Source organism: Oncorhynchus gorbuscha, linkage group LG21 (genome assembly GCF_021184085.1).
Source record: "Oncorhynchus gorbuscha isolate QuinsamMale2020 ecotype Even-year linkage group LG21, OgorEven_v1.0, whole genome shotgun sequence".
In the NCBI taxonomy this organism is placed as follows: Eukaryota; Metazoa; Chordata; class Actinopteri; order Salmoniformes; family Salmonidae; genus Oncorhynchus; species Oncorhynchus gorbuscha.
This window is the reverse complement of record NC_060193.1, coordinates 59,104,158-59,248,336: the sequence shown is the minus strand read 5'-3', so window position 1 is coordinate 59,248,336 and position 144,179 is coordinate 59,104,158. Positions and strand designations below refer to the sequence as shown.

At 44.8% G+C, this 144,179-nt stretch overlaps 2 protein-coding genes across 5 annotated transcripts; one reads left to right on the top strand and one right to left on the bottom strand.

The window, feature by feature from the left end:
• Nucleotides 1-43,340: 43,340 nt before the first annotated feature.
• On the bottom strand, nt 43,341-52,518 carry LOC124008701 (early endosome antigen 1-like). 2 transcript variants are annotated; one of them, XM_046320208.1, is made up of 8 exons: nt 52,131-52,518; nt 51,534-51,648; nt 49,100-49,230; nt 48,599-48,697; nt 44,608-44,804; nt 44,276-44,339; nt 44,085-44,147; nt 43,341-43,944 (listed from the first exon to the last, which is right to left on the bottom strand). In XM_046320208.1, exons 1-8 carry the CDS (start codon nt 52,338-52,340, stop codon nt 43,612-43,614), a joined length of 1,212 nt encoding a protein of 403 aa, XP_046176164.1. In that variant the 5' UTR covers nt 52,341-52,518; the 3' UTR covers nt 43,341-43,611. The 2 variants fall into 2 exon arrangements, with proteins under 2 accessions (XP_046176164.1, XP_046176165.1); XM_046320209.1 differs by lacking the exon at nt 52,131-52,518 and adding an exon at nt 51,941-52,097.
• Nucleotides 52,519-59,899: 7,381 nt separating this feature from the next.
• LOC124008695 (filamin A-interacting protein 1-like) lies at nt 59,900-142,597 on the top strand. Of its 3 annotated transcripts, none has more exons than XM_046320198.1 (6): nt 59,900-60,214; nt 99,705-100,035; nt 100,284-100,457; nt 100,890-101,068; nt 134,907-137,721; nt 142,101-142,597. In XM_046320198.1, the coding sequence occupies exons 2-6, from the start codon at nt 99,715-99,717 to the stop codon at nt 142,305-142,307; spliced, it is 3,696 nt and encodes a 1,231-aa protein (XP_046176154.1). In that variant the 5' UTR covers nt 59,900-60,214; nt 99,705-99,714; the 3' UTR covers nt 142,308-142,597. The 3 variants fall into 3 exon arrangements, with proteins under 3 accessions (XP_046176154.1, XP_046176155.1, XP_046176156.1); XM_046320199.1 differs by lacking the exon at nt 59,900-60,214 and adding an exon at nt 88,970-88,985; XM_046320200.1 differs by lacking the exons at nt 59,900-60,214; nt 99,705-100,035; nt 100,284-100,457; nt 100,890-101,068 and adding an exon at nt 130,639-130,797.
• Nucleotides 142,598-144,179: the final 1,582 nt, after the last annotated feature.

The following is a 144,179-nucleotide window of genomic DNA, read 5'->3' as shown; positions in this document are numbered from 1 at the left end:
GAAGGAAGGCTCTGATAGCGCTGAACAGACAGGAGACTCCGGTAGCGCAGGAGAGGAGAAAGGCTCCGACAGCGCTGGAGAGGCGGGAGACTCCGACAGCACAGGAGAGGCGAGGCGCACTGTAGGCCTGATGCGTGGTGCTGGCACTGGTGATACTGGATCGAGGACACGCACAGGAAGCCTGGTGCGGGGAGCTGCTACCGGAGGACTGGTGTGTGGAGGTGGCTCTGGATAGACCGGACCGTGCAGGCGCACTGGAGCTCTTGAGCACCGAGCCTGCCCAAGCTTGCCTGGCTCGATGCCCACTCTAGCCCGGCCAATACGAAGGGCTGGTATGAACCGCACCGGGCTATGCACCTGCACTGGAAACACCGTGCGCTCCATAGCATAACACGGTGCCTGCCCGGTCTCGCTAGCCCACCGGTAAGCACAGGGAGTTTGCGCAGGTTTCCTACCTGGCATAGCCATACTCCCTTTAAGCCCCCCCCCCAATATTTTTTGGGGGCTGCTTTTCAGGCATCCATCCGCGTCGCCGTGCTGCCTCCTCATACCAGCGCCTCTCCGCTTTAGCCGCCTCTAGTTCCTCCTTGGGGCGGCGATATTCACCAGGCTGAGCCCAGGGTCCTTTTCTGTCCAGTTCTTCCTCCCATGTCCAATTCTCCAAGTGATGCAGCTTCTCCCACTGCAGCTGCTTTTCACGATTAACAGGGAGAGTAGGCTCAGGTCTGTCTCCTGACTCTGCTACTCTCTCCCTGAGCACTCCCCCAATAAATATTTGGGGCTAACTTTCGGGTTTAGCTCTGCGCCGCCGTGTCTTTCTTTTCGACTCCATTCGCCTATAGCCCTCTTCGCACTGCTCCAGCGAATCCCAGGCGGGCTCCGGCATTCTCTCTGGGTCGGCTGCCCACCTGTCTATTTCTTCCCACGTCGTATACTCCATGCCTCTGCTGTCCATAACGTCCTCCCTTCGCTGTTCAAGCTGTCGCTGCCTGTTAACACGCTGCTCGGTCCGAGTGTGGTGGGTGATTCTGTAACGGCGTTCTTCGTTTGAAGAAAGAGAGTCGGACCGAAATGCAGCGTGGTGGTTACTCAAGACTTTAATGAAAAAAGTGACACATGAAATAACTATACAAATACAAAAACAACAAACGGAACGTGAAACCTAATACAGCCTATCTGGTGAAACTACACAGAGACAGGAACAATCACCCACGAAATACACAGTGAAACCCTGGCTACCTAAATACAGTTCCCAATCAGAGACAACGAGAATCACCTGACTCTGATTGCGAACCGCCTCAGGCAGCCAAGCCTATACAACACCCCTACTCAACCGCAATCCCAAATACTACAAACCCCAATACGAAAATACAATATATAAACCCATGTCACACTCTGGCCTGACCAAATATATAACGAAAACACAAAATACAATGACCAAGGCGTGACAGATCTAGAAAGCATTATCATAACCACCACCCATTCCAGTTTATCTAGAAAATATTAACATAACCACCACCCATTCCTGTTGATCTAGAAAACATCATAACCACCGCCCATTCTTGTTGATCTAGAAAACATTATCATAACCACCTCCCATTCCTGTTTATCTAGAAAACATTATCATAACCACCGCCCATTTTATTGTCAGCTGCATCTGTCTTGCATCCACTATAGGCACACTACTCATTAAAATATTTTCTAATACAAATAGGCTGTCCTCAAGTGCTGCTTCTCTCTCTCTCTCTCTCTCTCTCTCTCTCTCTCTCTCTCTCTCTCTCTCTCTCTCTCTCTCGCACACACAAATATCAACCTTTTTCTGGAAACTTTTTGTCCATTCGTTCTACTGCCCCACCTGTCTCACATTATGGTGTCTGGCAGGAACCACTCACCCTGTTTCTATTGATCTATTATACACTGTATTATCTTCCATTACATATCAAGGAAAAAATTGAACAGCCACCAGTTGAATGGAAACTTTGACATCATACCTGCCCAGACTTCCTATCCATGTAGTTAACCTGCATGTGCTTACATCTCAAGGCCAACATGTTATTATGTCAAACAGCGGCCCCAGAAATGTGGTATGCATACGCCATTATATCTCTGCTTCCTGTTGTTTGACCAACTTCCTTTAATCTGTCCCATTGGCAGTTAGTGGGGATGACTAATATGTCAACTGAGCTCACTCCCACACGACAGGAGTAGTCCAACTATCAAAACATGATGGGAACATTTGTACATGATAACGACAATATCTGATACACCACGGTATGTTGGTCTATCGTTTAGTTTGACTGTCTTTAAAATCCTCAGTGACTAGTTCTTAGAGATTCACGGACGTGCCAGTGAGAGTAGCAGTAAGACAGAGAGACAGAGAGAGAGAGAGAGAGAGAGAGAGAGAGAGAGAGAGAGAGAGAGAGAGAGACAGACAGACAGACAGACAGACAGACAGACAGACAGACAGACAGACAGACAGACAGACAGACAGACAGACAGACAGACAGACAGACAGACAGACAGACAGACAGACAGACAGACAGACAGACAGACAGACAGACAGACAGACTGCTGCTGCGTTGGACTTGTGTTACCCACACAGCTCATGTTCTCTGGTGCTGACAGGCTGTCTGTTAGAGACACGGGCAATGTTTCAGTATGAATGTGTTGGATCGACAGCTCAAACGTGACCGGCAGCTGGGCCCTGGTCCGGGGCAGATAATTCTAATGCCAGGAGCCTGGTTGAACCCTGCAGCTGCCGAGAACAGCAGTCACTCCGGTCAACCCAGGTTACACACAGACATTCACAGCCACAGCACTAAACACTCAACCACAGACAGAGTAGAGATGTGTTCATTGCGTCACTCACAAACACTGCATACACCATGTGTGTCATTGGGAGAGTTCTAGATAGAAATGTTATGTTAAATTAACATCATTACATTTTCACAGACTATCCCAGCCCTGACTGAGATATACAGTCACAGAGTTGCAAAGGGAGGGTACTGTATATTACTTTAGAAGTTTATCAGAATACGAATAGAATTTTGGTAACTTTCAAGGATTTTAATGTAATTTAGCACAAGACGTCTGGTGGGTCTTTTAGCTAATTCCAATTATCACAGGTGTTTTCTGGACCTCCGTGTGGCCTTATCACATGTCAAATATATAACATAATCAAATAACATGATTTTTAAATGAAAAATACAATGACTAAGCTGTAAAACATGATCTGAAATATAAACCAACAATTTAGCGAGTGAATACCATTGGTGTTTAATTTGAGGGTTTCAGCATGAAATATATTTTATTATTTTTTTTACACACATTTTCTTTACTATGTCAAGGTCTTTGTTGTACATTTTTTGATGCCAAACTGGTGGCAGCTGTGAAAAAAGTCAATTGTTGGAAGAGCTGTAGAGCTAACTGAAAATAATGCCATTGTTAATTTGGCTATTTTCTCTTGAACCACATGGTCTATCCACTAGAAACTCATGGACAATATGGACATAGATTCTTTTAAATGAATACTATATGTGAATACATTTTTTTAAAAGCTATGAAACATAAGTGACCAAAGTTACCATAAATTGCCATAGATTACCAAAATTATAGAAGATTCTGGTAACTTTGGTAAATTACCACTAGCTTTCCAACATTAGTTACAGAACATTCACTTCATTAACTGAAAAGTCCCCATTGGCTGTAAACCATGACACTGATCTGCAGCTGTGTTAGCGAAGTCAAACAGAAAAAGAGGAGAAGACAAGAATGAGATTCAATTGGTCAATTATTCGAATTCTGCTTGGTCAGGTGACCTCAGATTCTGGCCGACGCCGCAGACTACAGGAATGATCGATGGTTGTCTTCTGTGGTTCCCATGGTCAGAGGAAGTCAGCTGAAGTTTAAGAAGCGCGAACGAGAGAGGCGCAAGAGTGCAGCTGGGTGCGTCTCTGAATGTCGTTTCTGTTACTATGGTGTTATATCGCCGCCGAGTTGTGTTCGGGTTGACCGCTTAACGCACTCCCATTTAGTAGAATTACAGCTGTCGAGTTTGGCCGAGGATTGGACACGTTTGCCTGTGAGAACATTAAATAAAGCTGCAGTCACATGCTCCTCTGAAAAATGCAGACGGTCCCCTTTTCCAGAGATCTTAATAAAGCATCCACTCCATTGCCCTGCCAAATGAAGGCTAGAATGGAAAATATTCCTCTCTGTTTTTTTTACGGGCCTTCAGAACAGCGTTTGATAAGGTCGTCAAAACGTGTCGGAATTCATTGCCATTTGATACCTAATTAAGGATTCAAGAACCACTTCTGAAGGACGAAATGTAATGGATAAAAAGTTGGTGCAAGATTGAGACAGATTCATCATGTGAACATCAGCCTTCAGATGGTGTTGGAACGGCCCTATTTATCACTATAACCAGAATGGACGGTCCCCAGATATGCAACTGGTCTTCCAGCACAGATACGTCATGACCTCTGGAAAGTTGAAACTGTTCCGACACAGACCAATGACCTGTCTTTCTGCCTCGTTATTACGTCTCTGTCTATTTTGGCTCGGGTGCAAGGACAGGTGAAGTCACCAATACAGAGCAAAACATGAGGGAGCGCCAACCCTGCTGAGGTGGTTTCAGGAAAAAGGAGTGCAGGCCTTTGTTCCATCCCTGCTCTAACACACCATCAGGACCTGAATGACGTATGTTAGTGACGTAACACAGCCCTCCATTCCCAGTAGCTCTCCAGCAGGGTTTGTTTGCCCTGTTTGTCCCATGATGAATACATTACAACTGTAGCCCAGACATACAGTGGGGCAAAAAACTATTTAGTCAGCCACCAATTGTGCAAGTTCTCCCTCTTAAAAAGATGAGAGAGGCCTGTAATTGTCATCATAGGTACACTTCAACTATGACAGAAAAAAATGAGAAAAAAAATCCAGAAAATCACATTGTAGGATTTTTTATGAATTTATTTGCAAATTATGGTGGAAAATAAGTATTTGGTGACCTACAAACAAGCAAGATTTCTGGCTCTCACAGACCTGTAAGGGGCTCCTCTGTCCTCCAATTGTTACCTGTATTAATGGCACCTGTTTGAACTTGTTATCAGCATAAAAGACACCTATACACAACCTCAAACAGTCACATTCCAAACTCCACTATGGCCAAGACCAAAGAGCTGTCAAAGGATACCAGAAACAAAATTGTAGACCTGCACAAGGCTGGGAAGACTGAATCTACAATAGGTAAGCAGCCTGGTTTGAAGAAATCAACTGTGGGAGCAAATATTAGGAAATGGAAGACATACAAGACCACTGATAATCTCCCTCGATCTGGGGCTCCACGCGAGATCTCACCCCGTGGGGTCAAAATGATCACAAGAACGGTGAGCAAAAATCCCAGAACCACACGGGGGGACCTAGTGAATGACCTGCAGAGAGCTGGGACCAAAGTAACAAAGCCTACCATCAGTAACACACTTACGCCTCCAGGGACTCAAATCCTGCAGTGCCAGACGTGTCCCCCTGCTTAAGCCAGTACATGTCCAGGCCCGTCTGAAGTTTGCTAGAGAGCATTTGGATGATCCAGAAGAAGATTGGGAGAATGTCATATGATCAGATGAAACCAAAATATAACTTTTTGGTAAAAACTCAACTCGTCATGTTTGGAGGACAAAGAACGCTGAGTTGCATCCAAAGAACACCATACCTACTGTGAAGCATGGGGGTGGAAACATCATGCTTGGGGCTGTTTTTCTGCAAAGGGACCAGGACGACTGATCCGTGTAAAGGAAAGAATGAATGGGGCCATGTATCATGAGATTTTGATTGAAAACCTCCTTCCATCAGCAGGGGCATTGAAGATGAAACGTGGCTGGGTCTTTCAGCATGACAATGATCCCAAACACACCGCCCGGGCAACGAAGGAGTGACTTCGGAAGAAGCATTTCAAGGTCCTGGAATGGCCTAGCCATTCTAAAGATCTCAACCCCATAGAAAATCTTTGGAGGGAGTTGAAAGTCTGTGTTGCCCAGCAACAGCCCCAAAACAGCACTGCTCTAGAGGAGATCTGCATGGAGGAATGGGCCAAAATACCAGCAACAGTGTGTGAAAACCTTGTGAAGACTTACAGAAAACGTTTGACCTCTGTCATTGCCAACAAAGGGTATATAACAAAGTATTGAGATAAACTTTTGTTTTTGACCAAATACTTATTTTCCACCATAATTTGCAAATAAATTCATAAAAAATCCTACAATGTGATTTTCTGGATTTTGTTTTCTCCATTTTGTCTGTCATAGTTGAAGTGTACCTATGATGAAAATTACAGGCCTCTCTCATATTTTTAAGTGGGAGAACTTGCACAATTGGTGGCTGACTAAATACTTTTTTGCCCCACTGTACATATGTTGGAGAATATTAACCTTACTGACCTGAGCTGGACAACAAGCTGATGTCGATAGACATTCCTCACGTGACAATGACACACACAAGTTAGATGTGGGAAACTCAGCCACCGGGACTGAGCCTGTACCATATCTCTGAGAGGACTATCCTTCTAAAGCCCACAACTATAATTAGTAAAATAAGTCAATTACTCAACGAGCGGTGGAGTTGAGAAATGTATAAACTCTCTGTGGGTTTCCTGCTACCACAGGACTAAGCTTCATTATTCACGCATTCATATATCAAGCACTCGCTACAGAGGCATTTCCTCGTTCCCTGTTTTGTTTTGGCACACAAACATGGAAAATATCATTCCCTCTTAATAAATGTCCCTCCACCGAACCACCTGCAGCCTGCATAACGTGTCGTCTGTTTAGTCAGGATGTTCTCATCTTGTGTGTGTGTGTGTGTGTGTGTGTGTGTGTGTGTGTGTGTGTGTGTGTGTGTGTGTGTGTGTGTGTGTGTGTGTGTGTGTGTGTGTGTGTGTGTGTGTGTGTGTGTGTGTGTGTGTGTGTGTGTGTGTGTGTGTGTGTGTGTGTGTGTGTGTGTGTGTGTGTGTGTGGCAGCAGACTGAAATCTCTCAATGGATCATGTGTAGGCAGTTAACCCACTGTTCCTAGGCCATCATTGAAAATTAGAATGTGTTCTTAACCGACTTGCCTAGTTAAATAAAGGTTCAATAAAATAAATAAATGTGTGTGTGTGTTGTGTATGTGTGTGTGTGTGTTGTGTATGTGTGTGTGTGTTGTGTGTGTGGCAGCAGACTGAAATCTCCCAATGGGTCATGTGTGGTTAACGTCCCTCCCCATGACAGTGGGTGTCTGTTTAATATTATGGAACATAAAATGGAACATATTGAAGGGTAATTTAGTTCAAACAGATCTCTCAATCATCACAGGATGGGTCTTTACACTTTAATTGGTATGATGTCATTAAAGCAAATGATGCAGAACAAAACATCACTTTCTGCCATAAAGCTAGTCGGCTATTACAGGACCTGTTCCTTCACTGTAATAGGTAAATAATGTATTCAAGCCCTCAATCTCCACTCTCCTTAAGGAGAGAGGTTGTAATGTTGGCATCGTGAAGAAAGGGTTCATCCTTTCTCTGGTAACTACGGTAACACTACCATCGAGGGTTGGACTACTGTGTGAAATTCCAGTCGGACCACTTGTTTGCTAACACTAGCTTTGTCAGTTGGGCACGGGTTGAATTTTCTGTCCTGCCATCAATCTCTCTGGCATTTGTGGGTTTGTGTTGAGTTGGTCTGCTGCTCTGTGTTTTTCTCCAGTACGGCAGGCTGGCGGCGGGGTTGAACCTCCGGTGTGGGACGTTGGACGAAACAGAACCAAACACTAGTCCCTGTGCTGGGCTCCTCACACCGGGCTTTGGGGCAGAGAGACTCTGTGTGTTCCCGTCTGTCCTCTACGACCCAGACGTTGGGAGATACATCACGTGTGAGAAGAGTTCAGCTGCTGGTCGCTCCTCTCCTCAGACGACAAGCAGAGATAGAGGTAGGCTATGAGGGACATTATTAGTAACACATGTCCTCATTTTTAAATAGTACCTCATCTAATGTAAAATACTCCACAGTGGTGACCAGAACAACAGCCAGTTGAGCCCAGAATAAAAGAAAGGAAGGTTGTCTGCAGTACACAAAAAGTATTTTCAACCATGTACAAAGAACAGGTATTCCCAAATATATTGTAGATACAACACTTCATAACTGAGTCAGCAGCTGTTCTTCCTCCTAACCATGTCTTCACTTACGTACAAGTTACTATTTCCCCAACAACAACAGCCATTTACCATGAGGGTGGGATTTCCCCAACAACAACAGCCATTTACCATGAGGGTGACATTTCCCCAACAACAACAGCCATTTACCATGAGGGTGGCATTTCCCCAACAACAACAGCCATTTACCATGAGGGTGGCATTTCCCCAACAACAACAGCCATTTACCATGAGGGTGGAATTTACCCAACAACAACAACCATTTACCATGAGGGTGGCATTTCCCCAACAACAACAGCCATTTACCATGAGGGTGGCATTTCCCCAACAACAACAGCCATTTACCATGAGGGTGGCATTTCCCCAACAACAACAGCCATTTACCATGAGGGTGGCATTTCCCCAACAACAACAGCCATTTACCATGAGGGTGGCATTTCCCCAACAACAACAGCCTTTTACCATGAGGGTGGGATTTCCCCAACAACAACAGCCATTTACCATGAGGGTGGCATTTCCCCAACAACAACAGCCTTTTACCATGAGGGTGGCATTTCCCCAACAACAACAGCCTTTTACCATGATGGTGGCATTTCCCCAACAACAACAGCCATTTACCATGAGGGTGGCATTTCCCAAACAACAACAGCCATTTACCATGAGGGTGGCATTTCCCCAACAACAACAGCCATTTACCATGAGGGTGGGATTTCCCCAACAACAACAGCCTTTTACCATGAGGGTGGCGTTGGTCATCAAAGTAGCTGTAAGGCATGAGCTTGTTATTGTTATTGCATGGTAACCCCGTTCAACCCCACGGTTGAAGCAAACGCTTTTGACCTGGGTCATGTAGTGCACGTTCACAGCAGGTAAGGATCAGTTCCTCGCCACATGCTGCTCTGCTGCCCAGGGACTACGCATAGCTCCCAAAAAACAAGACATAACATTCTCACTCAGCTGGAGCATCAGTCCGAGCATGTGCCAAGTAGCTGAAGTAGAAAGAGAGCTTGGCGAGCGGTTTCCACAGAGGTGCTATCCCTCATCCTCCGTTTCAACAGGCCCCTGTCTCTTCCACCTTTTCACCAGCCCAGTCTCTTCCCTTCATCCCTCTAGCTCTGTACAGCTCCAGCCTCTGTCCCAGCCAAGCCAGCCGTCAAACCAGCCCTGTCTCTTCCCTTCATCCCTCTAGCTCTGTACAGCTCCAGCCTCTGTCCCAGCCAAGCCAGCCGTCAAACCAGTACCCGGTCATGCCAAAGACATGACCCGTTCACACTCAAACAACTAACCTCTCACTATGGAGGGAAGGAGGCAGGACTGATCAGAGGAACATGGGAACGTATGAGCATGGGCCCCAGCAGAGTATGTCTGAACCCGGACTAATACTAAAACACATAACCAGGGTCATCTGAAATGTGATGTATAAAATGCAAGCTACAGAAACATGTAGTTTGACTAGCCAAGACTAACCTAGTATTTTGCAATTTCAACAGTGTTCATACCATTGAACACTATACAGTAACCCTAGTAACCCAGGACCCTAAACGTCAGTAAGCTAACGTACACATCCAGTGTATACCATTCATCCACTTGATGACACACACAAAGAATTTATGAACATCACAAACTCCTGCAGTTCCATTAATCACCATTGACTTCCCTCTGGTGGGTGAGGTCAGAGGTCAATAGCAGAGGAACGTAAATACACCGGCTTGCCTCCATGTGAGGAAACAGGTCATTAACCCAAACTGACGTTTCCTGTGAAGGGTAAGTCACTGGTCACGACACCTACAGCAGGGGTAATGTGAGCAAACCACCTCTGTGAGCAAAACTTCCTCTCCTGTGAATTTGATTTGATTTATTTTTTATTTAACCTTTATTTAACTAGGCAAGAACAAATTCTTATTTACAATGACGGCCTACCAAAAGGCCTCCTCCAACAACATGGTAGCAACACAACATGGTAGCAACACAACATGCTAGCAGCACAAAATATGGTACTAACATTATCGGGCACAGACAACAGCACAAGGGTCAAGAAGGTAGAGACAACAATACATCACACAAAGCAGCCACAACAGTCAGTAAGTTTCCACGATTGAGACTTTGAATGAAGAGATTGAGATAAAGAGATTGTGATGCTAAATCCTGCTGAGCTGAGCCAGGGTCGTGGGTTCAATTCCCACTGGGGCCACATATACTAAGATATAAGATGTTGACACATTCTGTCCTGTTAGTCACATTGTATTATATACCATTATTATTGAGTCTGGGGACACAAAGAACTTGGCTCTGTTGACTCCTCGTCTGCATGGAGCAGACACCAGACATGGTTGTTGTTCCTGAATGAACTTCTTGGACACCAGAACACCCGACCAGTACTCCTACATTTCTCCTAAATGATGATAGATTAATATCCATGTGCAACAGTGCATAACATGGAATTCAGGCTTAAATAAGAATGATATAGGGGAATTACAGTGCATAACATGGAATTCAGGTTTAAATAAGAAATATATAGGGGAATTACAGTGCATAACATGGAATTCAGGTTTAAATAAGAAATATATAGGGGAATTACAGTGCATAACATGGAATTCAGGCTTAAATAAGAAAGATATAGGGGAATTATAGTGCATAACATGGAATTCAGGCTTAAATAAGAAAGATATAGGGGAATTATAGTGCATAACATGGAATTCAGGCTTATATAAGAAAGATATAGGGGAATTACAGTGCATAACATGGAATTCAGGCTTAAATAAGAAAGATATAGGGGAATTACAGTGCATAACATGGAATTCAGGTTTAAATAAGAAATATATAGGGGAATTACAGTGCATAACATGGAATTCAGGTTTAAATAAGAAATATATAGGGGAATTACAGTGCATAACATGGAATTCAGGCTTAAATAAGAAATATATAGGGGAATTATAGTGCATAACATGGAATTCAGGCTTAAATAAGAAAGATATAGGGGAATTATAGTGCATAACATGGAATTCAGGCTTATATAAGAAAGATATAGGGGAATTACAGTGCATAACATGGAATTCAGGCTTAAATAAGAAAGATATAGGGGAATTACTGTGCATAACATGGAATTCAGGTTTAAATAAGAAATATATAGGGGAATTACAGTGCATAACATGGAATTCAGGCTTAAATAAGAAAGATATAGGGGAATTATAGTGCATAACATGGAATTCAGGCTTAAATAAGAAAGATATAGGGGAATTATAGTGCATAACATGGAATTCAGGCTTATATAAGAAAGATATAGGGGAATTACAGTGCATAACATGGAATTCAGGTTTAAATAAGAAAGATATAGGGGAATTACAGTGCATAACATGGAATTCAGGTTTAAATAAGAAATATATAGGGGAATTACAGTGCATAACATGGAATTCAGGTTTAAATAAGAAATATATAGGGGAATTACAGTGCATAACATGGAATTCAGGCTTAAATAAGAAATATATAGGGGAATTATAGTGCATAACATGGAATTCAGGCTTAAATAAGAAAGATATAGGGGAATTATAGTGCATAACATGGAATTCAGGCTTATATAAGAAAGATATAGGGGAATTACAGTGCATAACATGGAATTCAGGCTTAAATAAGAAAGATATAGGGGAATTACAGTGCATAACATGGAATTCAGGTTTAAATAAGAAATATATAGGGGAATTACAGTGCATAACATGGAATTCAGGCTTAAATAAGAAAGATATAGGGGAATTATAGTGCATAACATGGAATTCAGGCTTAAATAAGAAAGATATAGGGGAATTATAGTGCATAACATGGAATTCAGGCTTATATAAGAAAGATATAGGGGAATTACAGTGCATAACATGGAATTCAGGCTTAAATAAGAAAGATATAGGGGAATTATAGTGCATAACATGGAATTCAGGCTTATATAAGAAAGATATAGGGGAATTACAGTGCATAACATGGAATTCAGGCTTAAATAAGAAAGATGTAGGGGAATTACAGTGCATTCGGAAAATATTCAGATGCCTTGACTTTTTCCAAATGTTGTTACGTTACAGCCTTATTCTAAAATGGATCAAATAAAAATCATCCTCATTAATCTACACGCAATACCCCATAATGACAAAGCAAAACTGTTTTTTAGAATTTTTTTCTCATTTATAAAAAAAAAAAAAAAAAACAGAAATACTTATTGACATGAGTATAAGTATTCAGTCCCTTATCTATGAAACTAAATGGAGCTCAGGTGCATCCTGTTTCCATTGATCATCCTTGATGTTGCTAAAACATGATTGGAGTCCACCTGCGGTAAATTCAATTGATTGGTCATGACTTGGAAAGGCCCACACCTGTCGATGTAAGGTCCCACAGTTGACAGTGCATGTCAGAGCAAAAACCAAGCCATGAGGTCGAAGGAATTGTCTGTAGAGCTCTGAGACAGGATTGTGTTGAGGCACAGATATGGGGTAGGATACCAAAACATTTCTGCAGCATTGAAGGTCCCTATTAACACAGTGGCCTCCATCATTCTTAAATGGAAGAAGTTTGGAACCACCAAGACTCTTCCTAGAGCTGGACGCCCCGCCAAACTGAGCAATCAAAGGAGAAGGGCATTGCTCAGGGTGGTGACCAAGAACCCGATGGTCACTCTGACAGAGCTCCAAAGTTCCTCTGTGGAGATGGGAGAACATTCCAGAAGGACAACCATCTCTGCAGCACTCCACCAATCAGGCCTTTATGGTAGAGTGGCCAAGTATAAGCCATTCCTCAGTAAAAGGCACATGACAGCCCACGTGGAGTTTGCCAAAAGGCACCTAATGGACTCTTAGACCATGAGAAACAAGATTCTCTGGTCTGATGAAACCAAGATTGAACTCAGATGTGACACCTGTATGCCAAGCGTCACATCTGGAGGAAACCTGGCAACATCCCTACGGTGACGCATGGTGGTTTTTCAGCGGCAGGCACTGGGAGACTCGTCAGGATTGTGGGAAAGATGAATGGCGCAAAGTACAGAGATTCTTGATGAAAACCTGCTCCAGACATGACAACAACCCTTAAGCACACAACCAAGACAACGCAGGAGTGGTTTCGGAAAAAGGCTCTGAATGTCCTTGAGTGGCCCAGCCAGAGCCCGGACTTAAACCCGATCGAACATCTCTGGAGAGACTTGGAAATAGCTCTGCAGCGCTCTCCCCATCCAACCTGACAGAGCTTGAGAGGATCTGCAGAGAATAGGAGAAACTCCTCAAATACAGGTGTGCCAAGTTTGTAGCATCATACCCAAGAAGGCTCAAGGCTGTAATCACTGTCAAAAGTGCTTCAAGAAAGTAAATGGTCTGAATACTTATGTAAATGAGATATTTCAGTTTTTATTTAAAATCTGCAAACATTTATTTTTACACTTTTGCTTTGTCATTATTGGGTATTGTGTGTAGATTGATGAGGGAAAAAAACTATTTTATCAATTTTAGAATAAAGCTGCAACATAACAAAATGTGTAAAAATTCAAGGGGTCTGAACACTTCCTGAATGCCCTGTAGATCACTATATAGGCTGACTTGGTGACTCAGGAATAAAGTGGGGCAGCAGAACCGGAACCACCTCTTCTTTGTTTTGTTTTTTAATGTTTACATTAATAGATTGTCCACAATATTGTTTACATTCCTTTGCACAGTAACTGGGCAAGAAGTATGCCATTTTGTGGTCAGAACCTGCCATTGCAAGTACATGTTCTGCAAGTCATCTTTGTCCACACATGGTGCACATTTGCAAAGGAAATGTATAGTGTATAAGGTTACAACTCTACAAAGACATATTGATCCCTGACCTTCTCCTTTTCATTATCACGCGTGTTTCTGAAGCACTGTGTATATCATGTAGTTTATTTTAGCATGGCTTGATCATGTATAGAGGTTTTAGTCACCTTACATCAATAAGACATTGAACATGGGCATAGTAACTTTTAAAAAAAAAAATTTAAAATCTTAATAATCTTGAATTGTTGAGTCAATGCATGTTCACTAAGTCCACAAGAGAATTCCAGAGTCAGTGGACACTGATTCTCCACTTCTTCCTGTGTCTTCAAAGGATTCTGCTATTTATCTCAGAGCACAATTCATGGCTGTGAACGTGAAGGGAATCGTTCACCGTCTGATTACTGGATAATCTATGAGTGAGCTGTGACGTTCACAGAGATGCTGAGACTTCTCCTCTTCAAATGGTTGATTTATTTGTCCGTGACCGCGATCCAAACGGTTTCTGTTCTGCTGAAAGTTTTGGTCCAACGCTTCCCTTGGAACAGCAGCCATATATTTTGACTGGAAACCATGTTGATCAGAGGGAGCAAATTAATCAACTTTGGTAGTTCCAAAAACCTGAGTAACGTTCGTACATGAAAGGCACTGAGTCATCGTCTAATGATTCGACAGTCTGTCTGGCCAATGTCTGGACACACTTAGTTAAAGTTTGAGGCAAATGTTTGAGATTAGCTTTAAACCAGGGAGCTCAAAGCATAGCGAGGTGAAAAGACATGATCCCCTTCTGCTCCTCTTTTTCTTTCCTTCCTTCTTCACATTTGTCTGGTTTCCATGGCAACCAGTTGGAAGACGTGTCGGGGTGGGTTTGGATTTTGTTTTGGGATGCCCACAATATCATCTGGTGTGCTTTGTGAAACTCCTTGAAATGTCTAACGGTGACCAACAGGTTAGGATATGCTGCTCGAGGTGATAGGTGACTACATGGAGAGGCCTAATTGTATCAATAATGTATTTACCATTCTACCACCAGTCCCTACTTTACAGGTCCTGTAAATAGTCCTACTTTACAGGAATAAACAACACAATGTGAAAACTGTACATTGGAGTGAATATAGCTTCATACTGTATATCCAAAGTACTACAACAAAAACAGAATATTGGAATAGAAATATCCTACAGTTTACTACAGGAAAATGCTGACTGGGAGTTGCCTCATCTCATCCATCATGTCTAGTCTGACCTTTAAACTACTGGGCCATGCAGTACAGTGTAGTTACAACCCAGTGTCTCTCCCCCCACTGGGCCATACAGTACAGTGTAGTTACAACCCAGAGTCTCTCTCCCCACTGGGCCATACAGTACAGTGTAGTTACAACCCAGAGTCTCTCTCCCCACTGGGCCATACAGTACAGTGTAGTTACAACCCAGAGTCTCTCTCCCCACTGGGCCATACAGTACAGTGTAGTTACAACCCAGAGTCTCTCTCCCCACTGGGCCATACAGTACAGTGTAGTTACAACCCAGAGTCTCTCTCCCCACTGGGCCATACAGTACAGTGTAGTTACAACCCAGTGTCTCTCTCCCCACTGGGCCCAGTACAGTTACAACCCAGTGTCTCTCTCCCCACTGGGTTACAGTGTAGTTACAACCCAGTGTCTCTCTCCCCACTGGGCCCCAGTGTCAGTGTCTCTCTCCCCACTGGGCCATACAGTACAGTGTAGTTACAACCCAGTGACTCTCTCCCCACTGGGCCATACAGTACAGTGTAGTTACAACCCAGGTCTCTCCCCACTGGGCCATACAGTACAGTGTAGTTACAACCCAGTGTCTCTCTCCCCACTGGGCCATACAGTACAGTGTAGTACAGTGGCCATAGTTACAACCCAGTGTCTCTCTCCCCACTGGGCCATACAGTACAGTGTAGTTACAACCCAGTGTCTCTCTCCCCACTGGGCCATACAGTACTGTACGTGTAGTTACAACCCAGTGTCTCTCTCCCCACTGGGCCATACAGTACAGTGTAGTACAGTGTAGTTACAACCCAGTGTCTCTCTCCCCACCCACTACAACAGTGGGCCATACAGTACAGTGTAGTTACAACCCAGTGTCTCTCTCCCCACTGGGCCATACAGTACAGTGTAGTTCCCCACAACCCAGTACAACCCAGTGTCTCTCCCCACTGAGCCATACAGTACAGTGTAGTTACAACCCAGTGTCTCTCTCCCCACTGGGCCATACAGTACAGTGTAGTTACAACCCAGTGTCTTTCTGCCCACTGGGCCATACAGTACTGGTGTAGTTACAACCCAGTGTCTCTCTCCCCACTGGGCCATACAGTGTACAGTACTGTACAGTGACTCTCTCCCACTGGGTTACAACCCAGTGTCTCTCTCCCCACTGGGCCATACAGTACAGTGTAGTTACAACCCAGTGTCTCTCTCCCCACTGGGCCATACAGTACAGTGGGCAATACAGTACGGTAGTAGTTACAACCCAGAGTCTCTCTCCCCACTGGGCAATACAGTACAGTGTAGTTACAACCCAGTGTCTCTCTCCCCACTGGGCCATACAGTACAGTGTCTCTCTCCCCACTGGGCCACAGTACAGTGTAGTACAACAGTTACACAGTGTAGTTACAACCCAGAGTCTCTCTCCCCACTGGGCCATACAGTACAGTGTAGTTACAACCCAGTGTATTTCTGCCCACTGGGCCATACAGTATGGTGTAGTTACAACCCAGTGTCTCTCTCCCCACTGGGCCATACAGTACAGTGTAGTTACAACCCAGAGTCTCTCTCCCCACTGGGCCATACAGTACAGTGTAGTTACAACCCAGTGTCTCTCTCCCCACTGGGCCATACAGTACAGTGTAGTTACAACCCAGTGTCTCTCTCCCCACTGGGCCATACAGTACAGTGTAGTTACAACCCAGTGTCTTTCTGCCCACTGGGCCATACAGTACGGTGTAGTTACAACCCAGTGTCTCTCTCCCCACTGGGCCATACAGTACAGTGTAGTTACAACCCAGTGTATTTCTGCCCACTGGGCCATACAGTACGGTGTAGTTACAACCCAGTGACTCTCTCCCCACTGGGCCATACAGTACAGTGTAGTTACAACCCAGAGTCTCTCCCCACTGGGCCATACGGTACAGTGTAGTTACAACCCAGTGTCTCTCTCCCCACTGGGCCATACAGTACTGTACAGTGTAGTTACAACCCAGTGTCTCTCTCCCCACTAGGCCATACAGTACAGTGTAGTTACAACCCAGTGTCTCTCTCCCCACTGGGCCATACAGTACTGTACAGTGTAGTTACAACCCAGTGTCTCTCTCCCCACTGGGCCATACAGTACAGTGTAGTTACAACCCAGTGTCTCTCTCCCCACTGGGCCATACAGTACAGTGTAGTTACAACCCAGTGTCTCTCTCCCCACTGGGCCATACAGTACAGTGGGCCATACAACAGTGTCTCTCTCCCCACTGGGCCATACAGTACAGGGCCAGAGTCTCTCTCCCCACTGGGCCATACGGTGTAGTTACAACCCAGAGTCTCTCTCCCCACTGGGCCATACAGTACAGTGTAGTTACAACCCAGAGTCTCGCTCCCAACTGGGCCATACAGTACAGTGTAGTTACAACCCAGAGTCTCTCTCCCCACTGGGCCATACAGTACAGTGTAGTTACAACCCAGTGTCTCTCTCCCCACTGGGCCATACAGTACAGTGTAGTTACAACCCAGTGTCTCTCTCCCCACTGGGCCATACAGTACAGTGGGCCATACAGTACGGTGTAGTTACAACCCAGAGTCTCTCTCCCCACTGGGCCATACAGTACAGTGTAGTTACAACCCAGTGTCTCTCTCCCCACTGGGCCATACAGTACAGTGTAGTTACAACCCAGTGTCTCTCTCCCCACTGGGCCATACAGTACAGTGTACAACCCAGTGTCTCTCTCCCCACTGGGCCCCACTTGGCCATACAGTACAGTGTAGTTACAACCCAGAGTCTCTCTCCCCACTGGGCCATACATTGCTCTGGATAAGAGCGTCTGCTAAATGACTTAAATGTAAATGTAAATGTAGTTACAACCCAGTGTCTCTCTCCCCACTGGGTCATACAGTACAGTGTAGTTACAACCCAGAGTCTCTCTCCCCACTGGGCCATACAGTACAGTGTCTCTATACGTCTCCATCCCTCTCTAAACCTCTCCATCATTTCACAGAGCACAGTTTTTCACAAAACTGGATCGCAGGAGCGCGTATAGTCTGGTGCGTATTCGGGATGGAGACGAGTGGAAAACCGCGTTTAGTACCACATCGGGCCACTATGAGTACCTCGTCATGCCGTATGGGTTAAAGAATGCTCCAGCCGTCTTTCAATCCTTTGTAGATGAGATTCTCAGGGACCTGCACGGGCAGGGTGTGGATGTTTATATCGCTGATATCCTGATCTATTCCGCCACCCGCACCGCGCATGTGTCTCTGGTAAGCAAGGTGCTTGGTAGACTGGTGGAGCATGACCTATACGTCAAGGCTGAGAAGTGTGTGTTCTCCTTCCTGGGTTATCGCGTTTCCACCTCGGGGGTGGTGATGGAGTGTGACCGCATTAAGGCTGTGCGTAATTGGCCGACTCCTACCATGGTGAAGGAGGTGCAGCGGTTTTTGGGGTTTGCCAATTACTACCGGAGGTTTATCTGGGGTTTTGGCCAGGTAGCGGCCCCCATTACCTCACTGCTGAAGGGGGGCCCGGTGAGTTTGCGGTGGTCAGCAGAGGCAGGCGGAGCTTTCAACAGGTTGAAGGCTCTGTTCACGGATGCACCCGTGTTGGCGCACCCGGACCCCTCTCTAGCATTCATAGTGGAGGTGGACGAGTCCAAGGCTGGGGTGGGTGCCGTGCTATCACAGAGCTCGGGTACGCCACCAAAACTCTGCCCTTGCTCTTTCTTTTCGAGGAAGCTCAGTCCAGCGGAGCGTAACTATGATGTGGGGGACCGGGAGTTGTTAGCGGTGGTCAAGGCCCTGAGGGTGTGGAGACACTGGCTTTAGGGGGCTAAGCACCCCTTTCTCATCTGGACCGACCACCAGAATCTGGAGTATATTCGGTCAGCTAGGAGACTAAATCCACGTCAGGCAAGGTGGGCCATGTTCTTCACCCGATTCCGGTTTACTCTGTCGTATAGACCAGGCTCCCTGAACGTAAAGGCTCACGCACTGTCCCGTCTTTATGACACGGAGGATCGGTCCACCGAGCCTACTCCCATCCTTCCCGCCTCGAGGCTGATGGCACCAGTGGTATGGGAGGTGGACTCGGACATCGAGCGGGCGTTACGGGCGAAGCCTGCGCCTCCTCAGTGTCCGGCTGGGCGAAAGTACGTGCCGCTTGGTGTTCGGGACCAACTGATTCGGTGGGCTCACACCCTACCCTCCTCGGGTCACCCTGGGGTGGCGAGGACAGGCGGGGCCTCCGGGAGAAGTATTGGTGGCCCACCTTTGCTAGGGACGTTAGGGTTTATGTCTCTTCCTGTTCGGTGTGCGCCCAGAGTAAGGCTCCTAGGCACCTTCCTAGAGGGAAGTTACAACCCCTCCCCGTTCCACAGCGGCCATGGTCTCACCTATCAGTACATTTCCTGACCGATCTCCCCCTGTCTCAGGAGAACACTACGGTTTTGGTGATTGTGGATCGTTTCTCTAAGTCCTGCCGTCTCCTCCCGTTGCCCAGTCTCCCTACAGCCCTACAGACTGCGGAAGCATTATTCACCCACGTCTTCCGGCACTACGGGGTGCCGGAGGACATCGTTTCTGATCAGGGCCCCCAGTTCACGTCCCGGGTATTGAGGGTGTTCATGGAGCGTCTGGGGGTCTCAGTTAGCCTGACCTCCAGTTATCACCCCGAGAGTAATGGGCAGATGGAGAGAGTGAACCAGGAGGTGGGTAGGTTTCTGCGGTTGCATTGCCAGGACCAGCCCAGCGAGTAGTCTAGGTACATCCCATGGGTGGAGTTGGCCCAAAACTCACTCCGTCACTCCTTTGTCTAACCTATCTCCGTTCCAGTGTGTGTTCGGCTACCAGCCGGTCCTAGCACCTTGGCATCCGAGTCAGACCGAGGCTCCTGCGGTGGAGGAGTGGGTGCAGCGCTCCAAGGAGACCTGGAGGGCCGTCCAGGAATCCCTCAAACAAGCCAGTGGACGGCAGAAGAGGAGTGCTGACCGCCACCGCAGTGAGGCCCCTGTGTTTTTACCAGGGGACAGGGTCTGGCTCTCGACCCGAAACCTACCCCTGCGCTTGCCCTGCCGGAAACTTGGGCCGCAGTGTGTAGGGCCCTTCAATGTCCCGAGGAGGATAAACGAGGTGTGTTATCGATAACAACTCCCTTCCTATTATCGGATTAACCCCTCTTTTCATGTGTCTCTCCTCAGGCCGGTGGTAGCTGGTCCCCTGCAGGACGGTGAGGTGCCGGAGGTCCCTCCTCCCTCCTTGACATCGAGGGGTCCCCGGCGTACATGATACGGGCCATTCTGGACTCGAGACGCCGGGTGAGGAGGAGAGGTGCTGGGTACCGGTGGGGGACATTTTGGATCCGTCAATGTTGAGGGATTTCCATCGCCTCCACCCGGGTCGCCCTCGAGGCCGGTGTCGGAACGCTGCGGGAGCGACGCGTCAGGGGGGGGGGGTACTGTCTCGACTCCTACCGAAGGTGGCTCCCTTCCTGTTTGGGTGGCGCTCGGCGGTCGTCGTCACCGGCCTACTAGCGACCACTGATCCTTTTCCCCCCCTTGTCTGTTTATTAGTTACACCTGTGTTTAGTTAGGTTAATTGGTTGGGCTTTATTATCCAGCCGGCCCGCATGCTGGGTGTGCGGGATTATTTCAGTGTACGTGTGTACACGGCTGTAGCTCACGGTTGTCCGTGGGTTTGTAATTTTGCTGGACTGTTTTAGTTCCCCGTGTTTGGGCCATTTGTTTGGGATGGCGTCTGTTCACCGTTGTGGTGCATTAAAAGTAGCGCTACCTTGAACTCTCTGCTTCCTGCGCCTGACTTCTTCCTCCACTACACTCCACGTTACAATAAGGTTAGCAGTGTGGTTAAGGTTAGGGTTAAGGTTAAGGTTGGTGTTAGTGTCACACCCTGACCATAGACAGCTTTTATTCTCTATGTTGGTTAGGTCGGGGTATGATTTAAGGGTGGGTTATCTAGGTGAATTATATTTCTATGTTGGCCTAGTATGGTTCCCAATCAGAGGCAGCTGTTAATCGTTGTCTCTGATTGGGGATCATATTTAGGTAGCCATTTTCCCATTGTGCTTTGTGGGATCTTGTCTACGTATAGTTGCCTGTGAGCATTATAGTAGCGTCACGTTTCGTTTGTTCGTTTTGTTGTTTTGTTCTTTAATGTTTTCTACTCCAAAATAAAGGATGGAAACCACACTGCATCTTGGTCCACTCCTTATAACGATCGTGACAGTTAGGTTTAAAATCTGATTTTAGAATGGCTGGGTAATGACTTTGTGCCTTGTGTTCACTAGTGAAAACTCTCACACATTCACTGATATTAAGTAAGTTTTTGCTTAAATAATGTCTCTAGGGTGGAATTGAAAAAAAACTGCATGTTGGAGAAGAATCCTGAAAACAGCCTCTGTGGTATGGTTGGTTCTGGGACTGTCCCATGGACAGTACAGTACATGAGGTATGGTTGGTTCTGGGACTGTCGCATGGACAGTACAGTACATGAGGTATGGTTGGTTCTGGGGCTGTCCCATGGACAGTACAGTACATGAGGTATGGTTGGTTCTGGGACTGTCGCATGGACAGTACAGTACTTGAAGTATGGTTGGTTCTGGGGATATAGATCACAGCATAACAACAAAGCTTCAGATTGTATCCTAGGTAGGGCTTGTAAACAATGATATTACAGTGTAACGGAGCAGTTGAATAATATTGGTAGCATGTAGTTTCAGACGGTTCCATAGTCTCTATCAATCAAGAGAAAGTTTGATTTTCACAGACTTGCATCAATGTGAAGAGAGTATTTTCACTTAGCTGTTTTACGGAGATTGATAGGGATCAGACTGGGATAGGACAGCTACCAGCCATCTGCCAGGGGAAATATATTGTACTTTCATTTATAAACCAATCAAAGAGAGCACATTGAAATGATTAATCACTCTTTTGCACGCTCTCTTAATAGGCAGTTTGGGAAAGGATTTACCATCAGTGTTGATGGGTAATTTGCACTAAAATCACACTGTTCATGTCTCCCTTAACAACATAAACCACAACTTTTTCAGATCTATTTCAATGAAACGTCAGGAAATATTTTGACATTTAACACGATGTGTTTTCAAGTATATAAAAATTAACGTGAGTGTGATGCTGAGCAGAAACATTCTTTAACGCAGAGGAAGCAAAATAATAGAATTCCATTGATGTGTCAGATGAAGTTATAAGATCCTGTATTATTTATATCCTTGGTGAAACATTTGAATTAATCTCTTCACAACAATAGCGGCTGACGGATTCCACTTTCCAATGTAGCCGAGATGCTGTCATTTTCCAACATCGCCGAACGGCTTTCCCAGTTCCTGTCTTTGAGAACTTGATGCATTTCGACCCTCATACCATCCCTCCTCGGCACAACCAACCCATACCAACACCACACAAGACAAATACGTGCTATTACAGCCTGCGGCTTGTAGACCGCAACCCCAAGCCCTTTAGACAGACGCGATAAAAACTCAAATTCATACATTTCGTGCCAGGTGATGTGGAAGCACAAGGCCCTGCCAGAAGCAGCACTGAAGCAGACAGAGCAAACAATTCCAAGCATTCCTTGGAGAACCAGAGTAAAGTGACACAGACATCCTACCACACAGCAGAGGTCACAGAGGCTTGGCCAGATGCAGCAGGCTGCAGAGAGAGAGACGCCACTCAGAGAAGAGAGGACGCTTTGGTCCTTGGAAATAACCAGTCAGTCCTTCCAGATAGTGTACTACTGCTTTTCAAGCCTCTAAACTCATCACAATTATTTTTTATTTAGCCTTTATTCAACGAGGCAAGTCAGTTAAGAAAAAATTCATATTTTACAATGACGGCCTACCCCGGCCAAACCCTCCCCTAACCCGGATGACGCTGGGCTAATCGTGCGCTTCCCTATGGGAGTCCCGATCACGACCGGTTGTGACACAGCCCAGGATCGAACCAGGGTCTGTAGTGACACCTCTAGTACTGAGATCCAGTGCCTTAGACCGCTGTGCCACTCGGGAGACCCTTTATGTCTAGCTCTCCTTTTCATCTCATCACACATGCAATGTGGCTCATTTGTCTTTGGCCCGACATGATAGAAACCAATTGTTGTTGGTCAGAGATGAACTCATTGAGCAAGAGACAGACTCAGCGTACTACAGTACACATCAATCCTAATGAAACATTTGAACATCAAACATCTCAGTTAAGAAGGAGCAAGATGAGAACGAGAGAGAGCAAGAGGAAGACATACATGAGAATAGAGAGAAAGAAATGGAAAGAAAGAAAGGACAGACTTTGGAGCATATTGGTCTAACTGTTGTTCTTCCCAGTGTGTCTCCAGGAGGGCATAGTTTCCCCAGCAGAGAGAAGAGCCCCGGTCCCTGTTTGCTGAGCGTTGATGGATTGAGCCGTCTCTGAGTCCTACACGAGAACCGTTTTCACTGGCGTACGGTACAGGGCGGGGCGTGGAGGTAGCACAGGGCACTAATAACCCTGCCTGCTGTGAGATTACACACAGACTGTTGACTAAGGGATATTCTCTACCAGACGATATACAATGTGCTTTGTCCAGTTACCAGTTCCAGAGCTGCTGAACTGAGAGTCAGAGAGGAAGTACGTTACTGACAATATAAACTAGTACTATATTATTTAACAAACGTATGTGTGACTGCACTGGCTATACGCTAACTAGAAAACCTTTACAAACCATTTAAAATCAATAAAATAAAGATTGAGAACTCCACAGTTTTAAGACATCAGATGACCATCAAACAGAAATATGTGATACTGTCCAAACATGGCTCTAGTAGATTGATGTCCTGTAATTGGTGTTGGACCAGTTAAAGGAAAAATACATTTTGGTATTGTTTTCCTTAGTCCACTGTTGATACAATCCCAAAATGTTTTGCATGTCAGCAGTCAAGTGTTCAAGATATTGGACTTTCAAGAAGCAAATTGTCACTTGCCACATCATTATGATGGTGCAAAATGCTTCATATGATGATGTGGCAAGTGACGCTTTGCTTCTTGAAAGTCCAATATCTTGAACACTTGACTGCTGACATGTCACCTTTATTTTACCAGGTAGGCTAGTTGAGAACAAGTTCTCATTTACAATTGCGACCTGGCCAAGATAAAGCAAAGCAGTTTACAACGACACAGAGTTACACATGGAGTAAAACAAACATACAGTCAATAATACAGTAGAAACAAGTCTATATACGATGTGAGCAAATGCGGTGAGATAAGGGAGGTAAAGGCAAAAAAAAGGCCATGGTGGCAAAGTAAATACAATATAGCAAGCAAAACACTGGAATGGTAGATTTGCAGTGGAAGAATGTGCAAAGTAGAGATAAAAATAATGGGGTGCAAAGGAGCAAAATAAATAAATAAATAAAATAAAATAAATACAGTAGGGAAAGAGGTAGTTCTTTGGGCTAAATTATAGATCGGCTATGTACAGGTGCTCTGACAGTTGGTGCTTAAAGTTAGTGAGGGAGAACCAAAGAAAGAATTGGTTTTGGGGGTGACCAGAGAGATATACCTGCTGTAGCGCGTGCTACAGGTGGGTGATGCTATGGTGGCCAGCGAGCTGAGATAAGGGGGGACTTTACCTAGCAGGGTCTTGTAGATGACCTGGAGCCAGTGGGTTTGGCGATGAGTATGAAGCGAGGGCCAGCCAACGAGAGCGTACAGGTCGCAATGGTGGGTAGTATATGGGGCTTTAGTGACAAAACGGATGGCACTGTGATAGACTGCATCCAATTTGTTGAGTAGGGTATTGGAGGCTATTTTGTAAATGACATAGCCGAAGTCGAGGATTGGTAGGATAGTCAGTTTTACAAGGGTATGTTTGGCAGCATGAGTGAAGGATGCTTTGTTGCGAAATAGGAAGCCAATTCTAGATTTAACTTTGGATTGGAGATGTTTGATGTGGGTCTGGAAGGAGAGTTTACAGTCTAACCAGACACCTAGGTATTTGTAGTTGTCCACCTATTCTAAGTCAGAGCCGTCCAGAGTAGTGATGTTGGACAGGCGGGCAGGTGCAGGCAGCGATCGGTTGAAGAGCATGCATTTAGTTTTACTTGTATTTAAGAGCAATTGGAGGCCACGGAAGGAGAGCTGTATGGCATTGAAAAATCGCTGAAGTTGGAGACTTTTATCTCCCTCACCAACTTCAAACATCTGCTATCTGAGCAGCTAACCGATCACTGCAGCTGTACATAGTCTATCGGCAAATAGCCCACCCATTTTTACCTACCTCATCCCCATACTGTTTTTATTTATTTACTTTTCTGCTCTTTTGCACACCAATATCTCTACCTGTACATGACCATCTGATCATTTATCACTCCAGTGTTAATCTGCAAAATTGTAATTATTCGCCTACCTCATGCCTTTTGCACACAATGTATATAGACTCCCCTTTTTTTACTACTGTGTTATTGACTTGTTAATTGTTTACTCCATGTGTAACTCTGTGTTGTCTGTTCACACTGCTATGCTTTATCTTGGCCAGGTTGCAGTTGCAAATGAGAACTTGTTCTCAACTATCCTACCTGGTTAAATAAAGGTGAAATAAAAATAAAATAAATAAATACTTGCCTGGAGGGTTGTTAACACAGTGTCCAAAGAGGTGCCAGAAGTATACAGAATGGTGTCGTCTGCGTAGAGGTGGATCAGAGACTCACCAGCAGCAAAAGCGACATCATTGATGTATACAGAGAAGAGAGTCGGTCCAATAATTGAACCCTGTGGCACCCCCATAGAGACTGCCAGAGGTCCGGACAACAGACCCTCCGATTTGACACACTGAACTCTATCAGAGAAGTAGTTGGTGAACCAGGCGAGGCAATCATTTGAGAAACCAAGGCTGTCGAGTCTGCCGATGAGGATGTAGTGATAGACAGAGTCGAAAGCCTTGGCCAGATCAATGAATACGGCTGCACAGTAATGTTTCTTATCGATGGTGGTTAAGATATCGTTTAGAACCTTGAGCGTGGCTGAGGTGCACCCATGACCAGCTCTGAAACCAGATTGCATAGCAGAGAGGGTGTGGTGAGATTCGAAATGGTTGGTAATCTGTTTGTTGACTTGGCTTTCAAAGACCTTAGAAAGGCAGGGTAGGATAGATATAGGTCTGTAGCAGTTTGGGTCAAGAGTGTCCCCCACTTTGAAGAGGGGGATGACGCAGTTGCTTTCCAATCTTTGGGAATCTCAGACGACATGAAAGAGAGGTTGAACGAACCTGGGTCTCCGGAGTGAGAAACAGTCACTTAACCAACTGAGCCACAAATAGTCGGCAGAACCCAGAAGATGAGGCAGACACAGCAGTACTTGAGACGGTGTATTTAATGAAGTAAAAAGTGAATTCCACAAGAGAGTCCACCGGGATCAACAAGAGTTCACAGAGTACTAGGGAGTACTAGGGCTGGGAGTACTACTACAGAGTACTAGGGCTGGGTGCTAACATACAAACACAGAGCAAAGAACTGAGGAAAACAAAGGGTTTAAATGCAATCAGGGGAAACGAGGCACAGGTGCAAATAATAATGGGGATCAAGGGAAAACAAAAGGTCAAAAGGCACAATGAGGGCATCTAGTGACCAAAAACCGGAACAACCCTGGCCAAATCCTAACAGGGTGGCAACAGTTTTGACAGATCGTTTTTGAAAGAAAGGGTCCAGATTGTCTAGCCCGTCTGATTTGTGGGGATCCAGATTTTGCAGCTCTTTCAGAACATCAGCTGACTGGATTTGGGAAAAGGAAAGATGGGGAAGGCTTGGGCAAGTTGCTGTGGGGGGTGCAGTGCTGTTGACCAGGGTAGGGGTAGCCAGGTTGAAAGCATGGCCAGCCGTAGAAAAATGCTTATTGAAATTCTCAATTATAGTGGATTTATCAGTGGTGACAGTGTTTCCTATCTTCATTGCAGTGGGCAGCTGGGAGGAGGTGTTCTTATTCTCCATGGACTTTACAGTGTCCCAGAACTTTTTTGAGTTAGTGTTGCATGAAGCAAATTTCTGCTTGAAAAAGCTAGCATTGGCTTTTCTAACTGCCTGTGTATATTGGTTTCTAGCTTCCCTGAAAAGCTGCATATCACTGGGGCTGTTCGATGCTAATTCAGAACGCCATAGGATGTTTTTGTGTTGGTTAAGGGGTTGGCAGAGTGTGCTAAAGCAGTGAATAAAACAAACTTAGGGAGGAGGCTTCTAATGTTAATATGCATGAACCCAAGGCTATTACGGTTACAGAAGTCACCAAAAGAGAGTGCCTGGGGAATAAGAGTAGAGCTAGGCACTGCAGGGCCTGGATTCAACTCTACATCACCAGAGGAAAAGAGGAGGAGTAGGATAAGGGTACGGCTAAAAGCAATGAGAATTGTTTGTGTAGAACGTCTGGAACAGAGAGTAAAAGGAGGTTTCTGGGGGCGATGAAATAGCTTTAAGGTATTATGTACAGACAAAGGTATGGTAGGATCTGAATACAGTGGAGGTAAACCTAGGTATTGAGTGATGATTATAGAGAGATATTGTCTCTTGAAACATCATTGAAACCAGAAGATGTCATTGCATGTGTGGGTGGTGGAACTAATAGCTTGGATTTGGTTACAGTGAAATAAGCCAATAAACACTATCCAGAACAGCAATGGACATTAAGGAGAGGCATGCTTAGTCGAGTGATCAAAAGGGTCCAGTGAGTAGTGAGGTTGGTTGGGGTCATGGCGATTCAGACAGCTAGCCGGGCCATCGGTAGCAAGCTAGCATAGGATGGAGGTCTGTTTTTAGCCACCTCGTGCGTTTCCGTCGCTAGGATTAGTGGGGTTCCGTGTGGTAGAGGGGTTCAAACCAATTTGCAAAATAATAGATATAGAGGCCCAAGAAAAAAAAGAAGACATTTTTTTGTCTGATAGATCTAATCAGATAGCAGCCGATAAGACAGCTAACGATAAGACAGGTAACATCGCAACGGAGGAGCCAGCTGGAACTCCCTTGGGCAGATAACATCGGTAGTCCAGTTGTGAAGGCCAGGGAGGGCTCCGCGTTGGCAGTAAAACGGGTCCGGATAGGTGATTGTAGCCCAGGAGTGGCTGATGGAACTCTTCAGCTGGCTAGCTTTGGAATAATTTATGTTTGCTCGGGGATCGACGTAAGCTGTTAGTCACACGGATAGCAGCTAGCTAGATGCGCGATCCAGGTATAAATGTCCAGAGCTTGCGGTTGAAATCCGGGGACATGGAGAGAAAATAGGTCCGGTATGTTCCAGTCCGAGCCGCGCCGTACAAAACTGCCGATAGATTTTCAAGCTAAAGGATAGCTGATGACCACAAACCGTGGTTAGCTGAATACTAACGTGCAAAATACTAACATGCAAAACATTGTGTGGGTTTTCCTTTAAAGGAGTTATCTCCCTTCTCTGTACTGTAATGGTTGCTTCATGTGTTAGTTGGTGAATGTTAGATCTTAGCTGGTGACTGTTAGAACTTTGTTTCCACTGGTCTAGCCAGAGTAAATTGAGCCATGGAGTTCGTTGCCTAGTTAACACATCCACAAAGTCATAATCATGGCTAAACCAGCCCATTTTCTACTATTTTTCTTCTTACATTAAAAAAACCTAACCCTAACCATGCCACTAACCTTATGCCTAACCCTAACCCTAACCTTAACAAAAGACCAAAAGGCAAATGTTTGTTTTTATGATTTTTTAATAGCCAATTTTGACTTTGTGTCTGTATTAACTAGTGACAACCATGGAGTTCAGGGTCCCTCCATTCTATTCCACTCACCTTTTATTCAGAAGTGAGACTCACATTACCATTCTGATGATCCCCCTTTCTATGATCTGACGCCATTTACAAAGCCACAAATATGCAGACCTAGTGTATCAACGACATTATCATCTGGAGTCGACCGGATGAAAAGTGGGACTTCAACAACTGCCTGGCATTTATTTCAGATGCGAGGCCAAGTGCAATAAACATGAATATGTATGAATATGCCTTTTGAATATACAGATGATGACTCTAAATATTAAACAATGTACATGGTCAATTGGACTTATTTTTTAATTTTTTATCCTCGATGCCGATGGTGTTATAATATTTTTATAAACTGGGTGGTTCGAGCCCTGAATGCTGATTGGCTGACAGCCGTGGTACATCAGACAGTAGACCACGGGTATGACAAAAAAAATATTTTTACTGTTCTAATTACATTGGCTAACCAGTTTATAATAGCAATAAGGCACCTCAGGGGTTTTTGATTTATGGCCAATATACCACGGCTATGGGCTGTATCCAGGCACACGTTGTGTCGTGCCGGGGTATATTGGCCATATAGCACACCTCTTCGGGCCGTATTGCTTAAATATATTATGGTGTGGTCAGAGCAGTGAGCTAGCTGGTAAGTGTGCTCCCAGAGGTCAAAAGAGTATAAACTTCCAGTGAATGAACTTCCAACGAACCGGAGAAAGACAGATTTACAAGCTTGTAGGAATGTGTGTCAGGATACGGCCTGGCAGGACAAGGGTCACAGTGACAAAACAAGACAAAACCTTTATGGATTTTATGGCGTTTTCAGATATATTGATTCAGTGTCTGACTTTGACAGGGGCTGTGTTTTACGTGTGTAGAGCCATATCTCTATAAAGGGAGACATGCTAAGGCCCCATAGGCCGGAGGAGACCTTTCTATATCTGTAAATCAGTCACACAATCTTTAACATGGCAAAACGGGATTGTGGAATCCATGACCTGCCTTGTCCATAAATAAACCCCAGCGCTTTGTTGAGACGAAGATGCTCAGCAGCAACAGACAGCCTTCTCAAACTGCTGGTGGTCAACATCCATCCATCAGTCTATCCAGGAGAGAGCCATCAGACCACCCAGGAGAGAGCCATCAGACCACCCAGGAGAGAGCCATCAGCCCACCCAGGAGAGAGCCATCAGACCATCCCGGGGAGAGCCATCGATCCATCCAGGAGAGAGCCATCGGTCCATCCAGGAGAGAGCCATCAGTCCAACCAGGAGAGAGTCATCAGTCCATCCAGGAGAGAGCTATCAGTCCATCCAAGAGAGAGCCATCTGCCAATCCAGGAGAGAGCCATCAGTCCAACCAGGAGAGAGCCATCAGTCCATCCAGGAGAGAGCCATCAGTCCATCCAGGAGAGAGCCATCAGCCCATCCAGGAGAGAGCCATCAGTCCATCCAGGAGAGAGCCATCAGTCCATCCAGGAGAGAGCCATCAGTCCACCCAGGAGAGAGCCATCAGCCCACCCAGGAGAGAGCCATCAGTCCATCCAGGAGAGAGCCATCAGTCCATCCAGGAGAGCCATCAATCCATCCAGGAGAGAGCTATCAGTCCATCCAGGAGAGAGCCATCAGCCCATTCAGGAGAGATCCATCAGCCCACCCAGGAGAGAGCCATCAGCCCATCCAGGAGAGAGCCATCAGCCCACCCAGGAGAGAGCCATCAGCCCACCCAGGAGAGAGCCATCAGTCCATCCAGGAGAGAGCCATCAGTCCATCCAGGAGAGAGCCATCAGCCCACCCAGGAGAGAGCCATCAGCCCATCCAGGAGAGAGCCATCAGCCCATCCAGGAGAGAGCCATCAGCCCACCCAGGAGAGAGCCATCAGCCCACCCAGGAGAGAGCCATCAGCCCACCCAGGAGAGAGCCATCAGCCCACCCAGGAGAGAGCCATCAGCCCACCCAGGAGAGAGCCATCAGTCCATCCAGGAGAGAGCCATCGGTCCATCCAGGAGAGAGCCATCAGTCCATCCAGGAGAGAGCCATCAGTCCATCCAGGAGAGAGCCATCAGTCCAACCAGGAGAGAGCCATCATCCATCCAGGAGAGAGCCATCAGCCCATCCAGGAGAGAGCCATCAGTCCACCCAGGAGAGAGCCATCAGTCCATCCAGGAGAGAGCCATCAGTCCATCCAGGAGAGAGCCATCAGCCCATCCAGGAGAGAGCCATCAGTCCATCCAGGAGAGAGCCATCAGTCCATCCAGGAGAGAGCCATCAGTCCATCCAGGAGAGAGCCATCGGTCCATCCAGGAGAGAGCCATCAGTCCATCCAGGAGAGAGCCATCAGTCCATCCAGGAGAGAGCCATCAGTCCATCCAGGAGAGAGCCATCAGTCCATCCAGGAGAGAGCCATCAGTCCATCCAGGAGAGAGCCATCAGTCCATCCAGGAGAGAGCCATCAGTCCAGCCAGGAGAGAGCCATCAGTCCATCCAGGAGAGAGCCATCAGTCCATCCAGGAGAGAGCCATCAGTCCATCCAGGAGAGAGCCATCAGTCCATCCAGGAGAGAGCCATCAGTCCAACCAGGAGAGAGCCATCAGTCCATCCAGGAGAGAGCCATCAGTCCATCCAGGAGAGAGCCATCAGCCCATCCAGGAGAGAGCCATCAGTCCATCCAGGAGAGAGCCATCAGTCCATCCAGGAGAGAGCCATCAGTCCATCCAGGAGAGAGCCATCAGTCCATCCAGGAGAGAGCCATCAGTCCATCCAGGAGAGAGCCATCAGTCCATCCAGGAGAGAGCCATCAGTCCATCCAGGAGAGAGCCATCAGTCCATCCAGGAGAGAGCCATCAGCCCATCCAGGAGAGAGCCATCAGTCCATCCAGGATAGAGCCATCAGTCCACCCAGGAGAGAGCCATCAGCCCACCCAGCAGAGAGCCATCAGTCCATCCAGGAGAGAGCCATCAGTCCATCCAGGAGAGAGCCATCAGTCCATCCAGGAGAGAGCCATCAGTCCATCCAGGAGAGAGCCATCAGTCCATCCAGGAGAGAGCCATCAGTCCATCCAGGAGAGAGCCATCAGTCCATCCAGGAGAGAGCCATCAGTCCATCCAGGAGAGAGCCATCAGTCCATCCAGGAGAGAGCCATCAGTCCATCCAGGAGAGAGCCATCGGTCCATCCAGGAGAGAGCCATCAGTCCATCCAGGGAGAGCCATCAGTCCATCCAGGAGAGAGCCATCAGCCCATCCAGGAGAGAGCCATCAGTCCATCCAGGAGAGAGCCATCGGTCCATCCAGGAGAGAGCCATCAGTCCATCCAGGAGAGAGCCATCAGTCCATCCAGGAGAGAGCCATCAGTCCATCCAGGAGAGAGCCATCAGTCCATCCAGGAGAGAGCCATCAGTCCATCCAGGAGAGAGCCATCAGTCCATCCAGGAGGAGAGTCCAGCCATCAGTCCACCCAGGAGAGAGCCATCAGTCCATCCAGGAGAGAGCCATCAGCCCATCCAGGAGAGAGCCATCAGCCCATCCAGGAGAGAGCCATCAGTCCATCCAGGAGAGAGCCATCAGTCCATCCAGGAGAGAGCCATCAGTCCATCCAGGAGAGAGCCATCAGTCCATCCAGGAGAGAGCCATCAGTCCAACCAGGAGAGAGCCATCAGTCCATCCAGGAGAGAGCCATCAGTCCATCCAGGAGAGAGCCATCAGTCCATCCAGGAGAGAGCCATCAGTCCATCCAGGAGAGAGCCATCAGTCCATCCAGGAGAGAGCCATCAGTCCATCCAGGAGAGAGCCATCAGTCCATCCAGGAGAGAGCCATCAGTCCATCCAGGAGAGAGCCATCAGTCCATCCAGGAGAGAGCCATCAGTCCATCCAGGAGAGAGCCATCAGTCCATCCAGGAGAGAGCCATCAGACCATCCAGGAGAGAGCCATCTGTCCATCCAGGAGAGAGCCATCAGTCCATCCAGGAAAGAGCCATCAGTCCATCCAGGAGAGAGCCATCAGTCCAACCAGGAGAGAGCCATCAGTCCATTCAGGAGAGAGCCATCAGTCCAGCCAGGAGAGAGCCATCAGTCCATCCAGGAGAGAGCCATCAGTCCATCCAGGAGAGAGCCATCAGTCCATCCAGGAGAGAGCAATAACATGTTTTCCACAAATAAGTTAAACTAATTTCATTTCTGACCTTAGTGTGACTTTTGGCATTGGGTGGGGGGGGCAAGTAGTTTGTCATAGTCAGGTCTGTAGCAGCTTGTTGCAAGTCTCATGCAGGACACAAGGTGGTCATCAGTCATAGTAGATCTGGACTTGGACTTTATCTTCATGTGAGAAAATGCAGACTCACAGAGGAAGGTTGATCCAAAAAGGACTGATATGTTGAGAGCACATCTTCTTATGTTGGGATACTTCTCCTCCAGCAGTATTTCCCAGAACTCTTCCTTCATCTCAGTGGTTGCCCTGGATTTCAGCTGTATGTCATTTTGATGGGTGAGAATTTCAGTTTCTGCTATAGTTGTGTCCAACTGAACAAGTGATCCCATTTTGGAGGCAATGACGTCCACATTTATGTCTGTGCCAAACGGAAAGCACATATAAGTGGCAATAGGCTCAAGTGATGCAAAGTCAGTGAAACGACTGCAAAACTCAGATAAGATGTTCTGGACTCTAAAGCTGTGCTGTATCCTTGCCCTGGTGTTCAAGTTCTGAATGCATGTGTTGAAAGAAATGCAGGTCCTTACGTTGCAGATTTCTTGTGAGCAGTTGTGGTTTGCATTGAAGTGTTCACAGAGCTGATCATGTCCTTTTCTTTGCAGCTCTACATTCAATTCAATAAGCACGTAAGTTAGGTCAGTGAGAAAAGATACATCCAGGAGCCTCTGTACGTCCTCTAGCAGTGCATATTCTGCATGTTGTTTGGAGACCTTGAGAAACTCCTTGATTTCAGACAACAACTCACTAAATCAACCTAAAAATGTACCTCGGCTCAGCCACCGCACATACGTGTGCAGCAGCAGGTCTGTGTGCCCCGCTTCAGCCTCTTCTTAGTGAGCGTGAAAAAGCCTCCGCTTTGAATAGAAGACACAATCTTCATCGCAACATCTATCACTTCTTTCATGTTTACCATCTTCCTGCACAAAGCTTCCTGATGAACTACGCAGTGATAACAAAGAAAGACGGCGAAAGAATCATCTCGTTTGCACAATGCAACAAACCCATTAATGTGGCCTACCATATCTGGTGCCCCATCTGTAGTAATGTAGACAAGCTTACAGAAGTGCAGTTGGAATTTGTTAGCAAACTCCCTAAAAGCTTGAAAAATATCTTTCATGTTGTCAAATACCATTCTGATGAAAAGGTATAACTGTGCCACATCTACCATATCTGTGGACTGGTCAAACTGGAGGGAATAACACTCGCAGCTGTCAGTATCCTTCTTCAGCTGATGCTCAAGGTTCTCTGCTATTCCCTCACATCTTCTTGTCAACATATTTCTGGACAACTGGCTGTCATTGATGGCAGCCATCATTTCAGTCTTATTCTTAAAATCCTCAAACAGAGTCTGCAGCCTCAATAAATGCTTCCTTGATCATCTTTCCATCTTTGAACAACTTTTTATGCTTAGCAAGAACGTGACTCACACGATAAGATGCTATGGTTGCCGCGTCCCTTAGGTCACAGGCCTTGTGACTGCTGCGCTGCCAGTTGATTTTGGGGGTTCTTGTACCTTTCTTCTTTGTAATTCAGTCTTTGCTGGAAAATCTCTTTCCTGGGTTTTGTGTGTGGTTTTAAAATGTCGTTCTGTGTTACCTTTCTTTGGGATAGCGATGCTATTTTGGCAGACGAGGCACACACATTTTGAGTTTGACATGACAAAAAAAAGAATCCTCCTTCCCTTGTGGAAATGTTTTCAGTTTGTTGTATCCTTCCCTTCACTCATTGCTGCTGTCAACCACACAACTTAAGAACTAATCTGGCTACAAAGTTAGCTAGCTAGCTACCTGCCTGGCAGTTGGCGGACGACATCTGACCACGCTAACTAGGCATACGTCAATAAGTGGGCAGGGACTGGTCATATTTTATGTAAATCACCTGACTTCTCAGACATTGCTGTGAATGGAGGACTGTTGAACGTTAAAACAGAAAGAGATTATAGGCGTTGATGTGTGGCTGAATTTAAGTAGATGTATAATCATCTCACGATCGACTGGCAAGCACTCCATGATCGACCAGTAGATGAAGATCAACTGGTTGGGCACCCCTGGTCTACACGTTAGCATCCAGCAGAAATGCAGTAATCACTATTGCATGTGATACGCTGTTGGGACAGCACAGTCAGTGTAGCCTTGCCCTGGTCTCTCGTTTCTATAGCCTCTAGCTAACGGGTCAGCCAAAAGGACACTTTGATCACCGTAAATCTCCTGCCTCCAGTGTAACACTTCAGCATGAGTTGATAGATGGGAGGAACTCTGGGGTGTGTACACTGGCAATGCACTTGGAGGGAATATTTGTCTAATATGCTTCTGACATATTTGTGGAGTTAAGAGGCGTATGCACTGTCTGAGGTGCTCACGACTTTGGTATTCTAAAACAAACCTCTACAACGCCAGAGCCTAAACCTGATGCTGTGGGCTGGAGGCCGCCGGGGGGTGAGGGGGTCGCTGTGTGTGAGAGAGAGAGAGAAAGAGGGGGCTTGAAAGGGGACTCAGGACTATTCATACCTCAAACCAAATGCTTGTCTGAACATACCCTTCACTCTACTTTCATTTCTAATGATGAAAGTAAAATGGCCTTATGGGAGTTTATTTTCACTCTAATAGAATGTACAATGTATACATAATGGGGGTGGGGGTATTATTGGCAGTGAATGTCATCCCTTAAACCCCCCAGCCTCCATCCATCCATGTCGGAAGCCAAGCTGGCATGCAGACAGTGTGCAAATGTTTAGTCTGGTATGTTTTATTTCCACGCTCCTCTTCAGCATCACAGCCAACACTTAGCGGAGCCGCTGCCATGCTTGTTTTGCTACCCCCCCCCAAACCACCCCTCTCTTCCCGAGGCCATTCCACAGAGTAGCAAAACAAATGACTTCAGAGCTTTGCTGTGTGCTCTCTGCTGCACACAGATGTAGGATAAGCCACGGTGTTCTCTCCTCAAACACTGTTCAAAAGAGGAGAAAGGGCATGTTGAGAACGTGCATTAATGTCCATCTCCATTGGCTGTAATGGTGCCACAGAAACCAATGACATTGCCGCTCTTTCATCCAACTAGATCTACAAACAATTGCCAGTTGGAAGACTAACTGCTCATCCTAATACCGCTGCAATCGCTCAATCAGTGGGCTGAAGCGTTCATCAAACTCTCTCAACATGCGCATTTCTGTGTTATCCAAAAGAGCTGTGGAGAGGAGGGTGTATTTGGGGGATATTTGGAGCAGGGAGGTAGATATTCTGGGCATATTTTTTAGAACTGTATTAATTATGTGAATGATTCGTCTAATCTGACTGAACAGTCCTTTATTCTTAATGATAATGTGAATAATATCACATTCAGCTGTAAATTGAAACAATATTGAGCATTTCCTGCAAATCATTCAACATTATATAATCAAAATACAAATGACCTTATAATTGAAAAAGATACCAAATTGATGTAAAAAAGAAAAACTTCAGATGTTTACTTCTTGGTCGGTCCATAGGCCTACTTGCACCAGCACAAAGACGAGTAAAGAGGTCTTAATATCTCAGCCTATTGCAAGTGAACATTTAATATAGCTCCCAGGCAGACTAAATAACTTTTTTGCCCGCTTTGAGGACAATACAGTGCCACTGACACGGCCTGCAACGAAAACATGCGGTCTCTCCTTCACTGTAGCCGAGGTGAGTAAGACATTTAAACGTGTTAACCCTCGCAAGGCTGCATCCCCAGCCGCGCCCTCAGAGCATGCGCAGACCAGCTGGCCGGTGTGTTTACGGACATATTCAATCAATCCCTATACCAGTCTGCTGTTCCCACATGCTTCAAGAGGGCCACCATTGTTCCTGTTCCCAAGAAAGCTAAGGTAACTGAGCTAAACGACTACCGCCCCGTAGCACTCACTTCCGTCATCATGAAGTGCTTTGAGAGACTAGTCAAGGACCATATCACCTCCACCCTACCTGACACCCTAGACCCACTCCAATTTGCTTACCGCCCAAATAGGTCCACAGACAATGCAATCTCAACCACACTGCACACTGCCCTAACCCACCTGGACAAGAGGAATACCTATGTGAGAATGCTGTTCATCGACTACAGCTCGGCATTTCAACACCATAGTACCCTCCAAGCTCGTCATCAAGCTCGAGACCCTGGGTCTCGACCCCGCCCTGTGCAACTGGGTACTGGACTTCCTGATGGGCCGCCCCCAGGTGGTGAGGGTAGGCAACAACATCTCCTCCCCGCTGATCCTCAACACGGGGGCCCCACAAGGGTGCGTTCTGAGCCCTCTCCTGTACTCCCTGTTCACCCACGACTGCGTGGCCACGCACGCCTCCAACTCAATCATCAAGTTTGAGGACGACACAACAGTGGTAGGCTTGATTACCAACAACGACGAGACGGCCTACAGGGAGGAGGTGAGGGCCCTCGGAGTGTGGTGTCAGGAAAATAACCTCACACTCAACGTCAACAAAACTAAGGAGATGATTGTGGACTTCAGGAAACAGCAGAGGGAACACCCCCCTATCCACATCGATGGAACAGTAGTGGAGAGGGTAGCAAGTTTTAAGTTCCTCGGCATACACATCACAGACAAACTGAATTGGTCCACTCACACTGACAGCGTCGTGAAGAAGGCGCAGCAGCGCCTCTTCAACCTCAGGAGGCTGAAGAAATTCGGCTTGTCACCAAAAGCACTCACAAATTTCAACAGATGCACAATCGAGAGCATCCTGGCGGGCTGTATCACCGCCTGGTACGGCAACTGCTCCGCCCTCAACCGTAAGGCTCTCCAGAGGGTAGTGAGGTCTGCACAACGCATCACCGGGGGCAAACTACCTGCCCTCCAGGACACCTACACCACCCGATGTTACAGGAAGGCCATAAAGATCATCAAGGACATCAACCACCCGAGCCACTGCCTGTTCACCCCACTATCATCCAGAAGGCGAGGTCAGTACAGGTGCATCAAAGCTGGGACCGAGAGACTGAAAAACAGCTTCTATCTCAAGGCCATCAGACTGTTAAACAGCCACCACTAACATTGAGTGGCTGCTGCCAACACACTGTCATTGACACTGACCCAACTCCAGCCACTCTAATAATGGGAATTGATGGGAAATTATGTAAATATATCACTAGCCACTTTAAACAATGCTACCTTATATAATGTTACTTACCCTACATTATTCATCTCATATGCATACGTATATACTGTACTCTACATCATCGACTGCATCCTTATGTAATACATGTATCACTAGCCACTTTAACTATGCCACTTTGTTTACTTTGTCTACATACTCATCTCATATGTATATACTGTACTCGATACCATCTACTGTATGCTGCTCTGTACCATCACTCATTCATATATCCTTATGTACATATTCTTTAATAATAATAATAATAATATATGCCATTTAGCAGACGCTTTTATCCAAAGCGACTTACAGTCATGTGTGCATACATTCTACGTACTTTATCCTCTTACACTGTGTATAAGACAGTAGTTTTGGAATTGTTAGTTAGATTACTTGTTGGTTATCACTGCATTGTCGGAACTAGAAGCACAAGCATTTCGCTACACTCGCATTAACATCAGCTAACCATGTGTATGTGACAAATAAAATTTGATTTGATTTGATATATAGATGTCCAATTTGGCCACCATCCTTGATAAATCAATCTAGTATATAAACTATAGTCATTATTACTGTTTAATGCTGTGGAACAACAAAAGGGAGAAACACTGATGGTTTGTGATTTTATCGGTGTTGGCCGGGGACTTGAGTGGCTGGTTTCACACTCTGGTCCCACAGAGCGGTTGGATGTGTACACAGTGCACCGGCTCCTGTTGCCCAGTTAGACTTGGCACCACTACTTTTACATGTGCCACTGATTCACATACTGTTAGCCGGGCTCATTCTGTCGGTAATATACGATTATAGGGTTTTACTTGGCAGTAAGGGACTGTCCAAACTAAACAGAACAACATTACTAGAGACGACAGATGACTTTGGCAGAGTGCTAAGCGATGGAAATTAGATGACTGTGTCTGTGTGTGTCTTCCATTCCGTCGCATTCTGGGTTGTCCTGACTAACCTCCATGATAGGCCCAAGGTTTACACAGATGTCAGACATGTCCCACACCGCCTCCTTGTGGTAGAACCAGAGAATACAGTCCACATGAAGTATAGAGGGCGACGGGCAGACAAAACGGATTTTAGAAAAACAGATATCAATATGGATGCGGTTTGTTTCTAGACTTATGTTTATATTTCTCTTTTAGTATCGATATAATTTCACTGAAAATACATCCAAAAAGAGACGCAGAATAAGGTACTGCACGGTTGGAGACAGAGGTGTTCGGTTTTCCTGTGGCAGAAACAACAGGTAAAGTGGTCATTTAAAAGTGTTTAAACCCAGAGAAAGTTTCCACCGACCGCAGAGAGAAAGACATGAGCAATTTGGGGATAATTCTCTGCCCACAGCTTCTTGGCCTGGGATCTCCCCTGTCTGCTTGGACTCAGTCTATAAACACGATCTGGTTCTTTGACTTGAAGTATTTGAGGTGAAGCACTCCTACCCAGAAAGCTTCTGAACAATGGCTGGCCCTGCATTAGCAAATATTGGTCAAAATATTTCAAAGTACTTAAATAAAAAATAAAAAAGCCATATGAATCATTTCAGGGAAGTATTAAACTGTTTTGAACAGCAGCATCCATTTCACTCCAGATTAGCGTCTCCTTGTACCAAAGGGTTTGAATATGTGGAATCAGGCACGGACTACCTCAGGTTAATGAAATGTGCCGCAGCGGAACCTAGCTGAACAGCCCAAAACAAGCTAGTGAGTGCCTGGAGATAGTTTCTGATCCAAACAGACTACAGTACATATACCCCTGCATATTCAGACCATGGACTCATGCGCTTGCTGTCCTGCAGTTTCACAATCATCTTTTTATAACCTTGACTCTTTACAGAACAATCATCTGGTCAGAGAGGCCTGGTCCCATGGTCCTTCATCTGGGCATAGACAGAGAACAGGGGAGTGGGTTCATGGAGGTAGATCCACCACTCCCTTCCAAAAGGTCAGAGAGTTGAGTTAGCTCAGCTCAGGGCTCACAGACCGAGGGTAATAGATCACTTACCCTGGCCTCTACAAAAGGCTCGTTGAGACAGACGACTTCAGGACAAGCCGACTGGGCAGCGCAGCTGTCTAGTAAAGATGTCATATGAAACACTGGGGGTCTGGAGCCAGAGGAGGAAAGTTAAACTAACAGGCAGAGTTTGAGAGACGCTGATTGAACCCTGCAGAGTCAGATCGCACATTGCACTGTCACCCCTGAACAATACCACTTCAGCAGACACTGTACAACAGTATGACAAATTACTATGCTAATTAGCATTACAGGGTAAGGGGGAGGAATGGATATGGTTGGGAGAGTAACAAGCAAAGTTTCCCTGACTGCCTGTATCAGCCTACTATGTTTATACACAGCAGTCCTTGATGAAATCTGGCATGATTGACAGATGTGACCACCGGTTGCAAACAACCATCCATCATTACCATGATGTCATCTGCAACAGATTACATTTAGAAATAAACAAAAATAAAAGCAGGAATAAAAATTCCTTGAAGTGCGCTAGCAGCAGGGACTCGTTTGCGTCACTCACCAGGAAGACGACCAAACAGTAAAGATATAAGCCTGGTTCCTGTCAAAGCTGCATCCTGTCCCTCTCGACATTGATCTGCTGGCTCAGAGCACAAAGACAGAGGGTGGCATGTTGGTTCTTGTCTAGACTAGGGACTGCAGAGGACAGGCCTGCTGGATGATGAATAGGGCATCTGTCTTCACCCCGTCAAGCTCTTCTGAAGAGGGAACTACAAGTCAATCCACACAGAGCAAACTGTACAGCCAACACTACTTTGAATACAAGGCCAGATACCGGTAATCGGTCTCCTTTCACACTGCAACAGTAGAGCCAAGCAGAAAGGACTAGGTGATCTACAGCACTAGAAATACACCACATCAGTCCGTGGAGGCGCCTGACCAACTTCAACAGATACTGTATGTACTGAGGGAACCCAGGGCTGCATTCAATCAAATCTGCACTACAGAAGAATTCTGCATGGGAAAAATGCATGCTTACACAAAATTCTAATTTAAATTCTATTTAATCTCACTGAGTAAACAACTCACTGTGCAGTTGACTGAAAACGCATGTCAATGTGGCACAACACAGATAGCAGAGGAGTGAGAAAGACGGTGAGTCTCCACGCCAGATAAAGAATAAGAAAATTGTTCTTTCAGATGACTGACTGGAATACTGCAGTGTGGCATGAAACTGTCAGGGCAAGTCTGGGAAACGTCGACAGCATTTCAACTATTTCTAAATCTACAGGTCTAAAGAAATGTGCCAATTCTCTCTGCTCCAACTGAAATAGAGTGGACAGAAATTTGGGACGGGTTCCTCCACTCTCTTCTAAAAGACACAGAAGGGTTGATTGTGATATGTTAACAATATGGCAGCCATCTCATTCCTCGTTTCAGCTCCCTTGTCTGGCAGCCAAGAATAACTGGGAGTTCTGGGTAATTCTGCTGTTCACCACCCATTTCCTACTGTTCCCTCTCCACTGGGCCGAGCTGCTGTACACCTGATGAGTGAGACCATCTGTGTGTTCTCAAGCTTCTTAAGAGCGACGTCAACATGAGAAAATGTATATAACATGCCCGTTAGCTACAGGGCCACTGAGGATAATCTGAACACTGGTCTTGCTAATAGGCCAAGGTTATGACTCAGGTTATGTAGCATATGTAGCAGGACATCAATTTCCTTCATATTAAAACTCGTCCAGGGCTTGATGAGACTGTCGCCAACTTGGCACACAGAAAGACATGCATCAGCAGAAATATCCCTGGCCTGCACTGTAGAAATTCTAGAGTTCACAACTATACACACCAATTACACCAACAGATCCTGCATTATGTCAGATTCCAAAGTGTCCACAAGAGGGCTCTATTATTCTTTATCTGAAAACACTGGTAATAACAGTATGTCTATTCAGCAATAGATCAAAGGTACAAGTAGATTGATCTGTACACTGAGACAAACCAATTTAGAATCTTGATTTTTTTTTGTTGCTGGAATCCTTAGTTGCTAAACCCATTTTTGGACTTCTAAATTAATTATATACTGAGTACCCATTAAATCTTGAAGAATAACACTTACTAATGCTCTGTCATACCCCATCAGAAACCCAAATATGAGCTTGTTTTACTCAAAGTATCAGTAAAAAAAACACTACAGCTTCAAAACATGGTTTAAACTATAATGTTGATATCATGGATGGCCACTGCTGGCACCCATAGCTCAGTCTATGAATTTGAGTAGTGACATTTCTCGAGCCCCTTCCCTCGGTTTTTCATCATAATGCAGGCGGGGTGGCTGCTTTGTTGTTTCAATAACTTGTGGTTAAATACACGCCACAGTGATAAGCTTCATGCAAAAATACTGAGGTTAGGCCATCATTTGAATGATCCAGGTGACATGAACAGTGATTGGCTGCCTTTATCCATATCTCATCGTACACTGAGTATACCAAACATTAAGAACAATTTTCTAATATTGAGTTGCACCCCCTTTTGCCCTCTGAACAGCCTCAATTCGTCAGGGCATGGACTCCACAAAGTGTTGGGCCAGCATCCCTGTGGAATGCTTTCATGTTGACTCCAATGCTTCCCACAGTTGTGTAAAGTTGGCTGGTGGACCATTCTTGATACACATGGGAAACGGTTGAGCATGAAAAACCCAGCAGCGTTGCAGTTCTTGACACAAACCGGTGCACCCGGCCCCTTACTACCATACCCTGTTCATTTGTTTTGTCCATTCCCCTCTTTAATGTCCCATATATACAATTCATGTCTCAAGGCTTAAAAATCCTTCTATAACCGGTCTCCTCCCCTTCAGCTACACTGATTGAAGTGGATTTAACAAGTGACATCAATAAGGAATCATAGGTGTTACCTGGTCATTCTTGTCATGGGAAGAGTTTAATGTTTTCTACACTCAGTGTATAACCTACCCTGTCCACTTTAGCAGCACACGGTAGTCTATAGAGAATGGGCCAAAAACCAGGTTGGGCAAGTGTGCTATTTATTGCAGTTTGTGTGACAAAATCATCAATAGAATTGAAAATGCTATGGAAACACATTAAAACATGTTTTATTTTATTCTGTACATGAAAACTTAAGTACAAAAGTGTTGTGCACTGTCACACACAACATTTTATCCGCTACAAAGTAATTTTGTTGAAAGCACGTCTGGTGGGAAAAAATGCATATAATGTTTGTGACTTTTGAATATCTGCATTAAAATCTGTTGTCAACTGGATGGAAACCTAACCACAGTACCAAACAAGCAGTGGAAAACAACTCCTTAAAAATCAAGAGTTTCAGGAAAAGTGGAAGAAAATAAATCTCAAAGTGAAATGCTTGCTTTGACAGGGCGAGTTTTCCTTAAAACAGGCTTATTCTCAACGCAGCTCTTCTTGGTAGCTATTCTCGTAGATCGTCTGAGACCACTGGCCATATGTGGCTCTCCAACTATGGTAGGTGTATTTTCATCTTTAATTCGGACTTGAGAAGCCTGTTGGGTAATTGATTCTCCACCATTCCTTTTTGTCTTGGGTGCCTTCTTGGGAGCTTTTGCTTGGCTTGGGGTGACTTGCAATGCCTCCTGGGGACCTGTGTCTTCCTCTTTTTCTGTGTCTTTGAAAGTGTCCATCTTGCCTTGAATGGCTAGCAAAGACTCCTGTGAAGTTACAAGGAACTCATGGAATGGCTCATGGAATCTTTTTTGAGGAAGTACAAATATTTTTCAATGTGACTGAAAATTTCCAACACCCCAGACACCACAAGGTCAGACACGGAGCTTATTAAATACAGACTTACCTCTGCCCCAGCCAGTAGGGACTTGAGCTCTGATAGTTCCTTCATCAGATGCTTGATGTTTGCCTTAGAGATGAAGCAGTGCTCATCAGTTATACATGTCCAGAAAGAACTGGTCCATTACCGTACAATACTGTTGGTAATTCATCGTATAACTTAAAACTACATGGTGACAAGTGTTGAATAAATAGCACCTTTTTCGTGAGGATGGCTCTGTTCCGATTCTCAATCTCCTGTTGTCTTTGCTCCCCTCTCTCTCTGAAATTAGAAACAATAATATTAATATAAAGCCAGAACTCCTGTTTCCATAAACATCAACAAACTGCACACTGGCCATGTCTTCCATGGGTCATATTCATTAAGGCACACTGTAGCAAAACGTTTTGCATCAGAACAAAAACGAATGCTTCTTATTGTAAGTCCCTGCCTGTTTTCCTGCCCCTTTTCCAGTAAATGTTCTTCCATTTGGTGCCTAATAAATATGATCCTGGCCACTGCAGTAACATGAAGTGAGATAGCTAGCTACCTGAGCTCCAGGGCTCTGGCCACTCTGTCCTCTAGTGCAGTGATCTCAGCTTGTTCCTCCTCTACAGCTTGCTGGACATCAGCAGTCTTTATCTGGGCCAGGAGGGACTTGGAGTCCAGGGCCTCTACCTCCGCTGAGCTCAGCTTCCTCGAGAGGAACACTTGCCCCATTTGAACAGTCTGCTCACAGGACAGGATCTGAAACGTGATGTCCAACAGAACAATTTTCAGAGAAAGCATCAACATATCCACAAATATTACGAATATGAGTATGTGAAAATTATGAATACATAAACATTTATATAGATAAATGATAAGATATAGCACAGTCAAGTTAAGAGGCAGTGTTAACTCAAGGTCATAACTTCAGAGGTTGACAACATGACATTCAGCATAGGACAGTATCTAGTAGTGGTGTGAATGTTTAAAGGAGAAAATCCCTAACTGAATAACATTAAGTGTAGTTATCACAAAAATACAACTAACAGATCCACATCATCAAGGGAAAAATACAAACATACCTAGCGCAACAATACTGTAACGTTATTTGGAAGGGATATGCATCTTTCAAATGAGTAGTCACGGATATAAAAGCACATCATATTTAACAGTTGGAGAAATGTCAGAATGGGAAGCGACAGTAGCAAAGTCCTGAAAACATGGAGGGACAGAGCAGAGAACCTAAAACGGCATTACCTATCATTGTTGCTGAGTGGGTGGGAGACAGCAGTAAATTGAGCTGCGTCTATTAGCTAGGTGGGACCGTTTTTAAAAATTAATATACATCTATATACAGTGCCTTGCGAAAGTATTCGGCCCCCTTGAACTTTGCGACCTTTTGCGACATTTCAGGCTTCAAACATAAAGATATAAAACTATTTTTTTTGTGAAGAATCAACAACAAGTGGGACATAATCATGAAGTGGAACGACATTTATTGGATATTTCAAACTTTTTTAACAAACCAAAAACGGAAAAATTGGGCGTGCAAAATTATTCAGCCCCCTTAAGTTAATACTTTGTAGCTGCGATTACAGCTGTAAGTCACTTGGGATATGTCTCTATCAGTTTTGCACATCGAGAGACTGAAATGTTTTCCCATTCCTCCTTGCAAAACAGCTCGAGCTCGGTGAGGTTGGATGGAGAGCATTTGTGAACAGCAGTTTTCAGTTCTTTCCACAGATTCGATTGGATTCAGGTCTGGACTTTGACTTGGCCATTCTAACACCTGGATATGTTTATTTTTGAACCATTCCATTGTAGATTTTGCTTTATGTTTTGGATCATTGTCTTGTTGGAAGACAAATCTCCGTCCCAGTCTCAAGTCTTTTGCAGACTCCATCAGGTTTTCCAGAATGGTCCTGTATTTGGCTCCATCCATCTTCCCATCAATTTTAACCATCTTCCCTGTCCCTGCTGAAGAAAAGCAGGCCCAAACCATGATGCTGCCACCACCATGTTTGACAGTGGGGATGGTGTGTTCAGGGTGATGAGCTGTGTTGCTTTTACGCCAAACATAACGTTTTGCATTGTTACCAAAAAGTTCAATTTTGGTTTCATCCGACCAGAGCACCTTCTTCCACATGTTTGGTGTGTCTCCCAGGTGGCTTGTGGCAAAATTTAAACACTTTTTATGGATATCTTTAAGAAATGGCTTTCTTGCCACTCTTTCATAAAGGCCAGATTTGTGCAATATACGACTGATTGTTGTCCTATGGACAGAGTCTCCCACCTCAGCTGTAGATCTCTGCAGTTCATCCAGAGTGATCATGGGCCTCTTGGCTGCATCTCTGATCAGTCTTCCTTGTTCTTCATGATGCTCTCTGCGCTTTTAACGGACCTCTGAGACTATCACAGTGCAGGTGCATTTATACGGAGACTTGATTACACACAGGTGGATTGTATTTATCATTAGTCATTTAGGTCAACATTGGATCATTCAGAGATCCTCACTGAACTTCTGGAGAGAGTTTGCTGCACTGAAAGTAAAGGGGCTGAATAATTTTTGCACGCCCAATTTTTCAGTTTTTGATTTGTTAAAAAAGTTTGAAATATCCAATAAATGTCGTTCCACTTCATGATTGTGTCCCACTTGTTGATTCTTCACAAAAAAATACAGTTTTATATCTTTATGTTTGAAGCCTGAAATGTGGCAAAAGGTCGCAAAGTTCAAGGGGGCCGAATACTTTCGCAAGGCACTGTATTATTAATGTTTTCAAAATAACATTGGTATGACCACTAGGGGGCAATGCAGTTCAGTCTACCTCAGTCCTGCCTAGCAAATAGACTCGGCTCACACACACTGCTCAAAAAGATAAAGGGAACACTAAAATAACATCCTAGATCTGAATGAATGAAATATTCTGATTAAATACTTTTTACTTTACATAGTTGAATGTGCTGACAACAAATTTGTCAGCACATTCAAACAAAATCAAATGTATCAACCCATGGAGGTCTGGATTTAGAGTCACACTCAAAATTAAAGTGGAAAACCATACTACAGGCTGATCCAACTTTGATGTAAAGTCCTTAAAACAAGTCAAAAATGAGGCTCAGTAGTGTGTGTGGCCTCCACGTGCCTGTATGACCTCCCTACAACGCCTGGGCATGCTCCTGATGAGGTGGCGGATGGTCTCCTGAGGAATCTCCTCCCAGACCTGGACTAAAGCATCCGCCAACTCCTGGACAGTCTGTGGTGCAACGTGGCGTTGGTGGATGGAGCGAGACTTGATGTCCCAGATGTGCTCAATTGGATTCAGGTCTGGGGAACGGGTGGGCCAGTCCATAGCATCAATGCCTTCCTCTTGCAGGAACTGCTGACACACTCCAGCAACATGAGGTCTAGCATTGTCTTGCATTAGGAGGAACCCAGGGCCAACTGCACCAGCATATGGTCTCACAAGGGGTCTGAGGATCTCATCTCGGTACCTAATGGCAGTAAGGCTACCTCTGGCGAGCACATGTAGGGCTGTGCGGACCCCCAAAGAAATGCCACCCCACACCATGACTGACCCACCGCCAAACCGGTCATGCTGGAGGATGTTGCAGGCAGAACGTTCTCCACGGCGTCTCCAGACTCTATCACGTCTGTCACATGCTCAGTGTGACCCTGCTTTCATCTGTGAAGAGCACAGTGCGCCAGTGGTGAATTTGCCAATCTTGGTGTTCTCTGGCAAATGCCAAATGTCCTGCACGGTGTTGGGCTGTAAGCACAACCCCCACCTGTGGAAGTCGGGCCCTCATACCACTCTCATGGAGTCTGTTTCTGACCGTTTGAGCAGACACATGCACATGTGTGGCCTGCTGGAGGTCATTTTGCAGGGCTCTGGCAGTGCTCCTCCTGCTCCTCCTTGCACAAAGGCGGAGGTAGCGGTCCTGCTGCTGGGTTGTTACCCTCATACGGCCTCCTCCATGTCTCCTGATGTACTGGCCTGTCTCCTGGTAGCGCCTCCATGCTCTGGACACTACGCTGACAGACATAGCAAACCTTCTTGCCACAGCTCACATTGATGAGCTGTACTACCTGAGCCACTTGTGTGGGTTGTAGACTCAGTCTCATGCTACCACTAGAGTGAAAGGACCTCCAGCATTCAAAAGTGACCAAAACATCAGCCAGGAAGCATAGGAACTGAGAAGTGGTCTGGTCACCACCTGCAGAACCACTCCTTTATTGGGAGAGTCTTGCTAATTGCCTATAATTTCCACTGTTGTCTATTCCATTTGCACAACAGCATGTGAAATTTATTGTCAATCAGTGTTGATTCCCAAGTAGACAGTTTGATTTCACAGAAGTGTGATTGACTTGGGGTTACATTGTGTTGTTTAAGTGTTCCCTTTATTTTTTTGAGCAGTGTATATATACACACACAGGGTCATACGAAGGACCATATCTGAGTTCTTAGCGTATAAACATAACGGCAGTTTAAAAGTTAAGAACAATTGTCCCATCCCTAGTAGCTACAGTCCTGTACAGTAACATGTGGCCTCACCTCATCAAGGTCAGTTTGGATCTTCTCTCTGGAGGCCAAGGACAGATCCCTGGCCAGCATCTGGTTCCTCCGCTGCCTCAGTAACTCATCCAGCTCTCTCTGCATAGGAAACACCATGACAGCCTTGAACATAACATCATTCAACTGTATCAAGAAGGCCCTAATGGAGTGTATTCACTAGGAACCAAATCAAACCTACCTGAATTTGTCCAACAGAAACACTCGTTTTCATTGCAAAACATTTTGTTGCAAACTGAACCAAACTGGAGAAAACGCAAACAGAACAAAACCTGCCTGAATTTTTCGTGGCAAAACATTTTGCTGCAAAACAGTTTTGCTATGTCTGCGAATAAAGAACCCAGGTGATTGAGGGAATATTGACAATAGCTTTAAATGTGTGATCAAAGCAGCACAAAATGGCTGTGTAATTTGAGGTACCATAAGCATCAGTCATTAAAATAATCAAGTGGGTGTTTTCACCATCAGCTCTATGGATTTCACCTGTAAGGCGTTGATCTGCCTCTCCTGCCTGGCTCTCTTCAGGAATACAAGGTCTGCTGGGGTAACCTCATAGCCCTGCATGCCTCTTATCAATGAGTAGTGGTCCTCTTCCAGCACACTGCCTGAACAGACTGAACATGTACATGATAACATTTGGTGGATCATGCTGATAATATAATTTATTACAAGCTTCTGCACCATCATAAACCAAAGCATTAAACATTCAGATTCATAGACCTACAGTAGGATCATGTGACATAGGACTACATTAAAATAGATAAGAATTAGAACTTTAATGAAATGTGTTCAGAGGACACAGGGGCACATGCCCCCTCAGATCTGTCCTGTTAATTAATATATATAGCTGAAGTAGGAAGTTTACAAACAACTTAGTCAAATACATTTAATCCTAGTAAAAAGTCCCTGTCTTAGGTCAGTTAGGATCACCACTATTTTAAGAATGTGAGATGTCAGAATAATCAGAGAGAGAATTATTTATTTCATCACTTTCCCAGTGGGTCAGAAGTTTACATACACTCAATTAGTATTTGGTAGTATTGCCTGTAAATTGTTTCACTTGGGTCAAACATTTTGGGTAGCCTTCCACAATAAATTGGGAGAATTGTGGCACATTCCTCCTGACAGAGCTGGTCAGGTTTGAGTCAGGTTTGTAGGCCTCCTTGCTCGCACACACATTTTTCAGTTGTGCCAACACACTTCTATAGGATTGAGGTAAGGGCTTTGCGATGGCCACTCCAATACCTAGACGTTGTTGTCCTTCAGCCATTTTGCCACCACTTTGGAAGTATGCTTGGGATCATTGTCCATTTGGAAGACCCAATTGCGACCAAGCTTTAACTACCTGACTGATGTCTTGAGATGTTGCTTCAATATATCCACATCATTTTCATTCCTCATGAAGCCATCTATTTTGTGAAGTGCACCAGTCCCCCCTGCAGCAAAGCACCCCCACAACATGATGCTGCCACCCCCGTGCTTCATGGTTGGGATGTGTTCTTTGGCTTGCAAGCCTCCCCCTTTTTCCTCCAAACATAGTCATGGTGGTCATGGCCAAACAGTACTATTTTGGTTTCATCAGACCAGAGGACATTTCTCCAAAAGCACAATCTTTGTCCCCATATGATGTTGCAAACCATTGTCTGGCTTTTTTAATGGTGGTTTTGGAGCGGTGGCATCTTCCTTGCTAAGCGGCCTTTCAGAATATGTCGATATAGGACTCGTTTCACTGAGGATATAGATACCTTTGTACCAGTTTCCTCCAGCATCTTCACAAGGTCCTTTGCTGTTGTTCTGGGATTGATTTGCACTTTTCACAAAAAAGTACATTCATCTCTAGGAGACATAACACGTCTCCTTCCTGAGCCATATGACAGCTGCGTGGTCCCATGGTGTTTATACTTACGTACTATTGTTTGTACAGATGAACGTGGTACCTTCAGGCATTTGGAAATTGCTCCCAAGGATGAACCAAACTTGGAGGTCTACAATTTTCTGAAGTCTTGGCTGATTTCTTTTGATTTTCCCATGATTTCAAGCAAAGAGGCACTGAGTTTGAAGGTAGGCCTTGAAATACATCCACAGGTACACCTCCATTTAACTCAAATTATGTCAATTAGCCTACCAGAAGCTTCTAAAGCCATAACATTTTCTGGAATTTTCCAAGCTCTTTAAAAGGCACAGTCAACTTAGTGTACGTAAACATAGACCCACTGGAATTGTGATAAAGTGAAGAAGTGAAATAATCTGTCTGTAAACAATTGTTGGAGAAATTATTTGTGTCATGCACAAAGTAGATGTCCTAATAGACTTGCCAAAACTATAGTTTGTTAACAAGAAATGTGTGGAGTGGTTGAAAAATTAGTTTCAATGACTCCAACATAAGTGTGTAAACTTCAGACAACTGTATATATAGTTGTCGTTTCTCTGAAATACTATAAGCCACCTAGCAATTTTATGAAGTTGATTTTGGCTAGCCCAGATTGAGAACCTCTCTCCCAACCTCATAGCTAGCTACCAAAAAGCCATTTCAGGCTACGAATCAAGTTAGAGTAGATAGCTTGTTTAACCATCTTAGCATTTCACTGTAGTCTAAACACATTGTATTCAGCTCATGTGACAACTACAGAAGTATTTCTGTAGTTCACATTCCTTTCAATCTTCTACCCAGATATTAGCAAAAAAGAACCACAAATCAGGATACAGACAGCTCAAGGAGGTATGGTTACATATGCAGAAAAATATAAATTTTTGCACATTAAGCATAATGATTATGGCTCTAAATTCCAGGAAAAGCCCCTCAGATTTTGGGGGTGCACCCCTGTGTGTGTTTATGTTTGTCACCTCAGACATATCAAACCACATATTGGTGCAAATATACAGCTATAGGATTTTGAACAATATAGGAAACACCCACGTGTGCTTGAAGTGATGCGAGACCGTCGGCATGTTTCTGCAGGCTCGATTGTGTAAAGGTCCATGGTCATATTTAGGGCGGGAGACAAGGGCTCTTGCCCAGGGGTGCTTTCAATCTGGATGGAAAGACAAAATGGTAACGGATAGAAATTCATTAGTTGTCAGCTAGGCCTACCCTCCACAATAATTGGCTCAAGTTGGCCTACAAACTACAGTGCCTTCATAAAGTATTCACACCCCACAGTTTCTTGAGATAAAAAGTTGGATTAAAATGTATTTAATTGGCGTTTTTTGTCAACCAGACACAAAATACTCTGACAAAGTGAAAGACATTTTTTACAACAAATAAAACACTAATTATATATCTTGATTAGTATTAAAACCCCAGAGTCAATGCGTTAGATTCACCTTCTGCATCAATTACACCTGTGAGTCTTTCTGGATGAGCTTTCCACTCCTGGATTGTTCTACATATGCCAGGGACAAAATTGCGGCTGTAACAACAAAATGTAGGAAAAGTCTAGGGGTGAATACTTCCTGAAGGCACTAAAACCCCAGTGCACCAAGGCAGAAGTGTGGTGAACGAGATTCGGCCTACCACATGTGTTTTAAAGGTCAAAGGCCGGGTTATGTTCAACTCTGACGTTGGCGGCGTCCTCTGAAGTTGTCGTCCCAATGGAATATGATTTGAAGGGTCTTGAATGAGTCTACTGATCGCCGGTGAAACATTTGACTTGTGAGTAGCTTTTTTCCCTTTGGTTGCATTTCGGTTTCTCCTGTTTGCAACGGAATTCTTTGAGAGATCCATTTTTCTTGTTGTGTTGAAACCTAAACTAAATATTTTGACTCAACCGTTCATAAAAATAAAAAGATTAAAGGCGTTATGTGACAATCGAATCAAAATCACCTGTTGGCGCGCACCTGTAACGCTCGCGAGGCCGTGGCTAAGAGCCCATTTATGCTTGATCCGAAAATGTGGTCTGAAACGCAATAGCGGGGCTGAGTTGAGTTCTGTACCGCATCGCTGTGCGCCTCTTCAATCTTCTAACAATGTGGGTGGGGGGCTCTGCATTGACATGATTGGTTAACGGTAGGTGAGTGCGGGAGGTCTGATCGGACAATACTGAGATATTAAATTATGTTGCAGGATTTAAAAATATATATTTTTTTATAGCCTACTGTATATTAAAAAAACATTCCTACAGTAGATGATATCTCAGACAGAGATACAGTAGGTGTGTGATTTCTGTTTTCACCCTCAAAGCTCAGAGGGAGGCCATAGGGCAGGTCAGAAAGCAGTGAGAGGAGACTTAACAGGCCATTGGATGCTTCACTTGACATACATTTCACCATAATTTCAGAATCAGAAGGTACTTATTCACCAAGTACACTTACTCATACCCAGCAATAGACAATATACATGCAGAATACAAACAGAGGAATTTACACAGTCAACATACATCATGTATAATATAAATACACTAAGCATAAAATATAATGGATGATAAATTGCATTGCTTGAAATTCTACCTTCCAGTGAGGTGAAATCCTCCCTAAACAGCTGACTGTAAATGCCAAGGCTCTTGGCACCTCTAAAAATGGTCGGAGCAGGGAGACATCCAGAGGGGAAAACAGCAAAGATAAAATTAGCCAGCTGCAGATGAGAACATGTACTAGTAGTGTATGACCAGTAGAGGGAGACAAGAGGTTGCACCTGCATTGAGGAATCATCAGTATTGTCATTATAGAGGTGCGGGGGGGGGGGGGGGGGGGGGGCTTGTTCCACGGTCATCAACTAGTGCTCGGGGAGTGAAATAAATCAAACAAACAATGTTTTATTGTCACATACACCGGATAGGTGCAGACAGTGATATGTGTTGTTTTACAGGGTCAGCCATAGTAGTATGGCGCCCCTGGAGCAAATTAGAGGTAAGTGCTTTGCTCAACAACATCAACATATTTTTCACCTTGTCTGCTCGGGTATCAAAATAGCATAATGCAGTGTCAACAGTTTCTACAGGAGTTGTCCTTTGAAGCCAGATCTGCCCTCTCCTCCTTGTCCACGTCAGAGCCCTGTGCCACAACAATGGGACAGTGATGTGTACCTGGCCTTAGTGCTCAGACACCATCAGTAGCAGACAGCCACAATCTGCTTATGACCTGAAGTAGCAATATCAAACACTATGAGGAGACCTTTTATTACAATTCTAAATAAAAAGTGCATTTCATACTATGTTAATGAGCTAAAAAAAATACATGTTTTTGATCTGAGAACACACACACCGCGTGCTTCCACCGAAACACAAGCCGTAAGGGAACATATTCGTAAACTATTCAGACTGCTTGACTTTTTCTACATTTTGTTACGTTACAGTGTTATTATAAAATTGATTCAATTGTTTTTTTTCCCTCATCCATCTACACACAATTTCCCATAATGACAAAACATGCTCTGACATGCACAGTCAAGGATGATCCATAGAAACAGGATGCATCTGAGATCAATTTCAAGTCTCACAGTAAAGGGTCTTAATACATATGTAAATAAGTAATACATCTTTTCTACATTTGCAAACATTTCTAAAAACCTCCTTTCACTTTCTCATTTTGGGGTATTTTTTATTTCATCAATTTTAGAATAAGTCTGTAACGTAATAAAATGTGGACAAAGTCAAGGGGTCTGAATACTTTCCGAAAGCTATGTATAGCCAAGCAGAACTGACAGCTAAGTTTAAACCTGCTCTTCATGCCGTCCGTCCGGCCAGGCTGAGGCTGAGGCACATGCTCAAGAGAGCTCCAGGAATGGAAGATGAGAGTGAATGCTGAGTCATAAATACTTCTGTTTTTAAACTGTCTGACCGGGTCCATCACACTGAGGAAGAGAACGGGGGGTGTAAAGCTGAGCTTTACAACACTTGCTTCCCAGGAGGTTCGGGCCAAGGGAGGAGAAGGAGAGTCACATGGCTTTACACCCATCTACTCTTCCCCTTGGAGCAAGCCCCTTAGTTATTCCCGTGGGGACAAGCCCCTTAGTTCTCCATCTGGGAACAAGCCCCTTAGTTATTCCCCTGGGAACAAGCCCCTTAGTTCTTCCCGTGGGGACAAGCCCCTTAGTCCTCCCTCTGGGAACAAGCCCCTTAGTTCTTCCCCTGGGAACAAGTCCCTTAGTTCTTCCCCTGGGAACAAGCCCCTTAGTTCTCTCCCTGGGAACAAGTCCCTTAGTTCTCTCCCTGGGAACAAGCCCCTTAGTTCTTCCCGTGGGGACAAGCCCCTTAGTCCTCCCTCTGGGAACAAGTCCCTTAGTTCTTCCCCTGGGAACAAGTCCCTTAGTTCTTCCCCTGGGAACAAGCCCCTTAGTTCTCTCCCTGGGAACAAGTCCCTTAGTTCTCTCCCTGGGAACAAGCCCCTTAGTTCTCCCTCTGGGAACAAGCCCCTTAGTTCTCCCCCTGGAAACAAGCCCCTTAGTTCTCCCCCTGGGAACAAGCCCTGTAGTTCTTCCCCTGGGAACAAGCCCTGTAGTTTTCACCCTGGGAACAAGCCCCTTAGTTCTCCCTCTGGGAACAAGCCCCTTAGTTCTTCCTCTGGGAACAAGCCCCTTAGTTCTCCCTCTGGGAACAAGCCCCTTAGTTCTCCCTCTGGGAACAAGCCCCTTAGTTCTTCCTCTGGGAACAAGCCCCTTAGTTCTCCCTCTGGGAACAAGCCCCTTAGTTCTTCCTCTGGGAACAAGCCCCTTAGTTCTTCCTCTGGGAACAAGCCCCTTAGTTCTTCCTCTGGGAACAAGCCCCTTAGTTCTCCCTCTGGGAACAAGCCCCTTAGTTCTTCCTCTGGGAACAAGCCCCTTAGTTCTCCCTCTGGGAACAAGCCCCTTAGTTCTTCCTCTAGACACCGAGAAGTGTTTTATTTTTTATTCTGTGAAGCAGAAATGTTGTTTAATACAGGCAAAGAAACAAAATATACATTTTAGCACTAGTTGGGAAGTTGGAAATTCCATATGGTATTGCACGTTTGCAGGATGATCAATAGCTTAACAAATAAACTGTCAATGTGTTTTTATTTTTTCCTCACCAAGCATCTGTAGCTCATTCTGTCAATAGCACACAGGGGCTGATTCCACTATCAACAATGCTTCTGAGACCCAGGCAGTCAAAGTGATGTCCTAAAAAGTGCATTAAACAGTCATCACATTGGGAATAGACAGCAGGGTAAAAAGGTTGTCTCCATAGGGTTATTTTACCACTGCACCACCTGTTTCCTTCAACTGTCTCACATTAAGCTAACGCTGGCTGGAGAGAGCAGCTGTGAAGGGTCTTTCTGGGAAGCATCTTTGCACCAGAGAGCCTTTTATTAGTGATAATGGCCCATTTGTTATTGTGTGTGCATGTGTGTGTGTGTGTGTGTGTATGCATGTGTCTGCGTGTGTCTGCGTATATGCATGTGTCTGCGTGTGTCTGTGTGTATGTATGTGTGTGTGCGTGTGTGTGTGTACTGTTTCATTTTGGGATGGAGCACTAGGCAACGTCATGTCTAGCAGGTACAATGAAAAGCACTTAACTTTGGTGGAGGTCAAAGGAATAGCATTGTGCAGGTCAGCAGCCATTAAGTGATGGACAACAAAATGGGAGAGATGGAGAGAGGATGTCATAGAGTCCTTAAAGATCTAGCCTATAGGGGATAGGAGCTAGATGTTGTGCATCATTACCCAGAGTACCCTAGTCTATAGGTCAGTGGTCTAGACCTGTGTGGGGTTGAATGACCCATACATCCTTCAGCTTTCATCATAAGTATGCTCTATCCGGACTGACCCATGGTACGCTTGAGGAGCAGGCCCCTCTCTGGTTACCAGTCTTTGGTATTGGGGTCTATTTCTGGAATCCTCTCCCGCTCTCCCTCTCTCTCTGCCCCTCACTCCCTCCCTCTCTCTCTCCCGCTCTCCCTCTCTCTCTGCCCCTCACTCCCTCCTCCCTCCCTCTCTCTCCCTCTCTCTCTGCCCCTCCCTCTCTCCCCCTCCCTCTCCCTCTCTCTCCCTCTCTCTCTGCCCCTCACTCCCTCCTCCCTCCCTCTCTCCCTCTCTCCCCCTCCCTCTCCCTGTCCCCTCTCTCTCCCTCTCCCTCTCCCTCTCTCTCTCCCCCTCACTCCCTCCTCCCTCCCTCTCTCTCCCTCTCCCTCCCTCTCTCCCTCCCCTCCCTCTCCCTCTCTCTCTCTCTCCCTCCCTCCCTCCCTCTCTCTCTCCCCCTCACTCCCCCTCCCTCCCTCCCTCTCTCTCCCTCTCCCCCTCACTCCCTCCTCCCTCCCTCCCTCTCCCTCCCTCCCCCTCTCTCCCTCCCTCCCTCCCTCCCTCCCTCTCCAGGTGGAGGTGTTATATATACATATACTCAGTGGGATGGATCACGGCTCAGATCAGGGATGCGACGGGAATAGCCCCCTCCTGCAAGGTGTGATGGTAATAGCCTTCCCCCTCCTGCAAGGTGTGACGGGAATAGCCTTCCCTCTCCTGCAAGGTGTGATGGGAATAGCCTTCCCCCTCCTGCAAGGTGTGATGAGAATAGCCTTCCCCCTCCTGCAAGGTGTGATGGGAATAGCCTTCCCCCTCCTGCAAGGTGTGACGGGAATAGCCTTCCCTCTCCTGCAAGGTGTGATGGGAATAGCCTTCCCCCTCCTGCAAGGTGTGATGAGAATAGCCTTCCCCCTCCTGCAAGGTGTGATGGGAATAGCCTTCCCCCTCCTGCAAGGTGTGATGGGAATAGGCTTCCCCCTCCTGCAAGGTGTGATGGGAATAGCCTTCCCCCTCCTGCAAGGTGTGATGGGAATAGCCTTGCAAGGTGTGATGGGAATAGGCTTCCCCCTCCTGCAAGGTGTGATGGGAATAGCCTTCCCCCTCCTGCAAGGTGTGATGGGAATAGCCTTCCCCCTCCTGCAAGGTGTGATGGGAATAGCCTTCCCCTCCTGCAAGGCTCCCGGCGGGCCGGGTGATGATGAAAGATGATGGACAGGTGGAAACTTCTCGCCCTGCACATTCAGCTGGACCACGCTGGGAGCTGTCAGTGAGGTTCATTTTGTGATGCTTGTGATTTGTGGGCAGGGTTAAGTTAAGCCTCAACAATCACTCATATTAGCAAACATATTTAATTTCAAACTACACAAGTACGGCATTATGGGTTATTTATCATAATGAATGATACCAGCAAAATGTCCACAATAAGTGGTCAGTTTGGTCGGTGTCGATAATTTCCAGTTCCCAGGTCTGAGATGCTTCAATGTCAATATTCTATCCGGCTCCCTTTTATAGAAGTTGAGATATTTAATAGCCATTTTTCTCCAGTTGACTATTTCTTACTGATGACTGAAAGTAACTGATGACTATATTAACTTTGTTACTTCACGTTGTTAATTAGAGAGGATGTTAAATTGCTAGGATACGTATTGTGAATAAACCTAGCTGGGATATAATGATAGTACATCACTCTCAAAATGGCTGACATAGCTGTCAATTAAAAACATCAGCGCAGGCATTCAGCACAGCCTCCCCAAGAGGCAGATCACATATATCATGCCACAGTGACTGGCCACAAGGCCAACGATGAACTAGTTATATCTGAGGGCACAGGAACTAGCTAGGAACGAGTCCCTCATCTGTTTGTGAAGTCTTGCCAACCGCTATGTCAACGTCACGCCAAAGTTGCATAAGACAGCACAAACAGAGTTGGGAGTCAGGCTAGACAGGAACGTCCCTCAGAGTTCATAGTGAGTTGATGAATGATGTGTGTAGTTGGCAACTCAATGTGTTTTTGAACTGCACACACTATAAAGAGACTCCTCTCAACTCTCTGGAAAAAGTTAGCCTGGCTATATAATCTATTTTCCTGTATTCCAACAGTTTATTTTACAGTGGGGACTGAGTGTGTATTGTCATGTTGTCCTTTCGTTATTGTTCTCCTGAGTAGGACAACAGGTGGCTCTGATAGCACAGGCCATGCCACGTCTCCATGACAACCCCCAGCACATTGTAGATAAGGTCAGAGTTGATGGGAGCCCATTAAGATCTAAATCTATAACTGTGAGGCCCACCTTTTATACTATACTGAGGCCCACCTTTTAGTCTGTTTCTGACCAGATGTATGTGTATGTGCCAAGGAGAGGTTCCGATGACAGCTGGGGACTGACACAATGGAAGCCTCGAATGTGCCTTTACCTCACCACACACGTAGTTTGTGTCAGTCCAGACACACTTCCAGACACTGAAACATTGACACCACTGCTACTCAGGAGAAGGCCAGAGGAAAAGCCTTCCCACCCACACACCCACCGCAGCACTGCTCACTGATGGAAAACACAGACCCGCACGGAGCCAAGGACACATTGAAAGGAGTCTGAGATGTAGTCCCGTGGTTGCCGTGGTCGGACAGAAAACAGTCCCACAGGAGAGCATGCCTCAGTGAAGGTCCAAGCGTAGAACAGTATACTTCTGGAATAGAATGCTGGGTTTTAAAGGGGAAAAACATGCTGTGAAATTCAGTGATTCTTTGAAAAATACAGTTTTCAATTATTTTCAGAGTTGACTGGCAAATGATCATAGAATCTTGACATTGTTTTGAATATTGCTATGCTCCGATCAGACCACCATTTTGATTCCCCACATGCAAATCAAATGCCTTGTCCTAAAGTACCAGAGCAGGTGACATGGTCACCTGGACTCTATTGTCATCCAGAATTGACCACCTGAGTCAAATAAAACCTACAATGCATTTTACTCTGTCACCTTGTGTCACCTATTGTTTAAGCTGTGGGTGATGTGGGTACCAGTGTCCTCAGTAAAACTTTCCAAAGCTGTCCTGATGAAGGTAGATTCCATAGAATGACATATAGAACTATAGGATGTGTATGGTAGATGCTATTAGGGTCTTACTGGCCAGTCTCTTTCAACTTGGGAACTGTCTATACTTCATGTTCCCTTGTCAAGCTTTTCACTCTCTTCATAAAACAACAATCAATCCCAAACTGACTAACCTGCCCCTGGGCACTTGAAACAAGTTACCCCCCCCCCCTCTCTCTTCTCTCTCTCCTTTCCCTCTCCTTCCTCTCTCTCTATCTCCACGGGTCAGTCCCAGACTCCTTAGGGATCAGTTCCCTGACAGGACCATCTGGCCAAGTGTGTGTGTGTGTGTGTGTGTGTGTCATTAGGGGTAGGTTAAATTTAGCAGCGAGGCAGATATCTGCATGCCAGGTCCTATCTGTCCCTTTACCCCCTCCCTCACTCACTCTCTCCTTCCCTCTCTCTCTCCTTCCCTCCCTCCCTCTCTCTCTCCTTCTCTCCCTCCCCAGTTATTTCTCTCCAATGCACCACACTGTCCTTCTATCCAGTCCTCTATCACAGCAGCGTCTCATTCCCCCTCTTTCTGTCTCTCTCTCTCTCCCAGGCGCGCTCCCTCTCTCCGTCATATCGGCGGAAGAGTGATTCACCCCCCTCCTCCTCCCCCATCGCTCGAACTGGATTGTACAGACAGAGGCAAGCTGAGGACACAGGAGAGGAGAAAAAGGGCTCGATCAGGGAAGGAAGACGTGGAAACACTACACACTGGATAACATTTCCTCTGCTGGCAGGGGGCTACAGAGCAACACAGTGACACTGCAGCAGTAGCAGCAAGCAGCGGTCTGGACTACAGCTTTGACTCACCGCTCTCTGAGGTAAGACTGGTTGTCAGCTACACACTGCAGCTAAACCCAGAGAGGGAGGTCAAAGTACATGGACTTCTCTCTCTGTACCCATGACAACCCTCTTTGTCTACAGTATTTCATTCAGTTTATCATGTGCATTCTGCAGTGTATGGAGACCTGCTGGTGTTGGGAGGGTGTTGCTGTGACGGTGTTGTGGCTAATCAGACAGGGCAGGTAGACTGCATGAAGGGAACATGTCGTGACCACATAGACCACTCTGCTCACTGTTGTATTCTCAGTGAGGTCAGCTGAGGGAGTTGGTTTACAGATCCACTATCAATCCTATTGACTCCTGTTGATTTGACATCTTTGCATCATTACTGATGTTTTGGGTGCATATCTGCATGAGTATTGATGTTGTGTTTGTGTATCTGGATAGAATATTGTACTGAAAAAAAGGTGCTTTCCAGAACCGAACGGGTTCTTTGGCTGTCCCCATAGCATATCCCTTTGAAGAACCCTTTGGCAGTCCCCATAGCATATCCCTTTGAAGAACCCTTTTGGTTCCAAGTGTAATGCTTTTGGGTTCCATCTTGAACCATTTCCACAGATGGTTCTACATGGAACCCAAAAGGGTTCTACCTGGAACCAAAAATGGTCATCCAATGGGGACAGCTGGAAAACCCTTTTGGAACCCTTTTTTCTAAGAGTCAGTTTCCAGTCAAACATAATCCCATGTGATTGACTGCAGCTATTATGAACATATTTATCGATTGTCAACTGAGAAGTGCAGGAAGTATTTACCACCTATTCCACTGGGCAATAGTGACGTTAAGTTCTGATTACCTTCTAGTCAATTTCCTTACCACACATCAAAGACAAAGATCAACAAAGCTGGCCTATGGATGTTCTACACTGAAGTGGTACAGTGACAGCAGCAGGGTATTTCCTAAGGGCAGCGGGTCCAGGCTCAGGGCCCTGTGCGTCTCAGATCCCCAGGGGGCTGTGGGGGATATGGAGGGGCTGAGCCAGATGGGGTTATCAGGCCTTCACCTAGCAGCTCCGTTTTGAACGTGTCGCCCCAGAGCAGGGAGAGGGAGGCGGATGCCTGGCCGTCATCAATACATTTTTAGCAGCGACCAGATTCTTCTGGCTGTGGACCAGACTGGCGCAAACATGGCGCCCAAAGCAAGCCCCTCTGTGTTTGGTCGTCATTTCTCAAGCTAGAGCAGATCATTCTTACGTTTAGAGTAGCTCATTTAGTGGGTACAGTATGGTCAATATGTGACCCAAGAGGAGTCGGTCGTTCAGGGTTCCTAACCTAAAGACCATTAGAGCTCCTTCAACATTGTTTACATTTATGTTATCAATTCCCAGGAGGCTCCAGGGTTTGGCATGGCAACCCTACAGTGGTAAAGCACATTGGATGTTTGTGTAACATGAAAAGGACCACATCATCTTCGGTGACAGTACAGACCTTTTAGGTTGATCCCTCTTGCATTAAGTGTGAACATTAACGATCACCAAATCATTCGGCGTCAACGCCTACCTTTCTCCTCGTGGACATACTTTCTATAGTTCAGACATTTATGTCAATCCCTCCAGCGTTAAGTCTGAACATTAGAGGTCATCAATCCATGCATAAAACAGGAATGGTCTGTGTCTGTCTTCCTTCATCTATAACCTGACGAAGCTCCATGCTCTTCTCTAAACATGCCCCTGATAAGCCCAACACTAAACCTAAACCCAACACTAATCTGTGCTGTAAGCAAATATTTGACCTGACAGAAGGACACCCAGCAATGCTCCATATGAACTTTTAAAAGGCCTGAGACCCAACAGAGTGGTTTGTGAGTCCAAGCGACAGGCTAACACACACAACCAGGCCTGACCTGAAATACTTTAAGAAATGAGGAGATGGGAAACGTCATTGGATTCATATTAACGACCATTATGTATGCTGCCTGTATGTTGTCAATGGGCCGTGCAGTGCATTCTGGGTACAATCCCACAAGGAGTGCCCTCCTTCAAGGAGTCAGTGGGAGTCAATTTGGCGCGAGCTCCAAAATCCAACATTAGCATGAATTACGTGAACAAGAAGCACAACATTACAAATCTTTTCTGAGATGTGAGATAATTAACTTGTTCTCTGTAATATTATATAACTTTGATATCGTGACATTTCATACTTTTGAGGACAATAGGCAGGTTTCTCGACTCATACCTTCATACCTTTTTATTATTACATCTTTTACTTTTTATTACTTCTCTATTTTCTTTCTCTCTGCGTTGTTTGGAAGGGCCCGTAAACAGTTCACTGTTAGTCCACACCTGTTGTTTATGAAGCATGTGACGAATGCAATTTGATTTGATTCAATTTTGATTAGACTTTTAGAAGGGATTGCTTGATGATTAGCTTAGCAACCGCATGACAACATGAACATGATTGGTTGTCTGCTGGGTGGGGCAGCATAGTACCTTCCTCTATTCATTGGCCAATGAGTTTCCCATCTCCTCATTTCTTAAAGTATTTCTGGCATGGCGTGGCCTGTCTGTGGTGCCTGACTCCTCAGGCGTTGTAATCTGACTGTAAGCCTGGGATGTGGTGAGACAGGTAGGGCCTAGGGAGGGTTTGAGGGTGTGTGGATGTGGTGAGACAGGTAGGGCCTAGGGAGGGTTTGAGGGTGTGTGGATGTGGTGAGACAGGTAGGGCCTAGGGAGGGTTTGAGGGTGTGTGGATGTTGTGAGACAGCTAGGGCCTAGGGAGGTATTGAGGCTGTGTGGATGTGGTGAGACAGCTAGGTCCTAGGGAGGTATTGAGGCTGTGTGGATGTGGTGAGACAGCTAGGGCCTTGGGAGGGTTTGAGGGTGTGTGGATGTTGTGAGACAGCTAGGGCCTAGGGAGGTATTGAGGCTGTGTGGATGTGGTGAGACAGCTAGGGCCTTGGGAGGGTTTGAGGGTGTGTGGATGTGGTGAGACAGCTAGGGCCTAGGGAGGTATTGAGGCTGTGTGGATGTGGTGAGACAGCTAGGGCCTAGGGAGGGTCTGAGGGTGTGTGGATGTGGTGAGACAGCTAGGTCCTATGGAGGGTTTGAGGGTGTGTGTATGTGGTGAGACAGCTAGGGCCTAGGGAGGGTCTGGGGGTGTGTGGATGTTGTGAGACAGCTAGGGCCTAGGGAGGGTTTGTGGATGTGGTGAGACAGCTAGGGCCTAGGGAGGGTTTGAGGGTTTGTGGATGTGGTGAGACAGCTAGGGCCTAGGGAGGGTCTGAGGGTGTGTGGATGTGGTGAGACAGCTAGGGCCTAGGGAGGGTCTGAGGGTGTGTGGATGTGGTGAGACAGCTAGGGCCTAGGGAGGGTCTGAGGGTGTGTGGATGTGGTGTGGCAGCTAGGGCCTAGGGAGGGTCTAACAGTGTGTGTATGACAGTGGCTGGTAAAACTTTAAATCAAAGGTCGGGCTCATAGTAATGGAACAGTATCAAACCGTCATTAATATGAGCTGCCCTCCCCTCACCAGCCTCCCCTGGTGTATGCCCAGGTTACATGTGAAGTCCCAGTAGGAGTGTACAGTATGTGTGGGATGAACCAAGGGAGACAGGGGGGGGGTGAGGAGAGAGGGATAAAGGAACAGCTGAATCAGCAGACCCCAGGGATTTGGGCTTATAAATTCCATTGGGCCATTTGTGCAGAGTGATGGTTTGGATGGGGTACTGATGCAGTGTTGAGCCCATGGTTACCGTAGAGATTACCTTGGTTTGGCACTAGCATGCTCTGCCGTCCGGTTCCTTCAGTGTGATTGACAGTTTGGGGGAAGTGGGGCAGTAATCAGTACATCAGACTGGCAAGTATTAGTCACACCTCCTGCTGTCTAGAGCTAGAGGGGAATTGGGTCAGTGATCTGTTTACCTTCAGAGTTGTGTGTGTGTGTGTGTGTGTGTGTGTGTGTGTGTGTGTGTGTGTGTGTGTGTGTGTGTGTGTGTGTGTGTGTGTGTGTGTGTGTGTGTGTGTGCGTCCGTGCAGGTATCAAATGAATACATGAACAGGTACAGCTGATGCTGCTGTGAGGCCAGATATGAAGCCATGTCTGCAGGCAGTGAGATCTTCACGTTACTGCCACCATCATTCTGTTTCATTAACATGTGCTGTGAGGCCGTGGCCCCTAATACCAACCATGGCTGTAGACTCCTCCCTTCTTCCCCTCAGCCAAATCCCTTCACTAAGGGTTTAAGAGGGGCTGGCCAGGGTGTTTGCCAGGCTTCATCAACACTTCATCTGTCTCCTCATGACAGTAGTTGGATTCTGCAGTAACACTTCTTTGGCCCCAATTGCAGATGAACTGAAACCACACAGGGAGTTTCTTCAGAAAGTTGACACAGGTGTTGACTGCATTAAAACCGACATACCCCACAAGCTGCCCCTCCTACTGCTGTGGACATTGATACTGTGCATGCAGGCTTTTGTTCCAACTCAGCACAACCACAACCACACCTACGGTACCAGTCACAAAACTGGACACACCTACTCATTCAAGGGTTTTACATTATTTTTACTATTGTCTACATGATTCTGTGTGTTATTTCATAATTTTAAGTCTTCACTATTCTACAAATTCAGAAAATAGTAAAAAATAAAGAAAATTCCTTGAATGAGTAGGTGAGTCCAAACTTTTGACTGGTACTGTAATTCAATAAATCCAATAGCACCAAGCCCTGGACTCACTGAACCCAGTGTGTTAGTGCTGGACCAGGTCTTGTGGTTTGTCCATCATGTGGTCTGAGGGAGGCCATGGAGGGGGCTGGTCAGAGAGACAGGGGCTAGAGAGGGGCCAGGATTGAGATGGGGGCTGGTCAGAGAGACAGGGGATAGAGAGGGGCCAGGGTTTGAGATGGGGGCTGGTCAGAGAGACAGGGGATAGAGAGGGGCCAGGATTGAGATGGGGGCTGGTCAGAGAGACAGGGGCTAGAGAGGGGCCAGGATTGAGATGGGGGCTGGTCAGAGAGACAGGGGCTAGAGAGGGGCCAGGGTTGAGATGGGGGCTGGTCAGAGAGACAGGGGCTAGAGAGGGGCCAGGATTGAGATGGGGGTTGGTCAGAGAGACAGGGGATAGAGAGGGGCCAGGTTTTGAGATGGGGGCTGGTCAGAGAGACGTGGGCTAGAGGGGCAGGGCTAGTCAGAGAGACAGGCGCTAGAGAGGGGGTTGAGATGGGGGATGGTCAGAGAGACAGTGGCTAGAGAGGGGGTTGAGATGGGGGATGGTCAGAGAGACAGTGGCTAGAGAGGGGGTTGAGATGGGGGATGGTCAGAGAGACAGTGGCTAGAGAGGGGGTTGAGATGGGGGATGGTCAGAGAGACAGTGGCTAGAGAGGGGCCAGGGTTGAGATGGGGGATGGTCAGAGAGACAGTGGCTAGAGAGGGGTTGAGATGGGGGATGGTCAGAGAGACAGTGGATAGAGAGGGGGTTGAGATGGGGGATGGTCAGAGAGACAGTGGATAGAGAGGGGGTTGAGATGGGGGATGGTCAGAGAGACAGTGGATAGAGAGGGGGTTGAGATGGGGGCTGTAGGGGGGTTGACCAGTGCCAGAGGGACCCGAGCTAAGCATATGTAGCTCCCCAAAGAGCAGCGAGGTTGCTTCCTTTTTAGACCAGGTATCCTGTTTCCTCACAGAATGCCACTGGTGTAGTCTCTGGGAAAGAGCTCTCTATATATATATATATCTGAAGAGAAATTCTAATGTTGTTCACCCCCACATCTCCTCCTCCTTCTGCCTGCCAGCCACAACGTTGTGCCTTGCTGCACATTGAAGTTAAATATCAGCATGTTTATTTTGAATCCTCTATTTGTCATTTAAAATCACAGCATAGCTTCAAGCTGCACTGCAGTCGTTGAATCTGTGGGTTGAAGGAGAATTCAGAGCTGTAGGGACGTTTCTCTCCCCAGTTAGAGAATATGTAGGGAGGCAGAGAAGTGAGTTGTTTACTAGTCCCTCTTGAGACCTTCTGGCCTAGCTACCAGAGTGACCATGAGCTCTGTCAAAACAAGCCTGCACTGCAGTATTTACACAGTTCAACATTCCTTTTTCCCTACAATCAAGTCAAATCACACAATGGCCTTTGGGTAGTGCGTTGTAAAAACAGCTGATAGACTCCTCTCACAGACAGGTAGAAATAGGTACACTCTTAGAAAAAGTGTGCTATCTAGAACCTAAAAGGGTTCTTCGGCTGTCCCCATAGGGGAACACTTTGAATAACTATTTTTGGTTCCAGGTAAAACCCTATGCGGTTCCATGTAGAACCTTCTGTGGAAAGGGGACAGCCGAAGAACCCTGTTGGAACCCTTTTTTCTAAGATTGTACAGATTTCAGGATGAGACAGGTGTATGTAGGTGTAGTGGTAGTGATCGGGCTCAAGTAAACAAATATACACATTAAATGGTTGGTCTGATTGTATCCTGCTCAGACTCCTAAAGCCACAGAGCAGGCGGGGAGCATTGGCCACTCGCTGCGTCTATACACAGTACATTAGGCCTGGAGTGATGGATGAGTGTCCGTGCTGCATTAGACACTCAGCAGCAGATGAAAAGGCCTCATTTTAATGTCTGAAAGTGCCGTACATGTGGAATCCTATAGCTTTGGTGTTACAGGGTGAATCCCCAGCTTCTAAACTTGTCAGAGGAGGCTGGACCTGCTCAGCCTGAGGTCCAGACGAAGCCTGGTGTGAGACATATTGCTGGTGAGCTAGTGAATAAAGAGGGGATTAGGTTTTAGGCTGATTGGATGAACCATTTCTGGATTGAACATATGCAGTGCATTCGGAAACTATTCAGACCCCTTCACTTTTTACACATTTTGTTACATTACAGCCTTATTATAAAATTGATGAAATTGTTTTTTTCCCCTTCATCAATCTACACACAATACCCCATAATGACAAAGCAAAAATAGATTTTTAGACATTTTTGAAAATTTATAAACAGAAATATGTTATTTAAATAAGTATTCAGGCCCTTTGTTATGAGATTCAAAACTGAGCTCAGGTGCATCCTGTTTCCATTGATCATCCTTGAGATGTGTCTACAACTTGATTGGAGTCCATCTGGGGTAAATTCAATTGATTTGACATGGTTTGGAAAGGCACACACCTGTCTATATAAGGTCCCACAGTTGACAGTGCATGTCAGAGCATTAACCAAGCCATGAGGTCGAAGGATTGGATAAGACGGCACAAGTACTGGGTTCCCTGCTAAATGTGAGCTAGTGAAAGAATAAAGGGTCATTGAGTTCCAATTGGTTAAAAACGGCCCCACTCGTTGCAGTGGCCCTTGTTGTTGTCCCGTCTATGACATCGCGTAGCTAGGGACGGTCATACTAAAAATGACAGAGAGCGTATCTTGTCACAGCCACACCTTGTGCCACTCTGGAACTCATCAAATGTCAGGAGCAATTATCAGGCTATTTTCTCCCCCTAGAACATGTTTCCCTCAACCGTTCCCTCCTTATTTAAGGCTACTGATTGACTGAGGCATGTTACACACACAACACTGGATATGAGCTCTGGTATCCAGGATACAGCATGGTGCTGTGTCAGGCTGGCATGGGGCCCAGTACTGAGCTACCCATGAGGTGTGAGGAGGGTACAGTACACCGTCTGTCTGTCATATAGTCCAGTTAGACCTTATAACAGGCTTAAGCTATGGTCCAATCTCTCTTAGACTGCAGCTTTTCTCCACATCGTCTTTCACTCAGGATACCAGTAAAGGAAGTAGGGCACAGTGGTGTGGAACACTCAGATAGAACTATATTTAGTAGAACAGACATGGCTCTATTACATGTAGAGTAAGGAATCTTGTCAGTTCTTTTTTTGACATGTCTACCTGAATGTGTTCCTGCTGGGTGGTTTTGGTAGTTAGGGGCTCGCTGTTGGTAGCTGTTTTGTTTATTTGGTTCCTCATTAGCCTTTGCAGAAGCAGCATCTACTCTTCCTGGAGTCCACAGCTATATCAATACCACAACAGATCACTTAGATCTACAGCCATGCTTCGCCAGCTAATCATTGCCAGGAATAATCAACCTGGGCCCGGTTTCCCAAAAGTGTTGGCATTTAGGCTTACGAGCGTTTTAACGATGCATCTTTCCTACAACGGCCGAAGATGTTAAATAGGTTTCCCAAAACACCACGCAGAGAGAACGTTCGCTAAGTGCGTCATTGAGGCATGGGCTGATACTGATAGGATCGAAAGGCAACGCGGCTCTCGGATCAGCTTTCTCTATTCAAATCTTACCTTAACATTCTAATTATTCCACAGTACTGACAACAGATCAGCTCCTAGAAAGATATTATCACCTATGGCTGCAAATATTAGGCAGCTTATTATAATGCTTACTCTTTAATAATGCACTAAATCAAGATTTGGCACATCATTGCGCACATGTTGTTACACATCATGAAATATATTGAGAGAAATTACAGACAGTAGCATACAAGTATCAAAATAGAACTAAATTGATTGAACGTTAAATGTATTGCAATATGATTTACATAGGCCTATAGCCTACTGTAGGCAACTTTGTATTTGTAGTCTTTCAACTTTGTTGTGAAGTTATCAGCAGTCACAGAGAGACAGATAAAACATGGGATTCTATGTTTAGCGGAGATCTTCTGTGTATAAAGTGACTTGAGAGGGCAAAAAAGCATCTAACAATGCACTGTTCACCGGATGTGCTACCTCAAATCAAATCAAATGTTATTTGTCACATACACATGGTTAGCAGATGTTAATGCGAGTGTAGCGAAATGCTTGTGCTTCTAGTTCCGACAATGCAGTGATAACCAACAAGTAATCTAACTAACAATTCCAAAACTACTGTCTTATACACAGTGTAATGGGATAAAGAATATGTACATAAGGATATATGAATGAGTGATGGTACAGAGCAGCATACAGTAGATGGTATCGGGTACAGTATATACATATGAGATGAGTATGTAGACAAAGTAAACAAAGTGGCATAGTTAAAGTGGCTAGTGATACATGTATTACATAAGGATGCAGTCGATGATGTGGAGTACAGTATATACGTATGCATATGAGATGAATAATGTAGGGTAAGTAACATTATATAAGGTAGCATTGTTTAAAGTGGCTAGTGATATATTTACATCATTTCCCATCAATTCCCATTATTAAAGTGGCTGGAGTTGGGTCAGTGTCAATGACAGTGTGTTGGCAGCAGCCACTCAATGTTAGTGGTGGCTGTTTAACAGTCTGATGGCCTTGAGATAGAAGCTGTTTTTCAGTCTCTCGGTCCCAGCTTTGATGCACCTGTACTGACCTCGCCTTCTGGATGATAGCGGGATGAACAGGCAGTGGCTCAGGTGGTTGATGTCCTTGATGATCGTTATGGCCTTCCTGTAACATCAGGTGGTGTAGGTGACCTGGAGGGCAGATAGTTAGCCCCAGGTGATGCGTTGAGCAGACCTCACTACCCTCTGGAGAGCCTTACGGTTGAGGGCGGAGCAGTTGCCGTACCAGGCGGTGATACAGCCCGCCAGGATGCTCTCGATTGTGCATCTGTAGAAGTTTGTGAGTGCTTTTGGTGACAAGCCGAATTTCTTCAGCCTCCTGAGGTTGAAGAGGCGCTGCTGCGTCTTCTTCACGACGCTGTCAGTGTGAGTGGACCAATTCAGTTTGTCTGTGATGTGTATGCCGAGGAACTTAAAACTTGCTACCCTCTCCACTACTGTTCCATCGATGTGGATAGCGGGGTGTTCCCTCTGCTGTTTCCTGAAGTCCACAATCATCTCCTTAGTTTTGTTGACGTTGAATGTGAGGTTATTTTCCTGACACCACACCCCGAGGGCCCTCACCTCCTCCCAGTAGGCCGTCTCGTCGTTGTTGGTAATCAAGCCTACCACTGATGTGTCGTCCGCAAACTTGATGATTGAGTTGGAGGCGTGCGTGGCCACGCAGTTGTGGGTGAACAGGGAGTACAGGAGAGGGCTCAGAACGCACCCTTGTGGGGCCCCCGTGTTGAGGTTCAGCGGGGAGGAGATGTTGTTGCCTACCCTCACCACCTGGGGGCGGCCCGTCAGGAAGTCCAGTACCCAGTTGCACAGGGCGGGGTCGAGACCCAGGGTCTCGAGCTTGATGACGAGCTTGGAGGGTACTATGGTGTTGAATGCCGAGCTGTAGTCGATGAACAGCATTCTCACATAGGTATTCCTCTTGTCCAGGTGGGTTAGGGCAGTGTGCAGTGTGGTTGAGATTGCATCGTCTGTGGACCTATTTGGGCGGTAAGCAAATTGGAGTGGGTCTAGGGTGTCAGGTAGGGTGGAGGTGATATGGTCCTTGACTAGTCTCTCAAAGCACTTCATGATGACGGAAGTGAGTGCTACGGGGAGGTAGTCATTTAGCTCAGTTACCTTAGCTTTCTTGGGAACAGGAACAATGGTGGCCCTCTTGAAGCATGTGGGAACAGCAGACTGGTATAGGGATTGATTGAATATGTCCGTAAACACACCGGCCAGCTGGTCTGCGCATGCTCTGAGGGCGCGGCTGGGGATGCCGTCTGGGCCTGCAGCCTTGCGAGGGTTAACACGTTTAAATGTCTTACTCACCTCGGCTGCAGTGAAGGAGAGACCGCATGTTTTCGGTGCAGGCCGTGACAGGGGCACTGTATTGTCCTCAAAGCGGGCAAAAAAGTTATTTAATCTGACTGGGAGCAAGACATCCTGGTCCGTGACTGGGCTGGGTTTCTTCTTGTAGTCCGTGATTGACTGTACACCCTGCCACATGCCTCTTGTGTCTGAGCCGTTGAATTGAGATTCTACATTGTCTCTGTACTGACGCTTAGCTTGTTTAATAGCCTTGCGGAGGGAATAGCTGCACTGTTTGTATTCGGTCATGTTGCCAGACACCTTGCCCTGATTAAAAGCAGTGGTTCGCACTTTCAGTTTCACGCGAATGCTGCCATCAATCCACGGTTTCTGGTTAGGGAATGTTTTTATCGTTGCTCTGGGAACGACATCTTCAACGCACGTTCTAATGAACTCTCACACCGAATCAGCGTATTCGTCAATATTTTTATCTGACGCAATATGAAACGAAATACCTGTCCCAGACCTGCTGTTTTCAACTCTCTAGAGACAGCAGGAGCGGTAGAGATACTCTGAATGATCGGCTATGAAAGCCAACTGACATTTACTCCTGAGGTTCTGACCTGTTGCACACTATACAACCACTGTGATTATTATGATTTAACCCTGCTGGTCATCTATGAACATTGGAACATCTTGGCAATGATCTGTTATAATCTCCATCCGGCACAGCCAAAAGAGGACTGGCCACCCCTCAGCCTGTTTCCTCTCTAGGTTTCTTCCTAGGTTCTGGCCTTTCTAGGGAGTTTTTCCTAGCCACCATGCTTCTACGCCTGCATTGCTTGCTGTTTGGGGTTTTAGGCTGGGTTTCTGTACAGCACTTTGAGAAATCAGCTGATTTAAGAAGGGCTTTATAAATACATTTGATTTGATTTGACTTAGCTGTTCTACGAGTGGTCTGAGGTGGTCGTTAGACGTTAGAATGTTTTCAAGTGCAATGTTAATAACAATGTTTTTGGGAAACAGCTCGGAGATTTAACGATGCTCCTACGATGCTTTTGGGAAACCGGGCTCTGGTGTTTTCCATCTTAGATTTGTTAGCGTAAAGGTTGAAATCTCCAAACAGGAGACTCCAGCCAGTGTTAGTCAATACATTACGGTCAATACAAGTGAGTGGTTTTAAATAGCCAATCAATTCCCTCTTTCCCAGTGAGTCAATCAATGAGGAGATGCTTAATGCTTAACTAATCACCATCAAGGGGGAAGAGTGACATCTATTGTGACCTCGACAGCTGGTCAATGGCCTAATTGGTTACTACCTCAGCCTGCTGTGCTAGCAAATAACAATATGTGTTATTCTTAGTAAAGAGTTCAAAGCTTATTGAACTGATATTGTAGCTGTCCAAATTCTTAGATACATGAGATTTCAGTCTGTCAGACAGACAACTACCCTTGAGGATCTGTTGTCGTGAGCAACAGTGAGCTAACATTAAGGGCCTCCCGGGTGGCGCGACCGGGAGGTCCGTGGGGCGACGCACAATTGGCCTAGCGTCATCTGGGTTAGGGAGGGTTAGGGAGGGTTCGGTAGGGAAATCTTTGTCTCATCACGCACCAGCGACTCCTGTGGCAGGCCGGGCGCAGTGCGCGCTAACCAAGGTTGCCAGGTGCACGGTGTTTCCTCCAACACATTGGTGCGGCTGGCTTCCGGGTTGGATGGCGGCTTGGTTGGGTTGTGTATCGGAGGACGCATGACTTTCAACCTTCGTCTCTCCCGAGCCCGTACGGGAGTTGTAGCGATGAGATAAGATAGTAGTTACTAAACAATTGGATACCATGAAATTGGGGAGAAAAAGGGGTAAAAAATTAAAAATAACAAATAAAAAAAGAGTATACATTGTAAACATTGTCATGCTTTTTCCATGACCAGGTAATCCAAGTGATCGGTTATATTGATGTCACTTGTTAAATCCACTTCAATCAGTGGAAACTTTGGAAACCTAATGCCAAGGTACAAGGTCAATGAGATCCACTTCAATCAGTGCAAAATGCAACTTTGGAAACTTTGGAAACCTAATGCTGAAACCCAATGAGACATTGACATTATCATCGGGGCAGAAAACATTGTGAGGTGTGAGTGTGTATTTTACACATGCAATTTACAAATAATATACATATATTTTATTTATTTATATATATGATAAATACATTTTCCCAATATATTTAAATATATTAGATATATATATTTAACCCCCCACCCCCTCCCCCGTAGTGGGGCGGATCGAGTGACCCTAATTATAGCAGGCAGCGGGCCGTTGGGCAAGCATGGATTACAGAGAGATCATCCCACCTCAAGTCTGGGCACATAAACACACCTTTATTTAACTAGGCAATTCAGTAAGAACAAATTCTTATTTACAGCACAAAATATGGTACAAACATTATTGACCCACTCCAACAGCTAGCACTACAGCATTTAGCACAGGCTAGGCTAGCCCCACTGCAGCAGCCATCACAGGCTAGGCTTGACCCACTGCAGCAGCCATCACAGGCTAGGCTAGCCCCACTGCAGCAGCCATCACAGGCTAGGCTTGACCCACTCCAACTGCCATAGAGCATATATGCATGAAGGCTAGGCTAGCTCCACTCCAACAGCTAGCAGGACCAAATTAGAAGCATGGCTAATAGCCATAGCTGCTTCTTGCTCAACAGACTATAAACTGTGGGACATGTTAAGGACGAAGCGTAGAGATGGTTCACATTTCTTGGAGCCATTTCTCTTTTTTGGGGCTTTCATGACTCCTACTGAGCAGAATGAATCCAGTGATATTTTATAATCTCGTGTGGGTATTTTGTATAGGCCTAGTATTTACTGAGAAGGAAGTGACCTTTTGCAATATAACCTAGTTGGCCTCTTCACATATGAGCCTTTCAACTGTGAGGATTGCCTGATAACATAACTGGTCTACATTCCTAGCATCAATGTGTTCTGTGTTTTTTTGAAACCTTTACTTTACCAGGTATGTTGACTGCGAACACATTCTCATTTACAGCAATGACCTGGGGAATAGTTACTAGAGAAAGGAGGCAGGATGAATGAGCCAATTGGAAGCTGGGGATGATAAGATAGTCATGATGGTATGAGGGTCAGATTGGGAATTTAGCCAGGACACCAGGGTTACCACCCCTACTCTTACAATAAATGCCATGGGATCTTCAGTGACCACAGAGAGTCAGGACACCCATTTAACATCCCATCCAAAAGACAGCACCCTACACAGGGCAATGTCTCCAATCACTGCTCTGGGGCACAAGGATATTTTTTTAGACCAGAGGAAAGTGTGCCTCCTGCTGGCCCTCCCATCCAGGGACCGACTAGGACCAACCCTGCTTATCTTCAGAGGCATGTCAGCAGTGGGATGGATGCAGGGTGTATGGGATGCAGGGCAGGGTGTATGGGATGCAGGGCAGGGTGTTTGGGATGCAGGGTGTATGGGATGCAGGGTGTATGGGATGCAGGGCAGGGTGTATGGGATGCAGGGTGTTTGGTATGCAGGGTGTATGGTATGCAGGGTGTATGGGATGCAGGGTGTATGGTATGCAGGGTGTATGGTATGCAGGGTGTATGGGATGCAGGGTGTATGGGATGCAGGGTGTATGGGATGCAGGGTGTATGGTATGCAGGTTGTATGGGATGCAGGGTGTATGGTATGCAGGGTGTATGGGATGCAGGGTGTATGGTATGCAGGGTGTATGGGATGCAGGGTGTATGGTATGGGATGCAGGGTGTATGGGATGCAGGGTGTATGGGATGCAGGGTGTATGGGATGCAGGGTGTATGGGATGCAGGGTGTATGGGATGCAGGGTGTATGGGATGCAGGGTGTATGGGATGCAGGGCAGGGTGTATGTGATGCAGGGTGTATGGTATGCAGGGTGTATGGGATGCAGGGTGTATGGGATGCAGGGCAGGGTGTATGGGATGCAGGGTGTATGGTATGCAGGGTGTATGGTATGCAGGGTGTATGGTATGCAGGGTGTATGGTATGCAGGGTGTATGGTACGGAGGTCTAGCTGAATTTCCACCATCACTTCTCTCCTCTTCCATACTGGAGCTCCACTTCTTGTTTTACATGTTTCCTTCCCCTTTCCCCAGTAGGGGGCACAAAGCTCCAAGCTAAAGTCTGACAAATGGAACTTGAAGTTTTTGACATCAAGTGGACTAATTGGATCATAGTATGCTTAACTTTTTCTAGTATTCTTAGATTCTTAGAAAGGGCCTGTTATTCTTAGTACAGTGGTTGGCACAAAGTGCCATTACATTCATTGTCCCATATCGTACGATTCTGGAAGCACCAAAATACTGAGGATATATATAGATAGGCTATCATTGTAAGATTGAACGTGGGCGGAGAGGCATACCATGCTTTTATGGGAGAAATAGACCAGAGAAACGGACATGGGACCCTTTCAAGGGGAGACAACAGACAAGACTGTGAAGGGTTACAAGGTGGTGTCACTCCTCTCCAATAGATGAACGGTCAGAAAGAGTCAACCAGAAACACTGAGAGATTAGAAAACCCGACAAAGAGAGATTTTCAACCTCTGCAAACGGATTGTTGTGTATACTTCAGTTGGTGTGACGACGAGAAGGAATCAACTGAGGTCACTCAGAGTCATAAGGTCATAGTGGTATGTATCTTTTAATTTCGTATTTTAGTTTTTTTTTAACTGCACTGTTGTTTAGGGGCTCATAAGTAAGCATTTCACTGATGTATTCGGCGCATGTGACTAATACCATTTGATTTGATTTGATTTCTCAGACAGGTCACGGTGAGTCAGGCTTAGACATGAACAGTTACAGGACGTGGTGAAAGGAGGAATCACCATTCAGAGGGATCTAGGCTGTATCAGACACACTGACAACCTGATGACCAGCCTAATGGACCCTATTACCCATTTCTGCATTCTTGTCAGTCCTTTGTCAGAGACACTGATCTAAGGTCAGCTTTGCATTTCCTTCCCTTATGGTGAAGGTAAGAATTCACTAATCCTAAATCAGTGTTTACAGGTGCCTTCTGCCCAGAACTGCCAGAGAGGATAGGCTCATTGGGAGGAGGGTCATGATACCTGCATAGTGCCTTTAAGAATGATGTTATCTTACTCAGTGCTGCTGTTGCGCTTGTGTACAGGATAAAGGACAAAGTCCCAAAAGTTACAAATTGCTGCCCTCTGCAGGTTATCCTGTAAAAAGCATCACCAGAATGTAGAGCTTTATGTCATTGCATTTTTTTAAACGTTTCAGTAATTTAGCAGACACTCTTATCCAGAGCGACTTCTGTAGTGTGGCATTTTTGTACTGGTCTCCCATGGGAGTCGAACCCACAACCCTAAAGTTGCAAACACCATCCTCTACCCACTGTTCCACAGGGGACCCTATGGAGTGAGCACTCTTCTTCCTGCATGGGAAAACAGTATAGAGGATGCTACAACTCAAGTTTATGCTGTAGGCTGCCCTACAGTATGTCAGACATTTGAGAGTAACATTTACCATGGCGATTTATGATAGGCGAGCATTACCATTGCTGGCTCAACATAGCTTAGTGACATCTCTATAGCTATATGAGATGGCGCCAACAGATATGGCAGCTCTGCTTCTAGCTCCTAAGAAACTTTGCAGTATTGTAAAACAAATGTTGTGTTATCTCTTACATTATTAGCCCAGAAAGTTTTTTTGTGTTAGATTTCTAATTCCATTATTTTACAGTACATTCGCAAAGTATTCAGACCCCTTGACTTTTTTCAACATTTTGTTACTTTACAGCCGTATTCTAAAATTGATTAAATTATTTATTTTTCCCTTATCAATCTACACACAATACCCCATAATCACAAAGCGAAAATAGATTTTTTGATTTTTTTTGCAAATTTATAACAAAAAACATAACTACCTTATTTACATAAGTATTCAGACCCTTTGCTATGAGACTCGAAACTGAGCTCAGGTGCATCCTGTTTCCATTGAGCATCCTTGAGATGTTTCTACAACTTGATTGGAGCCCACCTGTTTTAAAGTAAATTAATTGGACATGATTTGGAAAGGCACACACCTGTCTATATAAAGGTCCCACAGTTGACAGCGCATATCAGAGCAAAAACCAAGCCATGAGGTCAAAGGAATTGTCTGTAGAGCTCTGAGACAGGATTGTGTTGAGGCACAGATCTGGGGAAGGCTACCAAAACATTTCTGCAGCATTGAAGGTCCCCAAGAACACAGTGGCCTTAAATGGAAGAAGTTTGGAACCACCAAGATTCTTCCTAGAGCTGGCTGCCCGGCCAAACTGAGAAATCGGGTTATAAGGGCCTTGGTCAGGGTGACCAAGAACCTGATGGTCACTCTGACAGAGCTCTAGAATTCCTCCGCAGAGATGGAAGAATCTTCCAGAAGGACAACCATCTCTGCAGCACTCCACCAATCAGGCCTTTATGGTAAAGTGGCCAGACGGAAGCCACTCCTCAGTAAAAGGCACATAACAGCCCACTTGGAGTTTGCCAAAAAGTACATAAAGACTCTCAGACCATGAGAAACAAGATTCTCTGGTCTGATGAAACCAAGATTGGTATTTTTGTATTCTATTGGGATCCCCATTAGCTGTTTCAAAAGCAGCAGCTACTCTTCCTGGGGCCCACACAAAACATGAAACATTACATAATACAGAACATTAATAGACAACAGCTCAAGGACAGAACTACACACAAACTATCTAGGTCAAATAGGGGAGAGGCTTTGTGCCGTGAGGTGTTGCTTTATCTGTTTTTTTAAACCAGGTTTGCTGTTTATATGAGCAATATGAGATGGAACGGAGTTCCATGCAATAAGGGCTCTATATAATACTGTACACTTTCTTTAATTTGTTCTGGACCTGTGGACTATGAAAAGACCCCTGGTGCCATGTCTGGTGGGGTAAGTGCGTGCATCAGAGCTGTGTGTAAGTTGACTATGCAAACAATTAGGGATTTTCAACACATTAATGTTTCTTATTAAAAGAAGAAGTAATGCAGTGTCTCTACTCAACTCTTAGCCAAGAGTGACTAGCATACATAGTATTTATATCAGCTCTCTGATTACAATTAAGAGCAAGACGTGATGCTTTGTTCTGGGCCAGCTGCAGCTTAATTAGGTCTTTCCTTGCAGCACTCGACCACACAACTGGACAAGAATCAAGATAAGACTAAACTAGAGCCTGCAGTACTTACTTTTTGGAGTGTGGTGTCAAAAAAGCAGAGTATCTCTTTATTACAGACCTCTCCTCATTTATACAACCATTGAAACCATAAGTTTTGACCATGACAGTTTACAATCTAAGGTAACATCAAGTAATTTAGTCTCCTCAACTTGTTCAACAGCCACAACATTCATTACCAGGTTCAGTTGATGGAATGATTAGTACTAAATACAATGCTTTTAGTTTTAGAGATTCTCAGGACCGGTTTATTACTGGCCACCCATTCCAAAACAGACTGCAACTCTTTGTTAACGATTTCAGTGACTTCATTAGCTGTGGTTGCTGATGCATGCATACATACATACATACATACATATATACATGTGTATATATATATTATATATTATATATATATATATATATATTTATATTAATATACACACACACACACACACACACACACACACACACACACACACACACACACACACACACACACACACACACACACACACACACACACACACACACACACACACACACACACACACACACACACACACACACACACACATATACATGCACATACACATATACATACATATACACACATAAGTACATACACACGTGCAGGTGATTTAGCAACACACCATTACTTATAATTATTATTATAATACCGGTGTCAATAAAATTAAGAATAGTTGTAAACAAATGAATAAGAATGGAATAAGATTGCACATAAAATAAGTGCTATACTATCTATGGAGGAAGGAATGGAGAGTACCAGGCTGGCTGCACCAGTAAAGTTCATCATGATGTGTCTTCTGCCCCGGGATGGGGGGCCCATGTGGTGATAGAACATCCCAGATATTCACACCCAACCCGGTGAGTCTTGTCTGTGACCGCCAACCGCTGTGTTGATTTGCCAGTGCTCCGGGCCAGTGGAAGTGGATATTTCCCTGAGAAAGCATCACGCTTTCATAGCCTGCTGGTCCCAGATAATACTGTATGTGCTTCAGCCAAATATTGTAATATAGCCTGGTCCCAGATCTGTCCCAGATATATACAGTGTGCTTCAGCCAAGTCCTCTGCTCTGACTACTGTTGTCATGTTTGGCATCACCATGAACGAACAGAGAGGATCTATACAGGTCTGGGACCAGGCTCTTTGTACCGTATTCCGTAAGAAGAGACCCAACATTAATGGCCATGACCTGAAAACATACTGTGTCTGTCTCCCCATCTCTCTACAAAAACACATCCATGGAAAATCCAGGAACATATGTCTATGTCAGTACTCCTGAGGGTTTGGCAGCTTCCTCCCTGGGCTCTGGTGTCAGCTGCCTGCAGGGTGTGAAACCAGGGGGTGGTGGGTGTCACTATCTGACACCTCTCATCAAAATCACCTGCATAAATTAAAAGGTACAGTGTGTTGCTAAAGATGATATTGCGGTTTTCCCCTATTGCCAACTAATGAAACAAGAGTCAGTATCAAATATACTGTATGGAAGAGCACACTCACAGAGATAGACAGAGACAGATTCATGAATACCAAAGCTCAAAAGTACAGTACAAGGCAATACGTTTATACTTTATAGACTGAAAATTACAGAGCAGAGCAGTACATAAACAGACAAACATACCAACAAACATACAGACAGACACACACACACCAACCCTAGGCCCTTCTGCATTCCTGGTCGGTCATAAAAAGTGGGATTGGAGTTTGGCATCTGGCCCAGACCATGAGATCATGTGATATAATCCCCATGGCAACCACTACACCTCAACATAAGCAGACAGACTGACACACGCACGCATGGATGTCTTCCCAGACAGACCCCTCAAGCCAAACCCGACAGGACCTCTGTGTAGAGACAGGATCTGTCCTTCCTCTCCTCCCAGGGGGACGTAGCCCTTCATCTCTCTGTCAACAGCTTGTGTCATGATACTTGAGCGAGGCCTGAGACTCTAAACGGATTCCTCTATATGTTTTGGCCGCTGCGTGGGAGTTCGACGAGGAGGAAGAGGTTTGGATGTTTGCATCCAGCACAGGGTTGTGTTGTATTTTCATGTGTCTTGTAATTCATCATCAGGTTTCACCCCTCGTCCTTTCTCTTTCTGGGGACCCTTGGGACTGTGTTGCACTAATGCACGTGTCATGTCATATGTCACTGTTTGTCTACTCTGTACTCTGGGGCTCATGAAGTTGGGATCATTCTTGGTATGAGTTGTAGCCATGCCGGCTTGAAGGTTATGTTTTAATTCAATGCGCTATACTGTAGGTGTGGTGACAGAAATGATAATGTAGTGACGCAATATACTTCAAGTTAAAGTTCACTCATGACAATCTCGAGGCACTCCTGCAAATTAAAACATTTAAAGGCAACACTTGGTTATCTCTAGATAACTAATTTGATTGCATCACTTGGAGCACAGCAAAGCACTGTGGCTTAGTATTTACACTCCCTGCTATAGGCCCACACGACAGCAACGGAAATATAGGTCTACAACAACGTCATATATAGAGGCGTTTTAGAATAGCATACTTTATGGCCGTACTAAAACATTCTGTTCGCCTGACCCGCTCCTGAACATCTCTCTGGTCAGCATGGAGGAATTACAGCCGTGTGTCAGCAATTGATTTATCTCAGAGTTGTGGAATTCCCAAATGAGTTCTCTGTTGTAGCAGGAAACTCAGGGAACAGTTTTATTGCCCAGCGCCCCATCCACCTCAGAGTCTGAACTGTGATCACTGCCCGTAACCAAGGAGATCACCCTGCTGTTTGTAAACAATTCATTTTCTAGGGGCTGGCGCTGGAAAGAAAAGCCTGTAGGCCTTTCCCACTTTCAAGTTCACAGTATTTGGAGAGAAAAGTACCCCTTATTTGCTACTAACACGCTAATAACCACACAAGCACAAACACTAACTGATATTAACACTAACTTTAACATAATAACAAGTGTAGATAGTTGGCATGTTGGAATTCAGGATGGGAATATCCAGATGATTAAGAAATTCCATAGGCACAGCTATAAACAGTTTGGAGGTCGTACTCCGTGCATGACTGTGGTATGCACAGTGTCCCGGGCCAAGGAGCTGGTGTGAAATACTTTAGGAGAGTGATAAAGCTGAGTCATGGAGTAGAGTATAAAGAATCATGGATGATTGATGATGGTCAAATACAGAAGGACAGTAGGTGGCATCAAGGCCATGCCGCGGCTGCTATCTGTCCTGTATCACTAGGTTACGCCGCGGCTGCTAACTGTCCTGTATCACTAGGTTATACCTCGGCTGCTAACTGTACTGTATCACTAGGTTACACATCGGCTGCTAACTGTCCTGTATAACTAAGTTACACATCGGCTGCTAACTGTACTGTATCACTAAGATAGACCTCGGCTGCTAACTGTCCTGTATCACTAGGTTACACATCGGCTGCTAACTGTACTGTATGACCAGGTTACACATCGGCTGCTAACTGTCCTGTATAACTAAGTTACACATCGGCTGCTAACTGTACTGTATCACTAAGATAGACCTCGGCTGCTAACTGTCCTGTATCACTAGGTTACACATCGGCTGCTAACTGTACTGTATCACCAGGTTACACATCGGCTGCTAACTGTCCTGTATCACTAGGTTACGCGGCGGCTGCTAACTGTCCTGTATCACTAGGTTATGCGGCGGCTCTAACTGTCCTCTATCACTAGGTTACGCGGCGGCTGCTAACTGTTCTGTATCACTAGGTTACGCCGCGGCTGCTAACTGTCCTGTATCACTAAGTTACACATCGGCTGCTAACTGTCCTGTATCACCAGGTTACACATCGGCTGCTTTCTGTCCTGTATCACTAGGTTACACATCGGCTGCTAACTGTCCGGTATAAATAAGTTACACATCGGCTGCTAACTGTCCTGTATCACTAGGTTACGCCGCGGCTGCTAACTGTCCTGTATCACTAAGTTACACATTGGCTGCTAACTGTCCTGTATCACTAGGTTACGCCGCGGCTGCTAACTGTCCTGTATCACTAGGTTACGCCGCGGTTGCTAACTGTCCTGTATCACTACGTTATACCTCGGCTGCTAACTGTCCTGTATCACTAGGTTATACCTCGGCTGCTAACTGTACTGTATCACTAGGTTACACATCGGCTGCTAACTGTCCTGTATAACTAAGTTACACATCGGCTGCTAACTGTACTGTATCACTAAGATACACCTCGGCTGCTAACTGTCCTGTATCACTAGGTTACACATCGGCTGCTAACTGTACTGTATCACCAGGTTACACATCGGCTGCTAACTGTCCTGTATCACTAGTTTACGCCGCGGCTGCTAACTGTCCTGTATAACTAGGTTATACCTCGGCTGCTAACTGTCCTGTATCACCAGGTTACACATCGGCTGCTAACTGTCCTGTATAACTAAGTTACACATCGGCTGCTAACTGTCCTGTATCACTAGGTTACGCGGCGGCTGCTAACTGTCCTGTATCACTAGGTTATGCGGCGGCTCTAACTGTCCTCTATCACTAGGTTACGCGGCGGCTGCTAACTGTTCTGTATCACTAGGTTACGCCACGGCTGCTAACTGTCCTGTATCACTAAGTTACACATTGGCTGCTAACTGTCCTGTATCACTAGGTTACGCCGCGGCTGCTAACTGTCCTGTATCACTAGGTTACGCCGCGGCTGCTAACTGTCCTGTATCACTACGTTATACCTCGGCTGCTAACTGTCCTGTATCACTAGGTTATACCTCGGCTGCTAACTGTACTGTATCACTAGGTTACACATCGGCTGCTAACTGTCCTGTGTCACTAGGTTACGCCGCGGCTGCTAACTGTCCTGTATCACTACGTTAAACCTCGGCTGCTAACTGTCCTGTATCACTAGGTTATACTTCGGCTGCTAACTGTCCTGTATCACCAGGTTACACATCGGCTGCTAACTGTCCTGTATAACTAAGTTACACATCGGCTGCTAACTGTCCTGTATCACTAGGTTACGCGGCGGCTGCTAACTGTCCTGTATCGCTAGGTTACGCCGCGGCTGCTAACTGTCCTGTATCACTAGGTTATACCTCGGCTGCTAACTGTCCTGTATCACTAGATTACACATCGGCTGCTAACTGTACTGTATCACCAGGTTACACATCGGCTGCTAACTGTCCTGTATCACTAGGTTACGCCGCGGCTGCTAACTGTCCTGTATAACTAGGTTATACCTCGGCTGCTAACTGTCCTGTATCACCAGGTTACACATCGGCTGCTAACTGTCCTGTATAACTAAGTTACACATCGGCTGCTAACTGTCCTGTATCACTAGGTTACGCGGCGGCTGCTAACTGTCCTGTATCGCTAGGTTACGCCGCGGCTGCTAACTGTCCTGTATCACTAGGTTACGCCGCGGCTGCTAACTGTACTGTATCACTAGGTTACACATCGGCTGCTAACTGTACTGTATCACTAGGTTACACATTGGCTGCTAACTGTCCTGTATAACTAAGTTACACATCACCTGCTAACTGTACTGTATCACTAGGTTAGACCTTGGCTGCTAACTGTCCTGTATCACACTAGGAGACCACAACGTACACACACCGGTGTCTGTGTTTGTCTGTGTCAGTGCATAGGTCAAGTCAGAGAGGATAGACAGGGATGAATCTCCCATTGTCCCATTGTGATAAACAAAAATACTACGTGAAGCAGAGAATACTTACAGTCTTAACAAACTGAGGATGGGAATCTGTTACCTCCGGCATTTAGACTGGAGGGATAACATCCAGTAACAAATAAGAGATAGCTCTCGTAAATCATTGCACAAAAAGGTCATCTACGAATACATAGTTGAACAACTGACTGTGAATTATTATTTATCCACCCCTGCCTGCATTCAGTCTTCTTACACAATGCTCTGAGTCTGAAGGAGAGGGAGAGGAGAAGAGTAATGCGATCTGGTTTTACATCGCAGTGACTTTCTAGTGCTCTCTTTCCTAGACTTACAGTACATTGTGTTGTTGCATACCATACTGTCTGTCCTATTCTTTGACCTCTCTAGTTCCTGATCATGTTTCCTGAGAAAAATGTTATAGCCTACACTATGGAAATAGAACACTGGAATGTACAATTAAAGAGTACAAATGCAAGTGCTGAAATGGCTGATAAAAGTGATGTAACTCTGTGTGTTGGATGTATCAATGTGTCCATCAGCTGACACCCCTAGATCAGGGGTGTCAAACTCATTCCATGGAGGGCCTAGTGTCTGCTGGTTTTTGGTTTCCTCTTTCAATTAAGACCTAGACAACAAGGTGTGGGGAGTTCCTTATTAAATAATGACCTTAATTCATCAATCATGTACAAGGGAGGAGCGAAAACACGCAGACACTCAGTCCTCTGTGGAATGAGTTTGACAACTGTGTTTTAGAGATTTCAGGACACTCAGTCCTCTGTGGAATGAGTTTGACATATCTAAACAGATGGATTAGAGGGTTTAGTTAGATTTAAACAGGATCAGATATCTTGACTGTGGTGATTGTTACCTAAACAGAGGGATTAGAGACTAGCCTATATGATCAGATATCTAAACAGAGATGGATTAGAGACTAGCCTATATGATCAGATATCTAAACAGATGGATTAGAGGGTAACCTATAGCTAGATATCTAAACAGATGGATTTAGAGGGTAACCTATATGATCAGATATCTAAACAGAGGGATTAGAGGGTAGCCTATATGATCAGATATCTAAACAGATGGATTAGAGGGTAACCTATATGATCAGATATCTAAACAGATGGATTAGAGGGTAGCATATATGATCAGATTATAGCAATGGATATCTAAACAGAGAGAATAGAGGGTAACCTATTGCAATGGATATCTAAACAGAGAGAATAGAGGGTAACCTATTGCAATAGATATCTAAACAGAGATAATAGAGGGTAATCTATTGCAATGGATATCTAAACAGAGAATAGAGGGTAACCTATTGCAATGGATATCTAAACATTGTATTTGTCTATTGCAATGGATATCTAAACATGGTTAGCAGATGTTAATGCAATGGATATCTAAAATGCTTAGAGGGTAACCTATTAGTTCCAGAGACAATGCAGTAAGGGTAACCTATTGCAAGATAATCTAACTAACAACTACAAAACTACTGTCAATGGATATCTAAACAGAGAGAATAAATCAAATCAAATTGGGGATAAAGAATATGTTACATAGTGGATATGCTTGTGAAGTTGACAATGAGTAATAACCAACAAGGGCAAGCAAAATACTGTCACACAGAGGGGATAAAGAATATGTACATAAGGATATATGAATATATGGTACAGGGCAGCATACATAGATGGTATCGAGTACAGTATGATGAGATGAGTATGTAGACAAAGTAAACAAAGTGGCATAGTTAAAGTGGCTAGTGATACATGTATTACATAAGGATGCAGTCGATGATATAGAGTACAGTATATACGTATGCATATGAGATGAATAATGTAGGGTAAGTAACATTATATAAGGTAGCATTGTTTAAAGTGGCTAGTGATATATAGAGGGTAACCTATTGCAATGGATATCTAAACAGATGGTGCGGCAGGGAAGCCTAGTGGTTAGAGCGTTGGACTAGTAAACCGGAAGGTTACAAGTTCAAACCCCCGAGCTAATAAGGTACAAATCTGTTGTTCTGCCCCTGAACAGGCAGTTAACCCACTGTTCCTAGGCCGTCATTGAAAATAAGAATTTGTTCTTAACTGACTTGCCAAGTTAAATAAAGAGGGCAGCCTATAGTTAGATATCTAAACAGAGGGATTAGAGGGTAGCCTATATGATCAGATATCTAAACAGAGGGGTTATGATCAGATATCTAAACAGAGGGATTAGAGGGTAGCATATATGATCAGATATCTAAACAGATGGATTCAGAGGGATTAGGCCTCTATGATCAGATATCTAAACAGATGGATTAGAGGGTAGCCTATAGCTAGATATCTAAACAGAGGGATTAGAGGATAACCTATATGATCAGATATCTAAACAGATGGATTAGAGGGTAGCCTCTAGCTAGATATCTAAACAGAGGGATTAGAGGAGATCAGATATCTAAACAGAGGGTTAACCTATATGATCAGATATCTAAACAGATGGATTAGAGGGTAGCCTATAGCTAGATATCTAGCCTAGATATCTAAACAGATGGATTAGATATCTAAACAGGGTAGATAACCCAGATATCTAGCTAGATATCTAAACAGAGGGATTAGAGGGTAGTAACCTATATGATCAGATATCTAAACAGATGGATTAGAGGGTAGCCTATAGCTAGATATCTAAACAGATGGATTAGAGGGTAACCTATATGATCAGATATCTAAACAGAGGGATTAGAGGGTAGCCTATATGATCAGATATCTAAACAGAGGGATTAGAGGGTAGCCTATAGCTAGATATCTAAACAGAGGGATTAGAGGGTAACCTATATGATCAGATATCTAAACAGAGGGATTAGAGGGTAGCCTATATGATCAGATATCTAAACAGATGGATTAGAGGGTAGCCTATAGTTAGATATCTAAACAGAGGGATTTAGAGGGTAACCTAAATGATCAGATATCTAAACAGATGGATTAGAGGGTAGCCTCTAGCTAGATATCTAAACAGAGGGATTAGATGGTAGCCTATATGATCAGATATCTAAACAGATGGATTAGAGGGTAACCTATATGATCAGATATCTAAACAGAGGGATTAGAGGGTAGCCTATAGCTAGATATCTAAACAGAGGGATTAGAGGGTAACCTATATGATCAGATATCTAAACAGAGGGATTAGAGGGTAACCTATATGATCAGATATCTAAACAGAGGGATTAGAGGGTAGCATATATGATCAGATATCTAAACAGATGGATTAGAGGGTAGCATATATGATCAGATATCTAAACAGATGGATTAGAGGGTAGCCTATATGATCAGATATCTAAACAGATGGATTAGAGGGTAACCTATATGATCAGATATCTAAACAGATGGATTAGAGGATAACTATATGATCAGATATATGATCAGATATCTAAACAGAGGGATTAGAGGGTAACCTATAGCTAGATATCTAAACAGATGGATTAGAGGGTAACCTATATGATCAGATATCTAAACAGATGGATTAGAGGGTAACCTATATGATCAGATATCTAAACAGATGGATTAAAGGGTAACCTATATGATCAGATATCTAAACAGATGGATTAGAGGGTAGCCTCTATGATCAGATATCTAAACAGATGGATTAAAGGGTAACCTATAGCACCGGATATCTAAACAGAGGGATTAGAGGGTAACCTATATGATCAGATATCTAAACAGAGGGATTAGAGGGTAACCTATAGCTAGATATCTAAACAGATGGATTAAAGGGTAGCCTATATGATCAGATATCTAAACAGATGGATTAAAGGGTAACCTATATGATCAGATATCTAAACAGAGAGATTAGAGGGTAGCCTATATGATCAGATATCTAAACAGATGGATTAGAGGGTAGCCTATATGATCAGATATCTAAACAGATTGGATTAGATATCTAAACAGGGTAGCCTATATGATCAGATATCTAAACAGATGGATTAGAGGGTAACCTATATGATCAGATATCTAAACAGATGGATTAGAGGGTAACCTATATGATCAGATATCTAAACAGAGGGATTAGAGGGTAACCTATAGCTAGATATCTAAACAGATGGATTAGAGGGTAACCTATATGATCAGATATCTAAACAGATGGATTAAAGGGTAACCTATATGATCAGATATCTAAACAGATGGATTAGAGGGTAGCCTATATGATCAGATATCTAAACAGATGGATTAAAGGGTAACCTATAGCACCGGATATCTAAACAGAGGGATTAGAGGGTAACCTATATGATCAGATATCTAAACAGAGGGATTAGAGGGTAACCTATAGCTAGATATCTAAACAGATGGATTAAAGGGTAGCCTATATGATCAGATATCTAAACAGATGGATTAAAGGGTAACCTATATGATCAGATATCTAAACAGAGAGATTAGAGGGTAACCTATATGATCAGATATCTAAACAGATGGATTAGAGGGTAGCCTATATGATCAGATATCTAAACAGATGGATTAAAGGGTAACCTATATGATCAGATATCTAAACAGAGGGATTAGAGTCTAGCCTATAGCTATAGCTAATTTATTTCAATAAAACACCAAATACGTTGCTGTAGTTTGTTTATAAATCATAAAGGTACTGTATACTAGCTGAAGTATACATAAAACTATAGTATTTATTACATACAAACACAGCGTTTTGTGAACATGTCTCATTACCGTAACACTTTTTCAAATTCCTGTAAAATCTCCAATCAGTTTTTCAATAAAGTGTTATTCCCCCACAATGCGTCATCTAGAGGAGTAAGTTAGTTAGTTAGTTAGTCCTTAGTTAAGGACATGTTTTTTGCTTATATGCTTTCAGGATGAGGTTCTTATTTTCGAACAGCCCTTTGTTTCTATCTTTTTTGGACTTTGAAAACTGTTACGGTAATGAGAGTTTTATGGAAATTGTGCTAAAATACATCATGTCTGATCCAAAAAAACAAATTATTATTATGAAAGAGACAAATACAGATCAAGAGAATCTCAGTGATCTAAGTGGAAATTGTCTAATTGTCTGTGTGCATCTTGGTATGTGCATTGCATACGTGTGTGTGCATACTATGTGTGTGTGTGTTTGTAAGTGTGTGCAGGGGAAAAAGAGAGTGTGTTAAAAGCACACCTGCATCCTCACCTTTCGACCTCTCTGTTTAACAGCCTCCCCACTCCTTCATTCCCCCGTCCCGCCAACCCTCCTCCCCACGAACGTAAAGTGAAGTCATCGCCATAACCCTATCTGTATACCGGGACAGAAAATACTCATTTTAAAGACCATGGACTGACTTCTGGTAAGAAATAAGTTCATGGTAAATACATTGCGGTCTGTGGAATGTGTAGAGTGGGCTTGAAATACAATATCCGTCTGCGTTACTCAAACAAGGGTTTCAGGTGGTGTGGGTCCATGTGGGACAGGGCCCACAGCCAGGGTCTGGAGAGCAGAGAGGTTTTGTGGGAGGATGGGTTTTGTCTGCCAGGACCACTATGTGTGTCGCGTATAATCGTCAAGATTTAATTGTCACCAAGGAATGTACAGTTGAAGTTTACATACACCTTAACCAAATACATGTAAACTCAATTTTAAGAATGTGAAATGTCAGAATAATAGTAGAGAGAATGATTTATTTCAGCTTTTATTTTATCACATTTCCAGTGGGTCAGAAGTTTACATACACTCAATTAGTATTTGGTAGCATTGTCTTTAAATTGTTTCACTTGGGTCAAATGTTTCGGGTAGCATAAGTTGGGTGAATTTTGAACTAAGTCAGGTTTGTAGGCCTCCTTGCTTGCACACGCTTTTTCAGTTCTGCCCACACATCACTGTCAAACGCTCCCTGAAACACTTCAGCGAGCAGGCCTTTCTAATCGACCTGGCCGGGGTATCCTGGAAGGATATTGATCTCATCCCGTCAGTAGAGGATGCCTGGTTATTTTCTTTAAATGCCTTCCTAAATAAGCATGCCCCATTCAAGAAATTTAGAACCAGGAACAGATATAGCCCTTGGTTCTCCCCAGACCTGACTGCCCTTAACCAACACAAAAACATCCAATGGCGTTCTGCATTAGCATCGAACAGCCCCCGTGATATGCAGCTTTTCAGGGAAGCTAGAAACCATTACCATATACACAGGCAGGCAATGGTGGAACAAACTCCCTCACGATGCCAGGACAGCGGAGTCAATCACCACCTTCCGGAGACACCTGAAACCCCACCTCTTTAAGGAATACCTAGGATAGGATAAAGTAATCCTTCTCACCCCCCCCTCCCCCCCCTTAAAATATTTAGATGCACTATTGTAAAGTGGCTGTTCCACTGGATGTCATAAGGTGAATGCACCAATTTGTAAGTCGCTCTGGATAAGAGCGTCTGCTAAATGACTTAAATGTAAATGTTAAATGTAAAAGTCAAGGCTAGCTTTTTCTAGCAGAAATTTGCTTCCTGCAACACTAACTCAAAAAAGTTCTGGGACACTGTAAAGTCCATGGAGAAAAATAACACCTCCTCCCAGTTGCCCACTGCACTGAAGATAGGAAACACTGTCACCACTGATAAATCCACTATAATTGAGAATTTCAATAAACGTTTTTCTACGGCTGGCCATGCTTTCCACCTGGCTACCCCTACTCCGGTCAACAGCACTGCACCCCCCACAGCAACTCGCCCAAGCCTTCCCCATTTCTCATTCTCCCAAATCCAGTCAGCTGAGGTTCTGAAAGAGCTGCAAAATCTGGACCCCCACAAATCAGCCGGGCTAGACAATCTGGACCCTTTCTTTCTAAAATTATCTGCGAAAACTGTTGCCACCCCTATTACCAGCCTGTTCAACCTCTCCTTCGTGTCGTCTGAGATTCCCAAAGATTGGAAAGCAGCTGCGGTCATCCCCCTCTTCAAAGGGGGACACACTCTTGACCAAAACTGCTACAGACCTATATCTATCCTACCCTGCCTTTCTAAGGTCTTCGAAAGCCAAGTCAACAAACAGATTACCGATTACCGTTTCGAATCTCACCACACCCTCTCTACTATGCAATCTGGTTTCAGAGCTGGTCATGGGTGCACCTCAGCCACGCTCAAGGTCTTAAACTATATCTTAACCACCATCAATAAAAAACTGTGCAGCCATATTCATTGATCTGGCCAAGGCTTTCAACTCTGTCAATCACCACATCCTCATCGGCAGACACGACAGCCTTGGTTTCTCAAATGATTGCCTCGCCTGGTTCACCAACTACTTCTCTGATAGAGTTCAGTGTGTCAAATCGGACGGTCTGTTGTCCGCACTTCTGGCAGTCTCTATGGGGGTGGCACAGGGTTCAATTCTTGGACCGACTCTCTTCTCTGTATACATCAATAATGTTTCTCTTGCTGCTGGTGGGTCTCTGATCCACCTCTATGCAGACGACACCATTCTGTATACTTCTGGCCCTTCTTTGGACACTATGTTAACAACCCTCCAGGCAAGCTTCAATGCTATACAACTCTCCTTCCGTGGCCTCCAATTGCTCTAAAATACAAGTAAAACTAAATGCATGCTCTTCAACCGATCGCTGCCTGCACCGCCCGCCTGTCCAACAACACTACTCTGGACGGCTCTGACTTAGAGTACGTGGACAACTACAAATACCTAGGTGTCTGGTTAGACTGTAATCTCTCCTTCCAGACCCACATCAAACATCTCCAATCCAAAGTTAAATCTAGAATTGGCTTCCTATTTCACAACAAAGCATCCTTCACTCATGCTGCCAAACATACCATTGTAAAACTGACCATCCTACCAGTCCTCGACTTCGGCGATGTCATTTACAAAATAGCCTTCAATACCCTACTCAACAAATTGGATGCAGTCTATCACAGTGCCATCCGTTTTGTCACCAAAGCCCCATATACAGTACTACCCACCATTGCGACCTGTACGCTCTCGTTGGCTGGCACCAGCTGTCAGAGCAGCTCACAGATTACTGCACCTGTACATAGCCCACCTATAATTTAGCCCAAAACAACTACCTCTTTCCCTACTGTATTTATTTATTTTGCTCCTTTGCACCCCATTATTTTTATTTCTACTTTGCACATTCTTCCACTGCAAATCTAACATTCCAGTGTTTTACTTGCTGTATTGTATTTACTTTGCCACCATGGCCTTTTTTTTTGCCTTTACCTCCCTTCTCACCTCATTTGCTCACATCGTATATAGACTTGTTTCTCCTGTATTATTGACTGTATGTTTGTTTTACTCCATGGGTAACTCTGTGTCGTTGTATGTGTCAAACTGCTTTGCTTTATCTTGGCCAGGTCGCAATTGTAAATGAGAACTTGTTCTCAACTTGCCTACCTGGTTAAATAAAGGTGTTCACAACTTGCCTACCTGGTTAAATAAAGGTGTTCACAACTTGCCTACCTGGTTAAATAAAGGTGTTCACAACTTGCCTACCTGGTTAAATAAAGGTGTTCACAACTTGCCTACCTGGTTAAATAAAGGTGTTCACAACTTGCCTACCTGGTTAAATAAAGGTGTTCACAACTTGCCTACCTGGTTAAATAAAGGTGGGGAAAAAAAAAAACAGGTCAGGGCTTTGTGATGGCCCTCCAATACCACTGTTGTCCTTAAGCCATTTGGCCACAACTTTTGGAAGTATGCTTGCGGTCATTGTCCATTTGGAAAACCTTGGATTTGCGACCAAGCTTTAACTTCCTGACTGATGTCGTGAGATGTTGCTTCAATATATCCACATCATTTTCCTACCTCATGATGCCATCTGTTTTGTGAAGTGCACCAGTCCTTCCTGCAGCAAAGTAACCCCACAACATGATTCTGCCACCCCTGTGCATCACGGTTGGGATGGTGTTCTTCGGCTTGCAAGCCTCCCCCTTTTTCCTCCTAACATAACGATGGTCATCATGGCCAAACAGTTCTATTTTTGTTTCATCAGACCAGAGGACCAGAGGATTTCTCATAAAAGTACAATCTTTGTCCCCATGTGCAGTTGCAAACTGCAGTCTGGCTTTTTTATGGCGGTTTTGGAGCAGTGGCTTTTTCCTTGCTGAGCGGCCTTTCAGGTTATGTCGATATAGGACTTGTTTTACTGTAGATACTTTTGTACCTGTTTCCTCCAGCATCTTCGCAGGGTCCTTTGCTGTTGTTCTGGGATTGATTTGAACTTTTCGCACCAAAGTACGTTCATCTCTAGGAGACAGAACTTGTCTCCTTCCTGAGCCGTATGACAGCTGTGTGGTCCCATGGTGTTTATACGTACGTACTATTGTTTGTACAGATGAATGTGATACCTTCAGGCATTTGGAAATTGCTCCCAAGGATGAACCAGACTTGTGGAGATCTACAATTTTCTGAGGTCTTGGCTGATTTCTTTTGATTTTCCCATGATGTCAAGCAGAGGCACTGAGTTTGAAGGGAGGCCTTGAAATACATCCACGGGTACACCTCCAATTGACTGAAATTATGTCAATTAGCCTATCAGAAGCTCCTAAAGCCATTACATCATTTTCTGGAATGTTCCAAGCTCTTTAAAGGCACAGTCAATTTAATGTATGTAAACTTCTGACCCACTGGAATTATGATACAGTGAATTATAAGTGAAATAATCTGTCTGTAAACAATTGTTGGAAAAATTACTTGTGTCATGCACGAAGTAGATGTTCTAACCAACTTGCCAAAACTATAGTTTGTTAACAAGACATTTGTGGAGTGGTTGAAAAACGAGACTCCAACCTGTGTAAAGTGTATGTAAACCTCCGACTTCAACTGTATGTAAGAGCAGACTACAGTCTGAATTACAAGCAGCAGCTCCTGTAGAGAGAGAGAGAGAGAGAGAGAGAGAGAGAGAGAGAGAGAGAGAGAGAGAGAGAGAGAGAGAGAGAGAGAGAGAGAGAGAGAGAGAGAGAGAGAGAGAGAGAGAGAGAGAGAGAGAGAGAGAGAGAGAGAGAGAGAGAGAGAGAGAGAGAGAGAGAGAGAGAGAGAGAGAGAGAGAGCTATTACTTTGGATGATTAAGCACGTCAGAGAGAGAGTGAGAGGCAGGCAAGGCATCAATGTAAAGGTTAGGCGCCTTTGACAAACTTTGTTTCCATTCAGTAAGTTCTGCCAGGTCTGTGACCTCATCAAGCCGAGGGCACAGTGCAGCCTTATAAACCCAACCGCACATCCCCCCAAACTCACAGCACTCTTTCCTAGGTCATTACTCTGGTAATAATCACATCAGCATTTCAGGATACTTGTCAAACGTCTGTGTTGAGGAATGATGACTGTGTTACAAGTATGTTACAGATATGTTACAGTTCTTTCAGACAAGCTTTGTGTACTGGCTATAGAGGCAGTATCTACAGTACCTACCTGTACAAGGTAGTATCGTGTGTGTGTGTGTGTGTGTGTGTGTGTGTGTGTGTGTGTGTGTGTGTGTGTGTGTGTGTGTGTGTGTGTGTGTGTGTGTGTGTGTGTGTGTGTGTGTGTGTGTGTGTGTGTGTGTGTGTGTGTGTGTGTGTGTGTGTGTGTGTGTGTGTGCGCTGATATTACTTAAAATGCAAGGTATAGGCCTATAGACATGCACAAGCATGAATCCATGTTGCGTGCATATGGTAATGTCCTCTCTGCCAAAGCAATAGCTAATCCTCTGCAAACAGTATGAAGTGCTGTTTATCATTACATCCCCTTTTGGCTGTGATCCTGCTCCTATTGTGGACCTGTAGAAGACTGAGACAATGAGATGTGAAAGGGCCTGAGCCGGTTTGACACAATGACTGTGTTTGCTTCCCAAATTGTAACCTATTCCCTATGTGTTGCACTACTTTTGACCGGGGCCTATTGGGCTCTGGTCAAAGGTAGTGCACTATGTTGTTAGTACGGGGCTATTTGGGACTCTGTGTGATGTTCCACTGACCAGATTCGTAGTAGAACAAATCATGATTCAATGTAATCTCTCTGGGCAGATTCACACACATTACAAACTCTTTCATTCATAGTGTCACAGAGTATGAATATACTAGTCTGGTCAGTTTACTACACGGAGGGGGAGAAAACTGTCATGGCATTGTGCTTTCTTCAGTGTTCCCACTGGCTACAGACGTCAGTTCAACATGGAGATTTGATTTACATTGGGTTGAGTTGTCAACTAATGTGTTAAACAAAACATTTCACCATATCTGTCACGTTCTGACCTTTATTTCCTGTGTTTTGTATTTAGTTAGTATGGTCAGGGCGTGAGTTGGGTGGGCAGTCTATGTTTGTTTTTCTATGATTTGGGTATTTCTATGTTTCGGCCTAGTATGGTTCTCAATCAGAGGCAGGTGTCATTAGTTGTCTCTGATTGAGAATCATACTTAGGTAGCCTGGGTTTCACTGTGTGTTTGTGGGTGATTGTTCCTGTCTCTGTCTTTGTCCCAGATAGGACTGTTTTGAGTTTTCACATTTCTTGTTTTTTTTTGTAGTCAGTTGTTCATGTGTACCTTAACGTATTAAAAAGAACCATGGACACTTACCACGCCGTGTATTGGTCCTCTGATCCGTTTCGCCTCTCCTCTTCGGAAGAAGAGGAGGAAATTCATTACAATATCATTGGATTTAGGTTGAAAGGTGGGTAAACAAAAAGAAGACGAAATACCCTGATGTTGATTACTTTTTGCAAATCCAATCAGTTTTCCATGTTGATTCAACGTCATTGCATAGACATTTTTGGTTGAAATGACGTGGAAACAACATTGATTCAACCAGTTTTGCCCATTGCCCATACTGTAGTGTATAAGTATGTCATAACAATCACCTTCCTTATACAGTTGTAGGTGAGTTGACTTTAAAGGTACATTCTGGGGTAGATGTCTACCGATTTATGATTTTTCAGCGCCGATACCAATACCGATTATTGGAGGGTCAAAAAAAGGCGCTACCGATTAATCGGCCTTTTTTTTTTTTTTTTTCATTATAATTTTTTTATAAACAATAATACTGAATGAACACGTATTTTAACTTAATCAATAACATCAATTTAGCCTCAAATAAATAATGTTCAATTTGGTTTAAATAATGCAAAAACAAAGTGTTGGAGAAGAAAGTAATATGTGCCAATGTAACGGATGTGAACCGGCTAGCTTAGTTAGCGGTGCGCGCTAAATAGCGTTTCAATCGGTGACGTCACTTGCTCTGAGACCTTGAAGTAGTAGTTCCCCTCTGCAAGGGCTGTGGCTTTTGTGGAGCGATGGGTAACGATGCTTTGTGGGTGACTGTTGTTGATGTGTGCAGAGGGTCCCTGGTTCGAGCCTGGGTATGGGCGAGGGGATGGTCTAAAGTTACACTGTTACACCAATATGCAATATGTGCCATGTAAAAATGTGTGCCATGTAAAAAGCTAACGTTTAAGTTCCTTGCTCAGAACATGAGAACATATGAAAGTTGGTGGTTCCTTTTAACATGAGACTTCAAAATGCCAAGGTAAGAGGTTTTAGGTTGTAGTTAATATAGTATTTATAGGACTATTTCTCTCTATACCATTTGTATTTCATATACCTTTGACTATTGGATGTTCTTATAGGCACTATAGTATTGCCAGTGTAACAGTATAGCTTCCGTCCCCCTCCTCGCCCCTACCTGGGCTCGAACCAGGAACACATCGACAACAGCCACACTCAAAGTATCGTTACCCATTGCTCCACAAAAGCCGCGGCCCTTGCAGTGCAAGGGGAATAACTACTCCAAATCTAAAAGCGAGTGACGTTTGAAACAGTATTAGCGCACACCCAGCTAACTGGGGCGGCAGGGTAACCTAGTGGTTAGAGCATTGGACTAGTAACCAAAAGGTTGCAAGTTCATATCCCCGAGCTGACAAGGTACAAAGCTGTCATTCTGGCCCTGAACAGGCAGTTAACCTACTGTTCCTAGGCCGTCATTGAAAATAAGAATTTGTTCTTAACTGACTTGCCTAGTTAAATAAAAGGTAAATAAAAAAATAACTAGCTAGCCATTTCACATTGGTTACACCAGCTGATAGGCTTGAAGTTATAAACAGTGCTGTTTTTGCGAAGAGCTGCTGGCAAAACGCACGAAAGTGCGATTTGAAATAATGATTACTGGCCTGCTGCTGCTCAGTCAGACTGCTCTATCAAATCAGAATTAATTATAACATAACACACAGAAATACGAGCCTTTGGTCATTAATATGGTCGAATCCGGAAACTATAATTTTGAAAACAAAACGTTTATTATTTCAGTGAAATACGGAACCGTTCTGTATTAGCATCCCTATGTCTAAATATTCTTGTTACATTGCACAACCTTCAATGTTATATTCATAATTACGTAAAATTCTGGCAAATTAGTTCGCAATGAGCCAGGCAGCCCAAACTGTTGCATATGCCCTGACTCTGCGTGCAATGAACGCAAGAGAAATGACACAATTTCACCTGGTTAATATTGCCTGCTAAACTGGATTAGTAGTTAAAACTAGTGATTATGATTGATTGTTTTTTATAAGATAAGTTTAATGCTGGCTAGCAATTTACCTTGGCTTCTACTGCATTCGCGTAACAGGCAGGCTTCTCGTGGAGTACAATGGTTAGAGCGTTGGGCCAGTTAACTGTACGTTTGCAAGATTGAATCCCCTGAGCCGACAAGGTGAAAATCTGTCGTTCTGCCCCTGAACAAGGCAGTTAACCCACTGTTCTTAGGCCGTCATTGACAATAAGAATGTGTTCTTAATTAACTGACTTGCCTGGTTAAATAAAGGTATAAAAAAATCATTAAATCGTTAAAAACATCGGAAATCGGTGCCCAAAAATACCAATTTCCGATTGTTAAGAAGACTTAAAATCATCCCTAATTAATCAGCCATTCTGATTAATCGGTCACCCTCTATTCTGGGGATTGGAATCTGTTCAGTGGTCATTTCAATGTTACAGAATGTATCGTTATGAACTCTCCCCAGTATTATACTTGACGTGAAGATTGTTGTTTGCTGTTCAGAACACTATGGAGGAGGGAATGTTCTGGTAAAATAATCCCATTGTGGTGCACCTCATCATTAGCAGTAGAAGAGGCCGTGCAAGGGCTCTTACCTCATATGGTGACTAACTAATTGTGTTCTGGCAGATTCCTCTTCTCACCTTGGCCAAGCTGACAGGCAGCAAAACAAAGTATGCTCATCGACAAACTATGTTTGTGGTTTCGTACCTAGCGTATGCAGCAACATTAAAAACCATGTTCACAGTTCATACATAGACTACATCACAACAGTAAAAACCATGTTCACAGTTCATACATAGACGACATCAGCAGTTCCATAACTGGTGTTTTTGTCTTGTGCTCTTCTGAGAAGTTCAGAGATAATTCCAAAAACATCATCATCTCTAACCGTGCTTTCATTTGGCTTGCTTGAATAACTGGTACTTTCCAGCAAAAGTCTCTCTTTGCACATTCTTGTTCATTTTTGTTTACTTTATTGTTGGACTATAACATGATCTGGAGGGAGTGAAATAGGTGAGAGCTTCCAAAGGAAAGTAGGCTCTAAAAATAAAGTGTTACCAACGTTTCTCTGAAAGTAGTGTACAAAGCCAGTATAGATGTGCCAAAGGGAGTGATCCAGCCTAGGATTGGAACCCTAGAATCTCCCAGTGAGAGGTTCTAAACAGAAGTATAGTTCTCTCACAGTATAGGTTTCCCAGCACTCCTACGTCCAACCATTACAGTCATGGAACAGGACAGCCTGTGTGACTGTCAAACCCAACACTGACCAGTAGCGTGGGCCCTCGGCAATGTTTACTCTCAAAATACACACAGCTTTGTCAGGGAAGTGAGCGAACAACAGCCAGAGTTGATATGGAGACATGCCAGACGCTCCACTCCAGCCAGCTCTATTTCAGTCTCACACAAACACACACAGCAGAGCAGAGAACACTGGGGCATATCTGAGCTCTCATGACAGTCAATCAAAGAGATTGTTAGATATTATTATACACTCACTTGGCACTTTGGCAGTACACACTTAGAAAAAAGGGTTGGCTGTCCCCATAGGAGAACCTTTTTGGTTCCAGGTAGAACCCTTTTGGGTTCCATGTAGAACTCTCTGTGGAAATGGTTCTTCATGGAACCAAAAATGGTTCTTCAAAGGGTTCTCCTATGGGGACAGCCAAAGACAGTGACCCGGGTTGAACTCTTTAGAGGTATTGCGTAACCAGCTCCTTGTCGACCTGGATCCCAGCTGTGCCCTTTGTCTATTTGAACAGCTCAAATGTTGCAAGACTAACTGTGAGTAATAGCTGCAATCCATTAGGGCCAAACAGGGCCTGATTGCTTTAGTGTCTACTGTGGCACAGTTTACTCATCAACAGAACCCTGATGAAGGTTTACGGAATTACACGCTATCCTCCTGGGACGAGTGCATTGTGATGGTGTAAGCAAACCCTCACTAACGGATATGGCCGCTCTCTGCTCTCGCCTGGAGCCCAGATCTCTGAGTTTAGATCTGTTCAAGCAGACTGCTGCTTGCGGCGATGACATCATCCCCGACTCATTCCGTGCCTTGCGTGTGTACATATGCAGTCAAACAGCTATCCCTCTTACTCATAAACTGTCAGCCAGGCCACTAATACAACTGGTGATGTAATGAATGATTCAAGGCGTTTTTCTTTTCATCCTCAGATCAAAGCAGAGCAGAGATTGACCTTTTCAGGATGTGTATTCACAATCACTTTTTCATCAAGGTGCATGTTTACCTTTCCAGGTACTATGTAACGCAGAAAACGATAAATGACACAGTGAATGGAGCTTAAGACTGTCGGACCATTCATGGCTTCACCATTGTCATGAGTCAGTGATTTAACCAAACCACAGTCTTATACAATGATACAGAGCCTGGACGACTGAGCTTCGGGGCTGAATAAAACAAATCACTCCGTTCACACAGCTGTCGCCTGCCTCAACCCACCAACCCTTTACCCCACGGCTACACCCAACCCCACCCCAACCCATCTATCAATCTCCTTCCACTATGTTCCTTCCTGTTCCCCCTGCAGGTAAAAAAACATGCGTTCCCGTAGCAGCAGCCTAGAGGACACAGCAAAGGCCAAGCTGGCTCAGCACCAGGCACGATCACAGCGGGGGGCCACAGAACGTGAGGGGCCCCAGGGCAGGGGTGCAGGACGGGCCAGGCACAGGGAGCCCCCCGATGACACAGGCACAAACACAGGCACTGTCCAGAGGAAGGAAAATGAGGGCAGTGGCAGCAGTGGGAGTGGCAGTGCCAGCAGTAACAGTCGGAGGGAGAAGGCAGCAGGCGGGAAGACCAGGGACCTCTCCAGAGACGACCTTCTGTTCCTTCTCTCCATGCTAGAAGGAGAACTGCAGGTGAGGAGAGACTGTGGGACTGGCCAGGGTTTGGCTGGTTCTGGGTTATCTGGTGAGGAGAGGCAGATCACTTGGCTTCTTGGTAATACTAAACCATGGGTATTCTAGCTATAGGACATGCTTCTTTGTAATACTGAACCATGGGTAGTCTAGCTTTTGGTAATACTAAACCATGGGTAGTCCAGCTATCATGCTCATAGAATTGTGTCCTCTTCTCTCTCCCTCTCTCTCTCTCCCCCCTACCACAGGCCAGAGACGAGGTGATCACGGTGTTGAAGGCTGAGAAGATTGACTTGGCCCTCTTGGAGGCCCAGTATGGGTTCGTCACCCCACAGAAGGTCCTTCAGGCCCTGCAGAGAGACACCGTCCAGAGCAAGGCTGAGACCTTCCAGGAGGACATCTACGAGAGGCCCATGGCTGAGGTAGCAACATTCAATACAGCAGCTCAGTAAAGTCTGGGGTCAGTGAAGTGTAGCACCCTGATAAGACGACTTGGAAGTGTTGAGACTTCAGCAACAGTATATGGGTGGCAGGTAGCCTAGCGGTTAAGAGCGTTGGGCCAGTAACAGAAAGGTCGCTTGTTCGAATCCCCAAGCCGCCTAGGTGAAAAATCTGTTGATGTGCCCGTGAGCAAGGCACTTAACCCTAATTGCTCCTGTAAGTTGCTGTGGATAAGAGTCTGCTAAAATGTATATGAAGTAGCTACTTTGTAGGTTCAAAGATCAATTTGAGTGTTTTTGTCTCATGACTGGACAATCACACTTGAACATACATTAATACATCCGATATCACCTCACATAGAGGTGACAGGAAGTGTATTTGGAGTGGTCAGTATACGCTCTGGTCTCTCCTAGCTGGACAAGCTGGTGGAGAAGCAGAGGGAGACCCACCGTCGCATGCTGGAGCAGCTGCTGCTGACTGAGCAGTCCCACAAGCACGCCCTGTACAAGCTGGACGACGAGAAGAGGAACCATGGAGACTTCATGAGGAAGAGTGATGAGTTCACCAACCTGCTGGAGCAGGAACGAGAAAGGTCTGTTTGCTGCTGTTTCTCAACACTTAACAAACATACATGCGCAAAGGCAGGCAAACACGCATGTATACACACACACACACACACACACACACACACACACACACACACACACACACACACACACACACACACACACACACACACACACACACACACACACACACACACACACACACACACACACAAGAGCACGCTCCTCAGAAAGGCTCCTCAAGGTGTTGAATGAATGATCTTGAAATGAACACCTACATGCCAAACCCTCTATGGATGGTTTGTATTTACTGTTTTCACATAGAAAGGAGGGACTTAAAACCAAACGCTTGATAAATAATTCAATACATCAGTATCAGGTTGCCTTTGATTGGTAATCCCCTTATAAATGACGTGGCTTTATTATAACCCAGGTTGTGTTGAGACATGTTGTCGTAAGATGGCAGAGTGATGCATAATGCCAGAAGAAACTTTACTCATTGGCTTCCAAAGAACAATAACCCAACCCTGAATAGATGCTATAGACAGACTCCTACTGATGTTTGTGTAGGCTAGATATTAGAGTAATACGTGTTCTTTACGGTTGGCTGGTATTTACCTGGAATTTAGAAGGACATTATGAATAGCAGACTGTAGTTACATACAGAGAAACAATTTCTTGAAGGTTCCCCGTTTTAATAATATAATAATAATATATGCCATTTAGCAGACGCTTTTATCCAAAGCGACTTACAGTCATGTGTGCATACATTCTACGTATGGGTGGTCCCGGGGATCGTTTTACACGTTTAGATTTCATCCAGGGTTCTGCAACTGTGATAATTGAACTGTAATATACTCTATGTATAATATTACAGCAAATGAATGGGCATGCCAAGGAGATGTCCAAAACAAACACTTTATACACATTAACAGACCATCTGACAGAGTACAGAGTTCCCCTATTATAGACATTAATTGTGTCGTAACTCAAACATGACCCAGACTCATTTTGGTACTTAGAAACTCGACCATAGCGTTCAGATCGGGTGTGTTGAAGTCAAACTCGATGACTTGGCCCAAAATTCAACTGCCTTTGCCCTTGTTATAAGCAACATCTCTCTCTCTCTCTCTCTCTCTCTCTCTCTCTCTCTCTCTCTCTCTCTCTCTCTCTCTCTCTCTCTCTCTCTCTCTCTCTCTCTCTCTCTCTCTCTCTCTCTGCAAATACGTACTCTGTCAGATTCTCTGTGTCAATAGTAATGTCTTTATATGGCAATGTCAGTCAGTGTGAAGTGAAGTCAGAGAGATCTGGCTTAAGTGTATCCACCCTGACAGAGAACTTTCAAGCCCTAACAGGGAGTTCGCCTTCTGACTGAGGCTATGCCTTCCTGTAGAGACATCTATCATTGTAAATCTGTGTAAAACGGACTAGACTGTACCATACAGGTATAGTATGACCTTCTCCCTCCATCCATCTCTCCCTCTAGCCGCCCCTGCTGCCTCAGCCAGATTCATTCACACGTCCACCAAATCACTTCAGAGAGAGAGAGAGATTTGGCCATCAGCCCGGTCCAGAGCGAGGTGCCCTAATTATGATGACCGCATTATCAGAACCTCTCTGGGTTGGTCGGTGTGTTTGGCTTGGCGGCCACGACCTGGGCCTGCAGCACTGGGCTCAGTCACGGTTCGGAGGAGCGTGTCAGGAAGTGTTGAAGTGCCATGATAAATATCCCTCCGTCCGGGGTTCACGTTAATTACTCTGTGAGAACAAGGTGAAAGATTTATACGTGAGAGGAAGAACACAATGGCCGAGGAGGAAAAGCGCATTAATCATACTGCATGTTCAACAAGATGTCAGGTCGCCATGGTAATGACTAAAGTTTGGCCATAGCTTTGTAGACTAGAGGACATCCAGATTTGGGTTTGAGTGAGTAAACTGTAAAGAAAGTAGAGCTGAAGGTTTTCTTCTACGTCTGCCTTCGTCATCTGTCTTCGCTCAGAGACCGGCTGGAGCAGAACTAGAGCAACAAGTGAAGTGCTTGGGGAACAAGGGTAGAGTAAAGGTGGGTCTCTGAGGTGTTGTCTTACCTCATCTAATCCCTGGTTGTTTGTCTAGACCAGTGGTTCCCAAACTTTTCATAGTCCCGTACCCCTTCAAACATTCAACCTCCAGTTGCGTACCCCCTCTAGCACCAGGGTCAGCGCATTCTCAAATGCTGTTTTTTGCCATAATTGTAAGCCTGCCACACACACACTATACAATGCATTTATTAAACATAAGAATGAGTGTGAGTTTTTGGACTGGACTGGAGGCAGGGCATGAAAGGGATAGCGAATCCAATTTTATGTGTAATCCGTTTCAGGAAAGTACCTGCGTAATTGCTCACCCAACACACTCAGGTGCTTCGCTATATCACATTTGACATTGCCCGTTCATTTGCACACAAAAAATCATACAATGATGGAAATACATGTGTGTTGTCCATGATAATGCAGACAGAGAAGAGGTCCAACTTCTTAATCATAGCCTCAATTTTGTCCCGCACATTGAATATAGTTGTAGAGAGTCCCTGTAATCCTAGATTCAGATCATTCAGGTGAGAAAAAACATCACCCAGATAGGCCAGTCGTGTGAGAAACTCGTCATCATGCAAGTGGTCAGACAAGTGAAAATTATGGTCAGTAAAGAAAACTTTAAGCTCGTCTCTCAATTTTAAAAAATGTGTCAATACTTTGCTCCTTGGTAACCAGCTCACTTCTGTATGTTGTAAAAGCATTACATGGTCACTGCCCATCATTGCTTAGTGCAAAAAATACATGAGAGTTCAGGGGCTTTGCTTTAACAAAGTTAACCATTTTCACTGTGTCCAAAACATCTTCAAGCTGTCAGGTATTCCTTTGGCAGCAAGAGCCTCTCGGTGGATGTGGTGTCGGGAGCAACTGCTTGCACGTACGTTACCACTCCACTATGTCAACCTGTCATGGCTTTTGCGCCATCAGTACAGATACCAACACATCTTGACCACTAAAGTCCATTTGATGTCACAAAGCTGTCCAGTAGCTTAAAATGTCAGCGCAAGAGTGAAGGTTTCATCGAGTTGTGAGATAGTACTTTTGCACATATAACACACTGTGGCTGAGGAAAGGCACTACTCCCAATATAAGTGAAACCCAAATCAATATTGTTCTCATCATATTTGCACCTCTTCGATAGTCCAACGTCCCTGTCTGTTGTTCGGTGCTTTCCCGGGTAAGGGGGTAGTAGCTCTTCGGCTGCATCAGATTCACATCTGTCAGTGTCCATGCTACCTGGGCTAACAACAAATGTAGAATTACTGATGCTAGCATTGGATGTGCTCGTGGAAGCAGAACAACTTATGTTGTCGACAGGTGTAGGTGTAGTACTGCTGGTAGTAGCAGTACTGCTGGTAGTAGCAGTACTACCAGTAGAGCTGGTATGTGTCTCTATGGATGCAGGCCTTACTTTTTTTAACCATTTATCCATTTTCAAGCAAACGGAATGAGCAGCAGCTACGTTTTGGCTACATATGGACTGTTAGTGGAATTCCCGCGAGAGTGATTGGATGTTAATGTGATTGGATGTTCATTATTTGACAAGGCTAGCTGTATTTGACATTGTGTTGTTATTTCGCTGAACGAGATGGTTTAATTTTATTTTTGGCAGTGAAACGAGGCTACTCAGGTGAGAAAAAAAACCTCAATCAAATGTATAGCCCCGTTGGAAAATACAAATGGACTGTTTGAAAATGTGAAGAGTTTTCAATTATAATTTAATAAAAATGTGAAACACATTTGTATTTGGCGTAAACCCGGCGGCATTGCGCGGAACCCCCCGTTTGGGAATACCTGGTCTAGACTATTCTCAGAAGACTGGTTCTTTTTACATGACTGAAATCTGGGTAGTTATGATATTATCCTATGCTGTTACAAACTATCAAATGTGTAGAGAGTCACAACCCTTAAGATTACTGAAGGGCTCTGATCCATTAAGACTGTGCCATTTAATACTTAATAAGTAGCATGTATGACGAACAGTGTTTATTCAAGCCAAACCAAATCACTAAATAAAGTTGGACCTGGACAAAGAAACAGTAGAGTCACTTGGCATTGGCATTCAACAGCCCACCAGCACGCACACAGACTGTCACGTGTGTTGCTGTCTTGTCTTGTGTTTACCATTTGGACCAAACATGGACATGAACCAGGGGGTAAAAAGGCTTCTTTAAACCATCATAAACCTTTTTACTCAAAATGGAAACACATTCTCTTTGACTCTCTTGGATGTCTACAGCAAAAATAATTCCCCAAAGGATTTCAATAAATACTTTAACAGTAGTAGTCGTCCCATTTCAGGACCTGATACGTCGTGTGGCAGCTTCTGTTCTGAAGACAGCCATTCCCAAAAATAATCACAGGGGGCAGAAACAAAAAACAGGAACCTCAGAACACACAGAATGTAGATGGACAAACCAATTATCACTGGTCTGAAGAGAGCGACAATAGCCTCTGTGATCTCAGCACTAAAGCTTGGCCATAGCTCACCCTTTTGAAGAGCACTGCGCAGCACCAGTTTTTCATTTCATGCCCGTTAATCCATTGTTGTATGATACATTTTCGTTGGATGCAGTCATTTCCTTTCTGGACCCTGCTGGCAAGCAGCGAGTGTGATTACATACTATGAGGGCTATGTGTAGGGATTTAAGAACAGACGAGACACCAGAGCTCCCCTTCTCTCTTCTCTCTCTGTTCTCTTCTTGCTCTCTCTCTCTATCGCTCTCTCTCTCTCTCTCGCTCTCTCTCCCTACATTTCTTCCTCTCTTTCTCATTTCTCATTGTCTCTTTCTCCCTCTTTATTTTGGCACTGAGCCTCCAACTGTTGGGTGACCCTTCCTGGTCCTGAAAAGCTCATGTAGCATGTTAATCTGGGAGTTAAGAGGGAGAGAGGGTTTGGGGGAGAGGGGGTTTGGGGGGGTTGATAGAGGTCAAACAGCCACCTCTGATTAATTGGCTATCGAGCCATGTCCAGGCCTGAGGACCTCACTACAGTGTACAGTGTGTTTGTGTGTGGCAGTAGTGGGGTGTGAGAGCAGAGTAGCACTGAGCACTCTAACCATCAGCAGATGTTGCCTGAAACATGACTTCAACACGTGTGTAACGTACGGCACCGAGGCACTTCAGCTCACTCTGTCTCTTTTGGGTTTGAAAGGTTCATTTTGTTGACTAATATGTTAATATGCAAATCTGGATGTTTTTATTTTCTTGTTAGTGGGTGACTATACCTTTAGACAGAAATGCTGTTTCTCATGAAAAAGTAGCGCTCTGGTCATTGGTTTGACAGCCTGGTAAGATGGATAGGTGTTCTCTCTCTACATCTCTACAGTCCCATCTCACACACAGGGGCTCAGTGTGCCGGTCCACTGACCCTGTCATGATTACATCATTCAGGTGCATCTGGAACATTCCACTGCCATTCCATCATTCCTTGTGATGCTTATTATTACCTTGCATCCCAAATGGCACCCAGTTCCCTATGTAGGGTACTACTTTTGACCAGGACCGCATATTGGGCTCTGATCAAAAGTAGTGCACTATATAGGGAATAGGGTGCCATTTGGGACGCAGATCCTTTTCAGTTCTCGAAGATAGAACATTGGGCCGTTTTGATCTGCTTCCATGAATTCATTATAATGTATGAGCAGGAACAGCATACCTCTCTCAGTATGACTACACCTTCAGGGTAGGATCGACTACACATGTCCAGGACTATGTTTTAAGAAGTTATCATACAGCTGTTACTAGTACAGGCACAAGCAGGATCCCCTGTCACACCTTGACTATCTATTTTAGATGCTATTACTCTCTCATTAACTACTAGAGGCTGCAGAGTGATGAATCATCTGTTGCTGACCAATTAGATTAAAGCGCATCCAGCCAAGACTCTTAACAGTTGGTCATGACTTTAATAAAGGAATAGCACACCTGTATTGCCATGGCTCCCAAAATGCTTTGCTAGACTTACACATGCTGTACATTCCTGTTTGGAATTTCAGTGTAGGGCTGAAGGTATAGAGAAAACATGACAGAATGTTGTGACTTGCCAGCAAAATGTTTATCACCAGCAAGGAATAAGATAAAAGAAACATGAAACCATCTTTAATTGGAATGTAAAAAATGTTATATGATCGTTTATCTCTGCTTTTTGATGTGGAAAGAGTTGCAAACATAGAGGTCATGGACTTGGAAAGGAGAAGAGCAGAGACACACACACACTTGCAGTAAGCAAACTCTGTTTTCCATGTCTGATGGGGAGACATTGTTTGAAATGTGTGTAGTATTGTGCTCTAAGGCCCAACCACAGGAACTGTGGTGAGGTCCAGAATCATCACACAGCTATGACATATTCATCAACTCCTTCTAAACATACAGATGACACAGACTCCCCTCGATGTGCTTTGTCCAAACAAAACGGGCTGGAACTCGGCTCCGGTTGTGTCAGTACATCTTTGACCTTCCACTTCTGGGAAATAGGGACTGAGGAAATTTTGGCTCAAGTGATTCAGCCAATATAACTCTGTGAATTTAGAATTTCTGCAAGTGTGAGAGTTGTGTCAGTGTCCTACGATTCATCCCCTGAAAACTCTCATTCACAAGAATACTGCTTTTTTTCATACGAAAAGACCATACCTACTAACCAGACTTAGACGTTAGACGATTATTGTAGCTAATGTGGTTTGTTTTATGACTTCCTCTCTGAATACTTTCTTGTCTGAACATGAAAAGCCTGTATATATGTTTTATGGCAGTTCACATGATACAGTGTGTATTCAGGTAGAAACGTATCCTCTTGAGGTGGCTGAAGCTACAAACTAAACTAAATATGGAACCGAAGGGGAAATCCACTTCTCTCTCCTCTTTAATGTCTTTACAGTTCATTTGATCACCCTGTTGCAAACTTGTTTTTGCTGTACTTATAGTTATGGTTTGGTTTTCATATAAACCCTTTTGGGCTTCATACCTCACCTGCACACCGTTTTTACCATTTTGTTTTATCTCTACTGTTTTGTCTTTCACTTATTTTCTATTGTGTGAATAAATCAAACCTAAAACCTAAACCAGGGGATGTTTAAAAATAATTCTAATGTTTGTCATTTCCACATTTCAGACTTGATTTTCCCTTATGAAAAATGCATCAACCCCTACAAAAATGTCCATTTAATTATAATCCACATAATAATTCACATGTCCTGTTGCTGCAGGATTACGTTCCTGCTGTGAGAAACTGGTCAAATTAGGATCCCACACCTGTACACACTGTAATTGTGTCACACAGGCGTGGCCTTGGACCGATTGGAAAATGTGAGCTGCTTCCTGATTGTGACCTGACCGACGAGTCTGCCAACAGTCCCTCTTCCTCCTCTACTGCAAGATAGTGAGAGAATTGTCTAGCCATGGACGTGACAATGATGAGACCAACGCTTTGATCAGTGTGCTCCACTATGGTCTGCCTCTAATAGAACTGAAGCAGATCCCACCAGGTTACATATTGTGATGAGAAAGCCTGTTAAAAACCTTAAAAGCTAATGGACACTTTTAGTGCACTGTACTCAATACACAAGATCTATAATGATGGCCATATTTTTACTACAGTGCAGTACCTAACTGAACCTCAACCTGTAATGTGTCTCGGAGCTGAACTATAACTAAAACCTAGGACATAATGATTAAAGGGCCGTTTTACGACATGTAAGTGCATTTCTCAGTGTGCAGAGCTGTCAGACGTTTCTCCGTTACCTCTGTAAATGTGTGGGCCTATTAGGTCCGGGAGCCGTCATTGTATGGCGTCGTGTGATTACATATCTCTGACAGAATGCAGTTATTAGCCTGGCAGACCACAGAGTACATACTCTACTCTCAGCTCCTATTTTCCCCCTGTGAGACAAAGAGAAAGAGAGAGAGAATGTATTACTTTGGATGATTAAGCACATCAGTGCTTTGCATAATGAACGATGCCTCCCACTCCTATCCTCCTGCATTTTGATGTACTGTATAAAACTCTCCAACTTTCAGGGAATTTAATCCCAGTTATGATTTGCCAAGTTTGTGTCACTGTCCCTTGTATAAATGGATTCCTCCCCTGCGTAAGTGTGTCCAGCTATTAGGGTTTCATTCCACTCCCCCAGAGGTATTCCAAAAAGTAAATGGAACTTTGGGAAGGAAATCTAGCAGTTAACACACCAGTAAGCCTGAAATGTCTTCCCCATGTTCTGCCTCCATTGAATCTGATGAGTAAAGACGAGTCTTCATTTACAACAGAGGAGCAAAAATGCCAGGAATTACATGTTGAGGATACTTTTACCAGCGACCTGATTTCTCTCTCTCTGTAGCAGTTGTTTGAGTGGATAGCCCACACAGTACCTCTTAAATTATGGCTGGCACGACACGGGTAAAGGAAGTTCTTTTCATATAGTCAGGCTGGAAGGAAGCGACTGACAGCTTGAAGGTTACTGCGTCCCAAATGGCACCCCATTCCCTATATAGTGCACTAATTATGACCAGAGCCCTATGGACCCTGGTCCCAAGTATACCGCACTATAACGAGAAAAGTTTGCCATTTTGGACGTAGACTTGAACATGACGTCTCTGAGGCTGGCAGCAGCAGCTGTGTCTGTCTGTACAATGTGCTGGAGCTGCTCATGCTCTCCCGCCAACATGGTGTCAAGATAGTGAGTGAATTATGGGGGAAAAGTGGCCCAGAGCTGCCAGTTGAAATCTCTTGTCGAGGTGAATGCATTCTCCATTCTCCGGGCCGGACGGCTCTCTCTCTGTCTGGCTGAATTGTGAAAACATTTCATTCAAACTGGGATGTGGTAAACAAACATTCTTTGTGTTTTGATGGCATCTGCCCGTAATCACAGTGGCATTTCATGTAAATCTTTTCTGAGGAATTTTATTCGCAATCTTGTGTCATTCTGTGTTCTGTCATGTCAAATGACATTCAGCAGTCAGTAACAACACATGTCAAATGACATTCAGCAGTCAGTAACAACACATGTCAAATGACATTCAGCAGTCAGTAACAATACATGTCAAATGACATTCAGCAGTCAGTAACAACACATGTCAAATGACATTCAGCAGTCAGTAACAACACATGTCAAATGACATTCAGCAGTCAGTAACAACACATGTCAAATGACATTCAGCAGTCAGTAACAACACATGTCAAATGATATTCAGCAGTCAGTAACAACACATGTCAAATGACATTCAGCAGTCAGTAACAACACATGTCAAATGACATTCAGCAGTCAGTCACAACGCATGTCAAATGACATTCAGCATTCAGTCACAACGCATGCCAAATGACATTCAGCAGTCAGTAACAACACATGCCAAATGACATTCAGCAGTCAGTAACAACACATGTCAAATGGCATTCAGCAGTCAGTAACAACACATGTCAAATGACATTCAGCAGTCAGTAACAACACATGCCAAATGACATTCAGCAGTCAGTAACAACACATGTCAAATGGCATTCAGCAGTCAGTAACAACACATGTCAAAAGACATTCAGCAGTCAGTCACAACACATGCCAAATGACATTCAGCAGTCAGTAACAACACATGTCAAATGACATTCAGCAGTCAGTAACAACACATGCCAAATGACATTCAGCAGTCAGTAACAACACATGCCAAATGACATTCAGCAGTCAGTAATAACACATGTCAAATGACATTCAGCAGTCAGTAACAACACATGCCAAATGACATTCAGCAGTCAGTAACAACACATGCCAAATGACATTCAGCAGTCAGTAACAACACATGCCAAATGACATTCAGCAGTCAGTAACAACACATGTCAAATGACATTTAGCAGTCAGTAACAACACATGTCAAATGACATTCAGCAGTCAGTAACAACACATGCCAAATGACATTCAGCAGTCAGTAACAACACATGCCAAATGACATTCAGCAGTCAGTAACAACACATGCCAAATGACATTCAGCAGTCAGTAACAACACATGCCAAATGACATTCAGCAGTCAGTAACAACACATGCCAAATGACATTCAACAGTCAGTAACAACACATGCCAAATGACATTCAGCAGTCAGTAACAACACATGTCAAATGACATTCAGCAGTCAGTAACAACACATGTCAAATGACATTCAGCAGTCAGTAACAACACATGTCAAATGACATTCAGCAGTCAGTAACAACACATGCCAAATGACATTCAGCAGTCAGTAACAACACATGCCAAATGACATTCAGCAGTCAGTAACAACACATGTCAAATGACATTCAGCAGTCAGTAACAACACATGTCAAATGACATTCAGCAGTCAGTAACAACACATGCCAAATGACATTCAGCAGTCAGTAACAACACATGCCAAATGACATTCAGCAGTCAGTAACAACACATGTCAAAAGAGACATGAACATGTTTTGTACAAGCCAGAGGGCTGGATCGCTCAGAACAACCAGAGTTCAGGGGCTTCTCTGTGACATGACTTGCCCCTGATGTAAGGTCTAATGATTTATGTCAAGTGCTGTGTGTTGCTTAATGTTGATTGGTGCAGCGGTCTAAGGCACTGCTTGAGGCGTCACTACAGACACCCTAGTTCGATTCCAGGCTGTAACACAACCGACCGTGATTGGGAGTTCCATAGGGCGGCGCACAATTGTCTTTGCGTCGTCCGGGTTTGGCCGGTGTAGGACATCATTGTAAATAAGAATTTGTTCTTAACGGACTTGCCTAGTTAAATACAAACAATGTAAAAATACAACTCTGGGCTTGTAAGTAAGTAAGCATTTCACGGTAAGGTCTACGTGTTGTATTCGGCGCATGTGACAAAATAAAATGTCATTTGATTTGTTTTACTTCAGATCACTTCTATTCCACAGATGTAAACGTGAGCATTCACCATATACCAGGAGCAACGTTCCAAGGCCATGTTGTGTTACGTCCTCAATGAGTCAGAGTTGGAGTTGTATCTGCTATTATTCATGTGTCATGTATTGTCATATATTGTCATGTCTTGTCCCTGTGCTTTCTCTTCTATTCGTTTCCCCCTGCTGGTCTTATTAGGTTTCTTTCCCTCTCTCTCTCTATCGTTCCGTTCCTGCTCCCAGCTGTTCCTCATTCTCCTAACGACCTCGTTTACTCTCTCACACCTGTCCCCTATTTTGCCCTCTGATTAGGTCTCTATTTCTCTCTCGGTTTCTGCCTCTGTCCTTGTCGGATTCTTGTTTGCTGTTTGCTGTGTTCTTGTTCCGTCCTGTCGTGTTTTGCCTTATCATCAGATGCTGCGTGTGAGCAGGTGTCTCTGTCAGCTACGGCCCGCGCCTACCCGAAGGGACCTGCAGTCTGTTGCCGCTTATCCTGCAATTCCCCTCAACAACTAGAGGATTATGTTTTCCCCGTTTGGACATTTCCTGTAAAGGATTGAGGATTATGTTATCTCTGTTTGGACTTTAATAAACTCAGTTTCTGTTATGTCGCTTTTGGGTCCTCACTCACCTGCATAACATCATGGGGCTATCCCATCAACATGGAAGGTAATGTGGTGTACACACTTCCAACTTCTGTGTGTACATACAGTTTTATTAACTTTGTGTAAAATCTAAAGTCGACTAACTCGTAACTCGCACAAAGAGTTAGGAAACGGCTAATTTTGAGGTGGTAACTGTTCATTACTAACATTTATGGGGATGGAGATTCAATTGACTTTTCCTTGATGGGAATTCGGCTGCTGACGCAGACTCAACACGGTCCGCCATCAAGTTTGTTTACTTGTTTGGTGTGAATGCAGCCCTTTGTTCGAGGCAAGCTAGGTCAGTCTGCTAATAACTGTTATCTAACATGTCCCCACCCACCCTCACTAACACAGGGAATTTACAAGTGTCCACTTTCAAATGTAGCAAGTCCAAGAAGAATAGACTGGATGAAACTGAGACAAGGGGTTGAGTTTGTGGTTACAATGGGACAGATGAATAGTTTGTGGTTAAAATGGGAGAGATTAATTCAAGGCCATATCCTGAAGCCTTGGGAGAACTTGTCAAGACTGAAGGTGGTCGGATGTCAAGTCATGATATAGAAACCAAACTGTAAAACTAGACTTGGTGTTTGGCAGGAAACAATGAAAAGCTGTCACAGGGACCACCCTGTCACAATGCATCTTGGGGGCTTTGATGAGCTGTTTCAACCAGGAAAATAAGAAACTCTGTAGTGTCTGAAATGTCTCCCTCCTCTTCTCTTGGCCCGATGCAGGTGTCTGTGAAGACTAATGAAGACCTTTTCCATTTATTCTAAAGGTCATAGGAATGAAGACGATTGTGAAATCTGTCTATATTCAAAATGCCAAAACTGAAAAATGCAACACTTGCAATGGCAGCACAACGACACACAATACAAGACAACCGGACTAATGTAAGTTGTTCACAAAAGCCACGTGGACAAGGTGTAAAAGCACTAAATTAAAACCCTTTAACATTTTACAAGCCCACCAAGCTTCTTGGAGAACATTACAGAAACGCAATTCAAATCGTGTGAATACCCATGGCTCAACATGAAACAAAATCCAGGCTTTTTACGACAGGAATCCAGAGACTTGACCAGTTCTCAGTTAATTTTAACAAGAATACAGCAAGGCCCAATGGCTGGAGCGGCTAATTATAGTAGTTTTAAAGGCCACACAACTCGAAAGACTACTTCCATCAACTGCAGAACTATAGAAAAACAACATCCCCCCCAGAAACATCATCTAATTACAAAATGGTGGTTAGCAAATCCGTCCTTGGCACAACTGATTTTGATCAGCCATTTCATGTGAATAATCAAGTACCTGTTCTACCCTCAGCCATTCTACCTTTCTACATGAACGAATAAGCAACACACTATGTGTGATTATGGTATAATGTCGGTGTTTGATGCAGATCTCATATTATTCTCTTGATGTTATGAGCGTTTCAGAGTGGTACAGTTTAGAGAAACCTGAGAGGTCAATTTGTGTAACATTAAAGGATACAGCAACAGCACATGAGGCCAGGGGGAAGTGAACAGGATCAGATATCTACAGTACTATTAACTCCCCCCTTACTTTACTTTTCTCTCCCTCCACATAAAAACATATTGGCAGACTGTATCAAGCAGCAAGAGCAAAGGGAGCCAATATCTGGAGATAAATGTGTGGGGGTCACCCCCGAGGTAATCCTCTGGTAATAAAAGAGTTGCCTTACGGAGAACTGTTGGAGTTGGAGGAGGGGGGGGGGTCAAAAGAAATTCATGCGGGAGTCTAGTGAGTTGAAGAGGCCATAGAGTTGGCTTAGTGAGAGAGTGAACTGGGGAGGATCAATGTCAGAGTGAGGAGGCTGAACACAAGTCAGGTTCTGACACTGTTTGTCTCTATCAGGGATGCTGCTGGTTGAAGTGGTGTTATATCAAGGGGTTTACAGTCTTTGGTTAGTTTTTTTGTAGTTTTGTGTTTCTTGTATTCAATATTTCAGCCTGCCTCAAGTCATAAGAAAATGGTTCCAATCGACACAAAATGTAGGCCCGTAAACTGAAACGTAGAATACTATTGTAACGTTTGTTGTTACCATGTACCATAGATACTACAGTACTTCTGCAACTTGGGATCCAGATGTAGTTTTAACCATGGCAACAAGTTAGCACCACACATACCAAGACATTATCATCCTATTTACAAGTGTAGGGTTAGACTGAGGACATTACACATCATTCCTCCTCCACCTGCTCCTCCCTGTTCTATATCCTCAGGATGACAGCAGGGAATGGTTTTTTTCAATACTCATAAACGTTCAGTATGTAGCTAGAGAGAAGGTAGGAACGATGTGGACAAGCAAGCACATGATAATAAAACCCTGTGCATAAACACTGTGCCTGGATGTCTAATTTAATATAAGTATAGTATGACCTCATATTTTAAAGCACACTCATTGTTAAAACAAAGAACATAATGATCTCACGTTTCAAGCTCCCATGTATTACTGGCAGTTTTATGATTACCCAAAATAACAAAGACCAAATCTGATGTAGCTTTTAGGCTCTGTGACTGCCGGTAAAGTTTTGGATCGGTTCCGTTTGGCACTGCCGCACCGTAGAAGTGTCCAAACTTGAACATCCTATTTGAAATTGTGGGTATAACTGTTTGTAGACAACGTGCATTAACTTGACTACGGTAACTCTGCTCTAGGCTCAATGGCTGACTTTTATATCAAACCTAAAAGTCTTATTCTATACGTCTTCCTTCACACTTGGGAGGGGCCAGATGGCCTAGGCTGGGCTGGGCTAGTTTGGCCACTCTACAATTCTCTCTCTCATCTCTCCAAGATTTCCCACTGTAGAGACCCAAGGGCTCAGACAGATCCAAACCATCTGTTGTGTCTTGTCGCTGAGGTGAGAACACTCTTGGCCCAGACGATGACGGCATCAACATGGGCCGTGTGAGTCGTGAGTGCAAGGGAAGCTCTCATTTAATAAGTCAACACTAAGTTTATGTCAGCCAGTCCCTGACACGGGCCTGTAGTAGTGACATCCACCATGTCTTGTTTATCAGGGCTACAGGCCTCATGCTGAGGAAAGCTTGATGAATTCAATGAGGGAGAGATAATGGCCGTGGTGATGGGGGTGTTTCAGACACTCAATGAGAGCTGAGCTGCCTGGACAGGAAGCAGCTAGACAATAGAGTGAACTCTCTCCAACTAACCAGGATCCCAAACCACAGCACTCCTCCCATCCTCCCATCCCTCCTATCCTCCCATCCCTCCTCCTCCCATCCTCCCATCTCTTCTTCCTCTCATCCCTTATGGAAGCTCCAGGACGGGGGATGATGTCATTCTCAGTCAGACACAATGAGCCACAATCTCAACCTAAACACACACACATACACACACACCACAGAAGAAATCTGTCATCTGCCGTCTAGAGTCTCTGCTAAGTAAATTCCAGTGTCACGCCTAAAGCCCCAATCACCATCATTTACATTCCTGGTCAACACACAGACTCACATCTTTATCTGTTGTCTAGGCCAGTGGGTTCAACCCAGAGCTCCAGCTAGCAGTTGGTTGGCTTGCTGTAACGGAAACCCTGACTAGCCAGCTGAATGATAAGGCAGGGTCTAGGGAGGATTAGGGAGTGGACAAGTCCTGTAATAAAGCATGTGAAGTGATGCTGTAGCGATCCCTTGGTTGTCACTGATGTGCCTTAATGTGCCATCAGAGGTCTATTCATGGGAACAGCCCACAATCTGACCCCACCTTGTCGGGGTCATAACAGATGTACAGTAGAATAGGGTCGTCTTCTTGAGACCTGGCTCTCTCTTGGGTGTCTGATTAAAGTAAAAGTCTTGTTCTAATGCTGGTTACTTCTTCTGTAGAACAAGTCATGTTTAAATCTAATTATAGAATTGATTCCAGAGAAGAGAAAGAAAAGTGTCCCCGCGGTCCAGGGTTGTTTTGAAATAGCTACGCGATGAAGTTGTGTCACGGGGGGCATATTTACTTCCTAAGCGGGGACATAGCCTGTGGATTCTTCCACCGTTGCATCGCAAAATAATGAAACCATGGATTAGGAAACCATTTCCGCTGTATATAATCACTGAACACTGTTTATAGATGATGCGTGCAGAGGGAAATGACAGATATATCTATATTAAGAACAACGTTAGTGCCAGGCTACAGCTGCAGCCCCAGTCGCTTGTGTTTAACAAGTGTTGCTTATGTTAGCTGTAATCTAACGCAGCTCCGGTGTTTTTCGACTTTGAAGTGCAGGTATGTTAATTGCACTAATCCTAGCCCTGTATTGTTTCAAGCTGGGACCTTGCTGGAAGGAACACTAGGCACTTAGAACAGCAGTAGGGGTGGAAGGGAGTGGCTGTACAAGTTAAATAGCAGCTTCCCCTCCTTAGCACCTTTTCCCAAACCGTAAATAACAAAGGCAACCAGTGATTTAACGCTTAGCAACAGCATATTTGAGGTTTACTGAATTATCGTTCTACCTACAGTAGCTAGGCCTAGCATATCAGTCCTGGGTTCATGTTCATGGGGATAGGACAGCCAGGGAAAGACATTGAGGTTCAGGAGCAGGTCATCTCCATATATCAGACATATAGAAGTTTCCATCTGGAGCATATGAAAGATGACTGGAATACAAGTCTCTGGAGTGATACATGACTACTATTAAATAATGCAGGTTGATACACAACATATACGTTTATGAACAGAGCCTTTATACCATGTGCATGGTAGCAGGTGCTGGTCCAGAGTCTGATCTACAGTGCCTTCGGAAAGTACACACACTCCTTGACTCTTTCCACATTTTGTTGTGTTTCAGCCTGAATTTAAAATGGATTACATTTAGGTTTTCTGGTCATTTGCATACACACAATACACTTTTATTTTTAAACAAATTAATTAAACATGAAAAGCTGAAATGTCTTGAGTCAATAAGTATTCAAGCCCTTTGTTATGACAAGCCTAAATAAGTCCAGGGGTAAAAACGTTCTTTTAACAAGTCACATAAGTTGCATGGGCTCACTCTGTGTGCTATAATAGTGTTTAACATGATTTTTGAATGACTACTTCATCTCTGTATTCCACACATACAATTATCTGTAAGGTCCCTCAGTGAAGCAGTGAATTTCAAACACAGATTCAACCACAAAGACCAGGGAGGTTTTCATGAATAAAGGCACCTATTGGTAGATGGGTAAAAAAAAACAATAGACATTGAATATCCCTTTGAGCATGGTGAAGTTATTAATTACATTTTGGATGGTGCGTCAATACACCCAGTCACTACAAATATACATGTGACCTTCCTACCTCAGTTCACGAAGAAGTGGGAAACCGCTCAGGGATTCTACCATGAGGCCAATGTTGACTTTAAAACAGTTACAGTTTCATGGCTGTGATATGAGAAACCTGCGGATGGATCAACAACATTGTAGTTACTCCACAATACTAACCTAAATGACAGAGTGAAAAGAAGGAAGCCTGTACAAAATAAGAAGGCAACAAGACACTAAAGTAAAACTGCAAACATTTTTGGCAAAGAAATTAACTTTATGTCCTGAATACAAAGCCTTATGTTTGGGGCAAATCCAGCACAACACATCACTGAGTACCACTCTTCATATTTTCAAGCATGATGGTGGCTGCATCATGTTATGGGTATGCTTGACATCGGCAAGGACTAAGGTGTTTTTTTAGGATAAAAAGAAACAGAATAGAGCTAAGCAAAGGCAAGATCCTAGAGGAAAACCTGGTTTAGTCTGCTTTCCATCAGACACTGACAGACAAATTCACATTTAAGCAGGACAATAACCTAAAACAAACGGCCAAATATACACTGGAGTTGCTTACGCAGACGACATTGAATGTTCCTGAGTGGCATAGTTTTAACTTAAATCAACTTGAAAATCTATGGCAAGACTTACAATTGGCTGTCTAGCAATGATCAACAACCAACAGAGCTTGAAGAATTAGAAAAATAATAATGTGTAAATATTGTGCAATCCAAGGTGTGCAAAACTCTTAGAGACTTACCCAGAAAGACTCATGGCTGTAATTGCTGCCAAAGATGATTCTAACATGTATTGAGTACTTACAGTACTATTCAAGTTTGGACACGCATACTCATTCAAGGGTTTTTCGTTATTTTTACTATAATAGTGAAGACATCAAAACTATGAAATAACATAGAGATTTATGTAGTAACCAAAAAAGTGTTAAACAATTTTTTTTTTTTTTTAGATTATTCCACCCTTTGCCTTGATGACAGCTTTGCACACTCTTGAAGTTCTCTCAACGAGCTTCACATGGAATGCTTTTCCAACGGTCTTGAAGGAGTTCCCACATATGCTGAGCACTTGTTGGCTGCTTTTCCTTCACTCTGCGGTCCAACTCAATTGGGTTGAGGTCGGGTGATTGTGGAGGCCAGGTCATCTGATGCAGCACTCCATCACTCTCCTTCTTGGTCAAATAGCCCTTACACAGCCTGGAGGTGTGTTGGGTCATAGTCCTGTTGAAAAACAAATGATAGTCCCACTAAGCGAAAACCAGATGGGATGGTGTATCGCTGCAGAATGCTATGGTAGCCATGCTGGTTAAGTGTGCCTTGAATTCTAAATAAATTCCAGTGTCACCAGCAAAGAACCATCACACCTCTTCCTCCATGCTTCACGGTGAGAACCACACATGCGGAGATCATCCGTTCACCTACTCTGCGTCTCACAAAGACACGGCAGTTGGAATCAAAAATCTCAAATTTGGACTCATCAAACCAAAGCACATATTTCAACCAGTCTAATGTCCATTGCTTGTGTTTCTTGGCCCAAGCAAGTCTCTTCCTCTTAGTAGTGTCCTTTAGTAGTGGTTTCTTTGCAGCAATTCGACCATGAAGGCCTGATTCACGCAGGCTCCTCTGAACAGTTGATGTTGAGATGTGTCTGTTACTGGAACTCTGTGAAACATTTATTTGGGCTGTAATTTCTGAGGCTGGTAACTCTAATGAACTTATCCTCTACAGCAGAGGTAACTCTGGGTCTTCCTTTCCTGTGGCGGTCCTCATGAGAGCCAGTTTCATCATAGTGCTTTATAGTTGTTATGACTGCATTGGAAGAAACTTTCAAAGTTCTTGAAATTTTCAGCATTGACTGACATTCATGTCTTAAAGTAATGATGGACTGTCGTTTCTCTTTGCTTATTTTATCTGTTCTTGCCATAATATGGACTTGGTATTTTACCAAATAGGAATATCTTCTGTATGCCACCCCTATCTTATCACAACACAACCGATTGGCTCAAACACATTAAGAAGGAAAGAAATTCCACAAATTAACTTTTAACGAGGCACACCTGTTAATTGAAATGCATTCCATGTGATTACCTCATGAAGCTGGTTGAGAGAAGTGTGCAAAGCTGTCATCAAGACAAAGGGTGGCTACTTTGAAGAATCTCAAATATAAAATATATTTTCATTTGTTTAACAGTGTTTTGATTACTACATGATTCCATGTGTGTTATTTCATAGTTTTGTTCTCTTCACTATTATTCTGCAATGTAGAAAATAGTAAAAATAAATAAAAACCCTGGAATGAGTAGGTGTGTCCAAACTTGTGTAAATTAGATATTTCTGTATTTAATTTTCATTAAATGTGCATAAATGACAAAAAAACATGTTTTCACTTTGCCAATGGGGTGTGTAGATGGGTGATATATATATTTTTTTTAATCAATTTTGAATTCAGACTAACACAACAAAATGTGGAATTAGTCAATGGGTATGAATACTTTCTGAAGGAACTGTATTTCATGCTCTTTATTGTTAAGGTTGGGATTTAGGGTTGTGTAATCTGATCCTAGATCTGTGATAACCTGAGACTCCTGATAATCCAGGAGGATATGGCCAAGGATTAATAATAGATATTTAAATGTTTATCCTTTATTTAACTAGGCAAGTCAGTTAAGAAAATATTATTTACAATGACGGCCTAGGAACAGGGGGTTAACTAACTTGTTCAGGGGCAGAAAAAAATATTTTTACCTTGTCAGCTCAGGGATTCGATCGAGCAACCTTACTGGCCCAATGCTCTAACCACTACGCTACCTGTTGCCCCTAGTTAGACACAACTGACGGCTGATCTGGATCTAAGGATCGCCCAGGCAGACCCAGATCTGTTAGTAATGTCTGTTTATCTCTCCCGTGCTTCCTATACAGTTTAAGAAGCCAGAGCAAAGCAGACACTGCGCTAATCACTGGCTGAGGATAGGGAGTAGAGACCGTGGCAAGCCAGAGCTATAGGAAAATAGCATGTTATGTAGCCTAAGTAGTGTGTTTTCCCCTGCAGTGTACTCTCATAGGATGCCCTAGCTGCTTAGTGGCTGAAGTGCTCTTCAACCGACTGACCACACTTGGGGCCTGCCCATCTGTAGTGTGTATTCCGTATATAGTGCACTACTTTTGACCAGGGCACTGTGCTTTATAGGGAATAGGGTGACATTTGGGATGCAGGGGAAGGCTTATTCCTGCCAGCTCCTCACTAATCTGTATGTAAGAGGACCAGGACGTATGTCTGTAATGGCCCTAGGATGTCTGTCTGTAATGACCCCAGGACCTCTGTCTGTAATGGCCCCAGGTTCTCTGTCTGTAATGACCCCAGGACCTCTGTCTGTAATGACCCTAGGATGTCTGTCTGTAATGACCCCAGGACCTCTGTCTGTAATGGCCCCAGGTTCTCTGTCTGTAATGACCCTAGGATGTCTGTCTGTAATGACCCCAGGACCTCTGTCTGTAATGACCCCAGGACCTCTGTCTGTAATGACCCCAGGACCTCTGTCTGTAATGATCCCAGGACTTCTGTCTGTAATGACCCCAGGACCTCTGTTTGTAATGGCCCCAGGACCTCTGTTTGTAATGGCCCCAGGACCTCTGTTTGTCATGACCCCAAGCCCTCTGTCTGTAATGGCCCCAGGACCTCTGTCCGTAACTGCCCCAGGACCTTTTAATGGCCCCAGGTCTAAGGATCTATGTCTGTAATGGCCCCAGGACCCAGACTTTGAAATCCACTGTGCCTCCTGTGAAACAGCCATTGGAAACATCCTCCTCCAAAGCACTCCAGAGTTGCAGCATCAGTCCAAACACTTGAGAGGTAATTATTATCAGCTACCTGCACCCAGAAATGGCAACAGACACACACCACAGCCCTGTCAACACACACACACACACACACACACACACACACACACACACACACACACACACACACACACACACACACACACACACACACACACACACACACACACACACACACACACACACACACACACACACACACACCTGTCCTCTCACCAAAGGCTAGAACAAGAGTGTGTCCTTTATGAGGTGATGGCAGTTATTTTGTCCTAAATTATGGCCTGTTTGGTGTCGCTCTTCAAATTCAACTGTTACATTGTCAATTTTATATATACAGTATCAGTCAATAGTTTGGACACACCTAATCATTCAAGTGTTTTTCTTTATTTTTACTATTTTCTATTTTCTAAGATAATTGTGTTGTTTAGGTTTAGAGTGTGTAGTCTTAGAGTGATTATCTTAATTTACCGAGGTTAGCTAGCCAGCTATTTGTCGTCCTTAACGTAGGAGACTCTGCTAGCTAGCCAACGCTAGCCAACGTCTTCTGAATAGAACTCAACAACCCGGTCGCATTCACAGGTAGTATCACATTTTCACTTCATTTCATTACAGTACAACGGTTTGATTTGTTTGATCGTAGCTAGCTACATAGCTAGCTACATAGCCGTCTTTGTATCAAAGATAATTGTGTAGTCTAGAGCGATTTTCTAGGTTAGCTAGCCAGCTATTGTCGTTCTTTTAACGCAACGTAACGTAAACAACACTGCTAGCTAGCCAGCTAGCCCCCGAATAGCAGCACTGCAGAAACTATTACACTCAACGGAACGACTTGATTAGTGTAGTGTCAACAACGCACCCACTGCCAGCTAGCCTACTTCAGCAGTACTGTATCATTTTAATCATTTTAGTCAATAAGATTCTTGCTACGTAGCTTAACCTTCTGAACATTCGAGACGTGTAGTCCACTTGTCATTCCAATCTCCTTTGCATTAGCGTAGCCTCTTCTGTAGCCTGTCAACTATGTGTCTGTTTATCCCTGTTCTCTCCTCTCTGCACAGACCATACAAACGCTCCACACCGCGTGGCCGCGGCCACCCTAATCTGGTGGTCCCAGCGCGCACGACCCACGTGGAGTTCCAGGTCTCCGGTAGCCTCTGGAACTGCCGATCTGCAGCCAACAAGGCAGAGTTCATCTCAGCCTATGCCTCCCTCCAGTCCCTCGACTTCTTGGCACTGACAGAAACATGGATCACCACAGATAACACTGCTACTCCTACTGCTCTCTCTTCGTCCGCCCACGTGTTCTCGCACACCCCCGAGAGCTTCTGGTCAGCGGGGTGGTGGCACCGGGATCCTCATCTCTCCCAAGTGGTCATTCTCTCTTTCTCCCCTTACCCATCTGTCTATCGCCTCCTTTGAATTCCATGCTGTCACAGTTACCAGCCCTTTCAAGCTTAACATCCTTATCATTTATCGCCCTCCAGGTTCCCTCGGAGAGTTCATCAATGAGCTTGATGCCTTGATAAGCTCCTTTCCTGAGGACGGCTCATCTCTCACAGTTCTGGGCGACTTTAACCTCCCCACGTCTACCTTTGACTCTTTCCTCTCTGCCTCCTTCTTTCCACTCCTCTCCTCTTTTGACCTCACCCTCTCACCTTCCCCCCCCCTACTCACAAGGCAGGCAATACGCTCGACCTCATCTTTACTAGATGCTGTTCTTCCACTAACCTCATTGCAACTCCCCTCCAAGTCTCCGACCACTACCTTGTATCCTTTTCCCTCTCGCTCTCATCCAACACCTCCCACATTGCCCCTACTCGGATGGTATCGCGCCGTCCCAACCTTCGCTCTCTCTCCCCCGCTACTCTCTCCTCTTCCATCCTATCATCTCTTCCCTCCGCTCAAACCTTCCCCAACCTATCTCCTGATTGTGCCTCCTCAACCCTCCTCTCCTCCCTCTCTGCATCCTTTGACTCTCTATGTCCCCTATCCTCCAGGCCGGCTCGGTCCTCCCCTCCCGCTCCGTGGCTCGATGACTCATTGCGAGCTCACAGAACAGGGCTCCGGGCAGCCGAGCGGAAATGGAGGAAAACTCGCCTCCCTGCGGACCTGGCATCCTTTCACTCCCTCCTCTCTACATTTTCCTCCTCTGTCTCTGCTGCTAAAGCCACTTTCTACCACGCTAAATTCCAAGCATCTGCCTCTAACCCTAGGAAGCTCTTTGCCACCTTCTCCTCCCTCCTGAATCCTCCCCCCCCCTCCCTCTCTGCAGATGACTTCGTCAACCATTTTGAAAAGAAGGTTGACGACATCCGATCCTCGTTTGCTAAGTCAAACGACTGCTCACACTGCCCTACCCTGTGCTCTGACCTCTTTCTCCCCTCTCTCTCCAGATGAAATCTCGCGTCTTGTGATGGCCGGCCGCCCAACAACCTGCCCGCTTGACCCTATCCCCTCCTCTCTTCTCCAGACCATTTCCGGAGACCTTCTCCCTTACCTCACCTCGCTCATCAACTCATCCCTGACCGCTGGCTACGTCCCTTCCGTCTTCAAGAGAGCGAGAGTTGCACCCCTTCTGAAAAAACCTACACTCGATCCCTCCGATGTCAACAATTAGAGACCAGTATCCCTTCTTTCTTTTCTCTCCAAAACTCTTGAACGTGCCGTCCTTGGCCAGCTCTCCCGCTATCTCTCTCTGAATGACCTTCTTGATCCAAATCAGTCAGGTTTCAAGACTAGTCATTCAACTGAGACTGCTCTCCTCTGTATCACGGAGGCGCTCCGCACTGCTAAAGCTAACTCTCTCTCCTCTGCTCTCATCCTTCTAGATCTATCGGCTGCCTTCGATACTGTGAACCATCAGATCCTCCTCTCCACCCTCTCCGAGTTGGGCATCTCCGGCGCGGCCCACGCTTGGATTGCGTCCTACCTGACAGGTCGCTCCTACCAGGTGGCGTGGCGAGAATCTGTCTCCTCACCACGCGCTCTCACCACTGGTGTCCCCCAGGGCTCTGTTCTAGGCCCTCTCCTATTCTCGCTATACACCAAGTCACTTGGCTCTGTCATAACCTCACATGGTCTCTCCTATCATTGCTATCCAGACGACACACAACTAATCTTCTCCTTTCCCCCTTCTGATGACCAGGTGGCGAATCGCATCTCTGCATGTCTGGCAGACATATCAGTGTGGATGACGGATCACCACCTCAAGCTGAACGTCGGCAAGACGGAGCTGCTCTTCCTCCCGGGGAAGGACTGCCCGTTCCATGATCTCGCCATCACGGTTGACAACTCCATTGTGTCCTCCTCCCAGAGCGCTAAGAACCTTGGCGTGATCCTGGACAACACCCTGTCGTTCTCAACCAACATCAAGGCGGTGGCCCGTTCCTGTAGGCTCATGCTCTACAACATCCGCAGAGTACGACCCTGTCTCACACAGGAAGCGGCGCAGGTCCTAATCCAGGCACTTGTCATCTCCCGTCTGGATTACTGCAACTCGCTGTTGGCTGGGCTCCCTGCCTGTGCCATTAAACCCCTTCAACTCATCCAGAACGCCGCAGCCCGTCTGGTGTTCAACCTTCCCAAGTTCTCTCACGTCACCCCGCTCCTCCGTTCTCTCCACTGGCTTCCAGTTGAAGCTCGCATCCGCTACAAGACCATGGTTCTTGCCTACGGAGCTGTGAGGGGAACGGCACCTCAGTACCTCCAGGCTCTGATCAGGCCCTACACCCAAACAAGGGCACTGCGTTCATCCACCTCTGGCCTGCTCGCCTCCCTACCACTGAGGAAGTACAGCTCCCGCTCAGCCCAGTCAAAACTGTTCGCTGCTCTGGCCCCCCAATGGTGGAACAAACTCCCTCACGACGCCAGGACAGCGGAGTCAATCACCACCTTCCGGAGACACCTGAAACCCCACCTCTTTAAGGAATACCTAGGATAGGATAAGTAATCCCTCTCACCCCCCCCCTTTAAGATTTAGATGCACTATTGTAAAGTGACTGTTCCACTGGATGTCATAAGGTGAATGCACCAATTTGTAAGTCGCTCTGGATAAGAGCGTCTGCTAAATGACTTAAATGTAAATGTAACTGTAAATAATGAAGACATCAAAACTATGAAATAACACACATGGAATCATGTAGTAACCAAAAAAGTATTTGATGTTTGTAACGATGTTCGTCTGTTGTATGAAGAGAGTCAGACCGAAATGCAGCGTGTAGGTTACTCATGACTTTAATGAAAATAATCACGGTACATGAAATAACTGTATATGAAAACAACAAACGAAACGTGAAACCTATTACAGCCTATCTGGTGACTACAACACTAAGACAGGAACAAACACCCACAAAATACAATGCGAAAGTCAGGCTGTCTAAATACGGTTCTCAATCAGAGACAACGACAAGCACCTGACTCTGATTGAGAATCGCCCCAGGCAGCCAAGCCTAACTAGACACACCCCTAATCATACACAATCCCAATTACTACAAACCCCAATACGAAACACAACATATAAACCCATGTCACACCCTGGCTTACCCAAACATATACCAAAAACACAAAATATAATGACCAAGGCGTGACAGAACCCCCCCCCCCCCTAAGGTGCGGACTCCGGGACGCACCTCAAGAGCATAGGGAGGGTCCGGGTGGGCGTCTGTCCATGGTGGCGGTTCTGGCTCGGGACGTGGACCCCACTCCATAAATGTCCTAGTTCCTCCCCTTTGCGTCCTGGGATAATCCACCTTCTCCGCCGACCATGGCCTAATAGTCCTCACCCTGATCCCCACATAACTGAGGGGCAGCTCGGGACCGAGGGGCAGCTCGGGACAGAGGGGCAGCTCGGGACAGAGGGGCAGCCCGGGACAGAGGGGCAGCTCGGGACAGAGGGGCAGCCCGGGACAGAGGGGCAGCTCGGGACAGAGGGGCAGCTCGGGACAGAGGGGCAGCCCGGGACAGAGGGGCAGCCCGGGACCGAAGCAGCCCGGTACTGAGGGGAAGCCCGGTACTGCGAGGCAGCCCAGTACTGAGAGGAAGCTCAGTACTGAGAGGAAGCTCAGGCAGGTAGTAGGCTCCGGTAAATCCTGGCTGGCTGGTGGAACTGGATGATTCAGGTTGTCTGGCCGATCTGGCGGCGCTGGGCAGACTGGGAGCACTGGCGGAGCTGGGCAGACTGGGAGCACTGGCGGAGCTAGGCAGACTGGGAGCACTGGCCGCGCTGGGCAGACTGGGAGCACTGGCCGCGCTGGGCAGACTGGGAGCACTGGCCGCGCTGGGCAGACTGGGAGCACTGGCGGAGCTGGGCAAGACTGGGAGCACTGGCAGAGCTGGGCAGACTGGGAGCACTGGGCAGCCTGGGAGCACTGGGCAGCCTGGGAGCACTGGGCAGACTGGGAGCACTGGCGGCGCTGGGCAGACTGGAGACTCCGGCAGCGCAGGAGAGGAGAAAGGCTCTGGCTGCGCTAAACAGGCGGGAGACTCCGGCAGTGCAGGAGAGGAGAAAATCGCTGGCTGCGCTGAACAGGCAAGGCGCACTGGACGCGCTGGGCCGACTGGGATCACTGGCGGCGCTGGACAGACAGGAGACTCCGTCAGCGCTGGAGAGGAGAAAGGCTCTGGCTGCGCTAAACAGGCGAGGCGCACTGGAGGCCTGGTGCGTGGTGCTGGAACTGGTGGTACTGGATCTAGGACACGCACAGGAAGCCTGGTGCGGGGAGCTGCTACCGGAGGACTGGTGTGTAGAGGTGGCTCTGGATAGACCGGACCGTGCAGGCGCACTGGAGCTCTTGAGCACCGAGCCTGCCCAAGCTTACCTGGCTCGATGCCCACTCTAGCCCGGCCAATAGGAAGGGCTGGTATGTGCCGCAGCTGGCTCTGCACCCGCACTGGAAACACCGTGCACTCCATAGCATAACACGATGCCTGCCCGGTCTCTCTAGCCCAACGGTGAGCACAGGGAGTATGCGCAGGTCTCCTACCTGGCATAACTATTCTCCCATCTAGCCACCCCCCAATAATTTTTTTGGGCTGTTTTTCCGGTTTCCAACCGCGTTGCCGTGCTGCCTCCTCATACCTGCGCCTCTCCGCTTTAGCTGCTTCTATTTCCTCCTTGGGACGGCGATATTCTCCCGGCTGCGCCCAGTATTATGCAAACATGTGTCTCAGTCTGCATACTCCCACAGCACTAACAGTCTGCTTACTCCCACAGCAGTAACAATCTGCATACTCCCACAGCACTAACAGTCTGCATACTCCTACAGCAGTAACAGTCTGCATACTCCTATAGCAGTAACAATCTACATACTCCTACAGCAGTAACAGTCTGCATACTCCTACAGCACTAACAGTCTGCATACTCCCACAGCAGTAACAATCTGCATAGTCCCACAGCAGTAACAGTCTGCATACTCCCACAGCAGTAACAATCTGCATACCCCCACAGCAGTAACAGTCTGCATACTCCCACAGCAGTAACAGTCTGCATACTCCGACAGCAGTAACAGTCTGCATACTCCCACAGCACTAACAGTCTGCATACTCCCACAGCAGTAACAATCTGCATACTCCTACAGCACTAACAGTCTGCATACTCCTACAGCAGTGACAATCTGCATACTCCTACAGCACTCACAGGAGGGATAGAGTCCATTTGTCATCTCGGGGCACGGTTTGATTCCCAAATGGTGGGTCATGGTGGTTCTTCCTATATGGTATAGAACTTGTGGCTTGAAACATTGGTTTTATTCACTTGGCAAGTCTCAAGAGAAGGTCACTTGAACCAATCATGTCTTACAAAGGCCTGATAAAGACGTAAGACCTTTAAAATACCTACATAAATGCTTTACAAATCATGTATATACAAAAATGTCATAGAGATAAGCGTTTTTCAGCACAACACACTATGGGAGCCATGGATACACATGTAGCTCTAAGATTGTGTGTTCATGGAAAATGTTCTCTGAAACCACACATTTTCACTCAATCTAGCTGATTCATAATACTCTACATTCCATTTCGGAGTATCAGAGGAAGACTCATGTACCAAGACATTACATAAAACAGGGATTGTTTTTCCACTATTTATAATTTGGCAGATGCTTCACATAGAGAAAATGTTTGTGTGGCCAACTTTCATGTTCAATGAAGAACATCTGGGATTGGGAGCACTCTGTCTAGGATGTGTTGGAAATGTACAGATTCAGAAATAGACAAACCCTAATTGGGCATTCTAAATGAAGGAATGTGTTTACGTCAAAAACAAACAAATTGTTACAAAAATTCTAGAAAGATCATGACAGAGTCAAATGTAATCAGTATATAGTTGTATAATCTGGGTTATCACCACAAAATGTTCTCAAGAAACTGGATCGCACCGTGTCAAATGACCTATTTGTTTCATTGTGGTTGCTGCCATTTTCAAACCACTAACAAGGAGGGAGGGGGTTGTTTGGCTCCTTGCTCTCTGGCCTTCCATGGACATCTCTATTCTATATTGTCTTGGCAGTATTTCCTCATTTTCTACAGCTTGGCAACCAAGCTTTGGCGCCCATGTGAAGCTGTGACATCTGATTTAGAGGATTTTGGGACAGGAAATGTCCCAGTGTTTCCTTGATTCCTCCTAACGAGGATGACTGATGTCATGTTACGTCCGTGCTGATGCTGTGAACTCCATTGTTTCAGCGAACAGCTGATGTTCTGTCCGACGACAATAGGGACATTGAACCGATACGGGAGGATAATTTACTCAATGATTTCTATTAGCAGGCTATATTCAGTATTTTGGCCCCTGAACTTTATGCATTTGGGTACTAGCTTAGTTTGAATGTAGTTCACTGCCAGCTATTTAGTGTGAATCTATCATTTTGCTTGTGTGAAGTGGAGAGAGGAATCTTGGTATCAAGGGAAAGATAGGCACACTGTAGAATAGACTGAGCAATGAGCCGTCTGTGATAATACAAAGGGCTGTAAATGTGAATTGTGAGATGTACTGTAAATGTGAATTGTGAGATGTACTGTAAATGTAAGGATCGTTTCTAGATGAACGGTCATGTTGAAATCCCGGCCATAAAAGTCCAGACAGCACTCGATTAGCAGTCCCTAATAACAGTTTTACAGACAATCCAACATTATGGATTAGTGGTGTCATACACTGTTGCGGTATGTTTGTGTTGTTGATTGTGTGAAGTGTTGCATGTAAATGTTTGGTGTGTTTCTAATTCAGTTCGGCTCTAATAGTGTATTACAAGAATAAATTCCAAACACACACAGATTTCCTTACTAAACACGGTTGTCGGTCAAGTTAATTGAGTCTTTTTTTCTTCAGTTGAATCAATGACTTACTGAGGAAAGTCAGAAGGAAAAGTTGTAACCTAAATCGCTTGTCTCTCCTCACCCTCTGCCTCTGGAGTATAGACAGACCAGAGAGAGCAGAGATTTCACACGTTACAGACGTCACTCAACACTTTTCCTCTCTGTTCTTGTTTTAAGGCCCACACCACACCTAGGTGGACAAACACACACACACACACACATACGCTTAAGCCCACATGCAAAGAATCTCTCTCTCTCACACGCACACACACACACACTCACCGCTTTGCGAGGCAGGGAGGCTGTACAACACACACACACACACACACACACACACACACACACACACACACACACACACACACACACACACACACACACACACACACACACACACACACACACACACACACACACACACACACACACACACACACACACACACACACACACACACACACACACACACACACACACACACACACACACACACACACACTGGAGTACACACCCCTTTGAGAAGCAGGGAGGCTGTACAACACAAAGTTCCATATAAGGGCATGTTGATGATGTAATGCTCCATAGGCAGGGAGCATGCAGTGAGACATATCTTATTGTTTGGTCTCCCTGCTGGAATGTCCACATCATAGACCGCTGTGTGAGAGCTGAGAGACAGAGAGAGTACGGCAACATAATGAGCTTCAATCACTGAGGCTGCCACCAGACAGACCTATGGAACAGGTAGGAGGAAAAGCAACTTTAACTCAACTTAGCTGCTCTGTTGGTTCGTTATGGAGCACTGTGACTGAGTGCAAGGGGGAAAGTACAGCTTTGATATTGACATTCAGTTGGGTTCGTGTAAAGAATTGATTTCTGACTCTGGGAAAGTTGTGTCTTTTGGGATACAATTATAGGCAATCTATTAGAAATAAAGGTTTCATTCAACAAGTTCATGAAAAAAATGGTGAAACAATTTTGACCAATTTTCATTCTGATATTTTGGAAACTGTGATTACAATTAAACGGATGCTGAGTACAGTAACTAAATATTGTAACAATTTGTGCACAATGTTTATTGCCTAACTGTGATTTTCAAATGTATCATTGAGGGAGGACATTGATAGAAGCTGATTCCTTGTGTGAGTTAAAGCTATGGGTAATTCAGTGGTTCATTTCCTAAGTGTAGTTGAACGGGCCACTCAACACTCACACGACACTCTAATGTCTGTGAGAATCCGGGGGAAATGTGCATGGTGAAATCAAAAAGATGGTCATTGTTATTTGAACCTGCTCTCCTGTGAAAAATGAATCACTTCTGAGTGATACATTTATGAACCAACAAGTTAAGTTTGAACATAAACTCAGATATTACAATGAATTCAACAACCTCAAAAATATATATATTTTATGACGAGCTATTGATTGTGTAACATACAGCATAGCCAGCTAAACCCCTAAAATGTAACTTTTAAAAATGAAATATTTAACTAGCACAGTCATTCAACTGAAGGCATACAAATATTGCCTGTAATTGTATGAGCCCATACTGCTTACTGATTGCCCTCTGCTGGACGTAAGCTGGCCAGCTTCCTATGTCTCTTTCATAAAGCATTCCAGGAATAATCCTCCTAACAAACTGACTGCTTCTATCTATTTACACTAAAAACACGGTTCAGGATCAAACATGAACAGATCATTGTTTTATCATGTCTTTTGTAAATGATGTGTCTGCTCCCGTGTGAAAGAGGCCTAGAACCTTGGTCTCAATGAGACTACCTGTTAATATAAATGTCAAATCAAATCTGGTGTTTTAAGGGAAAGGGCAGGATATTGACCTATAACAAGGGCATTGTCTTGGACATTGACTTCTAAAACATACACACAGAATACTGGCATGAATACTGGCATGTCCTGTATCATCTCAGCAGCAGCACTGTTTACAGAGTCTGAGCCATAGTTTCCAGCTCTGAGGACACAGCTGCTTATTTAAATGTGAGGAAAAGCCCTCTGTGGCCTTCGCCATAATGGTGGGCATGGTGACATCCTGCTGCCGGCTGTGTGTGTGTTTTCCCCTCTGCATGCTGATGTTGCTCAGAAGAGGTCAGTAGGTGAATGGTTGGTTTTGGGTTAATAGCCATCTGCACCCACACCCATTTCTTAACTGCTTACCATGCAGAAGGCATCACTCTATTTTCCATGACATAGAAACTCCTTATTGGAATGTACCATTTTAGACAGACTGACTCTATTTGGAAAATTGGCAGTGATAAAATAAATTGTTCAATCAAGTGTGGCCTTTACCGTACCTCGTAATCAACATTCCGGTAAAATCCCAAAGTTAATCACTCAATTGAATTATTTAATCTAGAATAGAATTTCATCGTTTTTCAATGATTAATAAACAAAGTCGCTGTTCTCTGCAGCTGACATCTTGTATAACCAAGTTTGATGGCAAAGACGTATAAGGATGAACAGGGTAAACTAGTATATCATTCATTGGCAAACGTTGAGAATTTCAAGTGGTAGCCTTCAAGCCCCTCGTATTCCCCTTTCGACCATATCGTCACAGTTGACACACTGGCAGTTCAACTTCTACTCTCCCAAGTTGTGTTATTCGATTGTCAAGTCCCACTAGTCCAGCAGAAAGAGTCCATGGGAAACAGAATCCAATGACTGTCCCTTAGGAGGGACACAGTATTCTCATGGCAAGCGATTAGGATCCTAGGGAACACATGTAATTCCTCTCCAGAGACATCATATAGCCTAGTATGTCTTGGCTGATCTCAAGCACCTGATTAATAGTACATGGAAGTTTCCCTGAATGTATCTTCTGTTTCCATAATGTATCTTCACAATATGTAGCACTCTGTGATTAACTAGCAGAGTCTAAAGTCCAGGACCTCGGCTCACATTCTGTTCTGGTTTGATTACATCACTGGGAAAACGGAGCATAACTGGGTAGTGGAGATAACTGCTAGAGTAAACAAGGATACAAATAAAGCAGTCTAGCTCTAGCTACATTCTAGCTACATTCTAGCTATATTTGCAGGCCTTTATATGGCTGCTACTCCACTGCTCTGCCCTGACGTCTCAGCAATGTTAATAGAATATCATGATTTAGATGATTTTTTTCTAAATGATCATTTCTGCCAGAAAGACATGTCTTAGAATATTGTAGAACTGACTACCACACATTCCCATTGTGAACTTTCTCAGTGGGACACTAGAGGCCTTTACAAACTCCTCCCCATCTGATGCTTTCCTACTGTACATCAACTTCAAGCTGATCAGCTTTGATCATCAGATCTCTGGCACAGTGGAGCATGTGGAACATCATGGGATTAACATCATAGGGCATAGGACAGCCCCAGCCCTACCATGGACCTGCCTTAGCCCCAGTTCTACCATGGACCTGCCTTAGCCCCAGCCCTACCATGGACCTGCCTTAGCCCCAGTTCTACCATGGACCTGCCTTAGCCCCAGTTCTACCAGCTACCATGCTGACATCATGTTCCTCTACAGGAGACTAGGTGTAATTAGTGATCCCTGAGAGAGGCCCTCTGTTTATCCAGCCAGGCTGTAATTGCCTCTGGAAGCAAGGGGGATTCCTTTAAATATATAACCAGAGAGAGAGGGAGGCAGGGGGTAGTAGAGGAACCCCTTAATTAGGGGATTGTTCCATGCCAATGCGACATCTGTGCTAGCACGCTGGCAGCTGCACATTCAGCAGTCATAACATCCCCTCCGACGCTGCCTGGAGCGGAGGCACACTGGCCCGGTGTGATGCATGCCCTGCCAGCTACCGTGACCCCAGCTTCCCCCGTGATTCTGTTACATATGCTGTATATGCAGTAGACTGTACATTTACACTGGGCATACACCTACACACATGCTCACAAGTATACACTATGAACTCAATATCACTCTAGATGTTAAAATAACTGCAATGTAAGCTTAGTGGTTTCTTTAAGCAGGGTAGGTGCTTCTAACAGGTATGAAAGAGGGCTGTATTCACAGGGACATTTTAAAAACAGCAGTGTGGTTGAATACGGGTTTAGTCTACAGTTTGATGGGGACTGATGGGAGTATTCTTGTCAGATAGGGGTCAGGGTAAACATTCAGCATTCTAGAAAAGTCAAGTCACCACAGCCAAAGATCAGAGTGCATTTAGAGGGAACATCCTCACACAGTACAAACACTGCATTTAGTCCATTCTCTATTATTTTTCTTCTTTCAAGTAACAGTAGATAAGCAATACAGGACATCGGTAATCAGTCATGCAAATCCTAATAAGAGTAATCTAGATAGTCCATTTGTATAAGAATGACTATAAGAAGTACTATTTTGGACTTTTACTATGGCGTGTAGAGTTTCCAACCCATATGAGAGTTAACTGCTATCGGGGGACCTTAAAAGGAACACACTGCAAGTGTATGTCAGGCTACCAACTTGGGAAAGTTAGCACAGTTATATTTATGATCTGTTAAAGTTTCCATTATATAAAATGTCAAACCCCTTCAGAAATCCATTCAGTATGGTCAGACAAATGTGACACCCATGAGTGTTTATTGTGTGTCTGCATCCCTACTAATAATAGGCCCGATGGCACTTTGGGAATAAGAATTAGACACATTTGACACTACACAAGCAAACAACGAATGACAATTTTCTACCAAGCTGATATACTGTATATTGTTTGTTATATTATTGATGTCATGTTATGTTGCTCCCTGTGTCATCCATCATCTTCTCCACCCATGTGTCAGTTGTCCAATGTGTGTATCAGTGAAAAGTTCAACATGAGTTTTTATTCAAACTTTTTTTCTCTTCTTCTTGTGTTTTTCTTTCAGACTGAAGTTGCTCATTGACCAGGAAAAGGCCTATCAGGAAAGGAAAGAGGAGGAAAACAACAAGAAGGTCACCAGCCTAAAGGAGGAGCTGACCAAGCTGAAGTCGTTTGCGTTGATGGTCGTGGACGAGCAGCAGCGCCTCTCAGAGCAATTGACCCTACAGACTGCTAAGGTCCAGGAACTGACCGCCAGCGCCTCCCACACCCAGGAAGAGCTGAGCTCTGCTAATGCAAAGGTGCAAGAGGGGGAGGAGAAAGTTTTTCACTTGGAGACAGAGCTAGGCAACCAAGCCAGTCGCTTTCACCAGGAACAGGAGACCATGACAGCCAAACTGACCAGCGAGGATGCCCAGAACCGGCAGCTCAAGCAGAAATTGTCCACACTTAGCCGGCAGCTGGATGAACTGGAGGAGACCAACAAGACCCTCCGGAGGGCCGAGGACGAGCTCCAGGAGCTGAGGGACAAGATCAGCCGCGGGGAATGTGGCAACTCCAGCCTCATGGATGAGGTGGAGGAGTTACGGAAAAGGGTTCTGGAGATGGAGGGGAAGGACGAGGAGCTGGTCAGAATGGAGGACCAGTGCAGGGACCTCAACAAGAAGCTGGAGAAGGAAGCCAGCCAAAGCCGTAGCCTGAAGGCTGATGTGGACAAGCTGAACCACAGGATCATGGAGCTGGAGAAACTAGAGGATGCGTTCGGCAAGAGCAAACAGGAGTGCAACGCTCTAAAGTGCAATCTGGACAAAGAGAGGACAGTGTCAAATGTTCTGTCCAGGGAGATGGACATCCTGAAAGCGAGGGTCAAAGAACTGGAGGCTGTGGAGGGTCAGCTGGAGAAGACAGAGCTTACACTAAAGGAAGACCTCACCAAGCTGAAGACGCTGACGGTCATGCTGGTGGATGAAAGGAAGACCATGGCTGAGAAACTGAAAGCGATGGAGGACAAGGTCCATAACAGCACTGGCAAACTTCAAGCTGAGCAGGACAAAGTCACAACAGTAACAGAGAAGCTTATTGAGGAGAGCAAGAAAGCCCTAAGGTCGAATGCTGAGCTTGAGGAGAAAATGTGTGGCGCCACCAAGGACAGGGATGAACTCAAGGCCAAGCTCCAAGCCGAGGAGGAAAAGAGCAACGACCTGCAGTCCAAAGTTACCATGATGAAGAAGAGGTTGCAGTCACTGGAAGCTGCAGAGAGGGAATTTCTGAGGAACAAAGCCAAAGAGGAAAACATCAAGGCGCCCATCGCCAACCGCTCCCAACAAGAGGACTACAAAGTCAAAGACCTTACGCAGGAAGTTGAGCGCCTGAGGCGAAAACTTAAAGATATGAAGGTTGTCGAAGATGACTTGTTGAAGACTGAGGATGACTTTGAGTCAATGGAGAAGAGATACTCCAGGGCACAAGAGCGAGCAAAGGCCTTGATGGAGGAGTTGGAAATATCCAGAAATGAGCTCTTAAAGTACCAACTGGCAGAGAAGCAAGAGTCCAACCAGGAGCACATCCTCTACAAGCGTCTGAAAGACGAAGAGGCCAAGTCCAGTCATCTGACCCGAGAGGTGGCGGCCCTAAAAGAGAAGATCCATGAATATATGGGCACAGAGGAAAACATCTGTCGCATGAAAAACGACCACTCCACCTTGCAAAGAAAACTGACTCTGCAAGAGGTGAAAAATAAAGAACTGTCCAGAGAGATGGAGACCCTCAATCGGGAGCTGGAGCGATACCGTCGCTTCAGCAAAAGTCTCCGCCCAGGCATGAACGGCAGACGTTTCTCAGACTTACAGGTGTGCACCAAGGAGGTACAGACAGATCTAGCAGACCACCTTCGACCCAACTACAAGAGCATCGCCCCACTGGAGCGGGCCGTGGTGAACGGAAAACTGTACGAAGAGAGTGACTCTGGGGACGATCCAAACTACAACAATGAGCTGCCCCTCGCCCAATGTAACCCCTCCCTCTTCAACAATGTCAACAACCTCAACAACAACATCAGGAGAGTTCCCTTTCTCAAAACCAAAGAAAGCCACAACCCAGTCAATGGCAAAGTGCAGGTTCCCAGACAGAATGGGAACCATGTGCAGCAAGGAGACGTGTTTCTGACACACAGCCCCGGGCAACCACTGCACATCAAGGTAACCCCAGACCACGGGCATAACATGGCCATGCTCGAAATAACCAGCCCCACCGCAGAAAACACCCAGTCATACACCAGCACTGCAGTCATCCCCACAAGCGGAGGTCCACCCAAACAAAGAATCACCATAATTCAGAACGCATCCATCTCCCCGACTACCAGAAACAAAGGTCAAAGGTCCCCCTCGTCAGATGGTTCCCCCTGCACTCCTGATCGAGCCATATCTCCCTTCACCATGACCACCTACTCTAGAGCGATGACCCCAGACTCCTCTGGGTCGGTCACTCCAGACAAGGCTATGTCACCCATCCAGATCGTGTCGGTCACAACAGGCACTCCTGACCGGTCCCTATTCACGGAGCCAGTAGAGGTCATGGGAGGTCATGCAGTCTTCAGGGTGACACCAGAGAGGCAGAGCAGCTGGCAGGTTCAGAGGTCCAACAGCTCCGGCCCCAACGTCATCACCACTGAGGACAACAAAATCCACATTCACTTAGGGAGCCCCTTCATTCAGAGCTTAAACACTACACCCCAGCCTGTGAGCCCATGCTACTCACCTGGGCAGGAGCAGAGATCTCCTGTATTATCCAATGGTACCCCTGTCAAAGGCAACAGCAAAATCACAAGTAGCATCACTATAAAGCCAACATCCACCCCAATCAAAAGGCCTTCACAAATTACAGTAAGTAATGCCTATGATTGACTGATTCCCCATCCCAAGAGACCTCACCCGATTAGTAAACCCTAGTTTGTCCGTCTCCCATTAGCACCACCTATCCCAACCCAACCTCCTCAGTCCCTTGTCATCCGATCTTGATCCATCCAACTCCATTTGACTTGATCTGTATGAAGAGAGGCCGACCTCTGTTTGTGTTTGGGGTTTGTTTGTTTGGTTCTGTTTGGAAAGATGTTTGCATGCATGAATTGTCATTCAAATACAAACCAGAACAATAACCCTTTGAAGGCACTTGTAGTAAGAAACGTTTACTGAACACCGGGGTAACTTTACTGTATATGCTATTTGCTAAATATACCATGTACTAAGACTATTCACTGATGGACCGTTTCAATTGTGTTTAAACTTCATATTACACAACTTGCATTTTGTTTAAGCTGATTTATTTTCTAAATATTAAAGTGTGCAAAAGTTATGTTTTAGCTTGTCATCCATGCTTGCATATTTCATTTACTCATTCAGAAGTGGTAAACCCTGCATGCTGAATGATGAAAATGAGGAATATATTTCAAGGTTAAAATATATTTTTTATGTTTTTATTTATGCATGTTTTCTAAGTTTTTATATTTTATTGGTTCATTGTGATCTTATTTTAACTGCTCAAGTGCTACCTTAACCATTTGAAATAGTATTCAATCAATACAACTACTGATAGCAGTCCATTGTCCTTCAACCATCAAGACACACACATACAATGAATAGGACATTTTAGAGACACTTCATTTATGATTTTTACTAGCAGGACTCTCAGAAGAACTCTTGTGTGAACGTCCAGAATTTATTAGAAAATGAAAAAAGGCCAGGGAATTCTGACATGTGTTTACTTGGCTGAGTTAAATTCATAGGCTGGTGATGTCATAGTTCCTCCTTCTATCCCAAACACAAAAACCCAGTTACCAAGAGTAAAGACTAGCATGAGTGAATTTGAAGTTCCTCTTTAATGATACCATGGAAAGTACATGTAAGTCAGCTTGGACGAACGAGAGGTGCTTTAACTATTGAGGGTCTTCTCCAAGTGGATGTTTCTTTGCTGCAACTCTCTGCATCAATTTGAATCAATATTCTTTACGTTCATCATAGTGTTGTATGATTCTTTTGCAAATACATACAGTCGTTTTAATGGCAAATTATCATGCAACCTACACAACAATGCAAATAGATTGCAGTAGAGGAATGAAGAAAACCCCCACTCATCACTCAAAGCACTTGCTTATCACGAAGAGACTTCTGAGTGACACTGGTAATATAAAGCTCACCTGAATGAAGCATACATGTGTCAGATCCATTCACGCATGTGAAAATGCACACCCAAACCAAATACCCTCTGTATCACTATAAAGAGGTGTCTATGTCAACCTTTAAATCCATTCAGGCTGGGAGCATTGACATTTGGAAACAGGGTCACAATCTCAATGCCCAAGAATCATTTACAGGCTAAACAAGATGCTATTCATTCAAGGGATCAGAGCAGCTGTGTCCTTAAATATCCTCCATGTCATTATCTATCTGATCGTACTTATTCACATCTAGTGAGGTCATTGTTTGAGCCAGGCAGATCACATGTTCTGATGTAAAAATAACATCACAGTCCATATCGAATGAGAGCAAAGTGCAAGTAGTATGGATGATGGCTTCATAGTCTGACACACCCTTTCCTTTCTTATATCTCACTTGACGCATGACCTTTGGCACGTCAGATAAATCTAAAGTCTATGTAAGCTATACAATCACACAGCACCATCATCCACTGTGCTGTTTTTCAATACAGAAAGGATAGTAGCCAATCAGAGGCGAGACTAATCGTCAGTGTACATCACTGGTTAACCTAATGTAGCAGGCGTAAAAAGACGCCTGAGCGGAGTTCCCACATCCGTTATTAAGGGGAAACAGAAGTTAGGTTATTGTATCCCTGAAAACCGGATGTAGGCGATCTCTGGCGACCCTGCATAGGCTACTCCCAGGCTAGTTTAGGAGATGATGGGATTCACGTGTAGTTTACAATAACGGTCATCATCACAATGGTATCCAAACACCTTGGCCGATAGGCCCAATGAACAAGCAGAGGAAAATAAACGTACAGGGCAGGGCCCATTTCAAACAAAGGCCTCATATTGTGAACTAAAGAGGATCCTGAGGCTCAGTAGTGTGCTGTGAAATAGTGTCTCGCACCACAATCCAAGCACCAAACAAATCCTGTGTTTTTTTGCCATGGAGACAACCCTGCATCTTTGCCAGTATTGCAGAACGCAGGCCGGCCTAGTGAACTGCAGGCTGGTCTGTCCGTGGCAGAGGAAGTGCTTACTCTAGTACTCCTGTTGCATGCCTCCAAAGGGAGGAGGCTTATAATTAAAGGTCATTCCGTGTAAAATCAACATGGCCCCCTGACATGACCCACACAGATTTTCTGGTCCATTAACCTCATTTTCAAAACACATTTCAAATTTATGTCCTGCATGAATTTAAGGACATGGTTCATTGCACGTTTCAGAATTAATCTTCGAAACCATAAAACACTTATACACACTCACTTACAGTTGGTCTTTAACAGCGTTTAACCACTCACTCCTTGGACTGGTAGATTCACTCAATAGCTTTCGGCATATAACTGGAGTGTCTCACAAGAGCTCTCTCTCAGAGAAAGAAAGAGTGATGAAATAAGCTGCAACGTTAAAACTACATTATAATAACCTATATTGCACAACAGGTCTGGGAGAATGCCTTAATGTGCAAAATGAACCGCCTCCCCAATGACACCCTATTCCCTATGTAGCACACTACTTTTGACCAGGGCCCATAGAAATAGGGTGTCATTTGATACACATATTCATCATCTATACCCCTAATTGTCTTTCTTTGCTCTAAGCGCCCTCATCATCACCCCTCTCACATGCAGTTACATTAAAGCCAGAGGAGAAAGACAGTTTTTTAAAACTGAGCAGAGAGACAGAGGTTTAAACTAAACAGAGAGAGAGAGAGGGTTTAAACTGAGCAGAGAGAGAGGGGGGTTAAACTGAGCAGAGAGAGGGATCAGAGAGGGGTTTAAACTGAGTAGAGAGAGTGGGGTTTAAAATGAGCAGAGAGAACGAGAACGAGAGAGAGGTAGAGGGGGATTTAAACTGAGTAGAGAGAGAGAGCGTGGGGTTTAAACTGAGTAAGAGAGAGAGAGAGATAGAGAGAGAGGTTTAAACTGAGCAGAGAGAGAGGGGGGTCTAAACTGAGCAGAGAGAAGAAAGAGAGAGAGAGGGGGAGGGAGGGATTTAAACTGAGTAGAAAGAGAGAGGGATTTAAACTGAGTAAGAGAGAGAGAGAGAGAGAGAGAGAGAGAGAGAGAGAGAGAGAGAGAGAGAGGGGTTTAAACTGAGCAGAGAGAGAGAGGGGGTCTAAACTGAGCAGAGAGAAAGAGAGAGAGAGGGGGGAGAGAGGGATTTAAACTGAGTAGAAAGAGAGAGGGGTTTAAACTGAGCAGAGAGAGAGGGGTTTAAACTGAGCAGAGAGAGAAAGAGAGAGAGGTTTAAACTGAGCTGAGAGAGAGCGGGGGTTAAACTAAGCAGCGAGAGAAAGGAGTTTATACTGAGCAGAAAGAGAGAGGGGTTTAAACTGGGCAATAACTGGGGTTTAAACTGAGCAAAGAGAGAGGGGGGGTTTAGACTGAGTAGAGAGGGAGGGTAGACTGAGAAGAGAAGCATTTAGACTGAGCAGAGAGGGGTTTAAACTAAACGCAGAGCGATGACAAACATGAAGAGCTCCTATGGTGACATCACCTTCTGGCAGAGCTGAGACGGAGCGCTAGGAGCATTAGATGACAGTTTAAGCTGATTGTGCAGTAAACAACACAATGATGCAAACCCCACAGGAGACATTTCCTGTGACTGTTTTGGCAGTTGGTGCTAAAACACGATCCAATACCTGCCTCCAAACATTTTCCCTTCTCACTCTCTCTTATAAGCCTTCTTTGGGAGCAAAACAATTACTTGTCTGTGAATAGCTCTATAAACTCCCAAGACGGTTTCAGAAAGGGAATCATGGATTTCTTTAGTTCCATTCTTTGCAGAGGTCGGTTGTGTTGAAAAAATGGTCAAAGCTTTACTTAAAGAGTACTGTTTTATTAGTCTACTTGTTATACTGCACACATACATGAGCCTGTACATGTCTTAATTAGCATGTAATGATTTAATTTGTAATGTGTTTTGTCCAAAATTGCTAGATATTTGCTACTGTATGCCAAAAAACATAATTTGGCACCATCTTGTGGTCAGTTTGATAAACAACCTACAGTTATATATCGTAAGGATATTGATCCCTTTTTTCTCTCCGTCTATTCTCAGATCCCCTTGGAAGCATTCCGACGCCCAGGTCCAACCAGGATCCCCAAACCTAAAGCCTACAGTACAAAAGGAACAAACAGTGCGGTCAATCCAGGGCAGAGCAATAAAGGACAGCCCCAGACAGCTCTCTCCTCAGAGAAGACGCTGCAGGGTACTCAGAGTGCAGCCAACAACCTAAATGTGGTCAACCGCCCCACTAGAATATAACGTCACACACTTGGATGTATCATCACATTATGATCTCAATTAAGATGTATTCCTGTTGCTACACAGACTTCTGCTTTTGTGTGCCTCGGTATTGATAATGAAAACACCAAAATAGGAAGATGAGTAGGCCTAGGTTAACTAGCATACGTGTTTCACAAAGACAAATTCACTGATCTGTCTGTGTAAGCAGCAGGGACACAACTTTTACTGGGGACGGGGTTTTATGATTGGAATGTGATACAACACAGGGCAGCGGGGTACTTTAGGACCATGCAGACACCTCCGAGCGGTCGTGTAGAAAAAATACAATATATATATATATATATATATATATATATGTGTGTGTGTGTCCACCACTAAAACCAAAGTTGCGCCCCTGGTGAGCAGTAATTGTAGTAATTGATCAATTATGAGATATATATATATGTATATATATGTATATACATATATATAGGCTACTGTTATTGCTAATACCATTCAAATATGAATGTGTATTATCCCCTTGAAACATGAACTGTATTGCTATTTTAACGTGGTAAACCTATCTAATTTACATCCACTACTTAGTCTAATTCTATGAGTGGCAAAAAAAGGAATGCTATTAACAGTTTCAATAATGTACATGTGTATTATTGGTATTTTATGTTGAATGCGACCTCCTCAGTGATGATCTCTGAAATGTAATGATCAGACTATTAATTGGTTATCAATAAATATTGTTTTTATACCTACATATACATATACACATTTACATTTTATTTTATATATAAGAAACCCAGCTTGCTCTGCCTGAAATATAGAACGTTAAAAAAACTCCCAATCTGGTGGGAATATGAATTGTGCAAGCTAATATATATATTTTTTTAAATGGGTAATTATCACAGTATTCCATCACAGAATTTCACCACTGTGTAAATGCAGGCCTACCTGTATATCAGAGGATCTCATCATGGTTCAATTCAAAATGTCATCCTCCAATTGCAATGCACACACCTGTTTCGACGATGACCAATCATGTTGATGGGTCAGTCAGGTGATCAGACAACCACACCTTCGTGGTTCATTCTTTGTGGGAGATGCAGATTATCTGTGAAGTTTTCTTTCTCCAACCTGTTATATGAGGTACTCCAAATTCATGCCCGGGTGAGACAGATGGGTATCCAGATATGTTTGGATTTGGTCCCAGCCCGTGTGGTGGTGGAAGGGAATGAGGAAGTAGATGTTCTGGCTAAACAGGCCCTTAGGAGAGAGGAGGTGGATGTGGATATGCCGATAAACAAGGAAGAGGCTTAAGGGAGTAATAAGGACAGTCGTGGTGCAGAGGTGGCAGGAGCAGTGGAACAGCAACACTAAGGGCAGGCATCTATTCCAAGTACAGAGGAAAGTTGGGGAGGGGAGGACGGCAGGAAGAGAGAAGAGAGGAGGACATCTTTACAAGGCTACGGGTGGGACACTGCAGGTTGACTAAGACATTAAATGTGATCGGAAAGCATCCAACAGGAAGGGGTACTATAGGTAGTACAGCTAAGAATAGGTTTACCCGGCAGGTTAGGACAATTTACCCAGCAGGTTAGGATAATTAACGTGGCAGGTTAGAAGAGTTAGATTAAGGTTAGGGAAAGGGTTAGGTTTAGCTCAAATGCTCTGCTAACCTGCTACAAAAAGTAACTTCCGGTCAGAGCTGTACTCCCTCTAGTCACCAACCACAGGAAGGTGTGATTACTGCCAGGAAACAGAGATAGTGGAGCATGTACTGATAGTGTGGACAGTATTGAGAGGGAAATAGAGATCCAGTATGAGGGAGAAGGGGGTAAAGGAATTGAGTTTAAAGAGCATACTGAGTAGAACATCATTAGATACAAAATCAAATCG

Excerpts from the sequence above, each read along its gene's own strand:
- LOC124008695 (XM_046320198.1), top strand. The coding sequence starts at position 99,715 with ATGCGTTCCCGTAGCAGCAGCCTAGAGGACACAGCAAAGGCCAAGCTG. Across the intron at positions 100,458-100,889 it reads ACGAGAGGCCCATGGCTGAG|CTGGACAAGCTGGTGGAGAA; the intron begins GTAGCAACATTC and ends GGTCTCTCCTAG. Across the intron at positions 101,069-134,906 it reads CTGGAGCAGGAACGAGAAAG|ACTGAAGTTGCTCATTGACC; the intron begins GTCTGTTTGCTG and ends TTTTTCTTTCAG.
- LOC124008701 (XM_046320208.1), bottom strand. The coding sequence starts at position 52,340 with ATGGATCTCTCAAAGAATTCCGTTGCAAACAGGAGAAACCGAAATGCA. Across the intron at positions 44,148-44,275 it reads GAGCCATCCTCACGAAAAAG|GCAAACATCAAGCATCTGAT; the intron begins GTGCTATTTATT and ends TTCATCTCTAAG. Across the intron at positions 43,945-44,084 it reads CCCTACTGGCTGGGGCAGAG|GAGTCTTTGCTAGCCATTCA; the intron begins GTAAGTCTGTAT and ends GTAACTTCACAG.